The sequence below is a fragment of the Pan troglodytes genome, chromosome 3 (genome assembly GCF_028858775.2).
Source record: "Pan troglodytes isolate AG18354 chromosome 3, NHGRI_mPanTro3-v2.0_pri, whole genome shotgun sequence".
Taxonomy (NCBI): domain Eukaryota; kingdom Metazoa; phylum Chordata; class Mammalia; order Primates; family Hominidae; genus Pan; species Pan troglodytes.
Window position 1 is genome coordinate 100288789 of NC_072401.2, and position 144179 is coordinate 100432967.

At 40.4% G+C, this 144179-nt stretch overlaps 2 protein-coding genes, 1 long non-coding RNA gene and 1 other non-coding gene across 16 annotated transcripts in view; 2 read left to right on the plus strand and 2 right to left on the minus strand.

The window, feature by feature from the left end:
- Nucleotides 1-21775: 21775 nt before the first annotated feature.
- Nucleotides 21776-75260, minus strand: EIF4E (eukaryotic translation initiation factor 4E). 9 transcript variants are annotated; one of them, XM_054682648.2, is made up of 8 exons: nt 74307-74580; nt 44325-44431; nt 33727-33822; nt 30379-30442; nt 29571-29684; nt 28959-29042; nt 27430-27569; nt 21776-23640 (listed from the first exon to the last, which is right to left on the minus strand). In XM_054682648.2, the coding sequence occupies exons 1-8, from the start codon at nt 74322-74324 to the stop codon at nt 23526-23528; spliced, it is 738 nt and encodes a 245-aa protein (XP_054538623.1). In that variant the 5' UTR covers nt 74325-74580; the 3' UTR covers nt 21776-23525.
- On the plus strand, nt 74592-115270 carry LOC104006140 (uncharacterized). Of its 2 annotated transcripts, XR_010156647.1 has the most exons (8): nt 74592-74672; nt 87027-87201; nt 87426-87510; nt 88293-88372; nt 100498-100547; nt 105953-106095; nt 109036-109369; nt 112458-115203. It is a non-coding gene; the product is annotated as an uncharacterized LOC104006140 (long non-coding RNA). The 2 variants fall into 2 exon arrangements; XR_008547570.2 differs by lacking the exon at nt 88293-88372 and having other exon boundaries at nt 105790-106095; nt 112458-115270.
- LOC112209092 (U7 small nuclear RNA) lies at nt 112238-112298 on the minus strand. The gene has a single exon (XR_002943762.1). It is a non-coding gene; the product is annotated as a U7 small nuclear RNA (small nuclear RNA).
- Nucleotides 115271-140993: 25723 nt separating the features above from the next.
- METAP1 (methionyl aminopeptidase 1) overlaps nt 140994-144179 on the plus strand; it is a 67211-nt gene continuing 64025 nt past the window's right edge. For 2 of the 4 annotated variants that reach the window (XM_016951908.4, XM_016951909.4), the window contains exon 1: nt 141024-141283. In XM_016951908.4, coding sequence (XP_016807397.1) covers nt 141170-141283 — 114 coding nt within the window. In that variant the 5' untranslated portion in view covers nt 141024-141169. Of the gene's footprint in view, nt 141284-144179 lie in introns of all 4 variants that reach the window. The other 2 variants (XM_517355.7, XM_063809700.1) reach the window with 2 other exon arrangements.

A 144179-nucleotide genomic window follows, 5' to 3' on the forward strand; every position in this document is an offset into this window, starting at 1 on the left:
GCAGGAAGACTGCTTGAGACCAGGAATTAGAGGCTGTAGTCAGCTGTGATTGCACCACTGCACTCCAGCCTGGTCACAGAGCAAGACCCTGTCTCTAAAAATACACACACACACACACACACACACACACACACACACACACACACAGAGAGAATTAAATTAATGATTTTGCTAGGATGAAAGCAAGACAAAACTGAGAACGTTTCTTGGAATGAAGATTTGAAAAGACAAGAAGAGATGGCTGGGCATGGTGGCTCACGCCTGTAATCCCAGCACTTTGGGAGGCTGAGGCGGGCGGATCACCTGAGGTTGGCAGTTCGAGACCAGCCTGACCAACATGGAGAAACCCCGTGTCTACCAAAAATACAAAATTAGCCGGGTGTGGTGGTGCATGCCTGTAATCCCAGCTACTCAGGACGCTGAGGCAGGAGAACTGCTTGAACCCGGGAGGCGGAGGTTGCAGTGAGCAGAGATCGCATCATTGCACTCCAGCCTGGGCAACAAGAGCGAAACTCCATCTCAAAAATAAAAGAAAAGACAAGAGATAAAAACAATGGAAGAATAGCCAAATATATAGATAACAGAATCAAAATAAGCAGAGTTCCTGAAAAAGATATCTGAACAAAATGAATATTAACCAAAGATACGTTTTCATCACTCACTCAAACATTGCTGCTAAACACCTGAATTAGTGCAATAATTGTCACCTTTGATATTTTGTACTGTGTCATATACAAACCACAATGTTACATATCTTTCTTAATATCATTATAATGAAAAGTTATTTGCCGAGGTAAGAAGATGGAATATATTTGAAGTTTGCTAGCTTGATTCAAATATTATATTTTATTTTTTATTTTCTCTTTGTTTTTCTTTGAGACAGTGTCTCACTCAGTCACCCAGGCTGGAGTGCAGTGGCACAATCACATCTCACTGCAGCCTCAACCTACCAGGGCTCATGTGATCCTCCCACGTCAGCCTCCTTTGCAGCTGGGACTAGAGGACTGTGCCACCACACCCGACTGATTTTTTTGTAAAGACAGGGCCTCACTTTGTTGCCCAAGCTGGTCTCAAACTCCTGGGCTCAAGTGATCCTCCCGCCTCAGCCTCCTAAAGTGCTAGGATTATAGGTATGAGCCACTGTGCTCAGCCAATTCAAGTATTTTAAATAGTTAGACATATTATATGTGGATCTCCATTTGAACTCTTGCCTTGGGCCCTACAGCTACAAACATTAGGGGGTGGGCCTGAATGCTTTTTAAATGCCAAGAGTAATTAAGCAATATCTATAAAGTTTTCAAAGAAAAACATTGCAACCAAAGGATTTTAAATTATTTATACCTATTCAAGTTTCCTTTAACATGTAAGAGAAATGAAAGAATATTTCAGATATTCAAAGGCTGAAAAATATACCATCTATGAATCCTTCTTGGAAAAATTATATAAAGACCAAACATCCCAAAATACAGAGCTCAAGATTAGGAGATTTCAGAGAAGATGGCCATATGAATGTGTTCCTGCCATTCGACACTCTTTACTCCAGCCCAGCAACAACTGCTTCCCCAAGTAGGTAGGTATGGACTATGTGAGCTAACCCTCAGGTCTGCTTAGATCATTTCAGATAGAGTGAACTTAGGACTTTCCCTTCCAGGCCAGATGAAGTCATGGGGACCTGTAAAAAGAATAAGAGCCTTAGGATGAGAATTGAAAAGTCACCCATATATGCTTGGCCGGCTCACGCCTGCAATCCCACTACATTGGGAGACTGAGGAGGGCAGATCACCTGAGGTCAGGAGTTCAAGACGAGCCTGGCCAACATAGTGAAACCCCTGTCTCTACCAAAAATACAAAAATGAGCCAGGCGTGGTGGTGGGCGCCTGTAATCCCAGCTACTCAGGCTGTTCAGGCATGAGAATCACTTGAACCTGGGAGGCAGAGGTTGCAGTGAGTTAAGATTGCACCACTGCACTCCTGCCTGGGCAACAGAGGGAGACTCCATCTCAAAAAAAAAAAGAAAAAGAAAAAGAAAAAAAAAATGTCACTGATGTAAGATCATACCAGATCTCACGAACATTTCTTTTTGAATCTCTGGCCCTTGGGGACCTGTGGAAAACTGACAGGTAGATTGGATCCCTGCTGCCCAGAATCTGAGAAGTCAAGGGGATAGAGCATTGTCAGCAGTGAATAAACACCTTCTGGCTTAGGTGCCAGTGGGCTGCAAGATAGAAAATGACAGTGCCTCTCAGAACTAGTGGAGTTGCACTAGAGGGACACCAGCATCAGGACTTTAGCTCTGAGCAAGGGTGTAGCCATGAAGAGTAAAAGGAAAATAACAAGACCCCTAACCTAGCAGCCAGAGTGAGGAGGCGAGCAGAACCGCTATTACCTCCCAAAACAGAATTACTGGAGGACAAAGAAGCCATCTTGAACAAACCAAAAAAAGTGCTTAAGAAAACCTGATTACAAATCACAAACCATGGGTTTTAAACTTAGAAAATAAGTAGATGAATTGAAGCAGAGAAAGGTCACTATTTAGATTTCAAATGGTGAAATGTAAAGGTCAGGTTGAAGGCCTAGCTCAAAGCATTCAGCAAACATGCAAAAAATTGGGACTCATGAGAGAAAAAATAAAGACTACCAGGACAGATCCAGAGCATCTCTCATAAAAAATGACAGGAGTGCCAAGAGAAGTTAAAGAAGTATAGATGAAGGAAAGGCAATAATTAAACAAATTAATAAAAGAAAACTGAAGTCTGCAAATTAAAGGGGTCCACTAAGTCCCAGTTAGGATTGTCAGAAAAAACATACACACCTACACATGGCTTCATAAAACTCTGTACTCCAAGGATAAAATCATACAAGCTTCCAAATTGAAAGAAAAAGAGAGCATAAGAGAGAGAAAAAGAGTCATCTTCTTACCCCTCCAAAAAAAGATTTCTTTCTTAATCAAGTTTGAGTCCTTTCTTGAACATTTGGCTAAAATGGTGTAGGTGGTTTGTATGGTCTCTGAATATTTACATATCTGGAAATTATTTTTCATTCAGCAAGTAAAGGATATCTTAGCTGTGTAACAGACATTTATATAATACTTACAATGTGCCAGGCCCTCTTCTCAGCACTTTAGAAATATTAACCCTCCTAATTCTCATAACAATCCCATGAGATTGTTATAATCCCCATTTTAACAGACTGGAAGTACAGAGGTTAAGAAACTGACCCAAGGTCACAAGCTAGTAAGTGGCAAAACCTTTTCTCTTTGTTACTGTCAGTCCATGTGCATCTAATATTAAAAGCCATACACTGAATAAAGAGAGGCATCATATAAAGTAGCAATTCATGTGGATATAATGGTCATTAACTTGTATGAACTAACATACATACATAGATTTGTATCACAGTTTTTGGATGAGAAAAAGTACCATAACTAAAGTCAATAAACAATATGCTTGCAAAAGTATTTATAATGCAAAACAAATAGTTAAATAGCTCTTAGAAAACAGTAGTAAAAAAGCAACTTGACAGAAAAATGTCCTAAGAAAGTAAATATGCAGAAAAGTAAATACAAACACATACATGAAAAGATATTCAAAATACCACTATGCAGAGAAATATAAAGTAACAATGACAAATTACTTTACATCCATTAGATTATCAAGAAGGAAGAGCTTTAGTTAACATGTTACCAAAGTTGTTACTGTAGCTTATAGAGCCTAATGTAATCCAAACCCAGACCATTTCTTCTGACCTCATTTCTTTCTACTTCTCCCTTATCACTCCACCCCAGCCACACTATCCAGCTAGTGACCTTCACACAAAGCACGGCTCCCTTTTCCTGAAACACTCATTCCTTAGATACAACTCTGGCTTGCTCCTTAATTCAGGTCTTTGGCCAAAAGTCAACTGCTCAGAAATTTGCCCTGATCACTCAACAATCTTATATATAATGCTCCTTCCATACTGCTCCATGTGCTGACCCTACATTATTTGCCTCACAACACTTATCAGTTACCTACCATATCTGACTTGCTTATTGCATTTGTATAATACTTATTTTATTGTATTCATTTGTTTATTGCCTGTCTCCCTTAGTAGGAGACAGGAACTTTTTCACTCTAGCACCTAGAACAGTGCCAGGAACATGGCAGACACTCAGTAGACACTGACAGAATGAACAAACATGCAATGAACAAACACTGACCACTAGAACAGATGCTAATAAAATGGAACTCTTCTATACTCATGGAGAATATGCGGATTTATAACAGCATTTCTGAGTTTCTGTAAAATGATGCATATGTATGATAATATTCCCCTTAACTGAGCAGTAGGTCACCATCTGCATAATCTAAATAAACTTCCAAATATAAGGACAAATGTAAAAGAAGAATATCTATAACAACACTACTTATAGTGGAAAAAACTAGAAACAAGAGTGAATCCTCAGCAATAAGGATATAATTAAGTAGAATGTGTTACATACACAGCGTAGTTTATGCAGGCTTTAAAAGAACTGAAATTAGATCTATGCCTGTTTTCTTAGAAGGATCTGTACTACATATTAAGCAAGAAAAGCAAGATTCAGGTGTTTATACTGTGAACCCATTTTATGAAACAATGACTAAACCTCCACTCTATACATATACATACATTAGCCTAGTGAAAGGGAGGTACCAGTGTTGATAATGGTCATGTGGAGCTTGGGCAAGGTAAGGAAAAACATAATGCTCTTTTGAAAAATGTCCACACCAAAATCAACACAAATGATACAGTCCCCATTATGTACAATTATACATGTGTGGCAGATACCATAGGTTGTCTGTCCAACAGCCACTCCTGATCATTCTTCCTTGCTATCAAAGCTTACCTCTCAATATAGTAGCAGAAAATGCCAGAAACACTTGTTCCCGTTCTCCCTTGTAGTTGAAGGATGACCATGTAACCTGACCAATGGGAACTAAAAATCTGCTAGAGTCTCCTAGGAAGCATATTGTTTCCCCTTGAAAAGAGAGACGTGAAGAGAAGCAGCTCATTTCCTTGCTTCAAGCTTTTGAACATAGTTATCTGAGGAAGTTATGACTGAAGCTGGTAGAGCCATCCTGTGACTATGCCAGGAAGGCAAGATCAAGAGAAGTCAATCCAAAGCCCTGACTCTGCTAAACTGCTATCAATCCTAGAACTGTCATCTCCAGCCTTCTTATTACATGTTATATATTTAATGAATAAATTTCTATTGTTGACGTTACTTTCAGTCAAGTATTTGGGTCAACTGCAGCCCAACATCTTAACTAACCCTGTATCTATGTGAATTTTATGAATCCATAAAAATTTGACCACGAGACCAGGCGCAGTGGTTCATGCCTATAATCCCAGTACTTTGGAAGGCCAAGACCAGTGGATAACTTGAGCCTATGAGTTCAAGACCAGCCTGGGCAACATGGTAAAACCCTACCTGTAGAAAAATATATATACATACAAAAATTACCTGGGACTGGTGATGCAGGCCTGTAGCCCCAGCTACCTGGGAGGCTGAGGTGGGAGGATCACTTGAGCCCTGGAGGTTGAGGCTGCAGTGAGCCAAGATTGCACCACTGCACTCCAGCCCGGGTGACTGACAGAGCAAGATCCTTTCTCAATAAAAACGTTAAAAAAAAAATTACCACCAAAATATTAACAGTACTTATCTTGGATCAGGGAGATGGAAGGAAATTGCAGGTAAGTTTCATTTAATCCTATACTTTTATAAATTGTTTGGATCTTTAGTGAGCAAATATCCTTTATAGAGTCAGCCCAAAACAATAATTTTATTTTATTATTACACATAGTTTCGTTATTTTAAAATAATGAAATCAAAATAATACAGCTGATTTCATTATTTTAAAAAATGACATTAGAGTCAGGCAATAAATAAGATAAATTAGAGATAAACTTAAATGTTGTAACCGTGATTATAAAACATGGTACAAGGCCGGGTGTGGTGGCTCATGCCTGTAATCCCAGCACTTTGGGAGGCGAAGGTGAGTAGATCACCCGAGGTCAGGAGTTCGAGACCAGCCTGACCAACATGGAGAAACCCCGTCTCCACTAAAAAATATATAAAAGTTAGCCAGGCGTGGTGGCACATGCCAGTAATCCCAGCTACTTGGGAGGCTGAGGCAGGAGAATTGCTTGAACCCAGGAGGTGGAGGTTGCAGTGAGCCAAAATTGCACCATTGCACTCCAGACTGGGCAACAAGAGTGAAACCTTGCCTCAAACATTTAAAAAAAAAATAAAAAAAAAACCCATGGTACAAATTGTCGAAAGTTCCTATTCAGTGAGAAAAGAGATGATGTTTTTAAAAGTATTTAAAATAATTGGGCATTTAAAAAAGACTGAGAAGTATAAAAGTTGAATTTTTTAAATAAGAGGAGCTAAATAAAAATACTACATGTCATGTCACGGTTGACACTGGCAATTAAAGAACACAGATTAAAGAATGATTTTGGAGACTTAAAACATCCACTATACAAGTCAAATACAAAATTTGCATATTTTAGAAATACAAAAGCAAAGAAAGTAGTTTAAAGCAAAACACTGAAAAAGAAGTAGCAATCAAGCATTTAAAAGACTAAAAATGCAGGATGGGGTTGCTCATACCTGTAATCCCATCACTTTGGGAGGCTGAGGCGAGAGGATCACTTGAGGTCAAGACCAGCCCTGGGCAACATAACAAAACTGTCTCTATTTTATTTAAAAAAAAAATTAAAAGTGAAAAAATTAATAAATAAAAATTAAAAACTAAAAAGATGACTATAATCAAAGATATATAACAATAAAGATAAATTAATCTTGTACAGTAAATAAGGATGATCTGAAAAGTTAAAAATGACCAAACTCTGGCCTCCAATTGAAAATAATAGACAGAGGATAAATTTGTCTCCCTTCCTTCCCAAAATCATAAGGAAGTAACAGTGAAGAGGAATAAGGACTTCCGATGTGAAATAGCTGTGCAAATCAGCATCTTTTACTTTCTCCTTTTAGAACTGTTAGATATAAGTTCTAAATATCTTTTCAAAGAATCAATGTCAGTATGTTCAATTCTTTACCTTCTACTTTTAAACTTAACTTCCTCCTAAAGCAACGTTTTTCCATTACCTGCTCCGCCCTGACTCATTCCGATTACCTACTCCACCCTGACTCATTCCAATAACCTGCTCTGTCATAACCTTTTTTCCCGCCAACCACTCACCCCCTCACTCTCTTTAAATTAGCTAATCGGAATTAGTTTATCCTGTGCGGTCTAACCCTAGCCAATAGGGGAAAGACACAGCAGAAGGCGCCACGTGTGTCAGGGATAAGCACCCCTTCTCCTCCCTTGTGCAAATGTGCACTCACCATTGCTCCATCTGTAAGGGCTCACCCTTCTATAGAAGTGCCTTGCCTTGCTAAGAATTAAAAAGAAAATTTTATATTTGAGTGCTATTTATTTTGCGGCACCGAAACTTTACATATAACAGCACCTGGACGAAAACAACAAGAATATCTGGTAGGGGAGACCCTATGACCTTTCTCAATGAAACACAGAAAAAGTATAATATGGACGCCAAAACATAGGTAAGTAGTGCGAAAGCACCTGACATTGTACAGACAGAATAGAGACAGCCCACTGGTGGCAAATCTCAGAGAGCACCAGCAAAATACACATGCACCCTAAAATGTATATCCTTCTTTGCTATAAGCAGTGCAAAAATGGAAGTGAGCAGGACTGATACAGGCAGTGGGGCATACAAAACTTAGATGGTACCAAGGAGGCCTGGCAACCAAAAATGTGAGAAATACCAGAAAAGTACACTCAAACTGCAATTCACTAATTTTTTTTTTTTTTTTTTTTGAGACAGAGTTTCACTCTTGTTCCCCACGCTGGAGTGCAATGGCTCACCGCAACCTCCACCTCCCAGGTTCAAGTGATTCTCCTGCCTCAGCCTCCCAAGTAGCTGGGATTACAGGTATGTGCCACCACGCCTGGCTAATTTTGTATTTTTAGTAGAGACAGGGTTTCTCCGTGTTGGTCAGCCTGGTCTTGAACTCCCGACCTCAGGTGATTTGCCCCCTTCAGCCACCCAAAGTGCTGGGATTACAGGCATGAGCCACCACTTCCGGCCTCACTAAATACCTTTTTTAAAATGGCACATCAAAGATAATATCAGAAATAAAATAAGCCACGCACAGTGGCTCACACTTGTAATCCCAGCGCTTCAGGAGGCTGAGGCAGAAAGGTCACTTGAGTCCAAGAGTTCAAGACCAGCTTGGGCAACATAGACCCTGTCTCTGTGAAAAATAATAATAGAAATAAAACGAAAAAGCAGCAAAACTGACCAGCAGATAGAAAATACTCCCCCAGAAAATATGAAAAATTTATAGTTAAAAAGAATAAAATGGTTATTTTCATCAGGCTATGCAACTGAAATCCAACTGACAAGCGAAAAACAAAACAAAACAAGAAAGAGTAGGAGGTGTATTGGACAGATGGTAAAATCTGAATAAGGCCTATAAAATGCTTGAGTGTATTAATGCTAATTTCCTGATTTTGATCATTATACTATGGTTATGCAAAAAAAAAAACGTTCTTGAAAGCTGGGCGCGGTGGCTCACGCCTGTAATCCCAGGACTTTGGGAGGACGAGGGGGGTGGATCACGAGGTCAGGTGATCAAGACCATCCTGGCCAACATGGTGAAACCCCGTCTCGACTAAAAATACAAAAATTAGCTGGGTGTGATGGCACACGCCTGTAGTCCCAGCTTCTCAGGAGGCCAAGGCAGGAGAATCGCTTGAACCCGAGAGGCAGAGATTGCAGTGAACCGAGATCGTGCCACTGCACTCCAGCCTGGCGACAGAGAGAGACTCGGTCTTAAGATTAAAAAATAAAAAATGTTCTTGGTTTTAGGAAACAAAGATTTTAGGAAATACACACTGAAATATTTGCGGCTAAAGGAGTATCATATCAGCTTATTCTCAAATGGTTCGGAAAAAAATTTAGGTAGGAAGAATAGGCTGAATGTCGTGGCTTATGCCTGTAATCTCAGCACGTTGGGAGACCAAGGTTGGTGTCGCTTGAGGACAGAAGTTTGAGAACAGCCTGAGCAACATAATGAGATCCCATCTCTATAAAAAGTTTTAAAAAAGAATAAAGTAAAAGTAGTAAAATGCTAACATTTAATGAATCTGGGTGAAGGATAGTCTTGGAAATAATGGTATTCTTGCCAGGCACAGTGGCTCACACCTGTAATCCCAGCACTTCGGGAGGCTGAGGCAGGTGGATCACCTGAGGTCAGGAGTTCAAGACCAGCCTGACCAACATGGAGAAACCCCATCATTACTATAAATACAAAAATTAGCCAGGCGTGGTGGTGGGTGCCTGTAATTCCAGCTACTCGAGAGGCTGAGGCAGGAGAATCACTTGAACCCAGGAGGTGGAGGTTGCAGTGAGCCAAGATGGCGCCATTGCACTCTAGCCTGGGTGACGAGAGCGAAATTCCGTCTCAAAAAAAAATGTATTCTTGTATTATTGTTATAATTTTTATGTAACTTTGAAATTATGTCAAGACGTAAAGTTAAAAAAAAAATATTTACCTGGAATTGGCCGGGCGCGGTGGCTCATGCCTGTAATTCCAGCACTTTGGGAGGCCGAGGCGGGCGGATCATGAGGTCAGGAGATTGAGACTATCTTGGGTAACAAGGTGAAACCCCGTCTCTACTAAAAATACAAAATTAGCCGGGCATGGTGGTGGGCGCCTGTAGTCCAGCTACTCAGGAGGCTGAGGCAGCAGAATGGCATGAACCCGGGAGGCCGAGCTTGCAGTAAGCCGAGATCGCGCCACTGCACTCCAGGCTGGGCGACAGAGCGAGACTCTGTCTCAAAAAAAAAAAAAAAAAAAAAAAAACATAATAATAATAATAACCTGGAATTTACACATAGATAATTCTAATGATTGGTCTAAAGTGAAACCTATCCATTTACAATTCTAACCTACACTAAAGGTTAGACTTCAGGGGTTAGAGAGAAGCAATAGTTCCTAGAGGAGAGGAGTTCAGACAGATAATACCAGGGATATATATTGCATTGGAGAGATATTAGACATTTCTCTGTGTAATAAAGCCTACAGTTAGCAATGAAAATTGCCATCTTTTAGCATCAAATAACTTTACATGAATTGTATAAGGCAAAAACTCTTAGAAATACAAGGGGGAAATGAGCATATCTACAAATCCATTAGGACAAAAGCTTTAAATCAGGCATGGTGGCTCATGCTTGTATTCCTAGCTACTTGGGAGGCTGAGGCAGGAGGATCACTGGAGCCCAGGAGTCCGAGACCTGACTGGGCAACACAGTGAGACCCCATTTCTACAAACAAATTTAAAAATTAGCTGGGTGTGATGTTGCATGTCTGTATTCCCAGCTACTTGGGAGGCTGAGGCAGAAGGACCACTGAGCCAGTCTGGGCAACATAGAAAGATTGCATTTTTTAAAAAAACAAGCAAACCAAAAAACCCTCCAAAAAACAAAAGCTTCATCTGGGGAGATGTTTTTGTCCTGATCTTTTACTAGTGTAAACCAGCACTTAAGAGGTACCTGGCATATAATAATCACTTAACAAAATGTAGTAGAGATTTGGACACATTTCATAGATTTACAGATAATCATCATGAGGGTGAAACCATGTCCTATTGTTCTCCACTGTCTATTCAACACATAATAGATGCTCAATAAATATTTGTTGATTGGCTGAGTCTGCTTTTTGATACTTGTGGGAGATTGAGTAATAAAAACATCTTTTAATGAGTCAGAATTCTAGTGGTATAAAAAAGGAATGTGCATATTCCCTCCACCTTCTTTTTAATTTGTAACAACGTGACACCACATTTGGATAAGGTGAATATAGGCTCTTCCGCTATACACAACAAAGAGAAGTATTCATGTTATTGCAGATGATGACATAGGCTTACGGTCATGAATTGTGAGGCTTTAAATAGGCAACCAGTCTAATGTAATTAAATGTTCCATCGTTGACCCCCCTACCCCCTGCAAAACATATTCTACGGAGGACCTATCTAAAACCAGCATTACACTTTTGACAGATTATTTAGCTGATTAATAGTTAACAGTGCCATGTAGCAAAATGATTCATTCAGTTATTTAGGGATATATTTTGTATTTATGTTAAGTGTATAACTTGAAGTTAAATTAACCAATTGTAAACAAACAATGAAGGCTTCAGAGAGAATTTTTTATGACCAAGGTGGCCAACTGTTATAAATTGCTTTGTAATTTTCATAGGCCCACATTACCACAGATACTTTTTGTGGCACTTTTTCAAACTACAGATTGTGACTGACTAGATAAAGAGGATTGAGACTAGCATTAAAAAAAGAAGAAGAAGAAGAAGAAGAAGAAGAAGAAGAAGAAGTTGGATGGTGCACACCTATAATCCTAGCTACTAGAGAGGCTGAGGTGGGAAGATGGCTTGAGCCCAGAATTTGAGGCTGTAGTGCACCATGATGGCACCTGTGAATAGTCACTGCACTCCAGCCTAGGAAACACAGTGAGATTCTGTCTCTTAAATTTTTTAAAATTTTTAAATGAAATAGACTAGCATAGAAAATCTCAAAACGCATTCCATATGGTAACACTGAGAACCACCTAATGAAACTTTTGTTTTGGTGTATACATATATCTACATAAACTGAGCCACAATATAGAATGCATTTCTTACTGTAGGATACAGTAAGGAACTTTTTTGAAAAACACTTTATGCTTTAGAACTCTTTGCAGCAGAACTTCGACTCACTGCTAGGATGATTTGGTGGCATTCCAATCAGGTACATTTCATTATCAGACTCAACAAAAAGAATGACAATCTTATTTAAGCTTAGCTCTCAAAGCATATGATTGCTCTTCAGATACTTGTCCAAAAGTAAAATGCACTGCCATTTGAAACATTAAAAGCTCACCTGAGAAAAAAATGCATACAGCACAGCTGTCCAATAGAACTTTTGGAGCTAGAAATACCTGCACTGTCCAACATAATAACCACTAGCCACATGTATTGAGTACCTGAAATGTAGCTAGTATGAGGAGCTGGTGAATTTTATTTAATTAACATTAAGTAGCCATATGTGGATAGTGGCTACTGTTTTGGATAGCACAGATACAGGGCATTATGCCTTAATACTTTCAAAATGTAGGTACACGAACAAAGAAATAAATGCTACATGTTTGAGATGATGAATATCCTAAATACCCTGATTTGATCATTACACATTGTATGCATGTATCAAAATATCACACATACCCCATAAATATGTACAATTATCAACAAAAATAGATTTTTAAAATGTGGTACCTGGACTATAAGGATCATCTGAATCACTTGGGAGCTTCTTAGAAATGCTGAATCACAGACCTGACTGCAAGCATGATTAGAGTGACCAGCTGGTTCATGAGCACAATGAATTTGAAAAGCACTGATCTATAGGACTGGTTTTCAATGGGCACGGAACCAGTGAGCACTGCTGTACCAGTGAAAATTAATGGGACACTTTGGTTGGAACAATTACTGATGAAGTGCTTCTGGCACTACTACACATCTAAGAGCTGGCATCTCAAATGACATTCAAATATCTTGCCAGATATTTATGTAATTTTAAAATAATCTAATCATAATAGTGAACATTTGAATTGAACTCAATTTTCTAACATTATCTAGCACCAAGTATTTTTTGTGCAACTTTAATGTATTCTGAATTTTCCAGGAATACCATATGTAAATTGAGGAAAAGATATATTTTTGTCCAGAACTTTTACTAAGCGTTGTGCCCCATTTCAGAAAAGCTTATTTAATAGCCTGAATTTAAAAGTTATCATGTGCACATCTAGGTGGAGGTTCAGTTATCAGACTACTTCATTATGTAGTTATGTTGGAACTAAAACAAATATTTTATTTAAAACGACTTCCCTCTTATTTCACCTATTATATTATCTCTATTATTCTCCAGTTAAGACTTTTTTTCTTTAAAAAAAAGTAGGTAAGCAAGTTATATACACATGAATTTCACTTCAGGATAATAGTGTGCACTGATTTTACATATGAGGTGCTGGGTCTAACAGACTTAACCACTGATTTAAAGATTTATGCACCTATTATCATCCCTCTAGATCAGGGGGCCTTAATCTGGGAATACTGTACAAGGATCTTCAGCCAAGAATTCTATTGAGTGCAGCTTCAGGAGATCTATAAAGTCCTCGGTAGCACACAATTTGATGTATAGGTATTAAATGATAATCAATCATCAAGGTGTTGCCACCATGGGGTGAAGAACACATAACTTTATCAGGAAGTACTAAATTAAGAAACATACGTTACACCCTGAGACTGTATAAATTAGGCTGGACTATAAACTTGGGCCTCAAAATGTGGATCACCACCCAGTTACATTTACAGAATTGCAATTTTTATCATTTCATCAACCTACATTGATGAACTCTACAAAAAGAAAAAAAACATAAAAGAGTTACAGAGTCACTGCATTACTCACACTATAGGTGTTCCTTCACTGAGACATAGGGAAGGCTAACATCCATTAAACATTTGCTACACACCAAGCCATACGTTACATTCTGTACACCCAGGAATTCATTCATAAAGTCTCACAACCACCCTCTGATACAGGTATTACTCCTTGTTTCACAAATGAGGAAACTAGCTTAGAAAGCTCAATTAACTTTGACTAAGTTCATACAGCTAATAGCAGAACTAGAATGTGAACTCAGGTTGTCTGCCTCCCAAACATGCATGCACTTTTCTGGAGAGAGTGGCTACTTTTTCTTTAATGTTATCATAAAGTATACATCTATTGGATCTTGTCTTCCATTGGCATAGCCTGCTAAATTTCTTAGGGCAAAAATTGTATCCCACAAATGAAAGTTGCCCAAGCATGACATCAGCATCTTTGAGTAAATTGCTTCACTTAGAGTGGTCACTTAGAATGGGCTTTATGGAATGCATTTGGCATGCTAACCTTACCTTTGGTTTAATATTTTTTCACATTCTCCCTTTTCTTCATTTTTAAATTTACTTCCTGCAATAAGGCAATGAACAAATAAATCCACACTACATGCTGCTTTAGGTAATGCATGAAATACTAAGACAGTCCTACAGAGTGAATACAGCTTTATTGGATGATTCAGAAACCACCTGGAATCATTCTTATAATTCAAAACACCAACTATCATTATGATAACAGTACATAAGTTCCAGTATTTTCCACTTTGAGAGAACCCTGGTTTCCTTGGCTGCTTTCTAAAGAGTAGAAAAATAACACCTAACAGGGAGATAGATCAACAATGAGCACATTTGAGGGCATAGGCAAAAAGTAGGGAGATCAGTTGTTATGTTATTTAGGTAAGAACTGATACAGTAACAGTCAGGAGACAAACAGAAACTGCAGTGGACTTGGAGACACTGCCTAAGTGGAAGGTGAAAGGAAGTAGAGCCATGCAAACCAAGCTTAGTTGACCATATTGATGACAAAGTCGTAAATGGTGTTAGGAGTTTGTAGGAAGTAAAAGGGAAATTTAAAGAGAGTAAGCTATTTGGTTTTTTGCCAACACTACCATCACTGCAAAACGTTTAGAGTAGGTGGTCAGCAAACTTTTTACATAAAGAACCAGTTAGTATATATCTCAGGCTTTGCAGCCAGATAGTCTCTGTCTACTTTAAGACAACTCTGACATTGTGGCACAAAAACAGCCATGAATATATGTAAACAAATGGGTAAGGCCATGTTTCAATAAAACTTTATTTACAAAATAGATGTGAGCAGTCAGAATGGTTATTACTAAAAAGTCAAAAAATAATAGATGCTGACAAGGTTGTGGAGAAAAGTGAACACCTATTCGCCGTTGGTGGGAGTGTAAATTAGTTCAACCATTGTGGAAGACAGTATGGCAATTCATCAAAGACCTAAAGGCAGAAATAGCATTCAACTCAGCAATCCCATTACTGGATATATACACAACAGAATATAAATCATTCTATTATAAAAAGACATGCACATGTATGTTCATTGCAGCACTATTCACAATAGCAAAAACATGGAATCAACCTAAATGCCTAATGATAGACTGGATAAAGAAAATGTGGTACATATACACCACAGAATACTATGCAGCCATAAAAAAGTACAAGATCATGTCCTTTACAGGGACTTGGATGGAGCTCGAGGCCATTATCCTTAGCAAACTAATGCAGGAACAGAAAACCAAACACCACATTCTCACTTGTAAGTGGGAGCTAAATGATGAGAACACATGAACACACAGAGGGGAACAACACACACTGGGGCCTATCAGAGGGTGGAGGGTGGGAGCAGGGAGAGGATCAGGAAAAACTAGTGCATACTAGGCTTAACACCTGCGTGATGAAATAATCTGTACAACAACCCCATGACACAAGTTTACCTATGTAACAAATCTACACTTTCATCCCTGAACTTAAAAGTTAAAAAAAAAAGTGATTGGCACAAAATGACAGGATGGATAACCCAAGGACAGTAGAAATGGAAGATGCGAACATTTGAAGACAACCTTCATAAAAGTACTACTTACAAAACAGCATGTAGAAAAGGAAAATAGTGGTTTCCTGAAAGGAGAAAAAATGTGCTTACTAATCACTTATCATTCTGACTCAGTTACAAAACCCGTGTGTGGAGACATGCAGGACATTGCAATATTTAACCATGGTTATTATCTAAAAGGCAGAGCTAGAACACAGAGCCCCAACAGTATATCTAATACACTCAACACCTTGACATAAACAATACAAAACAAGGTCAAGTTGGGACACATCTTGTCTCACATGTCCTATGGCATATACTACACATCAAAACACGATGTCAGGCACCATGCACAAACCATTCACCCAAAATTGTGTCAAATGTTGAAGTCACAAAATAAAGCAGAAAAATAATGCTCTTAAAAACAAATCAGGCCAGATGCTGTGGCTCACGCCTGTAATCCCAACACTTTGGGAGGCCACGGCGGGCGGATCACCTGAGGTTGGAAGTTTGAGACCAGCCTGACCAACACGGAGAAACCCCGTCTCTAAAAATACAAATTAGTCGGGCGTGGTGGTGCATGCCTGTAATCCCAGCTATTTGGAGGCTAAGGCAGGAGAATCGCTTGAACCCGGGAGGCAGAGGTTGCAGTGACCCGAGATCACGCCATTGCACTCTAGCCTGGGCAACAAGAGCGAAACTCCTTCTCAAAAAGATAAATAAATAAAAATAAAAATAAATCAAATGCCAAGGGAAACTGGTTATGACCATAAAGATGTCTTTGGGAAATGCTCTCATTTAGAAAACTGTGAAGTTAAATTCATTATAAGGCATAACAATAAAACTAGGTCCGATATCACTGCATTTGATTCAGTTTTTTCAATGTTTACAGGTAAATAGGTAAAATGAAAGTAGATGCTAGTTCATAGCCCATATTTGGGAAAGAGTACAATCTAGCAAATAAACAAATTACATGTATAACAATGTTGGCTCGTTAGAACAAAATACATTAAAAACCAATCAGAAAAATATCATGAGGACCAAAACTGCATAACTCGCAAAGCTGCATTATAGGACACAATAACAAAACAGATGATGGTCTGTATACATGGATTAGAATGGTTTGGGTGTTAAAGGGGTGGATGGTAAGTGCCACTTGATACTGCTGAAGAAAATCAATCCGTCTTTTTTTTTTTTTTTTTGAAATGGAGTCTTCCTCTGTCGCGCAGGCTGGAATGCAATGGTGCAATATGCTCACTGCAACCTCCACCTCCTGGGTTCAAGTGATTCTCCTGCCTCAGCCTCCCAAGTAGCTGGGGCTACAGCTGCGCACCACCACGCCTGGCTAATTTTTTTTTCATATTTTTAGAGACGGGGTTTCAGTATGTTGGCCAGGCTGGTCTCGAACTCCTGACCTCGTGATCCGCCCACCTCAGCCTCCCGAAGTGCTGGGATTACAGGCGTGAGCCACCATACCCGACCCCAATCCGTCTTCTTTATGCTTAGTGTAAAAAGATATGAATACAACTTGAGGGTCTGTGAAGGCAAAAATTCAACCAACAAGAGAGACATCTGTATAATGGAACACCAGACACTAAAAATAATGTGTTCGACATACATCATGACAAGTAAAAATGAGAAAACAAAGCTAATGGAATTTTTGTGTCCAAAGAAAAAAGTTACATATATTGTACATCTTTTTTTTTTTTTTTTTTTTTTTTTTTGGAGATGGAGTCTGGCTCAGCTGCGCAGGCTGGAATGCAGTGGCGTGATCTTAGCTCACTGCAGCCTCTGCCACCCGAGTTCAAGTGATTCTCGTGCCTCAGCCTCCCGAGTAGCTGGGATTACAGGCGCGCACCACCATGCCTGGCTAATTTTTTCTAATTTTAGTAAAGACGGGGTTTCATCATGTTGGCCAGGCTGGTCTCAAACTCCTGACCTCAGGTGATCCACCCACCTCAGCTTCACAAAGTGCTGGGATTACAGGCATGAGCCACCATGCCCAGCCACAGTGTACTTCTATTGTATGCACAAGTTTCTAGACACGTACAAGAAATTTGAGTGGCACCTTGAAAAACAACAGTAGGAGACAGAATTCTCATCTTCTACCTTTCTGTAGGGATGAAAAATAAAATAAGCATGTATTATGTTTGGCCAAACATTAAAGAAAAAAATCACAGATCAGTATTTTGGGAAGGTGGCTGGAGAAGCCTCTAAAGCCACACCAATGCAAACACAATTGCATTAAAAATACTACAGTATGCTAAAAAATGTTAAATGAATGGTGAAAAAATTTTAAAGTACAATCAATCAAAGAGACACAAAACTTTACTTGGACCATCATATAGAGTTCAGTAATATAAAAGTAGAAACGGTCTTGCAAAAGCTATAATTTGCATATGCTGGTTTGCTAGAGTCCTCCTGGAATGTGATCTGTTTAGAATCAATGTTTTAGAGCTGGAAGAGTATTTAGAACCAGGGCCGGGTGCAGTGGCTCACGCCTGTAATCCCAGCACCTTGGGAGGCTGAGGTGGGCGGATCACGAGGTCAAAAGATCGAGACCATCCTGGCCATCATGGTGAAATCCCATCTCTACTAAAAATACAAAAATCAGCTGGGTGTGGTGGCACGCGCCTGTAGTCCCAGCTACTCGAGAGGCTGAGGCAAGAGAATCGTTTGAACCCGGGAGGCGGAGCTAAGAGCGCGCCACTGCACTCCAGCCTGGCAAACAAGACTCTGTCTCAAATTAAAAAAAGAAGAAACAACCTCATTTTATATTTACCTCGACTGCATAATCCCCAGTAATAAAACCCTAGTCCTATTTTCTGTAACAACAGCTATTTGTAGAACCTTATGAACAGACACGTTTTTTTTTTTTTTTTTTTTTTGAGATGGAGTCTTGCTCTGTCACCCAGGCTGGAGTGCAGTGGCGCAATCTCAGCTCACTGCAACCTCCACTTCCTGGGCTCAAGTGATTCTCCTGTCTCAGTCTCCAAAGTAGCTGGAATTACAGGCGCATGCCACCATGCCAGGCTAATTTTTGTATTTTTAGTAGAGACGGGGTTTCACCATGTTGGCCAGGCTGGTCTCAACTCCTGACCTCAGGTGATTCACCCGCTTCAGCCTCCCAAAGTGCTGGGGTTGCAGGCATGAGCCACTGCTCCTGGCCAGACTCACGCATTTTTAATATATGTTTGCTTTTAAATCTTCTTTAGAGCAGGGCCCCAGACCATTCTGTTCTTGCTATATGCCCAGCACGTGGAACACAGTAAATAGAGGTGTTCAATACATATGTATGTGTGTATACATACTTTTTTTCAGAAAAGGTAGGGAAGTGAGTTCTGTGCAAAACTAAGAGAAATCACAATGCATGAAGTAAACAAAAAGCTGCAAGATTAAAATATGAAAATTACTTCCCCTGTATTGGAAAAGACAGCACCATAGGCGCATGTGATCACATGCCTACAAGTTCATTTTTTGCTTCTACCAGTAGAATGGTCATAAGAATATTGAACTCTAAACTATGGTAGTAGGAAGGCTACCTAATGCCTACTTTGGAATTCATAGTAAAGCAGGACACAAGAGTTTATTTTAAGATGGTAGAGAACAGGACCAAAGTTTTTGACACCAAATCCATAACTGCATGAAGATGAAAACTGTAGACGTAACAGACCCGGTTGTTCTAGGAAATGATGGGCAAATGAGTTGCCCTGGGCTAATGGGGAAAGCAACCTGTGAACAGTGTTTCCCACACCATATGTGAGGGACCAGTCTTAACCCCTAAATTGTACTCTGCCAGACATACTATATATACACATACATATGTGTTTTGTTATATATTATATATATTACACACATACATAAATATTTTTTAATTTGTTTGTAGCGATGGGGTCTCACTTTATTGCCCAGACTGGTGTTGAACTCCTGGACTCATGCAATCCTGCCACCTTGGCCTCCCAAAGTGCTGGGATTACAGGCATAAAGCACTATGCCTGGCCTGTAAGATATATTTTTTTAAAACATTACTAGAAAAGTGATCACATACTAATGTCACAGTAATATAAAATTACTATAGAAGTTTCCAGACACACAATTTCTACACTGACCTTGAGTGATATGCTGAAGTTTTATCAATGTCAATCTTGAATTTATATAAAGGATCTGACATTTATTGTTTTATTACTCAATAATAAAAACATTCTGTAAGAAACAATTAGAGATAAAAGGTGCATAGCCTTGTCATTAACTTTAAAATATAACACTGCTTTGTCACAACGCCTAAAATTCTCCTTTTGAATGCAACTTTAGCATTTAAGAATCTCAATGCCTATCAGTTTGAATATTTTGCCATTTATATTAGATTAGAATACAGAAGCTTAAAATGTATATGAAAACATGACCATGCATTGATTAATGATGGGAATATGTTTTGAGAAATGGGCCATTAGATGATTTCGTTGTGTACTTACACAAACCTGAATGGTATAAACCTACCACAAATATAGGCTTCAGGGAACAGTCTATTACTGCTCCTAGGCTACAAACCTGTATGGCATGTTACCATACTGAATACTCCATAATGTTATTTGTGTATCTAAACATAACAAAACATGGAAAAGATACAGTAAAAATACAGTGTTACAATGTTACTGGCCCACCATCCTATATATGGTCTGCTGCTGACCAAAACTTCCTTATATAACATGTGATTATATTTATGTACACTACTTCCCCATAAACTCCTGTATCTTTGCCTCCAAACTTCCCCAACTGACTAACACAGTGAATCTAGGGAAAATTTCCATCTATTACTAGATTCATTACCAAAGGGAGTAAAATGGAGAAATGTTTGCATGCCCAACCTATAACAAGCTGAGGTGATTTACTATAGCCTATCAGACAGGCTGTACCCTATGGAGAAAGTGTTATGTAATTATTGTCTCTGGAACCAAATTTCCAGAATTCAAATCCACCCTTTGCAATTTACAAGCAAAAGTTAAATTCTCAGTAACAGCACCTACATCTCAAAAGATTATTCTGCAGGTTAATAAGCATGTAAAGTGACTAAACTACTGCCTGGCACATAAATTATTACTATGTAGTGTTATAATTATTTAATTGCATAGTATGCATTAAATCCTTCTGTAGAATTGGGATAATAAACTTTAAATTCATTAAATGAAATGTCACATGGCTACAATGAACTGCTATGCACCCATTAAAGCCTATTTCAATTCTCTATTATGAAAATACATCTATTTAGGCTGGGTGCGGTGGCTCACGCCTGTAATCCCAGCACTTTGGGAGGCAGAAGCAGGCAGATCACAAAGTCAGGAGATTGAGACCATCTTGGCTAACACAGTGAAACCCCGTCTCTACTAAAAATACAAAAAAAAATTAGCCGGGCATGGTGGCAGGTGCTTGTAGTCCCAGCTACTGGGAGATCACGCCACTGCACTCCAGCCTGGGAGACAAAGCGAGACTCCGTCTCAAAAAAAAAAAAAAAAAGAAAATATATCTATTTAATCTATTTATAATATCCTGCTAAACAGAGAGAAAACAGTAAGTTGGAAAATAACATATAGCCTAATTTTGTATTTAGAGAAGATGCTGATAAAGTTATAAAAGTTGCAAGTCACTGTACTATTTAAGTGGCAACTGCCAAAAGTGATTCAGAGTAATTTATTATCCTTTCTTGTCCCCAGGAAAAAGGTTTAAAATAACATCATGATTCTAAAATGGTAATACCAATAATCAAATGCTACACATCAGTTATTTCAAAAATTTAGAACTGTATACATTTAATGTGTTAATTCCTCCTTTGCACCTAAAAGCTGATGCTTAAAATTGGACTTCATCTTAGAATTAAGAAAATAGATCAATTTATAATAGATATACTACTTCAGTCCCACCCACTGCCAACATACCACTAACATCATCACTTTTAAGGAAACTCTTGAAGTACTCAAAACTATACATATTGACATAGACAGTAAGTCACCTTAACCAATTACTCAAGTTTAACTAGCAGATATTATGTACAGTATGCTGAGATTATAATAAACACAGAATTCTGATTCAGTATTTCTAGAATACTGAACAAGAGGTGTTTGTGGCATTGAGAGTACTGTGATAACCTGTGGTACCCTTTAAACTGCTTTAAAATTTTACAATGAAATCAGTGCTATTAATTTCATGTTTATTTCATACAGGGTTTTTGTCAAGTTTATCAGTTTTAAAATGATTAAGTCATAATCACCATTCAAAGACAAATTTTCCTCTCAAAATAATAATTTCCATTCTGCTACCTACAGTTTGGCTTATCCTTTGGTCTGATAGCCATACTTCATCTCACAGGACTATACAAGTGTGTACTATGTACAAAACATTTTCAAGTTTGCTTTCAAATGATACCTACAAAGAGTAGATCAAGTTTTCAAGTTTACAGAATACCATACTACAACAATTTACCACTATAAATATGTCTTAACACCTGTTTATTCCATTCTATTTAGATTGCAACACTAACAAAATTCTTAATGCATATGTCCCCACCACCTGTACTTTCCCTACACTATCATTTTGACACTTACATAGAAACAACTCAATTCAGCAACCAAGTTTTACAACCACTGTTGCTACCAATCAAATGGTGATGCATCAGATCCCAATTCTCATGAGTATTAACATATTAAGAGAGTACATTATTTACCTAAGACTGAAGGACTGTGCCTTACTTTATAAAAAAACAAAGATAGCCACATCAATTTAATTCCATATATATGATACTACCTATTCAATTTATTAAAAATTGTAATAAACATAATAATCAAACTAGTGCTCCAAACTTATGCTGTTCACATGGAAGACACCACAAAAGAAGACATAATATAGAGACTGCCTTGCAATAAGAAGTACAAATTCCTTCTATAAAGATGGAGAAATAAAAGGACAAATCTAGTTGTCTAAAAGACAATTCACTGTACACATTTTATTTACAGTTTTGTACACTGTCTTAATATGAATGGGACTGCTTTTCTACTTGAGCCATTTTTAACCAAAGCAAAATAACCTAAGTAATATAAAGTGTTAAAATACAGCATAAAGATACAAAAACAGACATACTAATTCTAGTTAGGAATGTAATTATGATGTTACATTTTTTATAATCCACAATTATGTTTAGGAAATCACACAAACATAGATCACTGATTTGAATGAAATGCATAAATTTGTAGCAAAGCTTTGTAGTTACAAAAAACAAAAAAAATTACCAAAGAATGCACAAAATTAATGTTTATTCCACCTTTGTGTCATATTCCTGGATCCTTCACCAATGTTACATGAGGAAAAAAACAAAAGCAAAACAAATGAAAAACTGAAATCAGAATCACTAATATTATCAAGTAGGGAAACAAATAAATTAAAATCTAGCAGCCATCAGCAAGAGTACAGCAAAGACAATGCTGTAAAAAGAAACAAAGAAAATTGCTAGAAAACTGTATGCATCATAATCTTTCAAACCAGCAAAATATGCTTCTGCATAAAATGGAACAACAGAATTTTTTTTCCTGTAAAGTATAGAAATGCCAAGTTGTTTTCTGACTATTGTGGATAGGTAAAATCTGTATGTAATTAATGGTAATTCTACTGAACTATTACAGAGTGGGCCAGGAACACATTTATGGATTCTGGGGATGTGTACTGTAATTCTTTGATTGGGATAGTGGAAACTCTAGCCAAAAAAAAAAAAAAAATGAACACAGAAGTACAAGACAAAGGCGAATGAGACTTCTCTTATATCTGAGTAACATTAAGATGGAAATCAAATTTAAATGCAGTCCACTCTGCTTTTTGAAGAGGCTTTGGTTCAGCTCCCAAATCTCGATTGCTTGACGCAGTCTCCTATGAGAATACTCAGAAGGTGTCTTCTTAAACAACAAACCTATTTTTAGTGGTGGAGCCGCTCTTAGTAGCTGTGTCTGCGTGGGACTGATAACCAATCACTATCTTTGGAGGAAGTCCTAACCTTTCCTTGTATACCCTCCTAGAAGAAAAAAAAAAAGAAGAAGAAAAAAGTAGTCATTAACTTTTACTCACAAGAAATACATTTAAAAATTTAGGGTTATTAGTCTTTATATTAAAAAATATAGACTTGAGAGTAAAATAGGAAATTAATTATACACCCTTTTCCTTTCAGCACAATTTACTCTTCATTTTTGCAATATTCTTGGTTAATTACTTTTAAAATATTTGAGAGCGAGTCAGGTATGTTATTACTAAATTACAGGAGCATTACTATATTATTATATTGTTATTTATTATGATACTATAATTATTACTAAATCAACAGTGAACAAAGTAAGGACAGTCCCTGAGCTGACTGCATTTATAGTCTAGTAGAGAAAACATAATCAAATAATCACAAATACATGACAGACCTGTATCACATGCATACTTAAAAACAGAAATCTGTAAAACAAACATGTTTATTTTCATTCTTTGATCTAAAATGTTACATTTCACGTCTGAACCCTAGCAAATATTGTATATTACTACACAAATTATATTAACCATACCTGTTATAAGACTGCACAAACAAAAACTAAACACTTTGAGGGAGATTAAACACTTCGAGGGAGTGAATGAAACACTTCGAGGGAGAATGTAATTTCTGCTTTACATACTAACTTTACAACCTAATTTTCAAGACAGACATGACTCTATTGCAAGAATAAAATGGCACTTGTCATGAGTGCCAAAGAGTAAATATAAGGGCTGTGATACTGTATAACAAGGAGATTCTAATCTCATCTACAACATTAGAGAAGTCTTCCCCTTTAAATATCACGAGGTCAAAAGCATAATGTTAAGAGAATGAGCACATGTGAAAGCTGAGAAATAAAAATTAGGCTGTGTGGCTATGGCTCGTAAGTAAAGTGAACATGAGATAAAGCTGACAAGGTTTCAGAGGAAGATCACAGAGAGCTTCACAGGTCATCTTAAAAATTTGAATCTTTGGCTGGGCGCGGTGGCTCACGCCTGTAATCCCAGCACTTTGGGAGGCCGAGGCGGGCGGATCATGAGGTCAGGAGATCGAGACCATCCTGGCTAACATGGTGAAACCCCGCCTCTACTAAAAATACAAAAAATTAGCCGGGTGTGGTGGCGGGTGCCTGTAGTCCCAGCAACTCGGGAGGCTGAGGCAGGAGAATGGCGTGAACCTGGGAGGCAGAGCTTGCAGTGAGCTTGAGTGAGACTGTGCCACTGCACTCCAGCCCGGGTGACAGGGCAAGACTCCGTCTCAAAAAAAAAAAAAAAAAAGAAAGAAAGAAAAAAGAATCTTTAGGAAAAAAATAGTAAAAATTCAAAAATGAGCAAAAATCAAATAAAAATAAAGGAATAAAGATATTAATGGAGTTAAATCCTCCAACATGATACTAGGATAGGTTTTCTTTATACCTTCCAGAAGATTTACTACCTTCCCCCTAAAATAAGGTATTAAAAAGTAATTTTATGGTAACTAAAGTGTTAATTATCAAATTTGCATTATAATGCAATGCATTCCTTTCAATTATACTTAATTATTAAAAATGCCAAAAAGCAAGACCATTGAGTCATGCAAATTGGAAGGGTTAAAAAAGAAAATCTTCGTTTGAAAATCTGAAGTCTTAATATACACTCAAAAACATTTAATATTGACAAAAATACAAAACTTCCGTAGGAAAAAAATTCATTAATTTAACTCTTGTTTAAAAAAAAAAAAGTAAATCCTCCAAAATTAGGTTTTGATGCTGGAAGAAACATTAAAATATGATGACAAATCAACTCTTTTCTCTTATGGAACCCCATATAGCATGAAATGTAGAAAATCCCTATACCTTTTGATCCAGAAATAAATTATGTTCACATAAAAATTTACATGGCTGAGAGCAATGGATCACGCCTGAAATCCCAGCACTTTGGGAGGCTGAGGCAGGTGGATGACTTGAGGCTAGGAGTTTGACACCAGCCTGGCCAACATGGCGAAACCCTGTCTCTACAAAAAATACTGCAGTGGCTCAGGCCTGTGGTCCCAGCTATTCAGGAGGCTGAGGCAAGAGAATCACTTGAACCCAAGAGGTGGAGGTTGCAGTGAGCCGAGATCGCGCTACTGCACCCCAGCCTGGGCAACAGAGTGTGACTCTGTCTCAAAAAATTAATTAATTTTAAAAAGAAAAATTAATAATATTTGAAAAATCACAAAGGGGCAAACCAAACATTTTGACCACTGACTGACCAGCATTTAATTTTAACATAAAATTGTAAGTCAAAATTTTTTTTTTTTTTGGTGAGACAGTCTCGCTCTGTCTCCCAGGCTGGAGCGCAGTGGCCCAATCTTGGCTCACTGCAAGCTCCGCCTCCCGGGTTCATGCCATTCTCCTGCCTCAGTCTCCCAAGTAGCTGGAACTACAGGCGCCCGCCACCACGCCCAGCTAATTTTTTTTTTTGTATTTTTAGTAGAGACGGGGTTTCACCGTGTTGGCCAGGATGGTCTCGATCTCCTGACCTTGTGATCCACCTGCCTCAGCCTCCCAAAGTGCTGGGATTACAGGTGTGAGCCACTGCACCTGGTGTCAAATATGACTAATATAATTGAGGTAAAAAGAAATCTTAGTTAGAAAAAAAATGTCAGCTGGTTTAGCATGGTGGCTCACGCCTGTAATCTCAGCACTTTGAAAGGCTGAGGTGGCTTGATCAAGTCCAGGAGTTCATGACCAGTCTGGGCAACATGGCAAAACCTCTTCTCTACAAAAAATATAAGAAAATAGCCAGGTGTGGTCATACACACCTGTAGTTGCAGCTAATTGGGTGGCTGAGGTAGGAGGATCACCTGAGCCCAGGAGGTTGAGGCTGAAGTGAGCCATGACTGCACCATTGCACTCTTGCCTGAATAACACAGTGAGACCCTGTCTCAAAAAAAAAAAAAAAAAAAGCCACTTTTGCAAAGAATAAAATTTACAAAAAAAGGTTTAATAAAACCCTACATATGTGGGTTTTAAACATGGAACAAAAACCAAGATATGTTATATAAATTTTAATGAAAATTATACGTAGTAAACACACATGCTTTAAATGCACATATACTATTTGCCAATAATCACTGAATTATTATTATGAGCATACATTAGCTCTTTTCAAAGTAGTACTTTTTTCCAAACAGCACTTTCAAAGAGGAAATAATACATTCTCATTTGTGAATGAATAAAAAATGCTACATGCCAAAGGAGAGTGCTCTAGTGGTTATATACTTCACTGCTAAGAAAAAGCAATTTTACAGAAATAAAAAACATATGAACAAGGCCAGGCGCAGTGGCTCATGCCTGTAATGATAGCACTTTGGGAGGCTGAGGTGGACGGATCACTTGAGACCAAAAGTTAAAAGACCAGCCTGGCCAACGTGGCAAAACCTGGCCTCTACTAAAAATATAAAAATTACCCAAGCATGGTGGCATGCGCCTGTATTCCCAGCTACTCGGGAGGCTGAGACATAACAATCTCCTGAACCCGGGAGGCGGAGGTTGCAGTGAGCCTAGATCATGCCGCTGTACTATATAGCCTGGAGAACAGAGTGAGACTCTATCTCTAAATAAATAAATAAATAGCTGTGAAAAAACCCAAAAAAACAAGACGTTGCGCACCAATTGAGCCGTTCAAAATTATAAAAGTGTTCACGAAAACAATACAAGGAAAACAGCATCTACAAACTGAAGTATTTCTAAAGCTACAAATAAAATAACTTCTGGTTTTACTCATCTTAATACTGTAAAATAAGTAGGCAAAGAGCAAAACTTACCCTATATGTGTAACAGCTTCTCTGTTTTCACATTCAGTAGTCCATATTGCTATCTTATCACCTTTAGCTCTAACATTAACAACAGCGCCACATACATCATCACTGTAGTCATCAAAAGATTCTCCAATAAGGCACAGAAGCTTAAAAAAAAAATCCCAAATTACATTTAATAGATTATAAACAAGCTCATTACACTGCAAATGTCTCTTCTGTATTTGCATAGAAATTAAAGACAGTTTTTAAATCAAGAGTTAATTTTTTAAATGTGTAAATTTTATTTGCATATATAGATCTGTCCTGACTTTTAAATACTCATTCATTTACTATCAAATCAGCCTTTTTCAGCAAATTTGGCAGTTAATGTCATGGCAGACATAAAAGCTGATTTTATTAATATTCATTTGCTCTGCTGCTGCTTATATTTACGAGCAAACAAATATTAATAGAATAATAAAAATAGCTATTCATGGTTAATCTCCTCTTGTTCTTATTTTTTATGAATATTTGTTAATGGTCTGGTTTTTTGTTGTTGTTGTTGTTTGAGACAGGGTCTTGCTCTGTCACCCTGGCTGGAGTGCAGTGGGATCATCACAGCTCACTGCAGCCTCAACCTCCTGGGCTCAAATGATCCTTCCACCTCAGCCTCCTGAGTAGGTGGGCATACATACAGGGACATGTCACCATACCCAGTTAATTTTTGCATTTTTTGTAGAGACAGGGTTTTGCCATGTTGCCCAAACTGGTCTTGAACTCCTGAGTTTAAGTGAAATGCCTGCCTCGGCCTCCTGAAGTGTTGAGATCACAGGTGTGAGCCCAGCCCTAACAGCTTTCTTAATTGTGGTAAAATACAAATAACATAAAATTTACCATTTTAACCACCTTTAAGTGTACAGTTCAGTGGTGTTAAGTACATTCAACATTGTTGTACAACCATCCCTACTACCATCCATCTCCAGAAGATTTTTTTTAACTGCAAAATGGAAATGTCCTGACTTTTTAATGTGGAATTCAAAAATGGTATTTGCTCATGATCTTCCCCCTCAAAAACAGATTTTTCTTCTTAAAAAGTCATTCATTCATTAGCTGGCTGTGCTGGCATGCACCTGTAGTCCCAGCTACTTGAGAGGCTAAGGCAGGATGATTGCTTGAACCCAGGAGGCTACAGTGAGCTATGATGGCCCCACTGCACTCTAGCCTGGGCGACAGAACAAGACCCTGTCTCTAAAAAAAAGCAAAATAGTCACTTATTCAAACATTTAAAGTGATTAACTTAACAAGTGCTAACTATAAACCAGGCACGGTTTCAAGTGCTAGGGATACAAAAGAGACTACAAACCCCGCTCCTATAAGCTTGGGGTTTGGAACCTCTGTCTACAGAAAATGCTTATTATCTCATATTTAATTTGTCTTGTAAAGCCAGAAGTTCCAGTTAATATCACAACATGTAGGTCAAATGGTAGTACACAACAATTTTATTATTTGCTTCACTGATCTAAAAAGTTTAGTGGGACAGGCACTGTGACTCACACCTGTAATTCCAGCACTTTGGGAGGCTGAAGTGGGAGGATCACTTGAGGCCAGAAGTTTGAGACCAACATAGCAAGATCCCATCTCTAGGAAAAAAATTAGAAAATTAGCTGGGCATGGTGGCATGCACCTGTAGTCCCAGCTACTTAAGAGGCTGAAGTGGGAGGATCACTTGAACCCAGAGGGTGAGGCTGAAATGAGCCATATAAATAAATATCCGCACTCCAGCCTGGGCAACAGAGCAAGACCCTCGCTCTAAAAATATAAATATTTAAAAGTTTAGTATACATATAGCAATGCTGTAAGAGGGTTGCAAAAACTTCAATCATACAAAATGTAAGGTTCTATAATTTTGAGGTTAATGAAATGACCACAGTGAGCTTATTGTGGTGAGAGTCAACTGCCAATCACTTAAAATATCTGACTTAAAATGTGGTAGGATGTTTCACTGTACTATAAACAGGAGTCATATGACAGAACAAAAATAATTACTGACCCTGATTTTCTAGTGTTGGGCATCCTTCTCTTAAGTAACTAATGTAAAACATAACATATCTTAAGTATCAGTATTCCAAAACTACCTCTAAAACTGCTTTATACTTTTAAAACCTTACTGTCTCTAGCCAAAAGCGATCGAGGTCACTTCGTCTCTGCTGTTTGTTCAATGTAATTAGCCATCGTCCTCCCCGTTTGTTTTTCTCATCTTCCCACATAGGCTCAATACCATCCTACAGGGTTAGAAGACAACAGTATTACACAACATTGTTACCTTGACTTTGAGAGATAATCATTAGAAACAGTTAAGCAACAACACTGTCAACTTCTTATTTTATTGCCCATAAAACTGCCATTGATGTAGTTTTTAAACAGCACATAAGACTTAAAGCCAGAGGCATGACATTGCAGAATTAGAGTCCTGGCTTTGTCACTTATTAGCTATCAAATCTTGGGTTTCACTTAATTTGAAGGTTCTTAAACTTTCTGAGAAGCAAACATATTTTAGAAGCTCTGTACATTTCTACAGCTAGAAAATACATGCAAAAACTATGCAATTTCAGTTAATGAATGTCCCGTCCCCCTACCACCTGACAAAGCCCAATAGTAAGTATTCCAAGGACCCATGCTCCTAAGGTTAAGAATGCTTGATAAACTCAGTCTGCTCAAATATATAAAGGAAGGAGTAGACTGGATAATCAAAGCTCTCATCAAAATCAATCTCAGTATGTGCCCACAGAGTAACTCTCTCAATTTTTATAAACAAATAGAGTAAGATACATTGATACTAAAGCATACTACAGCCAATTAAATTATCAGCCTATTCATCACACTATCAAATATTCCTAAGTTTATGGTAAGATTTCTTAATGAATACCAAATGGCCCAGTCCTATAATAAATATATAAAATCACCAATTAAGCATACCTTAAAAAGTGAGTAGTCACAGCCAGGCATTAAATTACTAGACAACTGGATATGGTTGTACAGACTAGGTAAAAGAAAATAACAATTAAAAACACAGAATATGTAATATAGAGTTTAGGTGCTTACATATATATACATTTAGAACATACGATGAAAATAAACAGATAAAAGTTCATGTTTACTTGTTTCTAAGGAGTCAATTTCTAAAATGGACAAAACAGATCTTAAAAGCAGTTAAATAATCAACTTCAGATGACAGGTATAATTTTCAAAAAAACTTCTAGTGACTGCTCTGACAAAAATATATTTTATGTTAGTTAACTCACTGCATACATATGTATATATATAAGAAACTGAGAAGAGAGGTATAAGGTGGCTTTAAGTAGATGAAATAATTTCTGAAGTTAATACACAGTTTTTTTCACAAACATAAAAAAAAAAACAAAAAAAAAAACCAGAAACGATGAACTTCCTGACCATCAGGATTGCATGACTGAAACAGTCATTATCCTTGAGGGTATCCAAGAGTAGAATAGATCAATGGTTCCCAAACACCACGAACTGTCACTGGTTAGTCAACATAATAATCATTTTAAAACTGATTTTAGAAAAATAAATAAATAAATATAGTTACAAGCCCTACATCTTGGGATTATAATCACCTAAATATAAGATGGAACCCTGCAGTCTGTATTTCTAAACTATTTCCCAAGTATCAAAATAACAGAATAACATTTGCGATGACTTAGTTGCTTGCCTGAAGGTAGGAGGCTTAGATCATTTGATCTCCTGTAGTCTTTTACAGCAAAATTGATTTAAAAATTGGCAACTCTTAAGAATCTTTTGCTTGTCTCCAATATTAGATGGCAGAAATAATGATCTTAGCTGTGTCTACAGACCATGGATGATTCTACTATCCTTAGTCTGGTTCTCCTGGTGCTATGTTAACCCCATCTAGGAATATTTCAGGTAAAGATTTAAGGGCCGGGTGCAGTGGCTCACGCCTGTAATCCCAGCACTTTGGGAGGCTGAGGCAGGTGGATCACGAGGTCAGGAGTTCGAGACCAGCCTGACCAACATGATGAAACCCCGTCTCTACGAAAAATACAAAAATTAGCCGGGTGTGGTGGCATGCGCCTGTAATCCCAGCTACTAGGGAGGCTGAGGCAGGAAAATCGCTTGAACCCAGGAGGCGGAGGTTGCAGTGAGCCGAGATCACCCCATTGCACTTCAGCCTGGTGACAGAGCTAGACTCCATCTCAAAAAAAAAAAAAAGATTTAAGAAAGAAGTTGGCATCTTTAAATCAAATTCCATAGTATAACACACAAATATAGTTTAGGTGAGACAACCTAAGACCACATAAGGTTTGCTGAGTCACTACCTAATGGTAACTCCCAACTACATCATCAATGACAGCCTCCACTAGGCAACAAAAAAAGCCTGGACACTAAGTGACTATAAAATTAGCGCTACTAATGTCATAAAATGAAGGGATATTGTGGGAATGACCTTCAATAAAATACTTTTTCCCTTTTGCTGCCTCCTTTCTCTTCTGTGGTGCTCAAAAGTCTCTCAAGTAAGTCCATCATGAGAATTTATAATGGCACATCTAAACAGAATCCTAAGACTATGCAGTCTGGATAAATACAAAAGGACTCAATGGTTATCTGCAATAAATTTGCTAGAAAAAAACAGAAATTAGGAAGTGGCCCACACATTTATAGAAAACTGAAAAATCCTTCATATCTCTAAGTTATGGTATAAAAACCTACTATGTAATGACACTGACTACATGTAACTGAAGCGTGGAGAACTGTTCTAATTAGAAGGTAGAATTATGTAAACTGGTAAAAGCCAAACAAACTAGATAAATGCAAATCTGATTGGGGAAGGTGGCTCAAGGCTTCCTTTTTCTCTGTAGGAGAATGAAAAGCTTTTTTTTGGGGGGTGCAGAAGACTGGAGTTATTTAAGAGTCCTGAATAAACAAAACTAGAGAAGAAAAACTACTTGATGTTTTGATGATGGGCAAAGAAGAATAATCCTAGTTTAACTAGAAAACTAGACCTATAAATTATTAGGCCTTAAATGTAGTTATTATTAAGTGTCAATGCTTTTAATAAAAAATAAATACTCTCAAAGTTTACTCTCAAATGAATGTTCTCAAATACTCTCAAAGTTTATGGTTTTAATCGTATGCTTTGCTTTTTTCAGCAACACAAATGAATACAAAATATCTATTAGAAGCCAAGCACTGGAAATATACAGAAAAATATTGTTTCTGCTGTTGAAGATGTACATACATATGTATAAATTTTATACCACAATCTATTTCTTTGTATGAGCAGAATATCTTGAGGGGGTTACATTAAAACATAAGAGTAGCATCACTAATTCAGCATGTATATGATCCTAAAAAAAGATGTACAAGTTAGAATATTTAGATAACTGCTAGGTAATTTAAAGTGCTTATTAAAGAGTTTTGCCTTTCATGGTCTCAAATAGTACCTCCCTAGTCATTCTCCAAGTAAATTAGACACACTGGATTAACTTTGTTTTTAAGAGAATCAATTATCAAAACTTCTTGAAATAGACTTTATAATTTTTAATTTTATTTATTTTATAGAGAAACAGGGACTCATGTTGACCAGGTTGGTCTTGAACTCCTGGCTGCAACTGATCTTCCTGCCTCAGCATCCCAAAGTATTAGTATTACAGGCATGAGTCACTGAGCCCAGCCTTAAATTTTGTTTTAAGGTCATGCAAAAGTTGATGATCCCAATTGTTAACTTTCTGCTATACAGAAACAAAATTTCAAAAATATTTCAACTATTCTTCTTGAGGTTGATCAAAGTATAATGAAATGAATAAAGTATCATGATAGATACTGGCATTCCCTTGACAAACCGTGAATTCTGAACACTTCAGCCTTTGATATCTTAAAATCTCTGGTACAGGAAATTCCAGATATTGCACTGAAAACAGTTTGCAGAAATGAGGACCCAACAACGCACTGCAATACCCAGTTATGAGGCAAATGTATCTTGGCAACCAGGAGTGGAACAAGTTCCAACTAGCTGTCAAAAGTTCTAAGGGCAATAATGGATTCCTGAGCTAAGGATATCTCAGGACAAGAAACAGAATAATTGGGGCTGGGGGATGACAAGATTGAAGCTCTGTAAAACTAAGAAAGCATAATCACCAATTCAAACTTTTGTGAGGAGATAAAAAAATAGATGAACATTCATTAACTGTTTAACTCACACTTCATTTTGTGAATTCGACTTAAAAATAAAAAAACTACACAACGAATAAAACAACAAACATACTAAAACAAATGGTTACTTACGCCCAAAAGTCTTCAACAGTATCAAACTTGGAGATCAGCCGCAGGTTTGCTTGCCAAGTTTTGCTTTTATCATTTTTAAAAAACCAGAGTGCCCATCTAAAAATAAAAAATCAGTGTCAGAAAATGGTAGCTGCATACCCATGTTAAAAGCAACATTATTCACAAAAGTCAAAAGGTAGAAGCAACCCACCTGTCCATCAACAGATGAATGAAAAATGTATATATACACACAATGGAATACTAAAAAGCCCTGATGAAGGAAATTCTAACACTTGATAAAACATGAGGGGAAGCTAAGGACATTAAGTGAATAAGCCAGCCCCCCTCCAAAAAGGACAAATACTGTATGATTCCACTTATATGAGGTATAAGAAGTCAAATTCATAGAAACAAAAAGAATGGTGATTGCCACTAGCCAAAGAGAAGGGAGTTTAGGGTTATAGAGTTTACAGAGTTTTGGAAGATGAACAAGAGTTCTGGAGATTAGTTGCACAATAATTGGTTGCAGAAAGTACTTAACATTAACTCAACTGTACACTTAAAAATAGTTAATACTGTAAATGTTTATGTTTACCACAAAAATTTAGGGAAAAAAGCAAAATGCTAGTTGTTATTACAGTGGCAAATAATGAGAGTTCTCCATTTCTTTCATTTAAAAAATATGTATGTTATGTCTACTACATAACAGATTCCCTGCTATACCTAGAGACCCAAGACACACTGAAACTCATCACTCAACGGAATTCACAGAAATGACGCAGAGAGACAACTACAGTGTGCTAAGTGCTCTGACAGAGATAAGCAAGCACAGTTATTTAAGAAAAACACCGCTGGGCGCAGTAGTTCACGCCTGTAATCCCAGCACTCTGGGAGGCTGAGGTGGGCGGATCACCTGAGGTTGGGAGTTCGAGACCAGCCTTGTCAACATGGAGAAACTCCGTCTCTATGAAAAATACAAAACTAGCCAGGCATGGTGGTGCATGCCTGTATTCCCAGCTACTTGGGAGGCTGAAGCAGGAGGCTACGGTGAGCTGAGATCACGCCACTGCACTCCAGCCTGGGCAACAAGAGCGAAATTCCATCTCAAAAAAAAAAAACCAAAAAAAAAACAAAAACAAAAACAAACAAAAAAAAAACACAGCAGACACTTAAACTATAAAAGAAGACAAGGGGCCAGGCGCGGTGGCTCAAGCCTGTAATCTCAACACTTTGGGAGGCTGAGGTGGGCGGATCACGTGAGGTCAGGAGTTTGAGACCAGCCTGGCCAACATGGTGAAACCTGGTTTCTACTAAAAATACAAAAAAATTTAGCCAGGCCTGGTGGTATGTGCCTGTAATTACAGCTACTCGGGAAGCTTTAGCACGAGAATCACTTGAATCCAAGTGGTGGAGGTTGCTGTGAGCCGAGATTGTGCCACAGCACTCCAGCCAGGGCAACAGAGGGAAACTCTGTCTCAAAAAAAAAAAAAAAGAAGGCGAGAAACAGGTTGGCTGATATTTCTCAGAGGAACAAATTAGCCAAGAAGAAATGAAAGTGCCAGGAGTGGGGAACCTATTAAATGTGATTCTATATTTAATCAAATACCTAACTGGGAAAATAATAAAGATTGAGTAATGCTGCATAGATATGTTCTGAAATAATGTATACCAGTTGTAATATATCTGTATATACTTCTCTTAAAATAGTTTTATTCCTACATAATACATAATAGCTTATATATACCTAACATATTATATATAGAGGCATACCTTGGATATATTGTGAGTTCAGTTCCAGATCATCATAATAAAGTGAGTATCACAATAAAGGAACTATCTTTAAGGAGAGTCACACAAATTTTTTGGTTTCCCGGTGCATGTAAAAGTTATGTTTACACTATACTGTAGTCTACATTATGTCTGAAATAGCATTACATCTAAAAAAAAATGTACATACCTTAATTAAAAATTCTATTGCTAAAAATGCTAACGATCATCTGAGTCTACAAAGAGTGGTAATCTTGCTGATGGAGGGTCTTCCCTTGTTTGCTGCTGACTGATCAGAGTAGTGGTTGCTGAAGATTGGGGTGGCTGTGGCAATTTCTTAAGACAACAACCAAGTCTGTCACACTGATTGACTCTTCATTTCACAAAAGATTTCTCTGTAGCGTGCAATGCTGTTTGTAAGCATTTTACATAGTAGAATTTCTTTCAAAATTGGAGTCAATCCTCCCAAACCCTGCAGTTGCTTTATCAATTTGGTTTATGTAATATTCAAATCCTTTGTTGTCACTTCAACAATGTTCACAGCATCTTCACCAGGAATAGATTCCATCTCAAGAAACCTTTTTTTCTGCTCACCCATAGAAGCAACACCTTATCCATTCAAGTTTTCTCATGAGACTGCAACAATTCAGTAACATCTTCAGGCTCCATTTCTTACTGTTGGTCTCTTGCTCTCTGCACATCTGCAGTTACTTCTTCCACTAAAGTCTTGAACGCTTCAAAGTCATCAATACGGGTTGGAATCAAATTCTTCCTAACTCTTGTTCATGTTGATATTCCGACCTCCCATGAATCATGAATGTTCTTAATGACATCCAGAATGCTCAATCCTTTCGGAAGGTTTTCAATTTACTTTGTCCAGATCTATCAAAGGAATCACTATCTACAGCATTTAGCCTCATGAAATATAGTTCTTATTAATAAATAATAAGGCTTGAAAGTCAAAATTCCTCTTTGCTGCTCCATACGCTGCAGAAAGTACACTGTGTTAAGAGGCATGAAAACAATTCATCTCTCTCAGAGCTCTTGGGCGACTAGGCGCATCATCAAGGAGCAGTGATATTTTGAAAGGAAACTTTTTTTCTGGGCAGTAGGTTTCAACAGTAGGCTTAAAGTATTCAGTAAACCATGCTATAAATCGATGCACTGTCATCCAGGCTTTGTTGCTCCATTTCTAGAGCATGGGCAGAGTGGATTTAGCATCATTCTTCAGGATTCTTAAGATTTTGGGAATGGCAAATGAGCACTGGCTTCAACTTAAAGTCATCGGCTGCAAGATCCCCTAACAAGAGTCAGCCTGTCCTTTGTAGCTTTGAAGCTAGGCAATGACTTCTCTCTAACTAGCAAAGTCCTAGAAGATGGCATCTTCTTCCAGTAGAAGGCTGTTTCGTTTACACTGAAAATCTGTTTTTAGTGTAAACTTCCTTCATCAATTACCTTAGCTAGATCTGGAGATTTTGCTGCAATTTCTATATCAGCCCTTGCTGCTTCACCTTGTACTTTTATGGGGGTGACTTTCCTTATACCTTATAACTGACCTCTGCCAGCTTTCAACTTTTATTCTGCAGCATCCCCACCTCTCTCAGCCTTCATAACACTGAACAGAGTTAGGGCCTTGCTATGGATTAGGCTTTGTCATAAGGGAATGTTGTAGCTGGTTTTATTTACTACCCAGACCACTTGAACTTACTCTATATCAGCAATAAGGCTGTTTTGTTTTCTTATCATTCATGTGTTTGCTGGAGGAGGACTTTCGATCTCCTTCAAGAATTTTTCCTTTGCTTTCACAACCTGGCTAACTTATTTGGTACAACAGACCTAGCTTTTGGCCTGTGTTGGCTTTTGACATGTCTTCCTCGTAAGCGTAATCATTTCAAGCTTTTGATTTAAAGTGAGAGACATGCAACTCTTCCTTTCACTATAACATGTAGAGGCCACTGTAGGGCTATTAACTGGCTTAATTTCAACATTGTTGTGTCTCAGGGAATAGGCAGGCCCAAGGACAAGAAGATGGGAATGGCCAGTCAGTGGAGCAGTCAGAACACATACAACATTTATCAATTAAGTTTGCCATCTTATATGGCCAATGTTCATGGCACCCCAAAACAATTATAATAGCAACATCAAAGATCACTGATCACAGATTATAACAGATACAATAAAAGTTTGAAATATCGTGAGAATTACCGAAATGTGACACAGAGACACCAAGTGAGCACATGCCATTGGAAACATGGCATCAACAGAACTGCTTGACACAGGATTTCCACAAACCTTCAATTTATAGAAAAGGCATGATTTGTGAAGCACAGTAAAATGAGGTACGCCTGTATAATATTTTCTCTAATGCCTTGAAGATAAACTCGTGGAACATTAAAGTTACACTTAAATGTTATTATCCCAAGATGATTCTCCTTTAGAAGAATTAAACTGAATATTCTCTGAATTACAATACCAAAGGGAAGTCAAAGGGAAATTTCATTTTCTCATCAACACGAATGTTGTCTGAAGAGCCTTCCAAATTGAATATATATTTCATAATCCTATAATTAATGCTTGGTAACTTCACCTAGACAGAAAAATGAGATGCATTTCAACATGTACTTGATAATTTGTCAGCAAATGCCACCCCATTATCAGTAAAAAAGAAAAAGAAAAGGCAAGAAAACCACCAACGAGGTCAAGTATATATGCTGGATTTTTAAAAATAATTCAATCTTTTTTCAAAACAAAAACCTCTGCACCCAGCCATTTAAACACATAAAGATCTATGGGACCAGGAAAGGTGGATCATACCAGTAATAACAGCACTTTAGGAGGCTGAGGCAGGAGGATCACTTGAGCCCAGGAGCTCAAGACTAGCCTGGACAAAGTGAGACCTCATCTCTACTAGACATTTAAAAAATTAGCCAGGCATGGGCTGGGCGTGGTGGCTCACGCCCGTAATCCCAGCACTTTGGGAGGCCAAGGTGGGTGGATCATGAGGTCAAGAGATCGAGACCATCCTGGCCAACACGGTGAAACCCCGTCTCTACTAAAAATACAAAAATTGGCTGGGCGTGGTGGCACGCGCCTGTAGTCCCAGCTACTCAGGAGGCTGAGGCAGGAGAATCGCTTGAACCTGGGAGGCGGAGGTTGCAGTGAGTCGAGATCGCACCACTGCACTCCAGCCTGGTGACAGAGCGAGGCTCCATCTCCAAAAAAATAAAAAATAAAATAAAATAAAATAAAATAAAATAAAACTAGCTAGGCATGATGGCATGTGTCTATAGTCCCTGCCACTCTGGAGGCCAAGGCAGGAGGATTGCTTGAGCCAAAGAGTTCGAGGTTGCAGTGAGCTATGATCATGCCACTGCACGCCAACGTGAGTGATAGAGCAAGACCCTGTCAAGGAACGGGACAGGGAATGGAAGGGGAAGGGGAAAGGACTGCTTGAGGTCAGGAGTTTGAGAACAGCCTGAGCAACATAGCAAGACCCCGCATCTCTCAAAAAAAAAAAAACAAAAAACCTTAGCTAGGCATGGTGGTGCACACCTATGGACCTAGCTACTTAGAAAGCTGATGTGGGAAGGTCATTTGAGCCCAGAAATTTGAGGCTGCAGTGAGCTATTATCATGCCACTGCTCCCCAGTCTGGGCGACAGAATGGGACTATGTCTCTTCAAAAAAAAAGCCAGGCATGTTGGTTCATGCCTGTAATCCCAGTATTTTGCGAGGCCGAGGTGGATGAATTGCTTGAGTCTACGAGTTCAAGGCCAGCCTGGGAAATAGCAAAACTCCAACTCTACAAAAAATACTAAAATGGTGGTGGTGCATGCCTGTGGGGCCCCAGCTGGGGTGGAAAGATGGCTTGGGTACGGAAGGTGAAGGCTGCAGTGAGCCGAGATTACACGCCACCCCAGCCTGGGTGACAGAGTGAGACCCTGTCTTCAAAAACAAACAAATGACGTTTTGGAAAATTTGAAAACATCCTAAGCGCTTATCAACAAGGAATTATTTAAATCAGCAGTTCTCAAAATGTGGTCTGCAGACAGGCAGGAGGCCCTAAGATCCATTTTCATAATAATGCTAAGAAGTCACTTTGCTTTTCAGTATTCACATTTGCACTAACGGTGCAAAAGCAACAGTAGTTAAATCTGCTGGTGCCTTAGCAAGAACCAAGACAGTGACACAAAACTATACGAGTAGTCACTGTACATTTATTACTACCAGCTCTCACAGTACTAATAATGTGAGTTTCATATAAGAATGCCTTTGGGCCAGGCACGGTGGCTCACATCTGTAATCCTAGCACTTTGGGAGGCTGAGGTGGGTGGATCACCTGAGGTCAGGAGTTCAAGACCAGCTTGGCCATCATGGTGAAACCCTGTCTCTACTAAAAATACAAAAATTAGATGGGCATAGTGGCAGGTGCCTGCAATCCCAGCTACTTGGGAGGCAGACGCATGAGAATGAACCCAGGAGGCGGAGGTTGCAGTGAGCCAAGATCGCACCATTGCACTCCAGCCTAGGCAACAAAGTGAAACTCCGTCTTGAGAACAAAAAAAAAGGAATGACTTTGATGAGGCAATAAACATTACCAGTTTCATTAAATTTCATTCTATTTCCATATTTTTCATAATCTGCACAAAAACCACTTCCACTACTGTACAACAAAATACAATATTTAGGCAATTGTCTGAACTTAAGATTGTTGCTTAAAATTTAAGCTTTCAGTAGAAAAATCAGAATTTTAGAAAGATTTCATCTGCCACTGTAAGCCTGACAACTTCCTAAAAATCAAAGACGCTTAATGAGTTTAGAGGTAATATTAATGAATTATTATTGTTTGATACAATATAAGAAAATGTGTCAACATTGGAAGATCTGCATAACTCACTGAACCATTATTTTCCAAATAAGCAGTGTATGATGTTAAAAATCTTACACAGGTAAGAGATCCATTCCAGATGCAAGACACTGACAGACCAATGGATTTTAATGTAACAAAGTAGAAAAAAATTCTTGGATATGGTTTCAGATTCCACATTGCAACTAGCCTCTAAGAAACCTAGTATCTCTTTGAGCACGTGTCCTACGAAAAACGGGGGAAAAAAAAGAAACCTAGTAGTGTATCAAAGGAGCATATCAACAATTATTTTTAAAGGCTTTTAAAAACTATTATCCCTTTTCCAACCAAATACCTGTGTGAGGCTGTATTGTCTTCTTATACTTCCAATGAAACATCTTAACTCCACAGACTGAAGGCAGAAACAGCTATGAAAATCCAGTTGACTTCTAAGACGGCAAAAATGCGGCCAGGCGCGGTGGCTCATGCCTGTAATCCCAGCACTTTGCGAGGCCGAGGTGGGTGGATCATGAGGTCAGGAGTTCAAGATCAGCCTGGCCAACATGGTGAAACCCCGTCTCTATCAGAAACTACAAAAATTAGCCGGGCATGGTGGCACACACCTGTGGTTCCGGCTACTAGGGAGGCTGAGGCAGAAGAATCGCTTGAACCCGGGAGGTGGAGGTCCAGCCTGGGCGACAGGGCGAGACTCCGAAAAAAAAAAAAAACAGATGGCAAAAATGCTGTTCTTCCCATTATATATTTTTTATTTCAAATACTTATTTTCATTACAAAATGTCACTTATGTTAACATGTGATAGATTTTCTAAACGAATAATTTTACATTTCTCAAGTTTTTCAGGTGAAATTATACATTTTTAAATGTGAAAAATAAAATAACATCTTAGCATTATTTACTGTAAAAATATAGTAAATAACAATAGATAAAAATCCACATAAAGCTCTGTAAAGTCACCAATAATTTTTAAGAGTGTAAAGGAATTATGAGACCAAATACTTGAGTACTGCAGATTTAAATAAAATATCATACATCCACGCAAGTGACTACTATGCAACTATTAAAAAGTTAAAAAAAAAAAAAGCTTAACTGTGTGGTAAAGTTTTCCTAAAATTGATATGAAACCCAGAAACCACTGAGGAAAAGCAGTATTTGCCTACATGAAAATTAAAGACCTCTAAAAAAAAAAAACCATACAATTCCACAGACAATGTTAGAAGACAAATGATATGGATAACCTGTTTCTGACTTAATACTCCTCCAACTTCCCTGCCTTGGGTGAGTTAGCACTCTAATATAAAATGCTTGGAAATAAACTTGAAAAGATATTCCATAACTTGTTAGCTTGAAAGTAGGGGGAAAAAAAGATAATCCAAAAGAAAAAAATAGAAGAACTGAATAATCTGTCCTCAGATAAAAACCACAAATCATCAATATGAAAATATTTTGAAACTTCAATTTTAAAATGCAAATTGAAAATACTGAAATTGTTTTCCCAAATCAGACTGGGACCAATCTGATTGGCAACAACTTAAAAGACTAATCACATGAGTTAGCAAGGATATAGAAACCAGGAACTCTCAAACTATTAAGTCTAAGCCAATAAAACAGAATAATGTGGCAGTATCTGCGCAAAGGTTGTTAAAGGGTAATCTTTGTTCTAGGAGATCTGAAATTTTACCCTATAAATATATTCACACAAGTGCACAAGTATGTAAGGATGTAAATTACAGCACTGTGTGTAAAAAGAAAAATCTATACAGCCATTAATGTAAACCTAATAAAATATATGGTGGTATATTAATATAATGCAAGACGGTGGTTTAAAACAATGAGGTAAAATCTGCACATACAAACAGAAAAGTCAACTGTATAGACGTATGTATTAAAAAGTATACATATGTGCATTTAATACTTCTGGAATACAAACCAAATTTAACATTGACTACTCTGGGGAGTGAAGAAAGTAAAATGCAAGAAGTAAATAATGAGAAAACTGCCAAAATTGGAGCCATAAAACATAGTATTTTTCCAAATGATACTTGCTATTTTACACAAAAAGTAGAATTTATAGAGAAACTGAAGTCCCCAGAGACTTCATTTTAAGATTTAAACTTTTTTTTTTTTTTTTTAAACTGATGAGGACACTTAAGAATCCCTTCTTAGACTCCATTCAAGCTGTGAGGGATATATGCCTTGTTTACTTCTCCCCACAATAAAAGCGACACCAAGAACTGGGTTCACAGACAGCTAGAAGATATACAGAGTTTGTTTCATATCACTGAAAAAAATGAAAGAAAAAATGTGGGTTTTGGTGCTACTATTAGGTTAAACTATATAAAACTGCCTCTAACGAATTGTTCAACCTAATACATGTGGTACATTGCTTCCCTGAGGAAGGATTTTATCCTTTATAGACTGTTTGACCTCTGATGTCCCACTAGCTGAGAATCTCCATTGTCTAAAAAACTGATTTGTTCCTCACTGGAGGATATACTGAACCAAAGGGTCTCCTATGAGAAAACTGCATACAGCATATTTGAACTATTTATTTCAGTAGGTCTTCCATGATGAATAAAGGAAACATTTAAAAAAATTAAGATCATAAAAAAATTTTAATAAATGAAACTAAATTATAAATAGACTTGTGGACTCAAGTAGAGAGTGAATGGTCTGCCCTAAAAAAAGTAAATAAAAACAAAAAAAGACAAGAAATGAACTGAAATACTTCAAGAACCTCAGAAGTTAATTCCAATTTACTTTCCTCTAGACTGTTACAATGTTTCTGAACTGCCATTTTCTTCCCACCATCAGCATTCAGTGAACTCAAGTTAATTCTCATATACCCCAGAAAATAAATAAAAACAAACCTACTGGAAAGGAGTGGGAAGAGTTGGGAAAAGCCATATAATGAACTAATACTCAATTTCCTGTTACACTGTTAACTATGAAAACTTAACTAATTTTAATCTGTCCCCTTTTCTAGTCTCTCACTTACAAACCAACAACCTTCAAACTCCACATTCCCTGGCTCTCATTTCTCATTCTCAGTCCAACTTCAAGTCACCTGTTCTTACTCTATACATCTGTATATCTCCTATTCACTCTTCAAACTGCCCTAATCTCTTTTTCCATGTTTTATGGAACTACTCTATGGAACCTTACTAAAAAACTTTTTCCCAAGTCAGCACGGACTTTTTTAAAAGTGTTCAATCCAATGTATATTTTGACATCTTGCTTCATTTGACCTTTTTAGCACATGTGCTGTAAACCACCCTATCTTAGAATAAACCACCTTCTTGGTTTCCATGACCACCACTGTCTCTCTTTTTTTTTTTTGAGATGGAGTTTCGCTCTTGTTGCCCAGGCTGGCAGGCAATGGCGCGATCTCAGTTCACTGCAACCTGCACCTCCTGGGTTCAAGCAATTATCTCACCTCAGCCTCCCGAGCAGCTGGGATTACAGGCGTCTGCCACCATACCCAGCTAATTTTTGTATTTTTTAGTAGAGACGGGGTTTCACCATGTTGGCCAGGTTGGTCTCAAACTCCTGACCTCAGGTGATCCACCCGCCTCCGCCTCCTGAAGTGCTGGGTTTACAGGCGTGAGCCACCGCGTTGGGCGACCACCACTGTCTTTGTATGTCCATCCTTCATAGGCATTCTTCTTCAACAAAAGCCTCCTATATGATGCTAGTATCCCCGGTCTTTGTCCTGAGTCAAGTTCACTTCTCCTTAAGGGAACTTATTTACTAATGTGGCTTCCATTATGACCAATACTTTTCAAACTAATCTCTCACATAGCTCCTTTTGAACTCAAGACTCACACATAAAACTGTCTGCTGGTCATGGGTCATCCAAGTGAAAATGGAACCCTCAACCTTAGCATATCTAAAACTAGTCTCATAATCTAACTTTCCCTTCAAACTTGCCCCATTCACCATTTACCTTGTGGCCTAACTCAGAAAACCTAGGTGTTAGAAAGCTTACCTGTTCTGTAGGGGATGTTTAATATAGTGTTCTGGGTTAGCAACCTCCTGATTAGATTCCGTTTTCTCCTCCTCTGTAGTCGGGGGATTAGGAGTAGGGGTGGTTTCCTAGTGGAAAATAATATAAAACATTATTTTAAATGTCTTAACACATCTATGACAGCAATCTTCTAACTAAACCTGAACTGATATGCTGATAATTTTTTTTTTTTTTTGAGACTGAGTCTCTCTCTGTTGCCCAGGCTGGAGTGCAGTCGTGCGATCTTGGCTCACTGCAACCTCCTCCTCCTCCCAGGTTCAAGCAGTTCTCCTGCCTCAGCCTCCTGAGTAGCTGGGATTACAGATGTGTGCCACCAAGCCTGGCTAATTTTTGTATTTTTAGTAGAGACGGGGTTTCACCCCGTTGGTCAGGCTGGTCTTGAACTCCTGACCTTGTGATTCACCTGCCTTGGCCTCCCAAAGTGCTGGGATTACAGGCGTGAGCCACCACACCCGGCACTGGTAATATTTTTTAAGAAGAAGGAATTAAAGCAGATTGCTTCATAAAACAGACCACAGACCAACCTCTAAAGAATGATTCTCTATTCTCATATCTCTTCATTAAGAGCAAAGAGCAAACGGTTTCTCAAATTTGAAAATATAACAGTATTTATAGTTATCCTTCCACTTGCACTTTTTTTTTTAAATAGCAGGAAGACTGTCACAGATTATGCAACAAAGTTGGGAAAATCTTCTATCTTTCTTAACATACCATCATATTAAGATACTGCATATGGTACTGAAGGGGGTATCAGGAAGGATACAGGATGGAAACTAAAGTTTCAAGAGTATAACAACTGTGTCACTGGGCACTGTGGTGCGTCTCTACAATCCCAGCTACTCGGGAGATTAATAGGAGGATTAATAGGAGGATTGCTTGAGCCCAGGAGTTTGAGACCAGCCTGGGCAACACGGCAAGACCCTGTCTCAAAAACAAACAAAACAAAACAAAACAACATTATGATGACAAAAAAGCTTTGTAAAGTGATCAAGCCAATGATACGCAGGTCTTACCTTCATGGCATACTGTTTACCCTATCGTAACCTAAAAGTTCGGCAACTTAATATTTTCAATGGAACCTAACAAGATGGACATTGGCTTGAACTTAAATCTTCTTTTAGGCTAGACAAAATTAACACTGTCATCTAAAAATATCAGAAAGAAAAGTAGTCTGGGGACAGTAATTTAAAATAGGTGTTCACCACATTCTTCCATGTAGCTCTTCATACTATCATAAATTGTTGTCAACAAAAGAAGAGAGCCAAAGAAAGGCACTAGGACAAAGACTGATACCAAAAAAAGGGCAATGCAACAAGTGTTTGGATATCAGACTGAAGCAGCAAACAACAGAGATCTATGTTAACATAACAAGATATGTAAGTCAAATATTTATTATCTAAAAGAACTCAGAGCAGAAAGGTGGTAAATATTTATTTGAAAGAATATGGGGTGTTTTTTTTTTGTATTTTATTTTTCTTAGAGATGGGGTCTCACTCATAGCTCACTGCAGCCTCAATCTCCCTGGCTCAAGCAATCTTCTTGCCTCAGCTTCCACGGTAACTGGGACTACAGATAGGCACCATGATACCTGGCTAATTCTTTTTTATTTTTAGTAGAGACAAGGTCTCACCATGTTGGCCAGGCTGGTCTCAAACTCCTGAGCTCAAGCAATCCTCCCACCTTGGCCTCCCAAGGGATGTGTTTTTTCTTATCAACATATGACATGTACAAGAATTTCTATTAGCCTATAAAGTCACCCAGAACGGAGACCATGTCTTGATTTTACTCAATAATCACAGTACTTAACCCAACAGGAACTTATTAACTTGATTACTTAACTGAATAAATTTAAATGTTTACACAGAATGATTAAGGCCTGAAAATTGACATACAGTAAGTAATGCCTTAAAACCAAACATTTTTATCAACATTTACTTACCAGTAAATTTAAGTGTTCAAATAGATAATTACTGAATGACATTTCCTATCCCACTAGCTTAAAATTAATGATGGGTTTCCAGGCAGACAGTGGGAGTCTCGATGAAAACAATGAGAGACTGGCAGGCAGGTAGGCTTTGGGGGACAGGGTACCAGAGAAAAACTGCTGTAGATGAGAAGTGGGCTCCTCAATATATGTAAAAATCCCTCACAGGTTTTTGGCTAACTCCTAAACTGGCACTTTCAGAGCGTAACTCTGGTTGGCCTAACAGAGAAGAACAGCTAAGCCAAAACTTGCAACTGCCCAGTATTTGTGAAACGTAAGCAGAACGGGTGCAGGGACTTATGTCTGTAATTGCAGCACTTTGAGAGGCCAAGGCGAGAGGACTGCTTGAGTCCAGGAGTTCGAAAACAGCCTCAGCAAGTGAGACCCAGTGAAGAAAGGGGAAGAAAGAAAAAGAAACAATCCTCTTTCTCTCTCTCTCTCAAGTCTTTGGACATACAGGAATTAAAAGCAAGTTATCACTCAGGAAAAACATATTCAGTTCCTAGAATTTTAAAGTGTTATTTTGAATTAAAATAAAAGTCCCACTGTAAGTAACTGATACTACAGTCTTCATATCAAGAACACATAATTGGCCGGGCATGGTGGCTCACGCCTGTAATCCCAGCACTTTGGGAGGTCAAGGCAAGTGCACCACCTGAGCTCAGGAGTTCAAGACCAGCCTGGCCGACATGGTGAAACCCCATCTCTACTAAAAATGCAAAAATTAGCTGGGCGTGGTAGCGCACGCCTGTAATCCCAGCTACTGGGGAGGCTAAGGCAAGAGAATTGCTTGAACCCAGGAGGCAGAGATTGCAGTGAGCACAGATCGTGCCACTGTACTCCAGCCTGGGCGAAAAGAGCAAAACTCAGTCTCAAAACAAAACAAAAAAGGACACATGATTTTGTACTTTTCCAACAACTTAAAAAAGGAGCTACACATTTTTAAATATGTGTGTATGTATGAATCAGTAAGTATACTAATTTAAAATCTTTAGTCTTCACTTTTAAACATACTAGATTTTAAAACGAATGATGTGAAATACCATAAAAATTTTTATTGGGCATAGACAGTCATCTTTTCGTATGATCTATATGGGAACTAAAAAATATTTCAAGAAACAAGTTCTATTTTAAGGTATCTAACCTTATTTTTAAGATTGCTTCCTATAGACACTAAATAGTTTTAAGTTTACATTCAGTTTAAAAACAAAACTCTACTGCAAAATCCTACCATATTCCTCTCTCTACTCTCTTAGGCTGTTGTTCTCTCAATGAGCAAATTTCACTGGAAATTACATCCTAAATGACCGATCTCAGGTTCTATCAGGGAATTTAAAAAAAAAAAAAGGAAAAAAAAAATTAAATGACCAGTGTTTCTAGGTTTATAAACTACTTGGACAAAAAAGTAAAGGCTAATTTAGCAGATTATGGCTAATCTCAAAGTAGTCAAACACATTTTTACCCTAAAATAGGCAATCTTCCCTTGAAAAAGCATCATGTAACGAATTTTAGGTGGGTAGAATAGGGAGTAAGAGCGAGGCCATGGGATGGTGCTGTGTTCATCCAGGTAGTGACCAATGTGGCTGAAAGAGAGGGTTCATGAAACCAAAGAGCTAGAATGGTAGGTTGGAGTGAGACTGTTAAAGGCCTCAAAGGTCAGGCTAAAAGTGTACCTTTCATCTTGGGGGCAATGAAAGCCATTAACTAGAAGGTCAAAGAGATTAAATACAAACGGCAAGTGAGGGAACAGAAAAAGATAACCAATTTGAGAGCAAAGTATTAAACCTGGTTTAAGATTTGCTGAGTTTATCAGCTTCAAATAAAAATGTTCAGTATTGTAATTTAGCAAACCCAGGGCTGAATAAACTGTCATAGCAACAAGAGAAAGTTGAAAGCGAAGAAAAAAAGCAAGCAAGGGCGAGAAAAGTCTAACAACTGGCTGCAAAGAATGTCAGGTAGCTTTTTACTACATTCTGCAAAAATTAGCACAGGTATAATATTAATCTTACAGGACAATCCTAATATTATAGAGGTAAATATTTCCCAGATCTAGCATCATTCTGTGGTGTTTTCAATAAATCTGACTAAACTTTAGGTTCTCATCATGTTCAAGTCTACATTGCTTAAATTCCAAAACCATGATGTGCTTTTCCATAGTTTTGAACATTCAAGATTTCTCAGCAACTCTCAACCTAAATATACATATAAACCACTTCTACAAATAATGATGAGCCTTCCCCCTCAGAATACCCCATTTGTGTCCTCCATTACCTTCATTCAACAAATATCTACTTACTCACAGAAACTTCCAAAAAATTTTTTTCCAGGTTAAGACAAATCACCCAACACCTTATTTGAAGTATGGAATAATCAGTAGTCCCTCTTGGCACTAATAATGGTTTGAACCAGTAACTCAAAGTATAGTCCACAGACTACTACTGCTGGTCCACAAACTGGTTATGGTTGACAGTTAGGTTAAGTATAGAAATGCAAAGTAAACACTTTGAAAATCTGTAGCAATTTGACAATTTTGTATCTGCTGAAACTAATCAAATTCAGGCTTACATATTGTATGCATGTCTTCATCTTTATCATTTTACAAAAGTATTATATTAGAAATTTTTTTAAAAAGGCCAGGCGTGGTGGCTCATCCCTGTAATCCCAACACCTTGGGAGGCCAAAGCAGGAGAATCTCTTGAGCCCAGGAGGCCAAAATAGGAGCATCACTTGAGTCCAGGAGTTCTAAGGCTGCGGTGAGCTATGATAGCACCACTGCATTCCAGCCTGGGTGACAGAGTAAGACTCTGTCTCTAAAAAATTAAATGAAATGAAACTTTAAAAACAAACACAAACCAGATTGTCATCAGAATATGAGATACACTGCTTCTGATCACACCCTCTAGAGCCATGTTCCCCATGTTGGAATCCCAGCTCTGCCATTCACAGCTGTAAAATTCAGAGCCAAGTAACTTCCGTGGCCTCAGTTTCCTCATCTTAAAATGGGCATTGTGACATTTATCTCCTAGGATCACAATGGGGATTAAATGAATTAAAAAATAAAAGCATTTAAACTGTCTGATACATGGGAAATGCAAAATAAGGGTTGCTTTTTATAAAGTAGCTAAAAATTTTAAGTGAATGGTTACCTGGCTTGCCATTCTCCAAGTATTTATTCAGAGCAAACTATATGACCAGCCACTATGCTGAGTTGTTTCATATGATTTGTTTTAGAAAGAAAAAAATGTTTAAAATTATATTTATCACTTTCCTCCTTCCTAAATTCCTTCTGATATATGTAGATATAGGTATTCCTCCCAGAACAATAATGATTAATGCAATATAAAGTCATTTTAAAGTAAATTGAAGTAAGGAAACCTACTTTTCCTACTTTTAAAGGTACTCCCAGATACCCTATTTCCCCTTTTCTGTACTGAAGGCATCGTATCTTTGGCCTCATGAATGGCTAAAATATAGCATTGAGCTGCAACTATCTATTACCAAGGAACAGCATAAAGGACATTGAAATCAAGCATCAAAAAAGGCACAAAAAAGGGGGCTAGAGGGAGAAAGACATTCTATATCAGGCACATTTATTCACATACCATCTTCTGTGCTTCCAAATAATGCTGCAACTGACAGTCTGTATATATCAGGCTCTGACTTCACTACTACAGTTTTCGTCTCATAACAGAAAAAGCAATCCCAGGTTTATCAGTCCCTGATGCACTAGGAGCCATACTGCAAAATGGGTAGCTCAACAAGACAGCCTGGATCCACCTCTAACCCCAACTTGATGAGTCCTTTAAGTCTTAAGATGAGTATGATAGGAGAAAACTTTCAGAGTACCATAGGGATTTAAGTGATCTAGGGTAAGTCCTTAAAATCCCTGTAAGGATCAGTTTCTTCCCTTGTAAAAAGTGCCATGTGGGTTTTCATCAACAATCCAAGAGTTTGGCACTGAAGTGATCCATAACTGTCAGCTACCATGAGCAATCAGTACTTGAGATGACATTAATGTAAGAGTTTAGAAAGGTAAGAGCTGAGTAAATGCGGCATACTGAACTAGACTTCAAACTCTGAAGAAGTTCCAGTCCTTTAAATTTTAAGATGAGGAAAAAATTTTAAGAACAATAGAAGATAAATCACTAACATTCATATCCCAGTAATATCTGAACAAGGAGTGGTAACCTAAACTACCTAGGGTATGCTCTCTAAATTATTGTCCTGGCTCAATAATTTCTATCTATCCTCAGATCCTTACACCAGACCTTCCCCACCTTCACCCCACCCCCAATCATACACACAGTAAGTAGGGATATGAAAAGAGAAAGAACTCGTTATTAAGTTAGAAATAATTACCCAGATTACTGTTACCACACCTAAATAATTCTGATACCAACACTCTCCCCCTTCCTGATGACACAAAAATATAAACGTGTTTGGTCAATGCTACAGCACCAAATAATGGATAACAACATGATTGGTGACCCATATCCAGTAGCACTTCCTTATATTACCCCTTCCTTCACTTTCTGTAGCTGAACTGGAAAACCAGCTGTGTCCATATTAGAAATGTAAATGCTACATATGGCAAAGACAGCTGCAATTATTTCTACAAGGTACTAATACAACATTCTAGTAAATTGAAGTCACTATATTAAATAAAGGCATGAAATAATGAGCAGAAGGACAGACACAGTAAGAACAGAAAAGGGTGGTGCTTTATGATTTTGAAAAGCTCACACCTCATCCAAACTATGAGTTTTTACTTGATAGGGAACATTTACTAAGCAGTAACTACCAGGCCATGTGCTACATTATTTTCATACATATTATCTCAACATACTATAAATCATCTCAATATAGTCAATCTTCATAATCCCGTGAAACAACCATTATTCTCTCCACTCTTCAGACAAATCTGAAGTCCTGGAAAAGTAAACATGTCATTTAAATCCAGGACTACCAGGGTTTACGGCTAAGAACACCATATGTCCTAGTTCTACCTGTTTGTTGTTTCAGTATAATTGTTAACAGAACTCTCACTCCCAAAGGTGGCCAGGACTGAATAATAAATTATATGGTTACAAAGATTCTCTTTCTAGGCAACGTAAATCTATAATATATACTGTGCTCTGCTCTACAGCCTCAGGCTCAACACCTTTGCTCATCTTGCCAATGCATGTGACTGCCAATAAACTAGTAAAAAAGGCATGAATGGTACACCTCACCCTTCCTCCCAGACACACAAAAAAACCCACTATCAGGAAAAAAAGCAACTATATAGTGAGTTTGTATTATTATGCACAGCAGGACACTAAATACCCATTGGTCAAATATCTCACATATACAGGTAAGTGTAAGTAAAAACCTCTTTTATGTGTACAAATAACTTTAATGAGAACATTATTTAATACAAATATGTAAACAGACTTCATACGTTTCTGTTCCTTGTAGTATCTACTGTTAGTTCTCAGTTTTGTCATTCATTTGACAAATTAAATCAGGCAAAGAAATGTACACAATCACATAAAAAGAATCACGTTCTCACACTTGAACACACAGCAGTGGTCAAAAATAATGAAATGTAAACTGGACCCCATGATTTAATGCAAAAAACACCCTGTACATAAAAGTTTCAGGCTTCTAACTCCACTGAATCCAGTACTAAATGTTCTTTATATTCCTCAGCTTCTTCCAAGTCTTTTTCACTTTCTAAAATCTGCCAAAGAACAGTATATGCAGCTTCCAACCTGTGCTGGCAAACAAGGCTTATCACCTGGGATTCTCGCAGACTTTCTGCCTGCTTATTAATGGCATCATTTTCACCATCTTCAGCTCTCATTTTTTTCTTTCCTTCTTGTTGTTTTGTTTCTTTTTCATGCATCACTTTTTCTCGACCAACTGCTTCACCACAGGAGTCTTAATTTGTCTCAGGACAGGTTCAGCCATGGTCCCCCAAGCGCCATGAGAAGGGTGGGACAGAGCCAGGGTAATCATGGAGGAGGCGGCTGTCAGTCCTCAGTTCTTTTCAACAAACCATGCATTTCCTCACAGCACCCTCAAATATGTAAATTAGTATAATTAATTAACTAGTACACAAGAACAAATATAGTCTTACCACCTGTCTTGTAAGAAATAAAAAATTTGGTGAAAACACTGAAAAACTGCCTCAGGCTATTAAACTGTTTTGGTTTTTAGCTTTCAAACATCTATTTACAGTAAAGGAATACCAGCTAATCTGGCATCACTCATGAAAGTGTGGCTGTGGATTCTGCAGTCTTCCTTACTGTAATAAAGGATCAAAACTATGACTTTTATACTCCTCCCTTAACCGAGAAAGTTGAAATAAAAAATACATGGAGATTTAGCAAAATACAAATCTTTCAACATTAAAACACTGCTCACATGGAAAAAATTTTTTCATGTAAAAGACCCTGAGACATCATATATCAATCATGATTCAAAAGACAGTACTTCTTTTTTTTTTTTTTTTTTTTTTTTTTTTGAGACGGAGTCTCGCTCTGTCGCCCAGGCTGGAGTGCAGTGGCGCGATCTCGGCTCACTGCAAGCTCCGCCTCCCGGGTTCAAGCCATTCTCCTGCCTCAGCCTCCCGAGTAGCTGGGACTACAGGCGCCCGCTACCACGCCCGGCTAATTTTTTGTATTTTTAGTAGAGACGGGGTTTCACCGTGTTAGCCAGGATGGTCTCGATCTCCTGACCTCGTGATCCGCCCGCCTCGGCCTCCCAAAGTGCTGGGATTACAGGCGTGAGCCACCGCGCCCGGCCAAGACAGTACTTCTTAAAGTGCTTTTCAATTAATATAAAATGGCAACTAAACAATAACAAAAAATCACTAGTAACTGGATTACTAAAGAGTTGTGATGATGTGTACAAATTGTGCAGTGTCCAAAAATACTACACAAATTCAATAGCTGTTTATTTAAATAATAACCTAATTACTTGATCAAAATAAGTAGCACTAACTCATGAGTGAATAGAGCTGATTAAGTTTGTTGGGCTATAGCTAAATATTTATATTTCTGGATACTCAGCAAGCTATACTTGAACACATTTTATTAATTAAAAAAAATCCCAACAGTCTACACTTGCATTTCTGATCTTCAAATAAACAGTTTTAAAACTTGGATGGATTCTTTTTTTTTTTTTTTGAGACAGATTCTCACTCTGCCACACAGGCTGGAGTGCAGTGGCATGATCTCAGCTCACTGCAACCTCCACCTCCTGGGTTCAAGCAGTTCTCTTGCCTCAGCTTCACGAGTAGCTGGGACTACAGGCATGCACCACCACACCTGGCTAATTATTTGTATTTTAAGTAGAGACAAGGTTTCACCACTTTGGCCCAGCTGGTCTTGAACTCCTCCTGACCTCAAGTGATCCGCCCACCTCGGCCTCCTAAAGTGCTGGAATTACAGGCATGAGCCACCGCACCAGGCCTAAAACTTGGATGAATCCTTTTTTTTTTTCCCTTTGAGACAGAGTCTTGCCCTGTTGCCCAGGCTGGACTGCAGTGGCGTGATCTCGGCTCACTGCAACTTCCATCTCCTAGGTTCAAGCAGTTCTCTACCTCAGCCTCCCAAGTAGCTGGGATTACAGGCGCCTGCCACCACGCCCGGCTAATTTTTGTATTTTTAGTACAGACAGGGGTTTCACCATCTTGGCCAGACTGGTCTTGAACTCCTGACCTCGTGATCCACCCGCCTCGGCCTCCCAAAGTGCTGGGATTACAGGTGTGAGCCACTGCGCCCAGCACATTCTTAACTACTAGAAAGAGTTGTAGGAGGCTGGGCACACTGGCTCACACCTGTAATCCCAGCACTTTGGGAGGCCGAGGCGGGTGGAGCATCTGAGGTTGGGAGTTTGAGACCAGCCTGACCAACATGGAGAAATCCCGTCTCTACTAAAAATACAAAATTAGCAGGGCGTGGTGGCACATACGCCTGTAATCCCAGCTACTCGGGAAGCTGAGGCAGGAAAATCACTTGAACCCGGGAGGCAGAGGTTGCAGTGAGCTGAGATCAAGCCACTGCACTCCAGCCTGGGCAACAAGAGCGAAACTCTGTCTCAAAAAAAAAAAAAAAAAAAAGACGACTTGTGGTCACCTTTTAACATTTTAAAATAAATTTTTTTAAAGAACATTCTTAAGGGAGCACTAACATGTACCTACTGATCAAATTACTTTGCACATATTATATAGCTTAAGCCAACATCACAAATTCAGTCTGGGTTTGGGGAGGTGATAACACAGACACAAGAAATAACAGATGTGTGATCTAGGATGACAAGGCTAATGATAAAATTTAAATGTCACTACTATTTAAACCAAAGGCTACCAGAAGATTCATAATTTAAAATAACTAGAAAAATTTACAGGCTGGGCACAGTGGCTCACGCATATAATCCCAGCACTTCGGGAGGCCGAGGCGGGCGGATCACGAGGTCAGGAGTTCAAGACCCACCTGACTAACATGGTGAAACCCCATCTCTACCAAAAACACAAAATTAGCTGGGCATGGTGGCGCATGCCTGTAATCCCAGTTACTTGGGAGGCTGAAGCAGGAGAATCACTTGAACCCGGGAGAGGGAAATTGCAGTGAGCCAAGATCGTGCCACTGCACTCCAGCCTAGACAACAAGAGCAAAACTCCGTCTCGAAAAAAAAAAAGAAGAAAAAGAAAAAGAAAAATTTACGTACGGCCAGGCACGGTGGCTCACGCCTGTAATCCCAACACTTTGGGAGGCCAACACGGGTGGATCATGAGGTCAGGAAATTGAGACCATCCTGGTCAACATAGTGAAACCCAGCCGCTACTAAAAAATACAAAAATTAGCTGGGCGTGGTGGTGCATGCCTGTAATCCCAGCTACGAAGGAGGCTGAGGCAGGAGAATCGCTTGAACCAGGGAATCAGAGATTGCAGTGAGCCGAGATCGCACCACTGCACTCCAGCATAGCGTAGCGAAAGCAAGACTCCATCTCAAAAAAAAAACCACAAAGAAAAGAAAAATTTACATACGTTGAACATTATGCAAAAGTAAAAAAATGATTCGAAATATATCAACACTAAAATGGCATTACAACCAGTGCACAAAACTGTTGACTGCAGTAACATGATAATTTCCATTTCAATTATTCCTTAAAGCTTTATAACAAGTATTTGAAAGGCAAATCTTTTAAAGAATTTAACTGCTATTTAAACGTTTATACATTTTAAAACTTAGAAAACATAACTAAAATTTCATGATACTAATTAAATTCTAGTTTTTAAAAAAAATCAATCTTTACATGTCACAGTTCAAACAAATGAGCAGTTACTGTTAAAATTCTATGTGTTTTGCTGGGTGTGGTGGCTCACGCCTGTAATCCCAGCATTTTGGGAGGCCGAGGCAGGCGGATCACCTGAGGTCAGGTGTTCGAGACCAGCCTGGTCCAACATGGTGAAACTGCGTCTCTACTAAAAATACAAAAATTAGCCAGGTGTAGTGGCACGCGCCTGTAATCCCAGCTACGTGGGAGGCTGAGGCAGGAGAATTGCTTGAACCTGGGAGGCAGAGGTTGCAGTGAGCCAAGGTAGTGTCACTGCATTCCAGCCTGGGCAACAGAGCAAGACTCCATCTCAAAAAAAAAAAAAAAAATCTATGTGTTCATTTTCAAAAGTTAAAGGTTATAATTTCAATGTAAACTGTAGCTTTAATAAGGTCATTTTGTTTTCTGTAACAACTTCTTATCCAACAGATTTTTTTTTCTTTTCTTTTTTTGCCTTCAGAGGAGGGTATCACTATTACTTAGGCTGGAGTGCAGCGGTGCAATCACAGCTCACTGCAGCCTCAAACTCCTAGGCTCAAGAGACGATACTGAATAGCTGGGACTACAGGCATGAGCCACCATGCCCAGCTAATTTTTAGAGACAGGTCTCACTATATTGCTCAGCCTGGTCTCAAACTCTTGGCCTCAAGTGATCCTCCTGCCTCAGCCTTCGAAGTTGCTAGGATTACAGGCGTGAGCCACCACACCTGCCTTTTTATGTACCAAGGTTTTAAAATCACCTTTCAAAAGAAAGTATTTTGAAGAAATACATACCTTAAAAAAATTTACAAAACCAGATATAGTCATCAGTTTCATATGTTCCCAGGATCACAGAGTGGAATACAACCTTCTATTTACTTAGTTTAAGTTTTACTTAATTTAAGTTAAACTATCAAGCTTCCAAACGTAAAAGGATCTACTGAGTTCCAAGCCAAAACTAAATGGGAAAATAGAAAAATAATACAATTAAAATAAAAAGATCTACATTCTTTAACCTAGTAATTAGACTTCTAAGAGAAAACACATCTATCAACAGATATAACCAAAAGGTAACAGATAAACAAACCATGGCGTTTATGATGTAAGCACTAAACATGTTTGTAAAAATTACTTTAAAACTAACACAAATGTGGAGAAAAGCAGATTACAGAACCATATAAAAATGAGCACTTAAAAAAAAAAAAAAGGCCAGGCACGGTGGCTCACACCTGTAATTCCAGCACTTTGAGGCCGAGGTGGGCGGATCACGAGGTCAGGAGTTTAAGACCAGCCTGGCCAACATGGTGAAACCTGGTCTCTACTAAAAATACAAAAATTAGCCAGGCGTGGTGGCGCATGCCTGTAATCCCAGCTACTTGGGAGGCTGAGGCAGGAGAATCACTTGAACCCAGGAGGAGGAGGTTGCAGTGAGCTGAGACCGTGCCACTGCACTCCAGCCTGGCAACAGAGCCAGACTCCGTCTCAAAAAAAAAAAAAGCACTTTTTTTTTTGCTTTTGACCTATTTTAAGAAGTCCTAAATAAACTGTAGTGCATCCAGAAAATGAAACATTACTGAATGCTAAAATAAAATGAGTTATCAAGCCATAAAAAGACGTAGAAGGAACTTAAATGTATATTACTAAGTGAAAGAAGCTAAGCTGAAAAGGCTACATACTGTATGATTCTAACTCTGTGACACTCTGGAAAAGACAAAAAGATCAGTGGTTGGTGGGGAGGGTATAAACAAGCAGAACAGAGAGGATTTTTAGGGCAGTAAAATTATTCTGCACGATATTATAACCGCAGATACATGCCATTTTACATTTGACAAAACCCACAGACTGTACAACATCAGGAGTGAACCCTAATGTAAAGTATGAACTTTGGGTGACAATAATGTCAATTTAGGTTCATCAATTCTAACAAATGTGCCATTCTGTTGTAGGATGTTGACACTGGGAAAGCTGTACCTGCACCGGGGCAAGGAGTAAGTTACGGGAACTGTCTTTTCTGCTCAGTTTTGCTCCGAACCTAAAACTGCTCTAAGAAAATTAAGTAGTTAGTTTTTGAGACAGGGTCCCGCTCTGATGCCCAGGCTGGAGTACAGTGGCACAATCACAGCTCACTGAAGTCTCGACCTCCAGGGCTCAATCAATCCTCCCGCCTCAGCCTTCTGAGTAGCTGGGACTACAGGCACATGCCACCACACCCAGCTAGTTATTTGCATTAATATTTTTAGTAGAGACAGGGTTTCATCATGTTGCCTAGGCTGGTCTTGAACTCCTGGGCTTAAGCAATTCACCTGCCTCAGCCTCCCAAAGTGCTTCAGGTTTCAGGCATGAGCTACGCACACACACCCGGCCGAAAATTAAGTATTTAAAAGGGGAAAAGAAAAGGTACGAAGAAGGATATGGTTAAAAAAAAAAAGAGAAGTTCACAAACAAGTGAACCAAAATATTACCAGAGAACACCTAGTTGTTGAGATTACAGATTATTTTTTCACAATGATCTAAATGTTCAAAATGTATTATAACAAAGTTATATTAAAGCCCAAATAAACATCTGAAACTACTCCTGGACTGTTCAGTGTATTCCAATAATCTGCCCATCCCCTCATGAGCCAACAGCCAATATCATATTTTTGTAAATTACTTTTTTTTTTTTTTTTTTTGAGACAAGAGTCTTGCTCTGTCACCCAGGCTGAAGTGCAATGGCGTGATCTTGGCTCACTGCAACCTCCACTTCCCAGGTTCAAGCAATTCTCCTGCCTCAGCCTCCCAAGTAGCTGGGATTACAGGTACCCGCCACCATGCCCAGCTAATTTTTTGTATTTTTAGTACAGATGGGGTTTCGCCATGTTGGCCAGGCTGATCTCGAACTCCTGAACTCAGGTGATCCACCTGCCTCAGCCTCCCAAAGTGCTAGGATTACAGACGTGAGCCACTGCGCCTGGCCGTTATCTTTAATAATATTTTTCTTCATGGTACAGTAAGTTCCCCAGTCACCTTTGCTCTTCCTTCTTAAAACTTTGCTTCTGCTCATGCCTGTAATCCCAGCACTTTGGGAGGCCGAGGCGGGCGGATCACTTGAGGTCAGGAGTTCGAGACCAGCCTGGCCAACATGGTGAAAACTCATCTCTACTAAAAATATAAAAATTAGCTGGGCATGGTGGTGGGCACCTGTAATCCCAGCTACTCGAGAGGCTGAGGTGGGATAATCACTTGAACCTAAGAGACAGAGGTTGCAGTGAGCCAAGATGGTGCCACTGCACTCCAGCCTGGGCAACAGAGTGAGGCTCTGTCTCAAAAAAACAAGTCTACGTACTTCCTCAAAGGAATAAGTTAAGATTTTGCATGTATATAACAATTACAGGGAGCTATAAAAATGAACATTCAGAGGACAAAAAAAAAAAAAGGAAAAGGAGGAGGACGGGAGGGAGAAAATAAATACCTGGAAATTCAAAATGAATGGAAACTTAAAATGAAGGTTGAAAAATAAATGAGGACTTTGCACCCAAGACTGCGTGGTAGATAGAGCTCCCTCTCCCCTCTCCCCTCTCCCCTCTCCCCTCCCCCCTCTCCCCTCCCCCCTCCCCCCTCTCCCCTCTCCCCTCCCCTCTTTCCACGGTCTCCCTCTGATGCCGAGCCGAAGCTGGACGGTACTGCTGCCATCTCAGCTCACTGCAACCTCCCTGCCCGATTCTCCTGCCTCAGCCTGCCGAGTGCCTGCGATTGCAGGCACGCGCCGCCACGCCTGACTGGTTTTCGTATTTTTTTGGTGGAGACGGGGTTTCGATGTGTCAGCTGGGCTGGTCTCCAGCTCCTAACCGCGAGTGATCCGCCAGCCTCGGCCTCCAGAGGTGACGGGATTGCAGACGGAGTCTCGTTAACTCAGTGCTCAATGGCGCCCAGGCTGGAGTGCAGTGGCGTGATCTCGGCTCGCTACAGCCACCTCCCAGCCGCCTGCCTTGGCCTCCCTAAGTGCCGAGATTGCAGGCTCTGCCTGGCAGCCACCCCGTCTGGGAAGTGAGGAGCGTCTCCGCCTGACCGCCCATCGTCTGGGATGTGAGGAGCCCCTCTGCCTGGCTGCCCAGTCTGGAAAGTGAGGAGCGTCTCTGCCCGGCCGCCATCCCATCTAGGAAGTGAGGAGCGCCTCTTCCCGGCCGCCATCACATCTGGGAAGTGAGGAGCGTCTCTGCCCGGCCGCCCATCATCTGAGATGTGGGGAGCACCTCTGCCCTGCCGCCCCGTCCGGGATGTGAGGAGCGTCTCTGCCCGGCCGCCATGTCTGAGAAGTGAGGAGACCCTCTGCCTGGCAACCGCCCCGTCTGAGAAGTGAGGAGCCCCTCCGCCCAGCAGCCACCCCGTCTGAGAAGTGAGGAGCGTCCTCCCTCCTCGTCCGGGAGGGAGGTGGGGGGGTCAGCCCCCCACCCGGCCAGCCGCCCCGTCCGGGAGGTGAGGGGCGCCTCTGCCTGGCCGCCCCTACCGGGAAGTGAGGAGCCCCTCTGCCCAGCCAGCCGCCTCGTCCGGGAGGGAGGTGGGGGGGTCAGCCCCCCGCCTGGCCAGCCGCCCCGTCCGGGAGGCGAGGGGTGCCTCTGCCCGGCCGCCCCTACTGGGAAGTGAGGAGCTCCTCTGCCCGGCCAGCCGCCCCGTCCGGGAGGGAGGTGGGGGGGGTCAGCCCCCCGCCCGGCCAGCCGCCCCATCCGGGAGGGAGGTGGGGGGGGTCAGCCCCCCGCCCGGCCAGCCGCCCCATCCGGGAGGGAGGTGGGGGGATCAGCCCCCCGCCTGGCCAGCCGCCCCATCCGGGAGGGAGGTGGGGGGACCAGCCCCCCGCCCGGCCAGCCGCCCTGTCCAGGAGGTGGGGGGCGCCTCTGCCCGGCCGCCCCTACTGGGAAGTGAGGAGCCCCTCTGCCCGGCCAGCCGCTCTGTCTGGGAGGGAGGTGGGGGGGTCAGCCCCCCACCCGGCCAGCCGCCCCGTCCGGGAGGGAGGTGGGGGGGGGTTAGCCCCCCGCCTGGCCAGCCGCCCTGTCTGGGAGGTGAGGGGCACCTCTGCCCGGCCGCCCCTACTGGGAAGTGAGGAGCCCCTCTGCCCGGCCAGCCGCTCTGTCTGGGAGGGAGGTGGGGGGGTCAGCCCCCCGCCCGGCCAGCCGCCCCGTCCGGGAGGGAGGTGGGGGGATCAGCCCCCCGCCCGGCCAGCCGCCCTGTCCGGGAGGTGAGGGGTGCCTCTGCCCGGCCGCCCCTACTGGGAAGTGAGGAGCCCCTCTGCCCGGCCAGCCGCCCCGTCCGGGAGGGAGGTGGGGGGTCAGCCCCCTGCCCGGCCAGCCGCCCCGTCCGGGAGGGAGGTGGGGGGGGTCAGCCCCCCGCCCGGCCAGCCGCCCCGTCCGGGAGGTGAGGGGCACTTCTGCCCGGCCGCCCCTACTGGGAAGTGAGGAGCTCCTCTGCCCGGCCACCACCCCATCTGGGAGGTGTACTCAACAGCTCATTGAGAACGGGCCATGAAGACAATGGCGGTTTTGTGGAATAGAAAGGGGGGAAAGGTGGGGAAAAGATTGAGAAATCGGATGGCTGCCGTGTCTGTGTAGAAAGAGGTACACATGGGAGACTTTTCATTTTGTTCTGTACTAAGAAAAATTCTTCTGCCTTGGGATCCTGTTGATCTGTGACCTTACCCCCAACCCTGTGCTCTCTGAAACATGTGCTGTATCCACTCAGGGTTGAATGGATTAAGGGTGGTGCAAGATGTGCTTTGTTAAACAGATGCTTGAAGGCAGCATGTTCGTTAAGAGTCATCACCACTCCCTAATCTCAAGTACCCAGGGACACAAACACTGCGGAAGGCCGCAGGGTCCTTTGCCTAGGAAAACCAGAGAACTTTGTTCACTTGTTTATCTGCTGACCTTCCCTCCACTATTGTCCTGTGACCCTGCCAAATCCCCCTCTGCGAGAAACACCCAAGAATGATCAATAAAAAAGAAAATAAATAAAAAATAAAAAATAAATGAAATTTCCCAGAGAACTAGTCCAAGAGATCTAATATCTGAGTAACTGTTTCAAAGAGAAAAAAGAGGAGAATTACCAATAAACCTATGAGAAGTGATGGACATGAGTGGCCATATTAAAAATGCCCAATGAGTACACAGTACAATGGATGAAAACAGACTTATACTAAGGTATATTATTGTGAAATAAGGACAAGAAAAAGAATCTACAAATTATAGGGAGTGAGGGTGAGAGAGCAACAGGTCACACTAAAAAATAATTTTTAGCTACCAGAATAATTTCAGACTCATCAGCAGCTACAACAGAAGTCCACCATGAAACTTGACTTCAGAATCCTGAAGAATTCTATGTCCAGCCAAACTACAGGTATGACACTTAATATTCAAGGCCTCAAAAATTTTTTTACTATGTACTTTTTCTCAAAAAACTGCTGGAGATCTGGCCCACCAACGTGAGATAAGAAACCAAATAACAGGAAGATAAAGGGCACAGCAAATGGAAGGGTGGAACACAAAAGTCAAATGAAAGAATCAGGAACATGGTAAAAGGAGATCCAGGGAAGACAAATGTTTACCATATATAAAGGGCAGCAGTCCAGATTGGAGCAATGTGATTCAGGTGAATGTGACTGGAGCAATGTGATTTAATGGCTGCTATGATTAAAATGCCTATTATTCTACCTTTTCTAAACACACATACACACAAAAAAAACCCAAATGCTCAAGTGTCCAGCCCAGACTTTTATCTCTACTTAACTCTGCTTGACCATGTGTTCATGAAGTTCCTCTTCTCTCCTTTATGCCCTGCTAACTGTATTAGGTAACTTTACACCAGAAGAGTTCAGCTTTAATCCAATCTTAAAACAAGATACAGAGCAGCATATTCCCAAAGACCACTCTCTTACTGAAGATTCTTTGCCTGGCCCACAAAACAGCCTCACCAGATAACAACTATAAATCCTATGTTTCCCAGGACATGTCCATGATCATGCCCACTGGTTTCCCGAAAAAGGGCTCTAGTAGAAATTCTAGGAAGCTGAAGCCGAACTATAAACCAAAAACTGTGTTCAGATTATCATTTTTATGAGCCTTCATCCAATAGTGGCAATACCATCTTTCCCTTAAACATCTAGCTTTTTAGTTTTTTCAAAACTAAACAACACACAGCTGAAAGATACATACATGGGAAGTTAATGTAGAAAAAACAAAAAGCAAGGGAATGCTTGACTCAAAAGTCAGAAAAGAAGATGGAGGAGGGGCCAAAGATACAAGAATGTGATCACGGAGTATTAAAAAAGCTGAAATGCTGCTGTGGTGTCCTAGGTCATGGTACATCGGTCTTCAGTTTACTACTCTAAAACCTGGCCAGGCGTGATGGCTCACACCTGTAATCACAGCACTTTGGGAGGCCAAGGCAGTAGGACTGCTTGAGCCCAGGAGTTTGAGACCAGCCTGGCCAACATAATGAAACTCTGTTTTTACTAAAAATACAAAAATTAGCCGGGTGTGGTGGCGCACACCTGTATTCCTAGCTACTCGGGAGGTTGAGGCAGGATGATCGCTTGAACGTGGGAGGCAGAGGTTGCAGTGAGCAGAGAACACGCCACTGCACTCCAGTCTGGGTAACAGTGAGACCCTGTCTCAAAAAAATTTTTTTTTGCCAGGTGTGGTGGCTCACGCCTGTAATCCCAGCACTTTGGGAGGCCAAAGTGGGTGGATTACCTGAGATCAGGAGTTTGAGACCAGCCTGGCCAACATGATAAAACCCTGTCTCTACTAAAAACACAAACAATTAGCTGGATGTGGTGTTGGACACCTGTAATCCAGCTGGTCGGGAGGCTGAGGCAGAAGAATTGCTTGAACCCAAGAGGCAGAGGTTGCAGTGAGCCGAGATTGTCACTGCACTCCAGCCTAGGCAAGAGCAAAGCTCCGTCTTGGGGAAAAAAAAAAAAAGAAAGAAAAAAAAATTAAAGATAAAAGAAAACGTACATACCTATTTTATACTTTGTTTTTACATATAAACATTTCATTATTTTGAAAAAGGGAGGAGCACTAAAAAAAAATTGCAGCCTGAAAACCAACTATATTTGAAAAAGTGTTTTATCTGACCAACAGGGTTTAAAATTTTTCAATCCGTTGTCAAAACATCTACTTTATAGATATATTATCTCGTGTATGGAATGATACAGGGAAAAGTTTATTTATCCCAGTAATGTTTGAAATAGCAAATGGTTGGAAATGACCTAAATATTAATATAGAAATAATTATGTTAAAACCATATAGTGTAACATATACCATCAGAAAAAAGAAGTGAAAACTTTATGTGTTGATATGTAATGCTCTACAAGACATATTAAGTGAAAAAACACAATGTGCCAGAAAAGTGCACATAGCTGGCTACTATTTACTTTTTATAAATATACATATTTGCTGTATATGCACAAATCTCTATTAAAAGTTAAACAACTGACAATGCTGGTTGCCTCTAGGTCATCTGCCTGGATAGGGATCAGCTTCAGGAGACTGTGTACTTTTGCATAAAACTTGAGTTTTGAACACTGTAAAGTACTGTCTATTTACACACACATTTAAAAAACTAGTAAAAAGGCTGGGTGTGGTGGCTCATGCCTGTAATCCCAGCACTTTGGGAGGCTGAGGCAGGCAGATCATGAGGTCAAGAGATCAAGACCATCCTAGCCAACATGGTGAAATGCTGTCTCTACTAAAAACACAAAAATTAGTTGGCAGTGGTGGCGCACACCTGTAGTCCCAGCTACTCAGGAGGCTGAGGCAGGAGTCACCTGAACCCGGGAGGTGGATGTTGCAGTGACCCGAGATCATGCCACTGCACTCCAGCCTGACAACAGAGTGAGACACCATCTCAAAACAAAAACAGAAACAAAAAAAGACTAGCAAAAAAAAAAAAAAAACATTAACCCACAGAAAAATTCTAATTCTATACAAGAGTAAATAACTATTTCAAAGTTTAAAATACAGAGCGACAAGCTTTTCTAGGATAGAATCATGTATCTAACCAAACTGGACATATCCAGTTATACCTTATAAAGTTGAACTAAATACAATATATATACATACATTTGCACACACCAGAATTTCTAGATTCTTTTTCTTTTTTGTTTTTGAGATGGAGTCTTGCTCTATCACCCAGGCTGGCGTGCAGTGGTGCAATCTTGGCTCACTGCAACCTCCGCCTCCCAGGTTCAAGTGATTCTCCTGTCTCAGCCTCCTGAGTAGCTGGGACTACAGGCACGTGCCACCACACCCAGCTAATTTTTGTATTTTTAGTAGAGATGGGGTTTCACCATGTTGGCCAGGCTGGTCTCCAACTCCTGACCTCAAGTGCTCCACCTGCCACAGCCTCCCCAAGTGCTGGGATTACAGGCGTGAGCCACCATGCCCGGCCAGAATTTCTAGCTTCTGAGGCCATACTGCACAATTAGGTAGCCATTACCTACATGTGGTTAATTATTAATATTAAATAAAGTTTAAAATTTATTTCCTTGGTTGCACAAGCCACAATATCCAAATGCTCAATTACCATGTACAGCCAGTGGCTACTGTATTGGACAGTAAAAAAATACCCTTTCCATTATCTCAGAAAGTTCTCCTGGACAGCCTTTTTCTAGTAGAATCCTCAAAAAATTGTAATTGGGCAATTTGGAAAGGGGAATGAGGTGGTTGGGGAAGATAGGCAGGAGATAGGTTTTCCACATTAGACAGAACTTAGCCTGTGCCAGATAATGTCCTTAATATGACTCATGCTAATTCAATCCTTGTTGTACTTCAGTATAAATTGGTTTCCTTTGTAAACCTATGCATTTTATGTAATACATGTTAAAACATTCTTTTTTCTTTTTTTTTTTTGAGACGGAGTTTCACTCTTGTTGCCCAGGCTGGATGCAATGGCACCATCTCGGCTCACTGCAACCTCCACCTCCCAGGTTCAAGCAATTCTCTTGCCGCAGCCTTAGCTGGGACTACAGGCAACCATGAACACGCTCGGCTAATTTTTGTATTTTTAGTAAAGATGAGGTTTCACCATTTTGGCCAGGCTGGTTTCGAACTCCTGATCTCAGGTGATTCGCCCGTCTCATCCTCCCAAAGTGCTGGGATTACAAGCATGAACCACTGTGCCTGGCCTGCATTTTAAAACACTCTAAGATAGGGGCTATAGGCTTTACCAAATTGCTATTTTGGACCATGAGTATGTAACTACGTCAAAGAAAAAAAAACAAAAAATAAAGAAAAGCTAAATACCATGATGTATAAACCAACATCCAAAAGAGATTTTACAATCCACAACATGGTAACAAAGTGTACAAGTTCAAATGAAAAAAATTTAACCCTCCTAATCCCACCATCCATAAACCATCTGGCATATTCTTTCAGTTAGAATTTTACACTTATTTGTGTACCTACGCATCAGTATCAACCCTAACATACAAGTTTTACTGAAGGATGGACTTTAGTTTTGGTTGAATTTGTTCCTCTTTTTACACAAGATAGTAATAAAGCTTGACACTCAGGTTTGAGTTCTCTCTCACTTATGTTAATTATGAGTTCTATAAAAATAACTTGCCTTGCTAAAAATTAAAAAAAAAATTTATATTCAAGTGCTATTCCTTTTGCGGCACCAAAACTTTGTATGTAACACTTAAGGAACTATGTGACCGTGGTAGAAAGTTAAAAATCACTTGAAATATGAATTCCTCACCTATAAAGTATTCATTTATTCATCAGAAAAAGAACTGTAAGAAAAAATATACATTTCACATATCAATTAAAATATCAAACTTTCTTGCCTTAGTTAATACTTCTGACCAGATTTTGTGCCAACATAGGCTACTGCCCCATAAGAAGTTTCACGGCAATACTAATATGTTGACATATATATGTAGACATATATATCAAAATTAGTTACAGTATTTTTTTCTGTGCTCTGCTCATTACAATGACAGTAATGGAGTGCAATGTCATCATCTCGGCTCACTGCAACCTCCACCTCCCAGGTTGAAGCAATTCTCTTGCTTCAGTCTCCCAACTAGCTGGGACTACAGGTACCCGCGACCACGCTTGGCTAATTTTTGTATTTTTAGTAGAGATTACAATGACAGTAATGAGCAGAGCACAGAAAAAAATATTACAACTAATTTCTGTATAGCATTTTGTAGTAACAAGCTTAAAATACACCAAGAAACATGTGTACATTTTAGCTTAAACTTTTCCAAAACAACTGTTTTACCCTTTGCCAGACCTATCACCAAAATTACTAAAAGTACTAAGGTAGTTAAGTCTAGAATAAATCCAAAATTCACAAACTTTTAAAAATGTACTAAAACTTTTTTCACTAGCAAAATATTTTAACTGGGAAATCATACGAACTAGCAAATGCCAGAAATCAAATTAGAAAGGGGGAGAAGGTTAAGTGTCCATCCACTTTCTTTAGAAATCCACAAAGTTCTCAATTAGTTACTAAAACACGATTGGTGTAATTGCTTGGTTTAGTCCTCAAGATTATATATTTTTGTTATCTAACATTGTAATATAACAGGGCCTAAAAATAAATGCCCACACATTTTATTTTATAGCTGTAGCAAAACACATAGTAAGCTTATCAAAACACATCTCCCCTTCTGAAGTCACCCAAGCAAAGCACATTACATGCCTACTTGAAAGAGTGCAATGGTTAAGAATATACACTCTGCACTTTGGCTGCTTTAATTTAAACTCCACCCCACCACTTAATAGCTGTGTGATTTTGGAGCAAGTTAGTCACACAATGTTACTTCATCTGTACTGTTAAGAATTAAATGAGTTAGCCTGGCGCGGTGGCTCACGCCTGTAATCCCAGCACTTTGGGAGGCTGAGGTGGGCGGATCACGAGGTCAGGAGTTCAAGACCAGCCTGGCCAATATGGTGAAACCCCATCTCTACTATAAATACAAAAATTAGCCGGGCGTGGTGGCACGTGCCTGTAGTCCCAGCTACTCAGGAGGCTGAAGCAGGAGAATCACTTGAACCCAGGAGGCGGAGGTTGCAGTGAGCCGAGATCGCGCCACTGTACTCTAGCTGGGACAACAGTGAGACGCTATCTCAAAAAAAAAAAAAAAAAAAAGAATTAAATGAGTTAATATATGTAAAGCATTCAGTGTGGTACTTAACATAGAATAAGTGCTATGTGTAACAATTACAAATAACGATCTTTCTACATTAAAAATAGCTGTTACAAACAAGGTATGTTTATAAGGTTTTTTTTTTTTAGTTAGTTGCTTACAACTATAAATCCATATCCTTCATTCCATATCCCTATAAATCCAATGCTGGTTAGATTTGTAATGATTCCACAAAAATTTACTGAATATAGTGTGACTAAACTTCATTTTCCTGTTTTTTCTTTTCTTTTTTTTTTTTTTTTTTGAGAAGGAGTTTGAGTCTTGTTGCCCAGGCTGGAGTGCAATGGCAGATCTAGGCTCACCGCAACCTCCACCTCCCAGGTTCAAACGATTCTTCTGCCTCAGCCTCCCAAGAAGCTGGGATTACAGGCATGTGCCACCATACCCAGCTAATTTTGTAATTTTGTTAAGTAGAGACAGGGTTTCTCCATGCTGGTCAGGCTGGTCTCGAACTCCCGACCTCAGGTGATCCACCCACCTCAGCCTCCCAAAGTGTCGGGATTACAGGCGTGAGCCACCACGCCCGGCCCATTTTCCTACTGTTTCTATGGAATAATGTATCAAAAATTCCAACTGGGGAAACAAACAAAAAAAAAACCCCTTATATTTCTGACCACATTCTCAGGTTCCAGAAGTGCCCAGAAATTACTATTAGTATTTTAGACACACACACACACACGCAAAATCATTTTCTTTTTCTTTTTTTTTTAGTGAGATAGGGTCTCTTTCTGTCACCCAGGCTGGAATGCAGTGGTGTGATCACAGCTCACTGCAGCTCTGACCTCCCAGGCTCAGGGGATCCTCCCATTTCAGCCTCCTGAGGCTAGGACACAGGTGTGCACCACCATATTCAGCTAATTTTTTAATTTTTTGGAGAGACAGGGTCTCGCCATGTTGGCCAGGCTGGTCTCAAACTCCGGGCTCAAGTGATCCTCCTGCCTTTGTCTCCCAAAGCCTCGGATTACATGTGTGGGCCACCAAGCCCAGCCCCTTTCTTTTTCTGGAGACATGATTAGGGACTTTTGAAGGAACACTAGTGATTTTTATGGTAGGGATAGGAGTGGGAAGAACATCTTAGGATTGTGAATCACAGGCTTTGCATTTCTTGCTAATGGGTAAGGATTGATAATTAAAAAGCAGCAATGTGAATTTCCTAGAAAAGAGGGAAAATAGTATGTAAATGCATGGATATACATGAGTATAAAACATTCATGGAATGTCAACTTTAGTCCCTTACAGTTGACAAACTGTCACCTTTGAATACTGCATTTAAAAATTGAAATCACCGTAAGATATCTTATTCCGACTTTCAGCTGACTTAGAAATTTCAGTCTTCAAGATCATTCAGATATTAAGATGAGACTATAACCCATGCTCATTTCCACTTCTCAAAAAAGTCTCTATGACTAAGATGGTGCAACTCACCGGTACTAATAGATTAAGGAAACTTCTTTTGTTTATTTTATTTTTTTTTGAGACGGAGTCTCGCTCTGTCACCCAGGTTGGAGTGCAGTGGCACAATCTCAGCTCACTACAACCTCCGCCTCCCAGGTTCAAGAGCTTCTCCTGCCTCAGCCTCCTGAGTACCTTGGGATTACAAGCACGCATCACAACGCCCAGCTAAGTTTTGTATTTTTAGTAGAGATGGGGTTTCACCATGTTGATCAGGCTGGTCTCAAACTACTGACCTGGTGATCTACCCGCCTCGGCCTCCCAAAGTGCTGGGATTACAGGCATGAGCCACCACACCCGGCCCATATTCTTAACTTTATGTAAATTAAACAATATTTTACTTAAATGTTTTTTGCCTACAGTTTTCTGTCCAAACTAGAGTAAGCTTACATAATTCATTTTGCATATTATCCCTTCTGCAACTTCTGTGTATAAACTGTGTGTCTACATTGAATTTCTCTAAGTCTAATAATCATGCTCATTAACTCAGATTATAAAATGAAGTGTGAAATTTGTTTCTGTTTTTTTTTTTTATTCTTTTTGATGGAGTCTTGCTCTGTCGCCCAGGCTGAAGTACAGTGGTACCATCTCGGTTCACTGCAACCTCCACCTCCAGGTTCAAGCGATTCTCCTGCCTTGGCCTCCCCAGTAGCTAGGATTACAGGCGCCTGCCACCAGGCCTGGCTAATTTTTGTATTTTTAGTAGAGACAGGGTTTCACCATTTTGGCCAGGCTGGTCTCGAACACCTGACCTCAAGTGATCCCCACCCGCCTCGGCCTCCCAAAGTGCTGAGATTACAGGCGTGAGCCACCGCACTCAGCAAGTATATTTTTTTCTTTTAATTGAAGAAATCTGGAATATGAACCCCAGAGCCAAATTTACGTGGATTATCGAGGAACTCTGATATAGTGGGTTCTTTCATTAAGCAAAAAGCCCACTAATTTGCATAGTCTGGTTGGCATTCAATTGTTCATTAATATGAATTATATAGTACAACAAATATTTGTCAATATGTATATAAACCTTATTTACTCTAATTAATAAGCTGTGTAGTACAGAGCATGTTTCCAAAGTATAAAATAGGAAGCATTAAATCAGCTGATTGTCCAAGTTGATTCACTTATGAAATCAGTGTGGTTTCAAAAAATTCAAGAGCTACAATGTAAAAACAAGTAAAATTATATACTTTCAGTTAAGCTAAAGAAACCAAAATTAATCTCTTACCTCAAAAGGAACTACAAGTCAAAAAAATTTTTTTTTAATTCTAATAATGAAGGATGTAGAATGAAGATAAAGCTACAAAGAAACACGACCTACTGGAGGTAAGATGGCCTTGCCATTTTCACAGACTAATATTAAACCTAATTTTGACCCAGCCACAATTCAAATGCCGATAGAATAACATCAGAGTACCGTTTGCCCTAACGTTCAAATTTTTGCCAAATTATCCGTTAAGAGGTAAAATGTTTCCCTTAATTTTCCCTTTCAAGCTTCTCAACAAATTTAATATTTGTGGGCCACATCTTCATGTAACTCAACTCATACAAAGAGAAAACCACACAATAATATCAAACTGAAAATGATATTTTATGTAATGTCCACAGACAAAAATCATCCAGATACCTATGCATGATGGGATAAGCAGGAAAAGCCCATGGCTCTTTTTAAGTGTTTATGATTATGCACAGCAGAAAACCATTATGGAAGCTCACAAACTAGCTGAAGTAAGAAAAAACATGATTTTTGCAGCCTTCAGCAGGGGTATCTCAAGTACAATCCAATTCTAATCAGTTGCTTCAAAAAAAAAATCCAGGCGAGGCTCGGTGGCTCACGCCTGTAACCCAACATATTGAGAGGCCAAGGTGGGAGGACCACTTGAGTCCAGGAGTTTGAGACCAGCCTGGGTAACCATCGCGAGATTCCATCTCTACAAAAAGTTTAAAAATTATCCGGGCGTGGTGGCCTGCGCCTGTAGTGCTTGCTACACCAGAGGCTGAGATGGAAGCATCTCTTGAGCCCAGGAGTTTGAGGCTGCAGTGAGCTATGATCGCGCCACTGCACTCCAGCCCCAGCAACAGAGCAAGATCCTGCACCCCTACACACAAAATCCAACTATTTAAAACTGTCAAAAATAATTCCACATAACTAGCCTGTGCACAAGGGTATATTAAAAGTACTAAAAATTTTCAGGCCAGGCGCGGTGGCTCATGCCTGTAATCCCACCACTTTGGGAGGCCAAGACGGGCGGATCACCTGAGGTCGGGAGTTGAAGACCAGCCTGACCAACATGGAGAAACCCCATCTCTACTAAAAGTACAAAATTAGCCGGGCGTGGTGGCACATGCCTGTAATCCCAGCTACTCGGAAGGCTGAGGCAGGAGAATCGCTTGAACCCAGGAGGCGGAGGTTGCGGTGAGCCAAGATCGCGCCATTGCACTCCAGCCTGGGCAACAAGAGTGAAAGTCAGTATCGAAAAAAAAAAAAAAAAATTCATTTCTCACTAAAACTAAACACTTCGATACTATTTTACATATATTCTCAAAATACTTTAGTTTCCAGCTTCACACACTTTGTTTTTAGGTTCCCCTACTCCCCAAATTTAAACATAACATCCAAATCTCCCAAAGTCTGTACCAGAACAAATACTGTATCACTAACCACATCCCTAGGAATTAAGTTCCTTAAGGGTTTACATTCAACAAGACTCACATCTTGTATAACTTTGTATCCTAAAGAACACTTGGTACAACACCCTGGATATATCAGGAGCTATTAATATTTACTAACTCAAAATATAGTCCTTCATCACTTTGCAGTTCTGCTCTGTGCTGCTGAAACAAAACTGCATAAACTCTGCAAAACTCAAGGGACCTAAATGTGACAGAAACCTCACAGAACTCCTTATTGTTTTATAGTTTACAGTCTCGTAGCCTTGCCCCTATTACCAGATGTAATGCTTTTTACTGACACTAGTGTAGTGGAGTAGGAACAGATCTAGACAAAAGTGGACATCAGAACCTGTCAAGGGGTTTAAAATGTATATTTTACACACTTATCCTTCATTAGTGTTATATAACATTAATGTCCTAAAGTCAGTTAACTGTAGCAACAACTTATGAGTTTTTCAGTCAATTTAATTCCCAGGAACATAAATGAAAACTGGTGCCAATAAAAAAACAAGTAAGCAAGCAGAGAAGCTGCCTTGAATTTTGACAAGGTAAGGATAGTTTACACCAACGCAATGAAAAATAAGCCTTTGTGTAGTCTATAAGAGTTTTTGAAATAGTTTTATAAAAGTCTTTAAAAGTGCCGGGTGAGGTGGCTCACGCCTGTAATCCCAGCACTTTGGGAGGCTGAGGCGGGAGGATCACTTGAGGTCAGGAGTTTCAGACCAGCCTGGCCAACATGGTGGAACCCCGTCTCTACTAAAAATACAAAAATTAGCCAGGCACGGTTGTGCGCACCTGTAATCCCAGCTACTCAGGAGGCTGAAGCAGGAGAATCGCTTGAACCCGGAGGCGGAGGTTGCAGTGAGCCGAGATCACACCACTGCACTCCAGCCTGGGCGACAAAGCAAGACTCCATCTCAAAAAAAAAAAAGTCTTTAAAAGTCAAAGCAAACTGGTAAACCATTAGCAAAACCACAAGCTACCATGAAAAGATACACAAAAGTATCTGGCAACCAAGGTCTAGAGCTGGTTCCAGAGTGTGAAAGGTTTTCTGATTGCTAATAAACCCCATTATGCACACAAGATATCTTCACTTAGCTGTGTCGTTTCTAAAAAGGCAACAGGGCCCAGAAGTTTCAGTGAGCCAGTCCTGGCAAACCCAAATTATGAAAAATATACCCTCTGCTTAAAGATTAACTACAAACCTACCCTGGGACCAGCTTGCTTCAGTTAAGTTTAAAATGGTGCCTAAATTGAAATGAAAGTCTGTAGCATAGATAAAGAGAAAAAAAAAGTCAAATGGAAAAGTAAATTTAAAAGTTTCTATTTCCAATAAACTGCGTCTCAGAAATCTTCCAGGAGATAAAGACTCGGAAGAACAGAGGGATTGAGACCCATTCGCATTCTCTGAGGCGTGCGCACTGCGCGGAAAGGATGAATGAATGGAAGACGAGCGCGTGTGAAATGCAGCAGGTCCGGCCGGCAAGCCGACCGGCTACAGCGATCTGTAGGCCTCGCTCCTCCCCCTTCCCTCCTCCATGACAGCCCAGTCCCAAGCATGGAGGGGCGAGGACAATGTGATACCCCTTCTCACCACCACCATCCCTCATTCTACTTGGAGAGCTTCACCGTGACACACGAGTGTTCCTTCCCACCCCAAACCTTTCTCGCTTCCCCTGGCGCAAACACCGGCAACTCTCCGGCGCGCTGGATTAACAGGCGCTCGCCCCTCTCAACTCCCCTAAGCGAGGTCGAAGCTCCTCCGCGCGTGCCGCGGCACCACTCCCGCCTAACCCACCCTCCGGCAACACTCGCCCACCAGCTCCCCAGTCCACCGGTCTAAGGAAGACGTGCGCGCGCTCCGCACCCGAGCCCCGGAGCTGGGGTTCTGCAGGGAGGGAAAGGCTGCTCCAGGGCTCCCTCCTCCATCTCACTCCAGGCCGGCTCGCCGCCCACCCTGCCTGCGGATCCCAGTACTCGCTGGGAGCCGGCCCCGCGCCTTCCTATCATGAAGACACCATCCCCGCATACCCAGCCCAGAACCCCAGCTACCCTCCACCCTGTAGACACCTCGCGGTTCCGCAGGAGGCGCCACGCCGCCCCTCCCCCACACCGCTCCCCCAGTTCTCGGGCCCCCACCAGAAAGTGTGCGCTACACGCCGCCTCGGCCAGCCTCCGGGACGTCCCCACTTGTCCGCGGGAGGTCAGGTCCAACATGAGGGGGAGGGGGCGGCAAGGGGTACAGTGCGCGCCGGGAACGCCGTCCCGCGGAGTCCCCCAGTCAGAAGGAAGACAGAGCGCGGGGACCCGTGGGGGTGGGGGCCAAAGGCAATACTCACCGGTTCGACAGTCGCCATCTTAGATCGATCTGATCGCACAACCGCTCCAGAAGGGGGGGTAAGAGGAAAAAAATGAGATTCAAACCGGATTGGCCAGCTTCTGGCCACGTGACGGATATGTCCGTTTGGCCCTGGCGGCGCCTGCGCAAGACTGCGGCTGCGTGAGTAACGAGAGGCTTCTGGGAAGTGGAGTCTCTCCCCCACCTTTTTTTTTTTTAAGGTAAAGAAATTTTTTTTAAAAAGGACTGGTCACGTGGCCGATGGGTAGGGTGCGCGGTTCTCAACGCGGCGGACACTCGCTTGCTGGAGGGTGGTTTCAGTCCTCTGCTCTTCCGCCTGGATAGCTGCGGTCACACTTACTGCCAGGCAAGCCTACTCTGCCCTTTGTCGCCCTGTCCTCCCATCTTCCCCGGAAGGTTGGGAACTGCAGGCTCAGCACACACAATAAGGCTTCATTTGCTTAGTTGAGGTCCCAGGACAAGTTGCCTGTGTGTTTATTTAGTTTTCTTTTGATCTCCCACCATTTTCTCTTAGTTTCAAAAAGAGGCGGCGATGCAGAGTCGTTTAGGCAATCAGCCCTCCCACGTCCCCTGGCTCAGCTAATGCTGGTGGTCATTCGTTGCCATTTCTGCGAAAGGGGACGGACGGAACCGCCCGCAGTACTCGCTTGCCACCGGCTGGACGAGGGGGAGGGACGACAGCTTTTACTGTCCCAAATCCTGAGATTAAGACCTCAGGGCTAAATCTTGCGTGGCGGTAAAAATTATTTGGAAGTTCTGTGCAACCGTTCCAATATTCCGCTTTTACGTGCACGGAAATAGCCTAAGTCCAGATGCCAGCCAGGGAAGCCACTCCGGGCCCCGCTGACTAAGCCCTGGACTGATGGTCTGGAGTCTTTAGGCCGGGTCAACTATGACTCTTGACGTTGACTCATTCTCCTTAGGCGAGTGACTTAATCGCTCGGCGTCTCAGCTTTTTTATTTATGAACCAAAGGTGATGATACACTTACCTCACAAGGGTGTGCTTTGTAATGACTGTAACCGGCTTTGAAAATGCATCGGACTCTAGAAATGATTCATAATAAGCAGCTGCGTGCCTTCCTAAAGATCAAGTGCTTCTGCTTTTTTTTTTTTTAGCAAAGTTTAAATTTTTTTCTGTTTACTTTGTTTGATTATGATGTACACCAGTGTAGTTTTAAATGTTCAAGACCTTTTTTTTTCCTTTACAACTGCAGCTGCCCTCAATAGAGGCTTTAACGTTCATGAAATTATTGTTATGCTCACAACAATCACTGGCAATCAGAAATTTGTCCCCACACTGGCATCCTACATTTCCTTTCCCTCTAAGATACTGTGCTATCATTTCTCAAGACCATGTTTTTTGCACAGTTTGGCTACTAATAACAACAAATAGAGATGAAGAAATCTAGTAGACTCCTAAGGTTCTAATGAAGAAGACACTGTCTCATTACTATTTCCCATGCTTTTAAATAATGTTGACACCAGGAAAAGGAGTGTATGCAGGCTGCCTGTGCCTGTCTGCTTATAGTGTTAATGAGGTCCAGAGCTGTGTCATACCTATTATTGAGTACATAATGGATGCTTGAGTTGACTAACACATAATTGAGGCTGTATGAGAACTCAAAGCCATTGCCTGTTCATATGTTTTGGTTTACCTGAATATCAGAAGTGATTAATGAAAGCTTTTGTCTAGTGGGCTTAGCTCTACTAGGTTTTAAAGTAGATAGAATTAACAAGCCAGGCGCAGTGGCCCACGCCTGTAATCCCAGCCCTTTGGGAGGCCAAGGTGGGCGGATCACCTGAGGTCAGGAGTTCGAGACCAGCCTGACCAACATGGTGAAACCCTGTCTCTACTAAAAATACAAAAATTAGCCAGGCATAGTGGCACCTGCCTGTAGTCTCAGCTACTCAGGAGGCTGAGGCAGGAGAATCACTTGAACCTGGGAGGTGGAGGTTGCAGTGAGCCAAGATCCCGCCACTGCACTCCAGTCTGGGCGACACAGCGAGACTCCATTTCCAAAAAAAAAACATAATGATAATAAACGGATAAGTGGATTTCTACTTACAGAGACTATCTACTGTTACTTAGACTATCCAAAATAATTCTGTTGACCGCGTTGTTATTTTCTGCTGGTTAGAAGTGGTGTCAGGTTACCTTCTTTGAAGAGAAAAAGACAGCATAGATGTCCTATTTTCCCCTTCCCCACCCTTCCCCACCCTTCCTCTCCCTTCCCCACCCTTCCCCTCCCTTCCCTTCCCTTCTCTTCCCCTCTCTTCCCCTCCTCTCCCCTGTCCTCCCCTCCCCTCCCTCCCCTCCCCTCCCCTTCTCTCTCTCTCTCTCTTCCTTCCTTCCTTCCTTCCTTTCTTTTTGTCTTTTCAGGGTGTTGCTCTGTTACCCAGGCTGGAGTGCAGTGGCATGATTATGGCTCACTGCAGCCTTGACCTTCTGGGTTCAAGGGATCCTCCCACCTTAGCTTCCCAAGTAGCTAGGACTACAGGCATGGGCCACCATGCCTAGCTAATTTTTTTATATTTTGCAGAGACAGGAGCGTCTAGCTATGTTCCCCAGGCTGGTCTCGAACTCCTGGGCTCAAGCGGTCCCCCTACCTGGGCCTCCCAAAGTGCTGAGATTGCAGGCATGAGCCACCATTCCTGGCCAGATGTCCTATTTTCATGAAGCTGTTATATAACAGCAAAAAATCAATGAGATTGGCAAGAAAATACCTATAGGACTGAAAGCCAGTGAGGTTCTTAAAACTTTTTTTAAACAACAGTTTCCATTTTTATTAAATTTTCTGTTAATCAAAAAACTCGGGCCGGGCGCGGTGGCTCATGCCTGTAATCCCAGCACTTTGGGAAGCCAAGATGGGCGGATCACGAGGTCAGCAGATCGAGACCATCCTGGCTAACACGGTGAAACCCCGTCTCTACTAAAAATACAAAAATTAGCTGGGCGTGGTGGCAGGCGCCTGTAGTCCCAGCTACGCGGCAGGCTGAGGCAGGAGAAAGGAGTGAACCCAGGAGGTGGAGCTTGCAGTGAGCGGACATCGCGCCACTGCACTCCCTCAGTCTCAAAAAAAAAAAAAAAAAAACTCCCTCTTGTCAACCAAGACTCATACTTTTACAATACTTATGGATGCTCTATTCTTTATGGTTTAGTTTCTTTCCATTTTTTACATAGTTTTCAACAATTTTTCTTCATAATTTTCAAGCACAGAGTTTCAGGAAAATCTCCATTTTTGTATATACTTTGTTGCATGTGTTTTATGACCATTAATGTGTCTTTGCCTATTTGAGATTCTACCATTTCAAAGATTTAACGATTAGATTTTTATGTATGTGTGTATGTGGTTGTTTTGTTTTGTTTTTGCCAATCCTAAATATATAGAGCTGAAATTTTATGTTTTATTTCTCTATTTAGTCTCTATTATTCTTTATTGCTCTTCAAAGGACTTGTAATTCCAAGTTCATTTACAGAACTGACCAGAAACCATCCAACAAGTACTAAGTTAGTAATGGGAACTATGTAACCAGTGGAGGATATTTAAAGGACACGGGAAGTACAGGCACTTCCTTCCCCGACTGTAAAATCTGGTTGGCGTACTAAGTCATAGAAATATAAATAGTTCAGTACCCATATAAAGAGGTGTGACTAAGAACCAAAAGGATGCAGTTAACAAGCACCATAACCAGCACACATTCACATAATGAATGAGAGAATCATATACTTCCTTCCCTCATTTCATCCAGGCCTCTGTTCCAATGTGATCTCCTGAAGGAGGGCTTCCTTGACCACCCTATCTAAATTACTGTTTCCATTACTTTTTATCCCCTCACTCTGCTTTGGTTTTCTTTAGGCCACTTCATAACCCTAACTCTAAACTTGATGTTAAACATTATTTAATTAGTTGTTGATTGACTCTACTACTAAAATATTAGCTCATTGATGATTTGTAGATAGATTGCTATCAAATATTTGGGGAAAACTCAAATGTAATTTTTTTTTTCCCCTGAGATGCAGTCTCACTCTGTTGCCCAGATCTTGGCTCACTGCAACCTCTGCCTCCTGGGTTCAAGCGATCCTCCTGCCTCAGCCTCCCAAATAGCTGGGACTACAGGTGTGTGCCACCACACCTGGCTAACTTTTGTATTTTTAGTAGAGATGGCCAACCTGGTCTCGAACTCCTGACTTCGTGATCTGCCCACCTTGGCCTGCCAAAGTGCTGGGATTACAGGCCTGAGCCACTGTGAACCCTTATTTTAATTTTACAGTTTGAGAGACACCAATTCCCATTACCTACTCAGGACATTGCTTAAAAACATGGGATGTATGCAAACATGACCAAGGAATTTTGAATATTAAAAGATTGGAGCAGAATTGGAATTTAAAAAATTATTTTATTATTCTAGTTAGTTTTTTGTTTACTCTCTCCTTGGTGATTTTTATGAGACTGAGGCACTACCTACTGGCTAAAAAGGCACCTTGATTTTTAAAAGAAAATCAAGAAAAAGAAAAAGTAAAGAAAAAAATTTTTAAGGGAAACCTCTTCTGCTATTCTAATATATCCGTGTGCCAACATTTTATGCTTTTACAATTATAGGGTGCAAAGAGTTTTTGTTTGTTTGTTTAGAGACAGGGTATTCCTGTACTACTAGGCTGGAGTGCAGTGGCACAATCCTGGCTTACTGCAGCCTCTAACTCTGGGGCTCAAGCGATCCTCCCACCTCAGCCTCCTGAATGATGGCTAAGACTACAAACATGTGCCACCATGCCCAGCTCATTTTTTTATTTTTTGTAGAGAAAAGATCTTGTTATGTTGCCCAGGCTAGTCTCGAACTCCTGGGCTCAAGTGATCCTCTGGCTTTGGCCTCCTAAAACTCTGAGATTATATGTATGAGTCACCCCTAGCCTGCACAAACAATTTTGAATTCTACATTTTTTTCCACATGACATCGTATTGCAAACATTTTGGACATTGCCTATAGATGGGATAACAGTTTTTAAATTTTTTTTTTTTGGAAAAATTTTAAACTTACAGAATACTTGTAATAGTAACTCTTCTTCTAAGCCCTTCTAAATTCACCAATTATTAATTTGTTGCATTGCCTCTCTTAATCTCATTACTTCTGAACCATTTGAGAGGAAGTTGCAGGCATGATGATCCTTTACCTCTAAATACTTCAGCATGTTCCTCCTATGAATAAAGACGTTTTCTTACAGCACCGTAATACAAATAATGAAATCATGAAATGTAATAGTAGTTTTATCTAAAATAAAAACCATAAAATCAATATTCGTATTTTGCCAGTTTCTTCACTCATTTTGACAGAAATACTACAAAAATAATATTGTATTCTTCCTGGTGCATCACATCATCGGTAACATTAGTGGCTTCAGAATGTTCTGCTGAGTGGATATATCACAGTTCCCTTAATCAGTTCCAAATGGTTACATATTCAGGTAATTTCCAGTCTTATATTATTATAATGTTCTAATGCATACATTTATGAGAAATGTGTTTTCCTATTTAGATGATTTCCTCAGGATAATTTTTCATCAATAGAATTAGTTTATAGGATACATAGTTTTGACTGTTTATACATAATGGAATTCATGTTGCTCTCCAAAAGTGTGGTATCGGCATGAGATGTCACAGCCAACTTATCAGTGTTGGGTGTTAAAGGAATTAAAAGAATGTATCGTTAATGATTCTTGTTGCTAGTTTCAATATTTACTTATTCACAGCCTTTACCTTTGTTCCATTACCTGTTATTTTGGAAATGTTGAAATCTACAACAAATTTGAAACAATACAACAAACACTTATAAACCCTTCACCTAGATTCTCTAGTTGTTAATCTTTGAATCAATAAGGATTGATAAGGGCTGGGCGTGGTGGCTCACACCTGTAATCCCAACACTTTGCGAGGCCGAGGAGGGTGTATCACTTGAGCTCAGGAGTTTTGAGACTAGCCGGCCAACATGGAGAAACCTCATCTCTACTAAAAATGCAAAAATTCGCCAAGCATGGTGGCGTGCACCTGTAGTCCCAGCTATTCAGGAGACTGAGGCAGGAGAATCACTTAAACCCAGGAGGCGGAGCTTGCAGTGAGCCGAGATCGTGCCACTGCACTCCAGCCTGGGCGACAGAGTGAGACTGTCTCAAAACAAACAAACAAATAAGGACTGATAAGAATACTGATGTAATTTTGAAAAGTATGTAGTAGCCAAGGGGCCTGTCACATATGGAAGAGTTATGGAAATGGTTAATGGAACATGGAGTCTCTAGGTGCAATATAGATGGGCAGCCAAGAAGGGTACTATTCAATTTACACTACGAAAAAAAAATAAATAAGTAAAAATTAGGGCCAGGTGAAGTGACTCATGCCTATAATCCCAGCACTTGTGGGAGGCCAAGGCAGGAGGATTGCCTGAGCCCACCAACCTGGGCAACACCGTAAGCCCCAGCCTCTAAAAAAAATAAAAATAAAAATAAAAATAAATGATGGATGATAAGGAGGCCATAGGCAGTTGTACCAATAAAACATCAAAATCTCCTGCCAAGTTCCTGGACCTGAGCCAATTTTTAGACCCAAAATCCATTGACTGAAGAAGTTAGGTGCGAGGGAGAAAGGAACCGTGGCAAGCAATGGGGTTAATGATTCCCCAGTTCTTCCCCCAAAATGATCTATGGCTGTTTACTTGTGCAACTGTATGCTTTGTAAAGGGGAACACCCAAGCAGTTCTAATACTGCCGGACTCAGGTTTGACTTGACATTGATACCCAGAGCCTGAAGTACTATCATAGCCTTCCTGTTTAAGTGAGGATATATGGGGTTCAGGTAATACATGAAAAGCAAATAAAAATGGAAGATCCAAAATTCCTTAAATGTCTTTTAAGCAACATTAATAGGAGACTATTATATACAGTTGACCCTTGAACAACACGTGTTTGAACTTTGTGGGTACATTTACACATGGACTTTTTAAATATAAATATACTGCAAATTTTTTTGGAGATTTAGGACAATTTGAAAAATCTCACAAACTGCATAGCCTAGAAATATTGAAAAAATTAAGAAAAAGGTATGTCATGAATGCATAAAATATGTGTTAATAGATAGAGTATGTTATTGGTAAGGCTTCTGGTCAACAGTAGGTTATGAATAGTTAAGTTTTGGGGAAGTCAAAAGTTATATGTGAATTTTCAGCTGGGCATCTCATACCTATAATCCCAGCACTGTGGGAGACCAAGGCGGGTGGATCACTTGAGGCCAGGAGTTCAAGACCAGCCTGGCCAGCATGGCGAAACCCTGTCTTTACTAAAAATACAAAAATTAGCTGGGCATGGTGTCGTGGACCCGTATTCCCAGCTACTTGGGAGCCTGAGGCACGAGAATCGCTTGAACCCGGGAGGCGGAGGTTGCAGTGAGCTGAGATCATGCCAGTGCACTCCAGCCTGAGCAACAGAGCAAGACACTGTCTCAAAAAAAAGTGTTTTAACATTTAAAAAAATTAAATAAAAAAGTTATATGTGAATTTTCAACTGCGGGGGGAGCTGAACACCCCTAATTCACACATTGTTTAAGGGTCAACTACTGGGAAACCAACAGATGTGTCTTCTGTAATGAAAACCACACAGAATCTGTAGAATGTAGTGGTCAACGATTTTGTAGATTTGAAATGAAGAGGGAATAGCTGTTTTACTCTCTGGGAGAAGACTATCTGTAAGAGAAATAACATCCAGGCTAATGAAATTGGTAAGGTACTGGCCAGGCATGGTGGCTCACGCCTGTAATCCCAACACTTTGGGAGGCCGAGGTGGGCGGATCACGAAGTCAAGAGATCGAGACTGTAAGATACAATGAATTTCTTTGAACTTCTCTTCAAAGGTTTAGCCTGCTAACTTCCTTGTCCTTTGTTCTCAAACTCAGTTTTCCTGTTCCTCCTTGCCCCTAGTTACTGTAAAACAGCCTACCCCCTTCCTGTCAGCTCTAATCAATAACTCACATCTTTTCCCTTGGTTACCTGCAGCCATTGTTCCCCCGAAACTGCACGTCTCAAACAGTCTCACATGCTTTACCACTGTACCTCACGTCCCCCTGCCCTTCCATATTTAGAAAAATATTTGCAAGTAGCCAATCGGGTCAGCTCAGATTGTGCGGTCCGACCCCAGCCCATCGGGGAGGGACAAAGAGGTAGGGATTGCATTAAGGATATAAAAAACCCCTGATGTCCTTTATTCTCTGTGCTCTTGCGATCTCGATTGACACAAGTGGCACCCTTCTTCCGAAGTAAATTGCCCTGCTGAGACAACTTTTGCCTGAGTGCTGGTTTCACTTTGTGGCACCAAGCATTTATTTCCAGAACATTTTTATATCCAACAAGACCATTCTGGCCAACATGGTGAAACCCTGTTTCTACTAAAAATACAAAAATTAGCTGGGCTTGGTGGCGTGCACCTATAGTCCGAGCTACTTGGGAGGCTGAGGCAGGAGAATCGCTTGAACCCAGGAGGCGGAGGTTGCAGTGGGCTGAGATAGCGTCACTGCACTCCAGCCTGGCAACAGAGCAAGACTCGCCTCAAAAAAAAGAAAAGGAAGGAAGGAAGGAAGGAAGGAAGGAAGGAAGGAAGGAAGGAAGGAAGGAAGGAAGGAAAAGAAATTGGTGAAATTGGTACTGACATGAAATTACAAAGTGCATTTTAGTCTAAATAAATAAGAAAGAAAAATAAGGTATCAGAGGAATCTGAGGCAAGAGAAAGTTGGCTGGAGATAGTTAAAATATTTCTAAGGCCCAGTCTCTTGAGATAGACCTGTAGCCAATAATTTACATAATAATAACAAAAATGGCAAGGGAGTGAGTAAACAAGTAGTTCACAGAGCTAAAAGCAAGGCATGATGCAAGGTGTGAATGGAATTAGTAAGTAAAATGTGTTGCCTGGGTATGTAGAATTTGATATTTGTTTTAACAAATTTAAAAACTGTCAGCTGCTACTTTAAGTGGAGACAGAATTTCCCTTTAGCACATTTTTATTCTGAGAAGAATCACAGTAGTGGCTGCTTTTAGTTATGTAAATGTATGGGCAAAAGCATAATTGCAAACTAGGGCTGCTGGTAGACTGCTCCACTTCTCTAATTCTCTCTTCAGCAGCTAAGTAGCTTGGTATTAGGATAGTCCTCTTGGACTAGTAAGTTTCTAGGCTTTTTAATTAATTCAGAGGGAAATACGACAACAGAAACTACTTCCCCAATAATGAGTGGAAAGTACCAAAATTAAATAAATATAACTGAGGTGTAATTTTAGGGAAGAACAATTGGATTGTGATTTTAACCAAGGAATGTAAAACCATGTGGTTGCAATATATTCTGCCTGAACTAAAAAAGTGCTTTAGCAGAGGAAAGGAAATTGGTAATAGTCTCCCTGTCACGTTGAAAAGGAAAGTCCAGAAAGATTTGGCTGTGTGTTGCCTGCACTACTCGGGGCCCTAGAATACAAATATGGTAGCCGACTCATGGGGTAAGTATCTCCCTATGTCAGACTAGGAAAGTTAGTGACACTTATCATTATTGAATAGGTTATAAAACTCAAGAACAGGACAGGTGTGGTGGTTCATGCCTGTAATCTCAGCACTCTGGCAGGCCAAGGGAGGAAGATGACTTGAGCCCAGGGGTTTGATACTAGCCTGGGCAACATAATTTTTAAAAATAAATTAATTTTTAAAAATAAAATAAGTAAATAAATACATAACCTCAAGGACAACCTTATAAAATTAATCCTGATAATTGCTCCTAGATGAATGCTGATGAAGGTAAGTGAATTCTAAAAACAGTACTAATCTCCCTTCTACCTCATCAAATTTGTTTCTTTTCCTGAATTCTTTATCCTGGTTAATTATAAAATCATCTTCCAGTCACTCCTTTCCTAAAATCTTGTCATCATCTCTCCAATGATGGTCACTCTTTCATCCTCCACATCCAGTAAATCAGCAAGGTTTAGCAATTATTATTATTATTATTTTTCAAGACAGAGTCTCCCTCTGTTGCCCAGGCTGGAGTGCAGTGGCTCAATCTTGGCTCACTGCAACCTCCACCTCTTGGGTTAAAGTGGTTATTGTGCCTCAGCCTCCCTAATAGCTAGGACTACAGGCGCGCCCCACCATGCCATCTAATTTTTGTATTTTTATTAGAGACAGGGTTTCACCATGTTGCCCAGGATGGTCTTGAACTCCTGACCTCAAATGATCCACCTGCTTCAGCCTCCCAAAGTGCTGGGATTACAGATGTGAGCCACCATGCCTGGCCATATTTTTATGTTCTCAAGTATTCCCTCTCCTCTTCATTCTCACTGTCTTAGTGTAGTGGACATCTATATATCTATAGTTCAGCTTTCTTTTTGTAATACTTGCAATTCTGATCTTTTGGGGACCTATTCCTTCTCACTCTAACCATGTGGTTCTACTGGGACTTGCCTCATGGTTCCCCATACACCATTATTGGAGGCGCATGACCTGGGTGGAAAATTAGAAGGAGTCATAACTGAAAGGGTGAATGCAGACACTTGACTTTATACAAGTCAAGGTTATCGTAGTGGTCATGGTGGATGACTTCTCAACAAGAGTCTCTCACAATGATTAGTCTAAGTCAGAAGTCACCATACTGTGGACATTTAGGGTCAGATAATTCTTAGTTGTGGAAGTTGTTTTATGTATTGTGAGATGTTTAGCAGTATCCCTGGCTTCTATCCTTTAGATGCCAGTGCACCCTTTCTCTAAGGTGTGACAACTAAAAATATCTCCAGATATTGCCAAGTGACTCCTAGACAGTGAAATCATCTCAGGTTGAGAACTACTGGCCTAAACTATTTGTGGCAATCCTATTGCTTATTTCATTGGTCTCCAAAAACAGGCCAATGTAAGGTGTAAAAGTTTTGTCCACTAGAGGGCTTCTGGGAAGGTTTCCACAATCCTGAGAAAGTCGACTGGAAGTAAGAGCATTTTCTTGAGAGAAGTTGTTTTTATGTGAATACTTAAACTGGCTGCAGTCAACATGGAGGGGGAAATGGAGAAATAAGGAATGTAAAGTAGGAGATAGAATAAATTTTACTCCTTAACTGTTGAGCCGATGACTTCTCTGCGTGAGCCTAAAACAATCTTATCTCTGTACTACCACTTATTTTTGAGTATATATGTATGTACTAAAAAAAAAAAAACGCTCAAATGGGAGTGTACTGTACATGCTTTGTGTTACTTCTTTTTACATATTTGTAGGTGATGCTTTCATATAAGTATATAGAAAGCTGCCTAATTCTTTTCATTGACTGCAAATTATTTCATTTCATAGATAAGGAATAATTCATCTAACCAGTATCTTGGAGTCTTTTATGTGTTTTTTTTTTTAAAAAAAAAACAAAAACAAAAACATTTTTTCTAATGCAAAGAATGGTTCCATAACTTTCCATTATACACAAGTCATTGGAATAGACTTGAGAAGAGGAATTATTAAGACGGGCGCCATGGCTCATGCCTGTAATCCTGACACTTCAGGAGCCCGAGGAAGTGGATCACTTGAGCTCAGGAGTTTGAGACCAGCCTGGCCTACATGGTGAAACCCCGTCTCTACTAAAAACACAAGAAAATTAGCTGGGCGTGATGGCACACACCTGTAATCCCAGCTACTCAGGAGGCTGAGGCAGGAGAATCACTTGAACCCAGGAGGAGGAGATTGCAGTGAGCTGAGATCATGCCACTGCACTCCAGCCTGGGTGACAGAGTGAGACTCTGTCTCAAAAAAAAAAAAAAAAAAAAGACAAATTATTAGGTGTGCATGTGTGATTTTCATAGATATTATAAAATATCCTGGGAAGAGATTGAATTAACATTCTCATTATCAACATATGGTAGCCTCATACTCTGATTAATAAATTATCAAACTTTGAGACGTAGTCTCGCTCTGCCACCCAGGCTGGAGTGCAGTGGCGCGATTTCGGCTCACTGCAACCTTTACCTCCTGGGTTCAAGCGATTCTCCTGTCTCAGCCTCCCAAGTAGCTGGGATTATAGGCATGGGCCGCCATGCCCGGCTAATTTTTGTATTTTTAGTAGAGATGGGGTTTCACTATGTTGGCCAGGCTGGTTTCGAACTGACCTCAGGCGATCTGCCTGCCTCGGCCTCCCAAAGTGCTGAGATTACAGGCTTGAGCCGCTGCACCCAGCCAGTTATCAAACTTTTTATGCTTTGGTAATTTCATGAAATATTATATGCAATGTAATTTCAGTTTATATAATAAAACTTGTCAGAATGAAAATGGAATCATTTGTGTAAAACCCTGGCAGGCCTTGAAAGGAGGGTTGTCACGCATGTATGCCTAATAACAAGAGCTATCACAAAAGATAGCAAAAAACATGACCTTACACAGAGGCTACTTCAACCTCATACAAAAAATACTTCTGTGAAAAATAAAAATACTTCTGTGAGCACATGTGCTGAGCAACTGCCTGTCCAACCTTGGACTGACACCATCCTTGTTATTGGTCTCTGTAGTCAAAGATAATTGTTTCAAAATAGTTATATAATCCCCCTCATTTTTCATTGAAAAACCCTTTTACCTCCCAGAACATGCTCCCTGTATTCCCATTGCAAGGCTCAATCCCCAAAACTATCATTTTCTTTTATAGAGTCTCTCTCTGCCTGTTATTTAGGTTGACATAATCTGGTGTCAAGAAGTGGGACCAAAGTGAGCTCACCTTGATGGATCGGTGACCCCTGGAATCACATGAAGTTCCCACATTGAGCCCCTTTGAGCTCTCCAGTCCTACAGCTCACCTTTTCTGTCATGGTGAATCTCCTCTCAGGTTCTTGAACTCCCTCATTTTGGTAAGTTCTTTTGACTTTCTTTGGGATTTGTTTTGGATAATGGCTGCCTTAATAAAGGACCTTGTAACCCTCTTGAGACTAGAAAATACATTTTTTCTGACAAATCCTTTCTGGTACAAAGATATTTTATCTTTCTGGAGAGTATACTCTTCTGATTTCTATAAAATTTACCTCATGTATTTTCTGGTGAGTTCTTTTTTTTTTGTTTTTGCATGCCTTCGCAGCCATTATACAATTCAGTGAGTCCTAGCTGAAATGTAAAAACACCTGAGAAACTAACCACTAAATTTGAGGCTTTAAAAAAAAAAGGTAAGAGAGTTTTTTTCTTTTTACCAACTGCTATAGGGATGTAACTCAGATCCAACCAGTGAATTTATGTTACTATATTTTACAGTTTCATGAATACATATAAAAGTGAAAGCTATAAGATCTTTGTTAACATATGTGTTTATGCATGTTATATGTTGTGTATACATGGTAAAATCTGGCATAATTGACCAGAGATCCCTTAAGGAAGCCTATTTAGATTGGCTTAGAGATAAATGGGTACTCATGTAAAATTATATCTAAAACTGTTGAAATATATAGTAATTAACCCAAATGCCTTTTCGTTTATGTGACTTAAGTGAATCTTTGATAAATAAGCTGGTTTTAAATTTATCAGTAAAATAGAAATGTTTTTAGAATTGTCAGCGTACATTTTTGCCTGCGCTTATTGTTCAGACAATTTTTATATTTGTTCTAGCTGTTTTAAAGTGTCAGGATTCGACACACAGGTCATAAAACTATAATTCCAGCCTTAAAAGCAAAATGATCTTTGATGGTTAATACTGAGTGTCAATTTGATTGGATTGAAGGATACAAAGTATTGATCCTGGGTGTGTCTGTGAGGGTGTTGCCAAAAGAGGTTAACATTTGAGTCAGTGGGCTAGGGAAGGCAGATGCACCCTTAATCTGCTGGGCACCATCTAATCAGCTGCAGCTAATATAAAGCAGGCAGAAAAACACGAAAAGGAGAGACTGGCTTAGCTTCCCAGCCTATGTCTTTCTCCCATGCTGGATGCTTCTTGTCCTTGAACATTGGACTCCAGGTTCTTCAGTTTTGAGATCTGGACTGGGTTTCCTTGCTCCTCAAGTTTGCAGACAGCCTATTGTTGGACCTTGTGATCATGTAAGTTAATACTTAATAAACTCCCCTATATATCTATAAACATATATATATATATGTATGTATGTTACGTATGTATGTATGTATGTATGTATCCTATTACTCTTTCCCTCTAGGGAACCCTGACTGATACAGTTTATGTCACTTTTTTTTTTTTTTTGAGACGGAGTTTTGCTCTTGTCCAGGCTGGAGGGCAATGGCACGATCTCTGCTCACTGCAACCTTTGTCTCCCAGGTTCAAGTGATTCTCCTGCCTCAGCTTCCTGAGTAACTGGGATTACAGGCAAGCGCCACCATGCCTGGCTAATTTTGTATTTTTAGTAGAGACAGGGTTTCACCATGTTGGTCGGACTGGTCTCGAACTCCCAACCTCAGGTAATCCTCCCACCTCAGCCTCCCAAAGTGCTGGGATTACAGGCATGAGCCACCACACCCGGCCTACTTTTTTTTTTTTTAAGACAGGATCTTGCTCTGTTTCCCAGTCTGGAGTGCAGTGACACGATCATGACTCACTGCAGCCTCAACCTCTCAGACTCAAGCAATCCTCTCACCTCAGCCTCCCAAATAGGTGGGACTTTTTTTTTCTTTTTAATTTTTTTATAGAGATAGGGTTTCACTATGTTGCCCAGGCTACCCTCAACCTCCTGGGCTCAAGTGATCCTCCCACCTTAGCCTCCCAAAGTGTCAGGATTACAGGCATGAACCATCCTGCCCAGCCTATTTTTGTGCAACTTTTTGATGAATAAGACTAGTTTAATATTGTTACTTTAGTGAAAACAGCTGTATCTTCTAAGTAATCAATAAAATATCCATGTACTTTAAGGTTCTTAAGGTGAACATCTAACATTCACATGCTGTAAAAATGGCTAACAGAAAGGTAACTTGAAATAATGATTAGCTCTGTGTAATATCTGTTTTCATAAGTAATCTAGGTATAATGGTTAAAAAATAAATTAGGTAAATGTAAAGGGAATAAGTATTTATAAATGAACTTTTCATATGATTTGAGATCTTAAAGTTATGTTAAATAAGTAATAGTTATTCATTAAATGTCTGGGTGATAGCCAAATAAGATAAAATATGAGAACATTAATTACTGAACATAGATTCAAATTAATTTACTTTTGGCTTTTTTTTTTCTTTTTTGAGACAAAGTTTCACTCTTGTCCCCCAGGCTGGAGTGCAATGGCACAATCTTGGCTCACTGCAACCTCCCCCTTACAGGTTCAAGCAATTCTGCCTCAGCCTCCCAAGAAGCTGGGATTACAGGCGCCTGCCACCACACCCAGCTAATTTTTGTATTTTTAGTAGACAGGGTTTCACCATGTTGGCCAGGCTGGTCTTGAACTCCTGACCTCAGGTGATCTGCCCGCCTTGGCCTCCCAAAGTGCTGAGATTACAGGCATGAGCACCATGCCTGGCCTTCTTTTTTTTTTTTTTTTAGACAGGGTCTCACTCTCACCCAGGCTGGAATGCATGATCACAGCTCACTGCAACCTCTACCTCCCAGGCTTGAGCAGATCCTCCCAGCTTAGCCTCCCCAGTAGCTAGGTCTACAGGTGTGAACCACCATGCCCAGCTAATTTTTTGATTTTTTTTTTTTTTTTTTTTTTTTGAGCCAGAGTTGCGCTCTTATTACCTGGACTGGAGTGTAATGGCGCAATCTCAGCTAACTGCATTCTTCGCCTCCCAGGTTCAAGTGATTCTCCTGCCTCAGCCTCCCGAGATTCTCCTGCCTCAGCCTCCCGAGTAGCTGGAATTACAGGCATGCGCCACCATGCCCAGCCTTTGATTTTTTTTTTTTAAGAGATGGGGTCTCTGTATGTTGCCCAGGCTTGTCTTGAACTCCTGGGCTCAAGCGGTCCTCTCACCTCAGCCTCCCCAAGTGCTAGGATTACAGGCAGGAGACACCACACCTGGCCTACTTTTGGCTTCTTAAGTTTTAAAGAAAGAGAAAAGATATTTGGGCTTATTAATAAATACGTTCTGTTTCACATTGGAAAATTGTTCTATGAGAAAGCACATGTTTCTAGAGATTATGAAGTACATATTCATAGGAGGTTGATGTATGTCAGATAGTTCAGAGTTTGCTTGCTTCCTGGGCTTTCACTAGAAATTAGGGTTACTGAGAGTTAAAAATTCTAATTAATGTATGTGATTCTGCATGCAAGATATATAAGAAATTGTGTTTTTGATGAGAAAAACTTTGAAGATGAGAATTTTTTTAAAGAAAAGAATAGTTTTGTCTAAATTCAGAGGTTATTTAAGGTTATTTTAAAAGTAAATTTAGAAAGAAGATAGCAGCAAGACAGAAAGGAACCAGTAGGAAGAAGAGAGGCTTGCATAGAAAGTTATAGGTATGAAGATGTATTTTTGGAAAGGGAGGTTAAAAAGAGAAGAGGGTTTTTTTTTTGGTATGAGAGAGAATCTCAAGTGGTCAAAATCAAAAGAAAAAAAGTAAATTTTGTCCTAAAGTAAAATGACTGGTTGTTAAAGAAAGAGCAACTATAAATAGGACAAAACCAAAAGTCTGGGCAGGTCACAGACGGTCTGAGCTAGTTGTAAAAGGTTTGTGAAAGATGACTCTTACGAAAGAAATTTTGTGTGTGATCAAGTTGGCTAAAATTACACTTGGTTTTAGCCAAAAGGCTGAGAAGCGATGAAGTTGGCTAAAATTAGAAGAGAATTATTTATAAATATTTCTAAAGATTTAGATTTAATTATATGTATAATTAAATAAAAATAGCTACATATGTATACATATATATAAATATGTTATGGATACAAAACTAAAATTTTAGTTCCCTATGTTAGAAGCACTTTTTTTGGAGTGTTGATCTGCTCTTCATAAAATTTGTAAGAGGTTTTGATTTCTAAAATCGATTCTGAAATCTGTTTAAGTTTTTAACCATCTTCTGAACTAAGCTTTTTTCTGTTTTATAGTCTCCATTTAATTTCCATAATTCCAGGTTAAAAATGCTATCTTCTTCATTGCGAATAGTAATTTATTTTCTCAAAATAGAGTTTTCCTTTGGAAGCTTTTCGGATTCATATCTCAGAAGTTCAAATTTTGCTGCATCTCACTGCATGTGATTTGCAGGTCAGGCATGATTACCTTCTGCTTCTCCTCTTTTTCTCCTTGAGAAGGTACTCTTTTTGTTTGGCTGGGGTGATGACTCTTGCCTTCAGCTTTTTTGTCAGCTCTTGTTACTTTTTTCTCCCGTCCTAACTCTGCTGTTGTGACCTGACACCGAATATCTTTGTCTTGAAGGCCTAGGAGAGCAATGCTTTCCTCCAATATAACTAGATTCTGTACTCTTGGCTTTTCTTGATGTGTCTGGATTGTTCCACGTAACCAGGCAATTTCACATGCTTCTGCTTTTTCTAAGAGCCATATATTCTCCCTGCTCAAGGGACTGGTTTTCTTGTTTACTTCTATGACACAGTGTACACTCATAACCTTGGACATACACTCTTCCAGTGTCTGATTGAATTCAAGTACCTTTATATCAAATCTGACTTCCAGGTTATCTGAATGTGCTTCCCATAAAGAAAAGCAATCACAATGCAGGAGGTTTTTCTTTTCACTTTGGTAATTGGCCTAGGAAACAAAGATTTGGTGTTTTATCAAGATAATTCCTGCGTATCATATTGTTTTTATTAGGTTTTTTATTATGTAGGAAAACTGAGCTTTAAAAGAGTTAAAGCTTCTTTATTTGTTTTGTTTTCTTTTGTTTTTGTTTCTATTTTGCATCTATATAATATTCTGTATTTGCTTTTGAAATATTTTAATTACCATTCTGGTTAAGTGAATGACTATTATTTCACAATGACATGTGATCCCATTTTGATCAGTTGTTTTAAACCTTTTGACATCTTTGGCAGGCTTCCTCGTATCAAAGCTCTAAATTAAGTTTTCTTGACCTACAATTAACTTTGAGATTTTCCACTTGGACCTCTGGAGAGCCTCCAATAATGTACTTCTCATCTGGTAGAAATGTTAATAATTAGGCTTATTAGATGAATTAAATTGTTTGGGAAGCATTGTCAAATAAATGATGTTAAATCTTTGTTAAAGTTATATTTATATGAATATAATATTGATATTCTATATATTAACACTGTGACTGTTCTGAAGATTATGTAAAATTTCTGAAAGTCTGATGATCCTGATGTGTTGCTGTCAGTCATGATTCTGGTTGTTATATTAAAATGATATATGATATTTTCATATCTGAATATAACTGAATTTCCTTGTCAATTGCTAAACTTTCATCAGATTTCTCCCCATGGTTATTCAAAGTCTCTGTCATCCACAATTTTGATTTTTCACTAAAAGCATCTGCATTCAGCTTGGGTATGGTGGCTCATGCCTGTAATGCCAGCACTTTGGGAGGCTGAGACAGGAGGATCACTTGCAACTATAGGTTCAAGATCAGCCTGAGCAACACGGCAAGACCCTGTCTCTATTTAAAATAAAATAAAATAAATAAAAAATAAGAGCATCTGCAATCAGATTCGTGGAAAGACTCTAGCAAATGCTCTTGAATACAGGTTTCTGATAACTTTAAAATCAATGGCTCTAGTAAAAATTTACAGAATTCTAATGAAGAAACTGATGAGTTCATGAAACTGTTAATCAAGACCAAGTAAAACAAAAATTAATTACATGAGATTGTATAACTGAAAAGGATAATGTTTTTATAACTTTTATTTGAAACATTGTTGGCTCTTTACTTAAATGTTTTGTTTTCCAGATTTAAGGAAACTTTTTCTCATAACTAGCTATAGTTTATGGAAATTTGATAATGCATACTTTTGTAATAAAATTGGAAGAATCTACTTTTTCTTCCTACTTGATTCCACCAAAATTCCGAAACTATTTGTATTTTAGTTTAAATTTTTTTAAATCAATAGTTTTGGCCAGGCGTGGTGGCTCACTCCTATAATCCCAGCACTTTGGGAGGCCAAGGCGAGTGCATCACCTGAGGTCAGGAGTTCCAGACCAGCCTGGCCAACATGGTGAAACCCCATCTCTACTAAAAAAAAATACAAAAATTAGCTAGGCGTGGTGGTGGGCCTCTGTAATCCCAGCTACTCGGGAGGCTGAGGCAGGAGAATCGCCTGAACCGGGAGGCAGAGGTTGCAGTGAGCTGAGATCGCGCCATTGCACTCCAGCCTGGGCGACAAGAGTGAAACTCTGTCTCAAAAAATAAATAAATAAACAAATAAATGATAGATAAATTAAATAAAATAGTTTCCATAAGTTCAATAAGATCTGCTCTCTTTATAACAGGATACAATTGAAATTGTTGGCTTTACTAGCAAGATTTTGACTGGGATGTTATATTTAAATAATTTAGGCCAGGCACGGTGGCTCATGCTTGTAATCCCAGCACTTTGAGAAGCCAAAGCAGGTGGATCACGAGGTCAGGAGTTTGAAACCAGCCTCGCCAACATGGTGAAACCCCATCTCTACTAAAAATACAAAAATTATCCGGGTGTGGTGGCCCACGCCTGTAATCCCAGCTACTTGGGAGGCTGAGGCAGGAGAATTGCTTGAACCCAGGAGGCAGAGGTTGTAGTGAGCCAAGATGGCACCACTGCACTCCAGCCTGGGTGACAGAGTGAGACTGCGTCTCAAAAAAAAAAAAAAAATCATTTATAGGTACTGCAGGCAAAATCTGAAGTCTCTTTTGGTTTGGCTTCCCAGCCTCAAGTGGTTTTTAAATATGAGATTTCCACCAGGTGCAGTGGCTCGTGCCTATAATCCTAGCACTTTGGGAGGCTGAGGTGGGCGGATCACTGGAGACCAGGAGTCTGGGGCCAGCCTGGACGACATGGTGAAACCTATCTCTACAAAAATGCAAAAATTAGCCGGGCGTGGTGGCACATGCCTGTAGGTCCAGCTACTTGAGACACTGAGCTGGTAGGATTGCTTAAGCCTGGGAGGTCGAGGCTGCAGTGAGCTGAGATCATGCCACTGCACTCCAGCCTGGGTAATAGAGCAAGACCTTGACTCAAAACAAACAAACAAACAAAAAGGAAAAAGAAAAAAGATGAAATTTCTATGTGAAAAATAACTATTCTTGCTGCACTTCTGTAAATGATCATACCAACACTGATGACACTAAATTATTTTACAAATAATTTTGTCTTTTTCTGATTGTTTTTAGTAGAAATTGGGATGACTGGAAAGAAAGTTATGTGTTTTTGTTGTTGTTGTTTTTTGTTGTTTTTAAAAAAAGCTATAATACACCTGTGACTAGATTGTAGCCCTGTATCATGGCTGACCTCTGCTTAATTTGAAAAACAAAACTGTAGCCCTGTGCAGTGTTTTGGGTTTTCGATATCTGCTTATAGACTAGATTAGATCCTGAATTCACCTCATTCCTACCAATATCTGGCTACAACTATTCAACTAAGTATAAGAATGCTCTGTTTTAGCCGGGTGCAGTGACTCCCAGCACTTTGGGAGGCCGAGGCGGGCAGATCACGAGGTCAAGAGATTGAGACCTTCCTGGCCAACATGGTGAAACCCTGTCTCTACTAAAAATACAAAAATTAGCTGGGCATGGTGGCATGTGCCTGTAGTCCTAGCTACTTGGGAGGCTGAGGCAGGAGAATTGTTTGAACCCAGGAGGCGGAGATTGTAGTGAGCCGAGGTCGAGCCACTGCACTCCAGCCTGGTGACAGAGTAAGACTCCATCTCAAAAAAAAAAAAAAAAAAAAAAAGGAACTGCTCTGTTTTTCAGGCCTTATAAGATGAAACTGAATAACTTTTAAGGGACAAATCTCATGCCTAATGTAAGGGCTTCCCCAAAAGTTCACTGGACCACCCAGTGCCAGGACCAGAAACATTCACACCAAAACCAGGATGTGAATTTGACAGTTTCATACTGTAGATGGGTTTTCCCAAGACAATGGAATAAGATTCTCCATCATAATGAGACTCTTATTCCTATTTTTTCTTTGCTTATGCCTACCTTTTGTCTTTGACAGGTGTAGTGGAAATTTCACAATTAGTAGCTATTGCATGTAACTTGACAGAACCTGATCTAAGAAATCCTTTAGTTAATGGGTAACTTTGGCAACATCCCTAATACAACTTTTTGTTCATAGTATACTAAGGGTCCTTTTTTCTTTTCTTTTCTTTTCTTTTTTTTTTTTTTTTTGAGCTAGCTCTCTCTGCTTTAATTCAACCAAGTCATGGAATGCTAAATAACAGGATTGCTACCTACTAGCTAAACAGAGATATCTGTATCAACACAAACACTACATGCTGTACCAGGATAAATTCTTCTGGGGAAGTTGAGACCCAAATACACAAGAAAAGAAGCCATGGTCACAGCAGGTCTCATATGGCCGGGTGCGGTGGCTCACGCCTGTAATCTCAGCACTTAGGGAGGCCGAGGCGGGCAGATCACTTGAGCTCAGGAGTTCGAGACCAGCCTAGCCAACATGGTGAAACGCCATGTCTACTAAAAATATAAAAATTACCCGGGCGTGGTGGCATGCACCTGTAATCCCAGCTACTCAGGAGGCTGAGTCAGGAAAGTCACTTGATCCCAGGAGGCGGAGGTTGCAGTGAGCCGAGATCGTGCCACAGCACTCCAGCCTGGGCAACAGAATGAGACTCCATCTCAAAAAACAAACAACAACAAAAAAACACCAGGTCTCATCCAATTTCTCATGGCCATTTGATTTATTCAACTGGTTGCCTTTAAGCATAGGCTCATGGCTTAAAACCATTATGCAAACTGGGATTATCATATTACTATTAATTATACTTACTGTTTTCCTTTTTAAACTTTGTACCTGTTGCCTGTCACATTTCTGCAGATATACAACTCTTTGTAGAATAATGCCGGTCCAGCACTTTGAGATGATAGACAACACCTGTGGAACACACAAAAACTTACCAATGGACTCCTGGCAGATTTAGCCTGAGAGTCACTTCCTCCAAACCTCCCTTGCTAAAAAGGTTTTGCCACTGAATCTTAGTCATGAGTCACTCCCTCCAATGTAGGACTAGACAACAACCTGGGACACATAAGTCTTGGCATTGAGGGACAATCAAAACCTAACTCCATAGCTGGGTGTGATGGCATTTGCCTCCAGACCCAGTTACTCAGGAGGCTGAAGCAAGAGGGTCACTTCAGCCCAGGAGTTCAGTGCTATAGTGCACAGTGACTGAGCCTATGAACAGACTCTGCACTCCAGCCTGGGCAACATATCAAGACACTGTTTAGACTTTTTTTTTTTTTTTTTAAGACAGAGTCTCACTCTCTGTTGCTCAGGCCGGAGTGCAATGGTGCAATCTTGGCTCACAGCAACCTCTGCCTCCCGGGTTCAAGTGATTCTTTTGCCTCAGCCTCCCGAGTAGCTGGGACTACAGGCATGCACCACCATGCCTGGCTAATTTTTGTATTTTTAGTAGAGACAGGATTTCACCATGTTGGCCAGGCTAGTCTTGAACTCCTGAGCTCAAGTGATCTGCCCGCCTTGGCCTTTCAAAGTGCTGGGATTACAGGGGTGAGCCACCACGCCTGGCCTACTTTTTTTAAAAGTAGGAAAAAAAAAATCCAAAAAAAACCCAAGCCCTAACTATGGGATAACTGATCAGCAATGCTTGCAGAAAAATCTTTTGATCAAAAGGGGGACGTATGAAAGTTGTCAGGATCAAAAAGGAGTCACTTGTGTCAAACCCTGAAATATGGAGCCAGAGAAGGCCACAAAGGGAGGGTTGTCATGCTTGTATACCTGGTAAGAACTATCACAAAAGACTGACTGCGAAAAACCACAACCTTGCACAAAGGCCATCACAACCGTACACAAAAAATATTTCTGTGAGTACATCTGCCTAGCAACTGCCTGTCCAGCCTTGCACTGATGCTACCCTTGTTATTGATTCTTGTAATGAAGAATAATTGTTTACAGACACTTATGTAATATTTTCATTTTTTCTTTAACAACTCTTGTCTTTCATTACCTCCCTGAATATGCTCACCATGTTCCCATTGCTATGCTCAATGCCAAATAAATATTATCAATCCTGAATAATTATCAATAAATATTTAAAAAATATTTTATATGTAATATAGGTATATAAGAATATATATTTATAGTATATATAAATATGTATAATATAAAAGCATTCATGTTTTACTTTTTTTGGAGACAAAGTCTCATTCTGTCACCCATGCTGGAGTGCAGTGGCATGAACATGGCTCACTGCAGTCTTGGCCTCCTGGGCTCAAGTGATCCATCCACCTCACCCCTCTGGGTTGCTAGGACTACAGATATGCACCACTATGCTTGGTTAATTTTTAAAAATTTTTTGTAGAGACAGAGTCTCCTTGTCTTGCCCAGGCTGGTCTGGAACTCCTGGCTCAAGTGATCCTCCTGCCTTGTGAACCTCCCAAAGTTCTAGGATTACAGGCACTTACACGTGAGCTACTGCACCTGGCCCTATTTATATATATATTTTTAATCCACCCATCTGCACACTGAGAGTGTGTGTGTGTATTTAATTATTTTTTATGCAGTTTCATGTTTTTAGATCTTAAGTTTAAATCTTTGGATTATTTAGCAATTTTTTTGATTTAATGTGTTATATAAAAACCCTTATATAATGTGTTATATAAAAACTTTTATGTAAAAACCTGTATTTTTTCTGAACTATTATCCAATAGTACCATGATGTTTTCTTTCTTTTAGTTTGTGTACTTGTTTATTATAGTAGACTTTTTCCATGGTTCATTTATGAGCAGTTCTGTCCAAATCTGCTTTTCACCCAAAAAGTGTTGGTGAATTCTGCTTGACTGTCCACTCTCTTTTTACCTGGGAACTGTAAACTGTACCATAATATTAGAAATGGGTATATTCTCTTTGTAATAACATCTACACTATACTCTGTGATATGTAGTATGTACAAACTCACCTTCTGGAACCAGAATGTCTGATTGTGTCTGTTGCTTACCATCTGTGTGCCCTTGGACTTCTTTTTTCTCTCTCTCTCTTTCTTTTCTTTTTTTTTTTTTTTTTTTTTTTTTTGAGACAGAGTCTTGCTCTGTCGCCAGGCTGGAGTGCAGTGGCGTGATCTCAGCTCACTGCAACCTCAACATCCGCCTTTTGGGTTCAAGTGATTCATATGCCTCAGCTTTCCAAGTAGCTGGGATTACAGGCATGCACCACCACACCCAGCTAATTTTTGTATTTTTAGTAGAGATGGGGTTTCATCATGTTGGCCAGGATGGTCTCGATCTCCTGACCTCATGATCCACTTGCCTCAGCCTCCCAAAGTGCTGGGATTACAGGTGTGAGCCACTGCGCCCAGCTGCCCTTGGACTTCTGAACTTTTCTGTGGCTCAGTTTCCTTATCTGTAACAGGAGACTAGTTAGGATTGAATGAGTTAATGCTTATAAGATGTATGAAATGGTTCCTGGTACATAGTCAAGGCTTTGTAAGTTTTAGAATTAGGATTATCCCCTTCTATGACTTAAGAGAGAGAGGAAGAGGGCTGAAGCTATGGGAAGCTTGAGTATTTTGTGGGTCTTGGTTTCTGATTTAGAAATGAACTCAGTCTTGCTCAGAGACTGTGTTCCTAACCTCTAATGTTTTTGTCTCTCTATTTTTTCTTCAATTTAGTCCAAATTCTTCTGTATTTGAGAGATGTTTCTCAAAGTTAAAAAAATTTTTTTAAATTTTTTAATATAAAAAACTCCAAACATTAAACAAAAGCTGGAGGAATAACAATAAATCTCATTTACCCATCATCTAGTTTCATTTTTTTATGTTATTTTTATTCCATTTTTTTAGAATAGAGACGGAGTCTCACTGTGTTGCCCAAGCTGGTCTTGAACTTCTGGGCTCAAGTGATCCTTCTGCTTCAGCCTCCCAAAGTGCTGGGTTTTGAAGGCATGAGTCACCATGCCCGGTCTATCATCCAGTTTTAATTGTTATTGTCTTATGGCCTTCATAGTTCTTGGTATGTTGGAAGGATTACTTGAGCCCAGCGGTTTCAGACCAGCCTGGATGATATAGAGAGAGCCTATCTCAAAAAAAAAAGTTATTAGTATAAGGTTGAGAACTCTTCCCTAGTTTCCACGTAGATGGTGCTATTGTTCCTAGCACCTAGGAGAAGGAAGCTTTGTGGGTCTGTACCTATCCTTTCAGATTTGCTGTAGGTCATAAACCCAATACTTGAGCTATCATGATTTAACCACTTTTTCTTGCAACTGTAGCAGCTCATCAGGCTGTTATATCTATCTCATCCTCTTTATTTCTACTCTAATTGCCCTACTTGGACCTTCACTGCTTTTCATCTGAATTATTGCAATAGCAGCCTAATTGGCCTTCCTGTATTCAGACCTCTATATTCAGTCCACCCTTCGTACTGTCGAAAGTTTATTTTTTTTTAATATCACAAGCCTAATTATGGCACTCTGTTCTAGAAGCCAAGCAATTGCTCTCGGTTGCCTATGGAGTAAAATTCAAGTGGTCTTTTTTCCACAAGAACATGAGATGGGCCTTTTCAGCCCTTCACTAGAGTATCTTTCACTATATACCATAGTTCCTCAATTCTAACATGCCATTGATTATATGACTATATATTATGATTATATGTCATTGATTTAGCAAAAGCTTTTGGGTCAGGGACCAAGAGGCACAATGGAACCTACGCATCAGTGATAAGATACATTGTGATTTCACAATTATGAAAATGTAGAGGCATATTAAATTATTCCTGTAATCATAGCAACAGTATTAAGGTAACAGCAAGAAATGGATGGCATATTAACCTGCGTAATTATAGGAGATTTTTAGTAAGGTAATTATTTGCAGACATGGGCAAAGTTTAGGGAGCCAATAGGACATGGTATAGTATTCCCAGGCTGGCTTTAGGGTGGGTGGGGGACTGTTGCAGCTGAATATCTAGGTATGAAGGCTGAGGGGAAGGAACTCTGCCAGAACCCAGAGAGAGAAGTGTACAGAGCAGGACTCTAGATAAAAGTTGCGGACTTCAGTAGAGAGAGTGAGTGAGCCATGGAAACATGGTAGGGAAGGGGCCAAAGGAATAAAGATCTCGAATACTTCACTCTCTCCCCACCCTCTTATCTCCAAGCTAGCTAAAGCCATCTCGAATCCAGAGGATAAACAAGTCCACCAATGCAGGTAAGTTTCCCAGGGCACAAAGCATTATGGAGAAGAATGGAGCACAGTGGGGAGGGAAGCCAAAGGCTAAATGGACAGTGTCAGGCACATCCTCCATTCGATTTACTCTCCATCTTATTTTATTTATTTATTTATTTATTTATTTATTTATTTATTTATTTATTTATTTGAGACAGAGTCTCACTCTGTCTCCCAGGCTGGAGTACAGTGGCAAAATCTCAGCTCACTGCAATGTCTGCCTCCTGGATTCAAGGGATTCTCCTCTCTCAGCCTCCTGAGCACCTGGGACTACAGGCGCGTGCCACCACACCCAGCTAATTTTTTTTTCTTTTTTTTTTTTAGTGGAGATGGGGTTTCACTGTGTTACCCAGGATGGTCTCGATCTCCTGACCTTGTGATCCGCCCGCCTCGGCCTCCCAAAATGCTGGGATTACAGGCGTGAGCCACCACACTCAGCCTACTCTTCATCTCAAATCACAGATTAAATCTCTACATACCTGAATATTTGCCCGCTTGCTGTTTATTTGGCCTTTGAGCTCAGCTTAATTTTCACGTTCTCCATGAAGCCATCTCTGACTTGTTTAGTCAATTTGTCCTCTGATGTGTTCCCATAAAACGCCACTTAAAAGATTTAAACTTTAGATGGTCCAAAAGGAACCGTTGATGTCAGGACAACCATAAACCAAATTTTATCTCATGGGGAAATACGAGATTGGATGAGTGACAAAAGAGGCTTTGAAAATGTAGAACTGGGAGTGATACAAGGAAAGAAGAAAGTCCCAAGGAGAGCCATCCTCTTTGTTAGTGATGACACAATGAAGGAATACAGCACAGATGAAGATGAAGTTGATGGCCTAGAGAGGAAAGATGTTTTGCCTGCTCTTGACCCAGAAGAAGAAGGAGGTGGAGGAGGTGGAGTGAAGGAAGAGGAGGAGAAAAATAGGATGTCTACAGAAGCAGAAAGACAGTACCAACAGAGGAGGAGGAGGAAGAGGAGGAGAATGTCTGTAGGAGCAGAAAGACAATATCAACAGAATAAGGCCAGGCGTGGTGGCTCACGCCTGTAATCCCAGCACTTTGGGAGGCTGAGGCTGGCGGATCACGAGGTCAAGAGATCGAGACCATCCTGGTCAACGTGGTGAAACCCCATCTCTACTAAAAATACAAAAATTGGCTGGGTGTGGTGGTGCGCCCCTGTAGTCCCAGCTACTTGGGAGGCTGACGCAGAAGAATCGCTTGAACCCTGGAGGCAGAGGTTGCAGTGAGCTGAGATTGTGCCACTGCACTCCAGCCTGATGACAGAGTGAGACTCTGTCTCAAAAAAAAAAAAAAAAAAAAACCCAACAGAATAAATTGCAGACTGATTCCGTTGTTCAGACAGATCAACCAGGGACAGTGGTATTCAGTTCATTTGGGAATCTCAATTTTGAAATGGAGGGAGACAGTGAAGTAATTATGGAAAGCAAACAAAATCTCGTCTCTTTTCTACTACAAAATGAAATGACTATCAAACTTCAAACCCTAAGGGTTTTAATTTTTTATACCAGGAACTTTCACATTCTCTGCTCAGTGAGACTTAATGCAATTATTTATATTTTAAATTACTTAAGTAATCTGGAAAAGAGAAATGTTTCTTCATTCTTAGGCTCTATTCAGCAAAAGCCAAATCTGAAATTTGTACCATTTCTGCTGTGTGTTGAATTAGTGCTTTGGTTTAAAATGATCTTTTAAAAAAGTTAAGGATACCCTAGAGCTTCAATTGCCAATTTAAAAGTTAAATTATCAAGGTTGTCTTATTTGTGCATTTAAAAAAAAAAATAGAGGCCGAGCGCAGTGGCTCATGTCTGTAATCCCAGCACTTTGGGATGCCGAGGCAGGTGGATCACCTGAGGTCGCGAGTTCGAGACCAGGAGTTCGAGCCTGGCCAATGTAGCGAAACCCTGTCTCTACTAAAAATACAAACATTAGCCAGGCATGGTAGCAGGTGCCTGTAATCCTAGCTATTGGGGAGTCTGAGGCAGGAGAATAGCCTGAACCTGGGAGGCGGAGGTTGTAGTGAGCTGAGATCATGCCTCTGCACTATAGCCTGGGTGACAGAGTGAAACTCTGTCACAAAAAATAAATAAATAAAAATAGGTAAGTTGCTGATTAAGGCTAATTGGAGCTGATAATCCCACAATCTCAGATTTAAATGAGGATTTTTTTTCTCCTAGATTTTCTCATGTTATCCCTCACATTTATATATCTAACCATTAATTTCACACTAAGGATGTTTTGCTGTATAATAAAAGGAGTAAGATGGGAAAAAAAAGATTTAAGCTTTACACTTTCTAATGAGTTGTCTATATACTTGTCTATGCTGATATATCATAAACTCTTTAATAGTAAGGGACATTTTACAATCATTGTGTCTTTCCCCTTTCCCTGAAAACACACAAACCCACCTGCCACAATATCTTCTACTTAGAATCAAACACTTCAGAGCTGGAGAAAGTCCTAGAAACATCTAATCCAATAATCTTATTTTATAGGTGAAGAAACTGGGCTCAAATCAGTGTTGGTAATGGGCTCAATAAATGCTAATTGAAGTGAAAGTGAAAATTCAGCCCCAGAGGGTCAACAAGTAGCTTCAAGAGGGCTTTGAAAACAAGTAGAGAAAAAAATCACTCTCATGTGGTAAACTTATGGTGCCCAGTCACCTGGAATATGGTCTGTGATTTCACTTTTCACTGAGGTTTTGCTTTTATTTTGTAAGAAGAATGAAATAAGCTAATGCATGTGAAGTATCTTAGCCAAGGGCCTGGGACATGATAAACTTGGAAATTGGGGCCAGGCGTGGTGGCTCACGCCTGTAATCCCAGCACTTTGGGAGGCTGAGGTGGGCAGATCATGAAGTCAGGAGTTCGAGACCAGCCTGACCAACGTTGTAAAACCCCATCTCTACTAAAAATACAAAAATTAGCCGGGGGCCTGGTGGTGCACGCCTGTAATCCCAGCTACTCAGGAGGCTGAGGCAATAGAAGTGCTTGAACCCGGGAGGCAGAGGTTACAGTGAGCCCAGTGGGCGATGGAGCGAGACTTCGTCTCAAAAAACAAAAAAAAGAAAAGAAAGAAATTGGTTAGTTCTAGAAAGATTACGGTGAGATAACTTTCAAGAATTTAGAAATAATAAAAGAAATAAGGCTTTCCTCTGATACTTGAAACTTGAGCACAAATAAATTATGAAACATTTATACAATCTAGTAATATGTACTTGTTAAAATGATAACATACATTTGCAGTTATTGACATGGGCAAATGTCTGTGATATATTTTTGAGTACATAAAGTAAGTAACAAAAAGGCATATACTTACAGTATTTTTTTTTTTTTTTTTTTTGAGGGGGAGTTTTGCTCTTGTTGCCCAGGCTGGAATGCAATGACGCAATCTCGGTTCACTGCAACCTCTGCCTCCCGAGTTCTCCTTCCTCAGCCCGAGTAGGTGGGACTACAGGCATGTGCCACCACGCCCAGCTAATTTTGTATTTTTAGTAGAGACAGGGTTTCTCTATGTTGGTCAGGCTGGTCTCAAATTCTCGACCTCAGGTGATCCGCTTGCCTCGGCCTCCCAAAGTGCTGGGATTACAGGCGTGAGCCACCGCACCTGGCCATTTTTTTTTTAATTAAGGGAGATCTAAAAGGATGTTTTCCAAAACATTAACAGTGACTTTAACTGTGTAGTATATCTCTGGTAAATTTTACATTCTTTATGCTGTAGTGTAATATTTAAATGTTTTACTACCAGTTTGTGTTGTTTTTAAAATCAGAAAATTAATGTTGTTTTCATGTCAAAAGCAAAAACCAGTAATGGGTGAAGTCACCTCAAATAGCAAGACTCTAAACCAATTTGATTGGACTGTAAAAGATGGATTAGACTGTAACAGCATTAACATATACAAAGTATGAATGTGTTGGTGAGTAGGGGACGTGTCAGCTATTGAAGCACTGAATGCAAAGAATCAGAGAAACAAACTTAGGCAGTGATGATCCATGCACTGTGAAAGAAAGGGAGAATCATAGCCAATGGGGAGGCCTTATTGACAAGCGGTATGTATCTCAGGCACTCCCAGCCAAATGGCATTGAATTATAACAAAAGAGAGAGAGTGAGAGGAGAAAAAAATACAGCAAATATACCAGGTTACAAATGAGAAAAGAGATGCACTCAAAAATCCGAAAAAAAAATTATATTACATGAACATGTAATATGCAACTTTATGGCAAAATTTTGAACAAATTAGCCAAGAAGAGTCATGACCAAATAGACTAGTAACAACAGAAGTTGTTGAGAAGATGGTCAAATAATTAACTCTCCCCAAAACAAACTACACAAATGGTTTAACTGATAAACTATTTTACATCATATTTCAGGGAACAGATACCATATATTCTATTTAGATATTTTGGAGCAAATAGAAACAGTGGAAAACTTCTCAATTTAGGAGGCTAAGATGACTCTGTCATCAAAACTGATTAAGAACAGAAATTAAAATGGAAAATAATTCCAAATAAAATATTAGAAAAATATACCAGTCATGTCTCAAAGTGAGATTTATTTCAATAATAAAAAATAATCTGGCCGGGTGCGGTGGTTCATGCCTGTAATCCCAGCACTTTGGGAGGCCGAGGTGGGCGTATTGCCTGAGGTCAGGAGTTTGAGACCAGTCTGGCCAACATGGTGAAACCTCGTCTCTACTAAAAATACAAAAAAATTAGCTAGGCATGGTGGCGTGCACCTGTAATCCCAGCTACCCAGGAGGCTGAGGCAGGGGAATTGCTTGAACCAGGGAGGTAGAATTTGTAGAGAGCCGAGATCTCACCACTGCACTCCAGCCTGCGTGACAGAGCAAGACTCTGTCTCAAAAAAAAAAAAGAAAAAAAGAAAAATAATCCACTCTTTGAAAGCCTGTCATATGTATGTATATGTTATGTACAAAGTCAATCACATTAAACAGTTAAAGGAAACAGTTCATGAATGCATCTAGATAAATGCTGAAAATATATTTAATACAAATTAAGTGCCAACCTCAGATTCAAACTAGAATTGCAGGCAGCTCCCTTACCATAATAATAATTACTTATATGAAACCAATAGCCAATGTCATACTTAACAATGAAATACTACAGGCATTCATCTGAAGCCAGCCCTGACATTTCCATTCTTTTCTTTTCTTTTTCTTTTTTTTCTTTTTTTTTTTTTTTTGAGACATCATCCCGCTCTGTCGCCCAGGCTGGAGTGCAGTGGCGCGATCTCGGCTTACCGCAAGTTCCACCTCCCGGGTTCACACCATTCTCCTGCCTCAGCCTTCTGAGAAGCTGGGACTACAGGCGCCCGCCATCATGTCCGGCTAATTTTTTTGTATTTTTAGTAGAGACGGAGTTTCACAGTGTTAGCCAGGATAGCCTTGATTTCCTGACCTTGTGATTCGCCCGCCTCGGCCTCCCAAAGTGCTGGGATTACAAGCGTGAGCCACTGCGTCTGGCTTCCACTCTTTTGAAAATCTTTACCAAGGTAATATTTGTATAATTTACTATGTGGTGTAACTTAAGTTTCTGAAGATGGCCCAGAAACTTAAATACCTACAGGGAAAGGCAGGGTGCATAAATGGATGAAGTAGCCAGGATATTATAAAATGTTCTTTGCCAGTGCTGTGGTTTGAATGTGTCCCCTCCAAAATCCGTGTTGAAACCTAATCCACACTGTGGTGGTATTAAGAGGAGGGGTCTTTAGGGAAGTGATTAAGTCGTAAGGGCTGTCCCCTCATGAATGGATCAGTGCCTTATAAAAAGGCTGGAGGGAAACAGCCTGGGTCCTTTTGCTCTTCCCTCCCTTCCTCCATGTGAAGCCACAGTGATCAAGGCACCATATTGGAAGCAGAGACGAGGGCCCTCACCAAACACTGAACCTACTGGCACCTTGGTCTTGGACTTTTCAGCCTCCAGAACTGTACGAAATACATTTCTATTATTTGTAAATTACACAGTCTCAGGTATTTTGTTAACAGCAGCACAAATGGACTAAGCCACAAAAAAAGAAAAAAATACAATCTTCTATTTCTAAGAAACATATAACATGTTTGTATAAGACCTTATTTTCCTCTGAACTTTACCACAATAAATACAGCAACATAACTGTAGTAATAAGTAGCAATGACAACAGCACGAATGTGGGAAGCTCTACAGGCTGATAGCCACTCTGTGCTTGCTGCCAGAGTGAGCGCTTGCATCTACAGGTAGGATGCTGAGGCAGAAGCAGAAACATACACACAAGGTGAGCTGGAGGTGGACTCTATGAGTTCGAGTCTTAACTTGCTGGTATCTGTGTACCATATCTGTTGTAGAAATAAGGGGTGGGCCCCAGGGATGTGATATGAGGCATCATAAGTGTCTGTTTACACTGTCCATTTATGAAATGGAATAAATCATTCCAAAAAAAAAAAAAAAAGTCCTGGCTCACACCTGTAATCCCAGCACTTTAGGAGCCTGAGGTGGGCAGATCACATGGTCAGGAGCTCAAGACCAGCCTGGCCAATATGGTGAAACCCCATCTCTACTAAAAATACAAACATTTGCTGGGTGTGGTGGTGGGCACCTGTAATTCCAGCTACTCGGGAGGCTGAGGTGGGAGAATCACTTGAACCCGGGAGGCAAACGTTGCAGTGAGCTGACATGGTGCCACTGCACTCCAGCCTGGGTGACAAGAGTGAAACTCCATGTCAAAAAAAAAAAAATACAAAATACAAAAATTAGCTGGGCGTGGTGGTGTCCACCTGTAATTCCAGCTGCTCAGGAAGCAGGAGAATCACTTGAACCCGGGTGGCGGAGGTTGCAGTGAGCCGACATGGTGCCACTGTACTCCAGCCTGGATGGCTGAGGGAGACTCTGTCTCGAAAAAAAGAAAAGTTTAGTTTTTAGCTTATTAAAACATATTAGTTCAAAATCTTTTAAGGTTTTTTTTTAACTTAAAATGAAAAGTACTCATACATAAATTAAAGGTGTAATAATAATGATCACATATACTTTGCTATGTGTCAGCTGGTTAGTTGTTCCAGAAAGCTAAAAAGTTTAGTTTTTAGCTTATTAAAACATATTAGTTCAAAATCTTTTAAGGTTTTTTTTTAACTTAAAATGAAAAGTACTCATACATAAATTAAAGGTGTAATAATAATGATCACATATACTTTGCTATGTGTCAGCTGGTTAGTTGTTCCAGAAAGATTATGGTGAGATAACTTTCAAGAATTTAGAAATAATAAAAGAAATAAGATTTTCCTCTGATACTTGAAACTTAAACACAAATAAATTATGAAACATTTATACAATGTAATAATATATACTTGTTAAAATGATAACATGCATTTTTAGATATATGTAGGCAACATTTTTAGGATATATGTGTGAAATCTCACCCAATCCTCACCACAATCCTGCGAGACAGGCACTATTATTATTATTATTATTATTTTTTTTGTGAGACATACTCTCGCTCAGCCCCCTAGGCTGGAGTGCAGTGATGCAATCTTGGCTCACTGTAACCACCATCTCCTGGGTTCAAGAGATTCTCCCGTGTCAGCCTCCCGAGTAGCTGGGATTACAGGCACATGCCATCATGCATGGCTAATTTTTGTATTTTTGTAGAGATGGGGTTTCACCATGTTGGCCAGGCTGGTCTTGAACTCCTGAACTCAGGTGAGTCTGCCTGCCTCGGCCTCCCAAAGTGTTGGGATTACAGGCGTGAGCCATCATGCCCAGCCTTTTGTTATTGAGTTCTATGAGCTACTGACAGCTTTCTAAATTATTCTAAGATTCTGGATTTCAATGATTTATTATTTTTGAAAAAATTTCTGTAAAGTTGCTGAAAACTGCAAGTCTATAATTATACATATTAGACTAAGCAGTTGGCTCTCACACGAATGAAGTGGATTTTGTTTTTCTCATCTCAACAGTATTTTTAATCATTATGTTGTCACTTGATAATGTCTATAGGGATGTCTTGGTTCTCTTTCAATGGCGGAGACAGCATATGTGTTTGTGCATTACTTGAAGATCTTCCACTCTACCAGATGAAACTGGGAAAGGACAATGTACCAAATAGTATCCAAGCACAGAAGGGAATCTCAGTTTGAAGTTAGGTGAATTCCCGACATGAACAGGCATGTCTGGCCCAACAGGAACCACTTTTATAAGGAAAAATTTCCCTCTTGGGAGAAATCACGATGAAGAAAAGCTGAGTCAGAAACAATAAACTTGAGTTTGTAAGAGAGCCTTCGTAAGAGGATAATAGTGCTCTGTAGGCAGGCTGGTGGCTATCATTCAGTTTCTTATCATATACAAGTCCCCTGAGTGGGTGTCTGGGACCTAGAGAAAGAGTGGTCTGTAAGTAAAAATTGAAAGTACTGTTTCACTGAAAGTTGTAAAACACTGATGCTACTGATTTGAATTCCTCCTGCAGAATTGAATCCAAGAGGAAGAGAAGCATCCTTCCTTCAGTGCCTTTGTGGTGGTGCTTGGTGAGAGATAGTGGTGAAGGCATTGCCTAAAGAGAGAGGCACTAACAGGCAGAGGAGTGGTTGAGACCAGTAAGAACTGCCCTGCCTGGTGGAGCAGAGGCAGAAGCTGATGCCCAGGCTCTGCAGCATCTATAGGGAACTTGGTGCCTGCAGTGCTCATCAAATGATCCAGAGGCCTCCTTGAACACTGCAAAACCCAGAAGAAATTACCATGCCAACGGAGCAGAACCAGATCCTTTGGGGAAACACAGCGCTGGTGGAAGAACTATAGCTCCAGTAAGCAAATGTGGTGCCTGGTGGGTGGTTGCTGAATCAGTGTGTGTTTGTGAGCATATGTGAGACACCCACTGAAGATGCCTAAAAACACCTCTAGAAACTGGCATTTTAAAAGGAGACTGAGGGCCGGGCGCGGTGGCTCACGCCTGTAATCCCAGCACTTTAGGAGGCCGAGGCGGGTGGATCACGAGGTCAGGAGATCAAGACCATCCTGGCTAACACGGTGAAACCCCGTCTCTACTAAAAATACAAAAAATTAGCCGGGCGTGGTGGCGGGCGCCTGTAGTCCCAGCTACTGGGGAGGCTGAGGCAGGAGAATGGCGTGAACCTGGGAGGCGGAGCTTGCAGTGAGCAGAGATCGCACCACTGCACTCCAGCCTGGGTGACAGAGCGAGACTCCGTCTCAAAAAAAAATAAAAAATAAAAAAAAAATAAATAAATAAAAGGAGACTGAAGTCCTGCATTATGCAGGTGCTGTGAGCCTGTGACTATTGGGTTATTCCACTTAATGTGACTTACTTGTATCTACAAGCTAGTGGAAGCTGGGTGCCATAGTTCAGATATTTTTCCCCCAAAACCTCATGTTGAAATTTGATCCCCAGTGTTGGAGATGGGGCCTAATGGAAAATATCTGAGTCATGGAGGTGGATGCTTTATGAATGGATTAACCTCCTCACTGTGGGGGTGGTGAGTTCTTACTCTCTTAGTTCCCATGAAAGCTGGTTGTTAAAAAGAGCCTTGCAGGGCGCGGTGGCTCATGCCTGTAATCCCAGCACTTTGGGAGGCTGAGGTGGGCGGATCACCTGAGGTCAAGAGTTCAAGACCAGCCTGGCCAATGTGGTGAAACCCCGTCTCTACTAAAAATACAAAAATTAGCCAGGTGTGGTGGTACATGCCTGTAATCCCAGCTACTTGGGAGGCTGAGGCAGGAGAATCACTTGAACCTGGGAGGCGGAGGTTGCAGTGAGCTGAGATTGCGCCACTGCACTCCAGCCTGGGTGACAGAGAGAGATTCCATCTCAAAAAAAAAAAAAGCCTGGCACTTCCTCTCTCTGTCTCTTTCATTCCTCTCTTACTGTGTCTCTGCACATACCAGCTTCCCTTTGCCTTCTGCCATGAGTGAAAGCAGCCTGAGGCCCTCACCAGATGCCCAATTTTGAACATTCCAGCCAGCAAAGCTGTGTGCTAAATAAACCTCTTTTCTTTATAAAATACTCAGCCTCAAGTATTCCTTTATAGCAACACTAAACAGGCCAGGTGCAGTGGCTCATGCCTGTAATCCCAGCACTTTGGGAGGCAGGGGTGAGCCCATGTGTTCAAGACCAGTCTGGACAACATAGTGAGACCCTGTCTCTACAAAAACAATTTAAAAATTAGCTGGGTATGGTGATGTGTGCCTGTAGTCCTACCTACTCAGAAGGCTGAGGCCAGAGGATCCCTTGAGCCCAGGAATTCAAGGTTGCAGTGAGCTATGATCATACCACTGCACTCCAGCCTGGGCAACAGAGTGAGATCCTATCTCAAAAAAAGATAAAATAAAATAAAATATAACAACACTAAACAGACTAAGGCACTGAGCAAATGGATCTACAAAATAATCTAGAGATTAGAAGTTGTCATCAGAGATGATGGGAATATTTAGGGGGCCACTGGGCAACTTATGTTATAATAACTTAGGTACAAATAGAAAGTGTAATTTCATTTTATAGTCACAGGTTACAATGTTGTATAAGTTCTTATGTAAGACTAAATAACCTAGACTGTGAGAATGTACCAATTTACACTGTGGTCATTATCTCATAGAAGTCATAGGACCAAACAATGTCTTCATGAGTTGGGGTGGGATTTTATTCCCAAAGAGAAAGGATATATTTATACTATCTTGAGAGTAATATTTGCCTTATATATCTTACTTTTAACAGCAATACTGAACAAGCTAAGCCTTAAGATAGCTGTCTGCTTACAGTCCCTTAGAAAGGATTTTCCCTATAGTCTTCTTCTAGAATATTACTTCTGTGTGTAGTTTTTTTCTTGTGTAAGACGACCCTGTCACCTTAACCACAATTGATATGAATGAGAGCAGTTATCTAATTCAAGGAAAAGCAACCCATCATTCAGTCAAAAACCTGTGATTTGTCCGATCATGAAGACTGTTCAATGGAGATAATTGTAGCTAACTGGACTGAAGAATATCACCTTTCTTTGAAAGGAGTTCAACTGTTAGCAAAGGCAAAAACTGAAAGAAAAAGAGAAATGTAACTAGTAGAAGCCTACAAGCAGGAGAAGCCAAAAAGAAGGAAAAGCTAATACAACAGATGCTATTATGTTGAGCAAAAGAAGAGAGTACACATATTGGTGACTTATTGGAAGGACAATCAGACTCAGAATAATTGTCTCCATTATAGTGGAGCACAAAATGGAGCCATTAGAAGCTACCCAGTTAACCAGAACAACTGGACATCAAGAAGGAATTTTCAGTTCTCAAATCATGTTCTGTCTCCTTGAGTCCTGCAGGATAGCTTCAGCATGTCTTTATTCCTGTAACCTACTAAACTCTAGCTACTCCCACATGGCTGCAATGAATTTTACCAGTTTTTAAAAAATCAATACTGATTTAAATAAGTAGGAAAACGTATTAGTAGGCATTAGTAACAAAGTGAAACAAGACTGACAGAAATCAAAATTTAAGAAAAACTAATAAATATTATTTTTTCCTTTTCTTTCTTTATTCATTGTAAAGATGAGGTTTTGCTTTATTGCCCAGACTGATCTCAAACTCCTGGGCTCAAGCTATCCTTCTGCCTTGGCCTCCCGAAGTGCTGGGATTACGGGTGTGAGCCACCATGCTCAGCCTTCTTTTTTTACTTCTTTTTACCTCAGTGAAAACTGGAAAAGCTGCTAGACAAATTCTAAAAGAGATATAACACTGGAAAATATTCTTACTCTGTGGGTACTGAGCATGAAATTCGAATCTTGGCTTCCAAGTATTTAAGGCAAAAAGAAAAAAAAAATGAGAACAAAAATATTTTAAAATATTTAACTTTTATCTTCATTTATTTTTCCCTTTCCCTCCTCTCATATTACCCAGGTCTGTACTTTCCTCTTCAAGGTGAAGTCTGTTGTAAGGATGGACATTGAACTTGCCTAGAAAACTGTCTGGTTTTATTTCAAAACGCTAAGCCTCAGTAAAGGAGAGAAATAGCAGGTAAAGATAAAATGACTTGCAGAAAGCTGAAGTAAAAGAACTTTGCTCAGTTGATAAAACAATATCCCACATGCTCGATAATACCAGAGGAACTTGCGTTTTGGACATGAGGACCCTGATCCAGATTTGTGATAGTATTGCTAGGGAGAGAGCAAGAGACCCCAAAGTATGAAATTCTCAGCCTTGGCAAAAAATACCCATGCTGCAAACCTGGTGTGGAAGCAGCTAAGCGCTACTGGATGTGAAGGGATGATGCAGAAAGAGCATGGACAGGTCTATGAAGAGATGACCAATGACTAGTGGGCCTTTCTGTTACCTCCTTGATGCCCTGGCACTGCATAAGATTCCAGAACCACGAACAGCCCTGGGGAGATTGGCATCAAGCTTAAAGAATGAACAAAGTTAAATTTCTATATGCTGGGTAGAATCTGGGTGGGGAGTGTTGCTCAAAATCAGAAAGTATCTTGATGTACAAAATTTTTTGCACATCTGTAGAGAACTGATATTCCCACCCACTATACCTGAGTTATCAGAAAAGACAAGAATCAAGCTCACTTCTGAGTTTCAGTGGATCACAGTGGCTGCAAGGACAGTTAGGCTCTTTCTAATCACAAGCCAAAATGACATGTTAGGGAATCTTAGGGGTGTTAAAGTAAAGAAGACAAATTTCTGTCTTACAGCCAGTCCTCCCACCCGCGTTGGAATGAATCTGGAAAATCATTTGGGATATTACCAGTTCTTGCCATTGTGTTCTCATGCTGCTGTAGATTCCTATTGCCGTCCTATACCATTCTGGTGATTCAGCTACTCTCTGTAGCTGCTATTCCTGCTACTGAGCAATGAACTGACTTCTCTCCATTGTCTTTCTCAGCTTTTGCCATTCATGGTTTCTGACTACTCTTGGCTTTTATTGTCTCATGGCTTCTGATCATTGCCTTTTCTCTGGGTGAGAAAAGGTTGGCTTTGTTCTTTTCTTTTTTTGAATTCTACCCCCATTATAAAGTGCTGACTTACTCTGTGTGTTGTGCACTCAGCTTTGTAAGAGAGAATACTGATCCATTCATTCAATCATGGCCACCTCTGTTGGGCAAGGCTATCATTCCTGAATCATTTGCTTATCCCTGGTCCAAGCTGCAGCCAGGGATAGGAGTTCTCAAGCTTTTTTTTTCTGAGCTGGCTTGCTCTGCTGCCCAGGCTAGAGTGCAGTGGTGCGATCTCAGCTCTCTGCAACCTCTGCCTCCTGGGTTCAAGTGATTCTCCTGCCTCAGCCTCCCAAGTAGATGGGATTATGGGCTTGTGCCACCAAGCCTGGCTAATTTTTATATTTTTAGTAGAGATGGGGTTTCATCCTGTTTGCCAGGCTGGTCTTGAACTTCTGACCTCAAGTGATCCACCTGCCTCTGCCTCCCAAAGTGCTGGGATTGCAGGTGTGAGCCATCACGCCCAGCCGGTTCTCAAGCTTTTCTGAGCTTACCTCACAAGGAGTTGTAATTGTGGCAGACCCTGTGAGATGAAGAATAAAAGCGAACACTTATGGAGTGCTAACCGTGGGCCAGACATTGTTCTAAGTGCTGTATAGTCTGTTCAACCTTCCAAATAATATACCCATTTTACAGATAAGGAAGCTAAGGTGGTTAAAGTTGACAATATTTCCAGGATCACATAGCCAGTAAGCAGCAGAGCTAGGATTCTAGCCAGGCAGTCTAGCTTTTTTATAAGCAGTGCTCTCTGCTTGTATTCTGTGAAATCTCTTTATATTAGGATCTGTTCCTTTATTTTCTGAATTGAGACTGATAATTAAGCCAAGAATATTCTTACTAAACTGTTGATTGCGGATCAACCTTTGAGTATCACTAACAGTAAGGAAGATTCTTTCAACAATCCCAGAAATTCATCAAATGCTTTCTTCCTAAGTGAAAAAGAAAAAAGAGATGTTATTAGGGTAGATATTTTCTTTCAATGTTATTCAGCATTCCAGACCATCAGGAGCATAACATAATTCTGTTCAGGGACCTGTACTGTTGTTTATATTCAAAGAGGATAGAAGCCTTAAAAGAGCAGCTTCATTAATATCAGATTTTTCAGAGTCCTCCAAAAATGTTTTATGGCATGTCCTATTCAGTTTTTCTAAATTATAGACTCAAGTATTTATAGACAACAATAGCATTGCTTTAAGTAAGATGAAATGATGTTAGGAATTGAAAGCCTATCCTGATCATCTTTGTAAAAAATATCAGAATAGTGGGAGCTTAAAAAATTAAGACAATTGAACTCATGGAGATAGACAGTAGAATGATGGCTACCAGAGGCTGGGAAAGATAGTTGAAGAGTGAGTGGTTAATGGGAACAAAAATGTAGTTAGAATGAATTAGCACAACAGGATGACTACAGTACAACAATAATCGCACATTTTAACATAACTAAAATAATATAATTGGATTGTTTGTAGCACAAAGAAAGGATAAATTCTTGATGTGGTGGATACTCCATTTACCCTGATGTGATTATTATGCAATATGTGTCTGTAGCAAAATATCTCATGTGCCCCATAAATATATACACCTAGTATGTACCCACACATTTTTAAAAAAAATTTTAAATATCAGAATACATGTAATAAACAGTAATGAAGATAAAATTACTTGAGAATCCCTAAAGACACGTTACTTGTATTCTTGTAGTAAAGACTATTATTGGAAAAAAAATTTGCCTAAATGCAGCAAGTGTTTTGAGAAGAAATATGATTTAACTGTAAGATATGGAAGGAGACTGAAATGCATTATTCAATTGCATTATTCATTTTGATGCTGATAAGACTGAGATAAAGCAAAGTGGATGGCTTATGCAATCCCAGTTGCATATTGCCACTTTTTGAATTACCAAGAGACATTTGATTAAATAGCATCACACAGTCACGGTGGTCATTCTCACAACAGCAGCTGTACTCACATCTGGGTGTAGTGGCATTCTCAAAAGGCATTCTGATCTTGGTATCATGTCTGACCTCTCCTTTGAGACTTCTCTGCTAGCCCCTGTGGATCTCCCCTCTTGTGCTGCTTTCAGGCATGCCCAGAATAGAGCTGAAATGGAGTCCTGCCATAAATCAAAATCTGTGAATGGATACTATAAAATTCCTAATTTATATGCTATGTGGTGTGTGTTCCTTTGAGATACTTAAAGATATGCAAATAGAGTAACCAGAAAGGACTGATGTAAAAGTACTATTTTGCTAAGAAAAGAAGCAACAGAAATAAGTAAACTCACTTCATATGAGTGTACCACTAAGCAGTGTGGAATGGCAGCTGGAGAGGGGCTTGTAAGAAGCTGATAAATGTATATCAAACAGAGGCGTTTCTTTCATTTCCAAACTGGTTTGGTGTGATGTAGTTGTCTTTCCTGCTCCTACTTGGAAGACATGACAAAGTATTCTGTGTAATTTGAGCCCAAACTGGAAGGTATGAAAGAATTGTACTTCCCCTTCCTTTTTTCCTCTTTCTGGTCCTCTTTCTGCTAAAAGGGTTGTTCTGAACTCAAGCAGAATATAAAAGGTTATTTCCTAACATAAAAATGTCATGTTCCTGGATAATCAAGTCTTTAGATCCTACTAGCCTGTATGATGTATTACTTTCACCGTTCAAATGAGAAATAAAGTTTTGCAATGAGGCTTTGGTATTGATGTACATATCCAATATTCCACAATTCATGGATATTTGTCTTTACTCAAAGTTTCCACTTATTTTAAATTTATCACAAGCACTCAAGACAGAAATCAGAATGGTGCTTATTTTATACCATATCTCCAGACCCACTTTGTAAAAAATTACTTTTAGTTCATCTTGCCTCTATAATCAATCTTAGAACAGTTTTGTAATACATTGTATAATACGTCAGCAGAAATCAATTCAAGCAACCCTTCAGCAGCTCATACTAACCTCAAAGGAATAGCAGATGACACCACTTGCCATTTTAATTTGTTAAATGGTATGGAGGGAAACCAGATATGGAACACATATTTCCAATTAAACTTTGTAATGCTTGGTTGATATTTATCTGAGGCATTGCATTTTAGATGGTAGAATTGTAGTAGCACAAAATTTTAGTCAACTAATTTTGAGGCTGAATTGTAGAATGAAACATGTTTTTTTAATATGAAAAGTAGAAAGGATAGTACCTGAAGTGTGTTAGGCTTGTGAGTCCAGAACTCTTTCTCATGCTACTTTTTAGAAATGCTGATGTAGAATTCTCCATTGTTATATCTGAACTGAAATCTAGACCTTGTAATAAATTAAAAAGAAATAGAAAATTTTGGACAAATAATGTGGGCATTACATTATTGTAAATAACATATTATGTAAGTTTAAAAATAATGTTCCTTCTTTTAAAAATAGCTTTTCCCCTTTTAAAATTATTTTTAATTAACACATAATAATTATATGTACTTATGATGTTCAGTGTGATATTTCAATTCATGTATACAATGTGTAATGATCAAATCAACCCCTTAATTTATAAAAAAATTTTTTTTGAGAAAGGGTCACACTGACACCCAGGATGGAGTGCAGGAGTGTGATCACGGCTCACTGTAGCCTCAACCTCCTAGGCTCAACCAATCCTCCTGACTCAGCCTCATGTAGCTGGGACCACAGGTGTGTGCCACCACACCCAGCTAATTTTTGTATTTTTTGTAGAGATGTGAGTCTCCCCATGTTGCCTAGGCTGGTCACGACTCCTAGCCTCAAGCGACCCTCCCACCAAGGCCTCCCAAAGTGCTAAGATTACAGATGTGAGCCACTGCACCTGGCTTCAACCCCTTAATTTTAAGAAATCACATATTCATTAATTGATACTAGAAAATATGGAAAAGTATAAAGAAAAAAACTGTCGTTGTCCACTAAAGATAGGTATTAGCTATATTTAGGTATGTTTCCTCTATACCTTTTTTTTTTTTTTTTTTTGAGATGGAGTCTTGCTCTATTGCCCAGGTGGGAGTGCAGTGGCACAATCTTGGCTCAGTGCAACCTCCACCTCCCGGGTTCAAGCGATTCTCCTGTCTCAGCCTCCCGAGTAACTGGGATTGTAGGCGTGGGCCACCATGCCTGGCTAATTTTGTATTTTTGTAGAGATGGGGTTTTGCCATGTTGGCCAGGCTGGTCTCAAACTCCTGACCTCAACTGATGCCCCTGCCTCAGCCTCCCAAAGTGCTGGGATTACAGGAGTGAGCCACCGCACCTGGCTGTTTCCTCTATACTTATTCTTTTGTTTTGGGTTGTGTGTTTCATTTATTTTATTATATTATTATTATTGTTTTAGAACTGGGATTTCACTGTGTTGCCCAGGCTGCACTCCAGCTCCTGAGATCAAGTGATATTCCCGCTTCAGCTTCCCGAGTACCTGGAATTACATGTGCATGTTCCACTGTGCCTGGCTCTGGTGTGTTTATTTCTAGAAAATTTTTTAATTCTTGCATTTTCAGTTAACAATATATAATAGCATTTCTCTATGAATGCTAATACATACCTTTACAAAGAAATTTAGAGTATAGTACAATTTTCCATTACATGCAGTTTCCATAATTTATTTATTTAGTCTCAGATCTTTTTAGGTTGACCTAAGTTTTCCCTTTCATAAAGTATGCTATTATATCTTTATGTATGGAAAATACTCTTAATTTTGAATTTTAGATTTTATGTTTAGGCTTTTTTCTCAGAAAGGGAATAAAATTTAAAGACTCATTCAAAAAATGTATTATCATCAGAAATCTGTGACAATGCTTTGCTTGGTGGCAGTCTTGCCAGCATTGAATAGCATCATGTATGTATATATATATATATATATATATATATATATATATATATATATATATGACTTCCTATTAAACATGGTAGAATGACCATATACATTTATTTTCTCCTCTACTCAAAATTTTATTAAAGAGGGAGCAAAAGAGTAAAATATATGTACAGACCCATAAGATCAAAGAAAATGAGAGTGAAAACAGGAGATTTGGAGCACAGAAAGCTGTGACTTCAGGAGCTGACTAGGAGAATAAAATGAAAATAAATAAACTCTTCTGAGTTTCCTAGCCTCAAACACAGACAGTCAGATGTATGACTTTTTGGCATGAAATAGGAGAGGTTTTTTTTTTCGTTTTTGAATTACAAGATTAGGAGAAAGGACAACAAAATAACAATATTCTGGGCTCCCAGTACAATTTCCAGCTTGTTGTCCAAAATATTCAAACAAAAACTAAGAGAAAACAAAGGATAGAAATAGAAAAGAGCTTAGAAACCATATGGAACATGAAGAGGTAATAGAATATATGTGTAATTGAAATTTATTTTTAAAATTTCAGTATAAATTGATAATTGATAATTGTATATATTTGTGGGGTACAAAATGATGTTATGATTTATGAATATGATGTGGAAAAATTAAATCAAGTTAATATAGTTATCACTTCAAAAACTTACTATTTTTTGTGGTGAGAACATTTGAAATTTGCTCTCTTAGCAATTTTGAAATGTACAATACACTGTTACTAACTATGCTCACCACACTGTGCAATAGATTATTTTTAAAACCACCTTATTCCCCTTGTCCAACTGAGATTTGTAGCCCTTTGACCGTCATCTACCCATGTCCCCCACCCTCCAGCCTCTCACTACCATTCTACTCTCTACTTCTATGAGTTTGATTGTTTTAGATTTCACATCTAAGTGGGAACATAGAGTATTTGTCTTTCTGTGCCAGACTTATTTCACTTAGCATAATGCTCTCTAATTCCATCTAAGTTGTTGAAAATAACTGAAAGCTGAATGGTATTCCACTGTGTGTATGTGCCACATTTTCTTCATTCATTCATTTGTTGTTGGACACTTAGGTTGATTCCATAATATTGCTGCTGTGAATAACACTGCAGTGGCCATGGGAGTACAGATATTTTTTTGACACATTGATTTCAAAATTTTTGAGTAAACACTCAGAAGTAGGTTTACTGGATCATATGGAATTCTATTTTTAATTTTTGAGAAACCTCTATACAGTTTTCCATAATGGCTGCATTAATTTACACTCCCAACAACAGTTGTACAGGGTTGCCTTTTTTCCACATCCTTGCCAAGATTTATCTTTTGTCTTTTTGAGAATAGCCATTCTGACCGATGTGAGGTGATTTGTAGTTTTAATGTGCATTTCTCTAATGATTAGTGAAGTAGAACATTTTTTCACATATCTACTGGCCATTTGTATATCTTCTTTTTTTGAGAAATATCTATTCAAGGTCCTTGTCCCCACCAACTTTTTTTTGAGACAGGATCTTGCTTCTAGGCTGGAGTGCAGTGGCACCATCATAGTTCACTGTAGCATCAAACTCCTGGATTGAAGCAATTCTCCCTCATCCTCCAGAGTAGCTAGGACTACAGATATGAACCACTGTGCCTGACCTTTTTGCGTTTTTTTTTTTTTATTTGAGATGGAGTCTCGCTCTGTTGCCCAGGCTGGAGTGCAGTGGCGAGATCTAGGCTCACTGCAAGCTCCACCTCCCGGGTTCATGCCATTCTCCTGCCTCAGCTTCCCGAGTAGCTGGGACTACAGGTGCCCGCCACCATGCCCAGCTAATTTTTTGTATTTTTAGTAGAGACAGGGTTTCACCGTGTTAGCCAGGATGGTCTCGATCTCCTGACCTCGTGATCCACCCGCCTTGGCCTCCCAAAGTGCTGGGATTACAGGTGTGAGCCGCCGCGCCCAGCCCTTTTTGTCTATTTTTAAATTGAATTTTTTTTGTTTTCTTGCTATTGAGTGGTTTGAGTTCCTTATATATTTTGAATATTAACTCCTTTGGGATGTAGTGCTTTGGCGTACAAATGTTTTCTCCCAATCTGTAGGTTGAGTCTTCACACTGTTAATTGTTTCTTTTGCTGTGCAGAAGCTTTTTAGTTTGATGACATCACATGTGTCTACTTATGTTTTTGCTTCATGTGCTTTGGGGACCAAGTAAAAAAAAAAAAAAATCATGGCCAGAAAAATGTTATACAGTTTCTCTTCTATGTTTTCTTTCAGTAGTTTTACAGTTTCTGGCCTTTAACCCATTTGGGTTGATTTTGTATACACTGTGAGATAAGGGTCCATTTTCATTCTTCTGCATGTAGATATCCAGTTTTCTCAGCACAATTTCTTGAAGAGACTTATCATTTTCCCATTGTGCATTTTTGGCAGTTTTGTTGAAAATCAATTGACTGTACATGTATGAGTTCATTTCTGGGATCTGTGTTCTGGTCCATTGATGAATGTATCTATTTTTTTTTATTCCCAGTACTATAGTGTTTGGGTTACAATTGCTATATAGTATATTTTGAAGTCAGATTACTGTGGTGCCTCCAGCTTTGTTCTTTTTACTCATCATTGGTTTGGCTATTTTTTTGTTTTTTTTTTTTTTAATAGTTTCATATGAATTTTAGGATTATATTTTCTAAAATGACATTGGAATTTTGATAAAGATTGCATTAAATCTGTAGATTGATTTGAGTAATATGGACATTTTAACAATATTAATTCTTCTAATCCATGAACATAGAGTATTTTTCTATTTATTTGTGCCTTCTTAAATTTCTTTCCTCAACTGTTTTTTTTTTTCATGAAAATCAAACTATCTTGTGCACCCAAAGACATTATCAAGAAAGTAAAAGGCAACTCACAGTATGGGAGAAAATATTTACAAATCATATAGCTGATAAGAGATTAATATCCAGAAAATACAGTAAATTCCTAAAACTCAACGCTAACAACAACAACAAAAACAACATATTTAATACCACTTAACTATTTAAAAATGGTTGAAGTAGTGAATTTTATAATTTTACCATGATAAAAAAATTTGGAAAAAAATTTATAGGCTATCCAAGGTTTCAACTACATTCTCAACACTTATACCACTGTATCCACTGTATCCCTTTCCCAGCCAAAGCGTGTGTTTAAAAAAAAAAAAAAAGAAAGAAAACCCAGGATGAAAACACTAAAGAATACTACAACTTCTTTAATGAGTTAACATATTTAAAGTCTCTCATACATAGTAAGCATTCATAAAATGTTAGTTATTATTCTATAGATGCTAATTTTTTAGGAACAGGTAGAGGCATTTTTTCAAATGATTTTATTTATTTTATTTATTTTTTTGAGATGGAGTCTCGCTTTATCACCCAGGCTGGAGTGCAGTGATGTCATCCTGGCTCAGTACAACCTCCGCCTCCTGGGTTCATGCAATTCTTCTGCCTCAGCCTCCCAAGTAGCTGGGATTACAGGCATGAGCCACCACGCTCTGCTAATTGTTGTATTTTTAGTAGAGACAGGGTTTCGCCATGTTGCCCAGGCAGGTCTCTAACTCCTGACCTCAAGTGATCCACCCTCCTTGGCCTCCCCAAGTGCTGGGATTACAGGTGTGAGCCACCGCACCCGGCCATTTTTTCAAATTTAAAAATAAGTTGCAATCTCATTATAGAAAAGTATATTATAATCCAAGAGAAAATATAACAAATAGGATGGAGCAATCCTTTATTTTTTAGGTTTTCAGTAAACAATGTTTCCTGTGGAGAACAGAGAACATGAAAATCAGCCTCCAGCCATCAGCAGCTGCTCTGCTCAGGGCCTAGTATCCCCTTGCCGAATTGGTGAGGTGGAGAGGTATATTACCCTTCCTTTACTAGCTTGTTCTGCTGCTTCTGGATGGTACTCACACGTCTGATTTTTTCCTGCCAAAACAAACACTATGAAATCATCAAATTTTATCTTGCACTCTTTCTCTGCCTGGATACTATGGATTCCTTATGTACATTCTTTCCATTCTTTTTCAAACCCATGGCATTGAGCAGGAATCTTGTAGGGCTGTTCAGCACTTTGGATTGTCATCCATCAATCTATGTTAAAGCCAGACCTTTTTTGCACATCCAAGAAAGGCATGGGCTGGGCGTGGTGGCTCATACCTGTAATCCCAGCACTTTGGGAGGTGGAGAAAGGAGGATCACTTGAGTCCAGGAGTTCAAGAACAGCCTGGGCAACATAGTGAGTCCTTGTCTCTTTGAAAAATAAACAAAATTGGCCAGGTGTGGTGACATGCACCTGCTGTCCCAGTTACTTGGGAGGCTGAGATGGGAGGATGGCTTGAGCACAGGAGATTGAGGCTGCAGTGAACTGGGATTGTAGCACTGCCCTCCAGCCTGGGTGATAGGGTGAGACCCTGTTGGAGGAGGAGGAGGAGAAGGAGAAAGTTTGTGGAATTTAGAGGAATTTATTTTTATTTATTTATATTATTATTATTTTTTGAGACAGAGTCTCACTCCGTCACCCAGGCTGGAGTGCAATGGCATGATCTTGGCTCACTGCAACCTCCACCTCCCGGGTTCAAGCAATTCTCCTGCCTCAACCTCCCAAGTAGCTAGGATTACAGGCACCCGCAAACATGCCCAGCTACTTTTTTTTGTATTTTTAGTAGAGTTGGGGTTTCGCCATGTTTGCCAGGCTTGTCTCAAACTCTTGACCTCAGGTGATCCACCCACTTTGGCCTTCCAAACTACTGGGATTACAGGCGTGAGCCACCACGCCTGGCCAGGAAGTTATTTTTAATATGTGTTGTAATGAGAAATATTGGCTAAGAATTTTCAAAATCTGGCAAGAGACATTCATCCAAAGCATTCATAAGCTCTAGACTCCAAGCAGGATAAATACAAAGAAAATGAGATCTATGTACAAATATAGCAAAACTACCGAAAGCTAAAAACAAAGAGAGAAATCTTAAAACCATTTGGAAGGAAAAAAAATTACTTTTGAATAGGCAATAAGACTAACATCCAGCTTTTAAACAAAAGTATGAAAAAAAAAAAAGAAAGAGTATGAAAACCAGGAGACATTGGAACAATAATGTTAAAGTCCTTTTCAGGAGCACTTCCAGGAGTCAGCCTTTATATCTTTATTTTTCTTTTCACTTTGCTTCAAAGTTATTTTTAAAATCATGAAACCACAGGACACAGAGCAAAGTAAATTTTTTAAATTGAAATGTAATTAATCTACCATAAAATACAGCATTTTGCAGTGTACAATTCAATGACTTTTAGCATATTTACAAAGCTGTATAACTATCATCACTATCTAACTCTAGAACATTTTTATCACTCAAAAAGAAACCCTCAGTCACTCCCCATTTTCTCCTCCCCTCAACACCTAGAAATCACTGATTTACTTTTTATGGATTTGCCTATTCTGGATATTTCATAGAAATGGAATCATAAAGTATGTAGTTTTTTATGTTTGGCTTCTTTCACTTATTATAATGTTTTTCAGATTTATCTGAGTTATAGCATGTATTCATTTCTTTATACGGCTGAATGATATAAATTATAGGGATATAGCACTTTTTTTAAAAAAAGTCCACTCATGGGCGGGAGGAGGGTGAGGATTGAAAAACTACTTATCAGGTAGTATGCTGATTACCTGGGTGACAAAATTAACTCTACACCAAACCCCCATGACACACAATTTACCCATGTAACAAACCTGCACATGCACCCCCTGAAAGTTGGAAAGGCAAATAAAATAAAATGTTTTTCATCTCTAGGAAAAAGCAAAGTCCATTCATCAGTGGATGGATATTGGTTTGTGTCTTAGTCTTTTTAGGCTGCTATAACAAAAGACTTTAAACTAGATAATTTATAAACAACAGAAGTTTACTGCTCACAGTTCTGGAAGTGAGAAAGCCCAAGATCAAGGTGCCAACAGATTCAGTGTCTGGTAAGGGCCTGCTAGTCATTGATGGTGCTTTCTATGTATCCTCACGTGGTGGAAGGGGTAAATGAGCTCCTTTGGGTCTCATTTTTTTTTTTTTTTTTGAGACAGAGTCTCACTCTGTCACCCAGGCTGGAGTTCAGTGGTGAGATCTTGGCTCACTGCAACCTCCGCCTCTTGGTTCAAGCAGTTCTCCCGCCTCAGCCTCCCAAGTAGCTGGGATTACAGGTGTGGACCACCACATCTGGCTAATTTTTGTATCTTTAGTAGAAACAGGGTTTCACCATGTTGGCCAGGCTGGTCTCAAGCTCCCGGCTTTGGGCCTCTTTTGTAAGAGTACTAGTTCTTTTTATGTGGGTGAAGCCCTCATGACCTAATCACCTCCCAAAGGCGCCTCTTCTTAATACCATCACATTGGGGATTAAGTTTCAACAGATGAATTTTGTGGAGACACAAACATTTAGACCATAGCAGATTATTTTCATGTTTTGAAAAATAAATGTATGAGTTTATTTCTGAACTCTCAATTATATCCCACTGATTTATGTCTATTTATAAGCCTGTATGTTCTTCTTCTTGATAGTAGTTATCTACTCCTGATATTTATTTGATTATTGTCTGAACCTTCAAAAACATAAATTCTATGTTGTCTACTGCTTACTGATGTATCTCGAGAACCTAGAACAGTGTGCTTGGAATGTTGTAGGTGCTCACTAAATACATGATAAAGTTGAATTTTGGACATATTCTTCCATTTTTAATAATTTTTAAATAGAATTTTAGAAAATGCCGATTTTATTTATTTTAGTTATTCTTTGGCCAATCTGGTTATCTTTAATTTTTTTACTTTTGCTCTTTCATCAAGATTTTTTCCAAATTGTTAACCAATTTTTCTAAAATTATTTGATCATTCTTCCCTTTCACATGAATTTGTAGTATTTTCATTAGACATCACATATGAAGAAATTGTCGTATATTGGAGAAGATAGGGAGAAACTAACTGCAAAGCAGAAGAATTAGAACTTGAACTCTGGCCAAGCATGGTGGCTCACACCTGTAATCTTAGCACTTTGGGAGACTGAGACGAGAAGATAGCTTGAGCCCAGGAGTTTGAGACCAGCTTGGGCAACAAAGCAGGATCTCCTCTCTACCAAAAAAAAAAAAAAAGAAAGAAAAAGAAAAAGAAAAAGGAGAGAGAGAAGAACTTGAACTCAGATATTCTTATTTTTCCCACTCTGCTTTCTAGACTGTTTTGTCCCTTGGGACTATATTATTATTATGGTAGCATCTCTATATGGTAGAATTAGGCTTTTCATTTAATTTATGTCTCTTCCATAATTTTGTGGCTATCCTTGCCTTATTCAAAAAATTATTTTAATTATTTCAATACAATTAACAAAATAATATCTCTCACTGGTTTTGTAGTTGTAACTAACCTATATATTAACTTGGGACAAACCGACAATATTTTTTTCTTTTCTTTTCTTTTCTTTTGAGGCAGAGTCTCGCTCTGTCACCCAGGCTGGAGTGCAGTGGCATGAGCTCGGCTCACTGCAACCTCCGCCTCCTGGGTTCAAGTGATTCTCCTGCCTCAGCCTCCAGAGTAGCTGGGACTACAGGCCCATGCCACCACACCTGGCCAATTTTTGTATTTTTAGTAGAGATGGGGTTTCGCCTTGTTGGCCAGGTTGGTCTCGAACTCCTGACCTCAGGTGATCCACCTGCCTCAGTGTCCCAAAGTGCTGGGATTACAGGCATTAGCCACTGTGCCCAGCCTCAAACCGACATTTTTTGAAAAATTTGTCTTCCTGTATATAAATATGTGTCTTTCCATTTATTTAAGTCTCTCAATAAAGTTTTCTAAATGTTTTCATCTTGATATTAACCCATTTCTCAACAAGCTACTCGTTGGTATTTTAAAAATTGCTATTATAAAAGACATATTGGCTGGGTGTGGTGGCTCACGCTTGTAATCCTAGTACTTTGGGAGGCTGAGTAGGGTGAATTGTTTGAGCTTGGGAGTCTAAGACCAGCCTGGGCAACATGGTGAAACCCCCATCTCTACAAAAAATTCAAAAAATTAGCTGGGTGTGAGGATGTGTGGCTGTAGTCCCAGCTACTTGAGAGGCTTAGATGAGAGGATCACCTGAGCCTGGGGAGGTCGAGGCCTCAGTGAGCCATGATTGTGCTACTGTGTTCCAGCCTGGGCACAACAGAGTGAGACCCCATCTCAAAAGAAAAAAAAAAAAAGACAAGAAAAGAAATATTCTTTGTTATTTTTCTTAGTTTGCTGTATCTACTAGATGTTCTTTACAAAGTGAGAAAATCAGCCTCTTAAAAGCACTAATAAGGCAGGGGGTGGTGGCTCACACCTGTCTGACCTCAGGAGCTCAAGACAACCCTGAGCAACATGGTGAAATCTCATCTCCATTAAAATACAAAAAAATTAGCTGGGGTGGTGGGTGCTCCTGTCCAGCTATGCAGGACAGGAGGCTGAGTCATGAGAATTGCTAGAAACCAGGCGGCAGAGGTTGCAGTGAGCTGAGATCATGCCATTGCACTCCAGCCTGGGCAACAGAGAAAGACTCTGTCTCCAAAAAAAAAAACAACAACAACAAAAAAGCACTAACAGATGTTTATCAGCTAATATTTATTGAAAATCCATTTTTGATATGGTTTTAAATGCAAATTTCATATTTTAAATATTTTAAGAATCATGTATTTATGTGTAAGACAGGTATGGGAGTTTCTTTTCCCCGATGATGATTCCACATACACATTGGTAATTTAAGACTAATAGAAATTTTGTTATTCATATAATTTAATCAAAACAACTATTAAAATGCATTTAGTTCTTTATAATTTAATAAGAACAAGATGCCTTTGTTCAGAATTATAAACAGCCTGTCATAATCTGTTTTTTAAAGAAAATTTAAAAAGCATATTCTGGAAAGGCACTCAATGGCAATACAGTAAAGGAAATACTGACTTTTAGAGAGTCTGCAGCAAAGCGTGCTAATTCTATTGCAATTCCTTGGTAAGAACCATTATTGGAGATGCAATTTACCATATCTACTGTTCAATGACCCCATGAATATTGAGTATAGGCACACAGAGATATGTTTTATGTAGCTCACAGCTGAAATGTGCATTTGTGCAACCCTGTTCTTCTGTTATTTTGTTACTCTGTGCACATAGACATCCAAAAATGAATGTACAAATATATAACATTTGTTTCTTAATTGTAAAAACTATTTTTTAGTAGAATTAAAATATGCATGTGCTAAAATTGAAACATTTCAATCAAGGTCAAACTATCTCCTCAGAATAGGTCAGACAATTTTTGCAACATCTGTGGGTCAGGCACTGGCTCTGCCCATCATTAAAAAAATAGTTTATTGTACTATACATTAGAAAAATGCATTAAGTTAGCATACATAAGGCATTATTTTATAAATATCTTGCATTGGGTAGGCAACATTTCTTGAAACAATCTGAAACTTACAGAAAAGTTGTAAATATAGTACAAAAATTACTTTTTCTTAAACGGTTTGAGAGTAAATTGCCAGCCTGATGCCCCATCAGTTCCTCATACTTCAGAGTATATTTTCTACAACTGGGACATTCTCCTACATAGCTAAACACCACTAAAAAAATCAGGAAAAACACTACGAAAAAAATCAATTACCATTGGTACATTACTACCATCTAATCCTCAGACCTCGTTCAAGTTTCACCAAATGTTGGAATAATGTCCTTTAGAGCAAAAGGATCAATTTCAGAACCGTGTCTTAATTTTAATCATCACGTCTCATTAGTGTCCTTCAGCCCTGTCTTAGTTCAGATGGAATGGCTTAAACAATCAACATTTATTTCTCACAATTCAGGAGGCTGAGAAATCCAAAATCAAGGCACCCGCAGATCGATGATGTCTGATGAGGACATCCTTCCTGGTTTACTGGCTGCTTTCTTGCTGTATCTTCATATGGGGTGGCGGAGGGAGAGAGACAGAGAGAGGAAGCAAGCCTTCCTGTCTCTTTTTTATGAAGGCACGAATCTCATTCATTCAGGAGTTCACCTTCATGACTTAATTACCTCCCAAAGGTCTCACCTCCTAATAGCATCTCATTGGGAGTTAGAATTTCAACATATGAATTTGGGGAGGGCGACACAAAACATTCAGTCCATAACAAATCCAAAAACATTTCCTTAATCTTTCCATTATTTTCATGACCTTAACTCTTGAAAATTATAAGGCATGTTTGTATAATGTTCCTCAATTTTAGTTTGTCTGATGTTTCCTCATAATTAGATTCAGGTTATGCATTTTTGGGAGGGGCATCACAGAAGTCATGCTACATTCATTTTATTGCAGCCTATCATGTGGAGAGCACAATTTCAATTTGTCCCATTGCTGATATTGTTTACTTTGATTACTTGATTAAGGTGGTGTCTGCCTGGCTTATCAACTCAGATTACTTTTCCCATTATAATTAATAAGGATTTTGTGGGGAAGTACTTTGGGATTATGTAAATATTCTGTTTCTCATTAAACCGTCAGTTTATTCATTTATCATTTTATATCAGTATGATTCATCATTTACTATTAGTATGAAATCACAGCCTATTTCAACAGGCCGTAATCTATTGCTATCATTATTTATTTTGGAGCTAATATTCTCTGTGATTTTGACTGTGGGAACTTCATCAAGCATACTTTTCTGGTTCTTTTGTATACTTGTTTGTTTTACGTGTCCCCACAATTCTTTGATTATTGGGAAAATTCACTCCCCATATTTCACGTAGGTTCTTTTCTATTTTCCCTAAGTGTCGGCCGGTCTGAGAAATAAAGGGACAGAGTACAAAAGAGAGAAATTTTAAAGCTGGGTGTCTGGGGGAACATCACATGTTGGCAGGTTCCGTGTTGCCCCCCCAAGTCGCAAAACCAGCAAGTTTTTATTAGCGATTTTCAAAAGGGGAGGGAGTGTATGAATAGCGTGTGGGTCACAGAGATCACATGCTTCACAAAGTAATATAATATCACAAGGCAAATGGAGGCAGGGCGAGATCACAGAACCACAGGACCGGGGCAAAATTAAAATTGCTAATGAAGTTTCGGGCACACATTGTCATTGATAACATCTTATCCGGAGACAGGGTTTGAGAGCAGACAACCAGTCTGACCAAAATTTATTAGGCGGGAATTTCCTTGTCCTAATAAGCCTGGGAGCGCTACGACAGACCGGGGCTTATTTCATCCCACATTAGTCTTCCCTTTCCTTTCTTTTCTCTTTTTTTTTTTTTGAGACTGGGTCTCACTTTGTTACTCAGGCTGGAGTGCAGTGGTGTGATCTTGGCTCACTGTAACCTACACCTCCCAGGCTCAAGCAATCCTCCCGCTCCAGCCTCCAAAGTAGCTGGGACCAATTCACCTACCTCGGCCTCACAAAATGCTGGGATTACAGGTGTAAGCCACCATGCCTGGTCTATGGTCTCTCCTTTCTAAGTGATGACTTCCTCATATGGCTTTGGCTCTGACACCCTATGCCTGCCCCTTTCCCAATGGACTCCTCCTTACTGCACTAGGGTTCTGACTCCCATGCTGGTTCACCCCTGGAGGACACCCTCCTGACCCCACCAGGCACTGTCTTTTCATCCTGAGCCTCCTCCTTTGTGGGCACCCTTCTCATCACACTTGGCGGATGACTCCCCTTGCCAGGCTGTCCCTCAGTGGTAATGCTCTTCTCACCATACCCAGGTTATAACATCCCAGCCTGGACCCTTACACTGCAGAGACATCTGCACATCATTGTTCTGAGGCTCTGACATCCTACTCCAGGCCATCCCCTTCAGGGAGACACCCTCTTGATACTGAGTATTACAGCCTGACCAAGATGAAAAGGGAATTCCCAAAGAGAGGCAGTCTAGGGTGGGAGTTGGAACCTGAGCAAGGTGAGGTGTGTGTTAGGCTCTGGCAGTCAGCCTCAGTGCTGAGCTATTTCCTTGCATGGACCCCCTCCACATCTTGTATAGGTTCTGACAGTCTATTCTGAGCTGCATGGATCCCACCCCTGTACGGACTCTTTCCTTTTGAGCTCTTACACTCTCAGCCTCCCTTGGTGTTAAGGACTGCAACTATCTTGGAAAAAGAACTAAATGTGAGGGTTTGCTCTTTCAGATAGCAAAACTTATTATAAAGCTACAGTAAATAAGGCTGTATTGTATAGAGGCAAGGGATAGCCAAATAGAATAATATAGAATGTTAAGACATGACTCCGCTCACATATGGTTACTTGATATAAGACAAAGATGGTCTGCAGAGCAGGGGGGAAAGGGTGGGCTTCAATAAATGAAGTTTTCCTGTCCTCTTTAAGGAATCATTACCTTCCATAAGGTTGTGAGGATACTGTCCAGTGTTATCATCTAGAAGCTATATTGTTTACTTTTCTTATTTATGTCTCTAATTCCCCCAAAATCAAATTTTTAGGCAGCTATCCATACAAGACAAAGAAAAGAAATGTGACCTCTATGCAAAAGTCTTATATGGTTGTTGGGTACCTACTGAGAAAGAGTGTTCTAAGAGGGGTTAAGGTTGAAGCTCCGGATCTCTGAAGGCCTGACTTCAGAAGTTTTAACATTCACTTGATCCAGGGCTGCCCACCTGTGAAGAAGATTGAGGTGGAATAAGAGCAAAACCTCAAGTGGGGCCATTTTTGCTTCAGAATGAAATAGAAAAAGTTAGTTTCTTGGCCAACAGAAACATATTATGAACAATCCAAGTGAGATTTTGGAAGCAAAATTTCAAGAAAAAGAACTTTTGGCTCTGCCTCTTAAGGAAGGTAGATGCTGTCACAACATTATCACAGAATGGGTCTAGTCCGTGAGGCCCATACTAGAGAATGGGCCTAGTAGTGGGGAAACAGCAGCATTTGGTTACAAATTTCTCCAAATCCATCCTGGGAAATGGAACTTTTTTTTTTTTTTTTTTTTTTTTTTGAGCTGGGGGTCTCACTCTGTCAGCCAGGCTGGAGTGCAATGGCCCGATCATAGTTCACTGCAGCCTCAACCTCCAGGGTTCAAGTAATCCTCCTGATTCAGCCTCCCCTGTATCTGGGACTACAGGCATATGCCACTATGCCTGGCTAATTTTTAAATTTATTTGTAAAAATGGGGGTCTCCCTATGTTGACTGGGCTGGTCTTGAACTCTTGGACTTAAGCCATTTTCCTGCCTTGGCCTCCCAAAGTGCTGGGATTACAGGGATGAGCCACCATGCCCAGCCGGAAATGGGACTTTTGGGAAACTACTGTTCTCTCAGTGGGGCCTTAACAGCAAATAGTGAAAATGCTTTAGGCATTTTAGCTGATGCAAATTCAAGTTTAAGGCATTATTGAGAAGCTAAAAAACCAAACCAAAAGGAATATAGGCTACATTTGGATATGTATATTTTATTCATTTATTGATGTATTTATTCTATAAATATTTATCAATTGTTGTAGCAAAGACTGGCTAGATGTTGATCAAACCAATTTTGTTTTATTCCTAAGGCCACAGCTGAACTACATTTTCTAGCAATCCTCAGAATAAGATGTGGTCATTGACTGAATTCTGGACAATGGAATGGAGTAGAGTGAAATACATTACTCCTAGGTTTGGCCTGTCAAATCTCATGCACAATTCTGTACATTCATGTGCCAGCCTCTCCTCGGGTGGGGACTCCAAGCACTTTGGAGTTGGTGGAGCCACAAGATGGGTCTGAGATCTTTGCTAAGGTAGGGTTTCCCTGGCTGGCCTATAGCTGACTATGACATAAGAGAGAAATAAATTTTGATTTTCTTAAGCTCCCAAAAGTTTTGAGATTGTTTGTTACAGCCATTAGTCTTCCCTGATTAATACAAATGCAATGTCTATTCTGTGCCAGCCTTATTCTGGGTACTAGGGATGCAACAGGAAACATATAAGAGACATGATTCCTCCTCTCACAGGAGATACCTTATAAAAGGGGTGGCACACAATAAACGGTGACAACTTACATTTGCATGGTGCTTCACTGTTTACACAGTGCTTTCATGGGCACCAACTCATTTAATTTTTTTTTTTTTTTTGAGTTGGAGACTTGCTCTGCTGCCCAGGCTGGAGTGCAGTGGTGCAATCTCGGCTTATTGCAACCTCTGCCTTCCAGGTTGAAGCGATTCTCCTGCCTCAGCCTCCCGAGTAGCTGGGATTACAGGTGCATGCCACCACACCTGGCCATTTTTTTTTTTTATTTTCGGTAGAGACGGGGGTTTCTCCATGTTGCCAAGGGTGGTCTCGAACTCTTGACCTCAGGTGATCCACCTGCCTTGGCCTCCCAAAGTGCTGGGATTACAGGCATGAGCCACCATGCCTGGCCCAATTTTTATAACAATATTTTACAGATAAGGAAACAAAAGCTCAAAGATTTTAAGTGTCTTGTATGAGACAAGGAATTACGAACTAGACAAATGAATCAGTTTTCTGGCTCCCAACCCATTACTCACAATGATTCTCAAGTATGAGGATATGACAGAGCAAGGAAAGTGCTAATCCTTGTTAGAAAATTCCATTATTCAATTTTATGTCTTAAAATAATGTATTCCACACAAGTGTAAGTCTATTCATGGAAGCATTGATTGTAAGGGCAAAATACGGAAAACAAAGATTTAAATATCCATTCGCAAGAGAATGCACATATTGTGATATATTCAGAGAACAGAAAATTATATGGTAGGGAAAATAAAGAAATTAGGGATTCAAGTATCCCTAATTTCAAGGATGAATCTCACAATCATGATGAAGAATAATGAAGGCAAGAATGAAGAGTACAGAGCATAATGCCATTACAAAGGTTTAAGGTCTTCATGGGAATGATAAACACCAAATTTAGGATAGTGACTCTGCAGAAGAGAAGAAGGCCGATGCAATCAGAGAGAGTTACGCTGAGGAGATCAACTGTATTGGCCATATTTCATTCTTAAGCTGGGTGGTGAATATAACATTATTCTGGATTATCTTCCTTTTGTCCGTCTGAATCTGTTTTCTACCTTCTCATTTCTGCCCTCTGTCCTGAGAGGCTGACTTGTGTGGTCTTCTGTAGGATCAATGGGCTCCTTGTCCCAGCTTTCAGAAGATCATAAGGTGGAAGAGAATGAAGTCTCAGCTTCCTGACTTTTTAGGATGACTTTGGGCTGGCCAGGTCTCTTAAGCAGAGGTCACATCTCCTGTTTGGAGGCCCTCTCTACCCAGCCCACTGTGAGTTTTGGTAATTGCCCAGTCCCCTTGTGCCTGCAGGGCCAGAAATGGAAATGTCCTATTGTTAACACTCAGTTACTACAGCATTCCTTACAGTTTTCCGAAACCCTGCCACCCAAGCTGGAGTGCAGTGGCTGGATCATAGCTCACTGCAGCCTTGAACTCCTGGGCTCAAGCAATCCCAGGGAGCTGAAGCTAAAGGCATATGCTACCACCTGTGGCTAATTTTAACTATTTGTTTTTAATTTCTTTTAATTTTAATTTTTATTATTATTATTTTTAGATGGAGTCTCGCTCTGTCGCCCAGGCTGGAGTGCAATGGCGCGATCTTGGCTCACTGCAACCTCCGCCTCCAGGGTTCAAACGATTCTCCCACCTCAGCCTCCCCAGTAGCTGGGATTACAGGCACCCACCATCATGCCTGGATAATTTTTGTATTTTTGTAGAGATGGGGTTTCACCATGTTGTCTGGGCTGCTCTCGAACATCCGCCCACCTCAGCCTCCCAAAGTGCTGGGATTACAGGCGTGAGCCACTGCACCCGGCCTTTTATTTTTTAAAGAGATGAGGGTCTTGCTATATTGCCCAGACTGGTCTGGAACTCCTGGCCTCAAGCTGTCTTCCTGCCTCAGCCTCCCAAAGTGCTGGGATTACAGGTAATTTGAAAAGAATGAAGAGTTTAATCGAGACTATAGCCATCCTGAATTAAGGACCAGAGAAGGGGACAAAGAAAAAAGAAGAGACTGTAGTTGGACATGGTGGCTTGCACCTGTAATCCCATCACTTTGGGAGGCTGAGATGGGACGATGGCTTGAGGCCAGGAACTGGAGACCAGTCTGGGCAACATTTCAAGACCCCATCTCTATAAAAAATAAAAACAAAATAGTTGGGAGTGGTGGTAAGTACTTGTAGTGTGAGACAATCTTATTTGAGCCCAGAAGCTCAAGGTTACTGTGAGCCATGACTGAGCCACAGCACTCCAGCCTAGGGGACAGAATGAGACCCTGACTCTAAAATAAATACACAAAAATACCATTTTATTTATTTGGTGTTACCCAGCTTGAGAGTGCCATCTGTTTTTTTGCTGGGTTGCTGAGTTCTGACTGATAGAATAGATATTCTCTCTCTTTTTCTCTCTCCAGACACAGGAATCTTTTTTTTGCATATTTGACATAATGTGCTAACAAGTTGAGAAGAAAAAACTTTTATTTTTAATTTTTGATACAGGGACTTGTTCTGTCGCCCAGGCTGCAGTGCAGTGGTATGAGCATAGCTCACCGCAACCTCAATTTCCCAGACTCAGGCGATCCTTCTGCCTCAGCCTCCTAAGTAGCTGGGATGACAGGTGTCCACTACGAGGTCCAGCTAATTTTTAAAATTTTACTTTTAGGCTGGGCACGGTGGCTCACGCCTGTAATCCCAGCACTTTGGGAGGCCAAGGTGGGTGGATCACTTGAGGTCAGGAGTTTGAGGCCAGCCTGACCAGCACGGAGAAACCCCGTCTCTACTAAAAATACAAAATTAGCAGGGCGTTGTGGCACATGCCTGTAATCCCAGCTACTCGGGAGGCTGAGGCAGGAGAATCGCTTGAACCCAGGAGGCGGAGGTTACGGTGAGCCAAGATTGCGCCATTGCACTCCAGCCTGGGCAACAAGAGCGAAACTGTCTCAAAAAAAAAAAAATTACTTTTGGCAGAGATGAGATCTCGCTATGTTGCCCAGGCTGGTCCCAAATACCTGAGCTCAAGTGATCCTCCTGCCTTGGCCTCCCAAAGTGCTGAGACTGTAGGTGAGAGCCACCATGCCCAGCCAAACATTTATTGAGCACCTATTATATATCAAGCATTGTGCTAGGGTTAAGGTTTGGAGATAGAGAGAAAAATAAATTAAATCTGTTGTTACAAGGAAGTCACAGTCTAGTAGGAGACACAGGTGAAAAACTGGCAATGAAGTATAGTGGCTAAAAACATGGGATTTGCAGTCTGAGAAACCTGAGCTCAATTCTAGGTTCTGTTACCTACTGGCTATGTGACCTTGGGCTACAGAAATAAAAATGGGATTACTACTGGTACCTTCCTTATAGGGTAGTTGTGAGGATTAAAAGTAAAAGCACTAGTATCTATACTTTTACATCTCACTAGTTATGTGTTGCTTAACCATGGGGATATGCTCTGAGAAACGCATTGTCAGGTGATTTTGTGGTTGTGTGAGTATCATAAAGTGTCCTTACACAAACCTAGGTGGTATAGCCTACTACACGCCTGGCTGTGTGGTGCACAGGCAGTCTACTGCTTTGAGGTTACAAACCTGTACAGCATGTTACTGCACTGAACACTGTAGGCAATTGTAACACAGTGGTATGTGTGTATCCAAATGTATCTCAACATACAAAGTTCCAGTAAAAATATGGTATAATAAATCTTATGAGACCACTGTTGTATATGTGCTCTGTCATTGACCCAAGTGTTGGAATGTCATACACATGACTATATGCCTAGGATATATTAAGTCCTTAACAAATGTTACCTAAAATTATTGTCAATTGTAACAATAGCACTTTGTACTTGGTTTAGAGGTAGCACAGAGGAGGCACTGATTAAGTAGAGCTAAGGAGGTCAGCAGAAGTTTAATGGGTGAAGCGATGTCAGAGCCGGATCTTAAGGAAATGGTACTTTCACCAAGAGATCAAGTGGGGAAAGGCAATCCAGACAGAGGAAACAACATGTATAAGAACATGGAAGAATGAAATAGCACTATGTGTTCAGGAAAACATGAGCATCTTGCTATTGCTAAATGGTCAAGGCCTAGGCATGAAAAATAATGAGACGAGGCTGAGTTACATGGAGGTATACACAAAAAGCCTGGATTGGACTTGATCCTGCAGTTGAGCATCTAGGAAGAATTTTTAATTCTAATTTTTAATTTTTAGCACCATTTACTTGCTTTTGAGAGGAAGAATTTCTAAAACTTTTAAAATAATTTCAAAGCTGTAGAAAAGTAGCAAATTGAAAAAATAAAAAACTCTAGTATACCCAGGTTCTCCAATTTTTAACGTTCTCTCACATTTGTCTTATCATTCATTTCTCTTTCTGACTTCCACTATGTGTAATTGTCAAAATCAGGGAATTCATAAGGATACAATGCAACCTAATTTCCTTTATAGCAAAAACCTTTCTTTCTTTTGATCCAAAAATCCAACCCATGATCATGTGTTGCATTTAGCTGTCAGGTCTCTTCAGTCTCCTTGAATCTGGAAGAGTTCTTCAAATCTGTCTTTTGGGACATTGGCATTTTGAAGAGCATAGGTCAATTATATTGTAGAATGTCTTCAGCTTGTGTTTGTCTGATATTTCCTCATGATTAGAGTCATTTATGCATTTTTTTTCAGGAACACTAGAAAAGATAATACTGTATTCTCCTCAATGGTTCATATAGAGAGGTGTACAATGTCTATTTGTCACATTATTGGTGATTTTCACTTTGATCACAATAAAGAGTATCTCCCAGGTCTCTCCACTTTAAAGTTACTATTTTTCCTTTTTAAATGATAAACGTTTTGTAGGGAGTTACACTGAGATATGTAAAAATATGGCAAACTATATAAAGAACAAAAGACAGTGAAAACTCTTAACGCAGCAATTCCACTTTTAAGACTGTATCTGAAGACCTCCTCGCCTCATGCCTGCATGCAGGCTGCATGCCTGCTTATCCCAGTACTTTGGGAGGCCAAGGTGGGAGGATGGCTTGAGATCAGGAGTTCGAGACCAGCCTGGGCAACATAGGGAGACCCTGTTGCTATTAAAAAAAAAAAAAATATATATATATATATATATATATATATATATATCTCCTAAGTAAATAAGGATGTATGTAAAGTTTTAGCTAAACGGATATTCACTGAAACCTTGTTTATAATAGATAACAATTTAAAATAACCTAAATGTCCATTATTAGTGGATTTGGTTCAGTAAATTACCCATACAATAGAATATTATGCAGACATTAAAATTATGTGGTAAAAGTATAATTGATGACAATAAAGAATGTTGTGTGCAGTGGCTTGTGCCAGTAATCCCAGCACTTTGGGAGGCGGGGGTGACAGGATCACTTCAGCCCAGAAGTTCAAGACCAGCCTGGACAACATAGTGAGACCCCTGTCTCCACAAAAAAGCTAACAAATTAGCTGGGCAAGGTGGCGTGTACCTGTAGTCCTAACTAGTCCAGAGGCTGAGGCAGGAACATCACTTGAGCTCAGGATGTTGAGGCTGCAGTGAGCTGTTGTGTCCGGAATTGGTGGGCTCTTGGTCTCACTGACTTCAAGAATGAAGCCATGGACCCTCACGGTGAGTGTTACAGTTCTTAAAGGCATCGTGCCTGGAGTTTGTTCCTTCTGATGTTCAGACGTGTTCAGAGTTTCTTCCTTCTGGTGGGTTCCTGGTCTCGCTGGCTCAGGAGTGAAGCTGCAGACCTTCACGGTGAATGTTACAGCTCTTAAGGCGGCACTTCTGGAGTTGCTTGTTCCCCCGGGTGGGTTGGTGGTCTCGATGGCTTCAGGAATGAAGCTGCAGACCTTCATGGTGAGTCTTACACCTCATAAATGCAGTGTGGACCCAAAGAGTGAGCAGTAGCAAGACTTATAGCAAAGAGTGAAAGAACAAAGCTTCCACGGTGCAGAAAGTAACCCCCGTGGGTTCCCACTGCTACCTTGGGCAGCCTGCTTTTATTCCCTTAACTGGCCCCACCCACATCCTGCTGATTGGTCCATTTTACAGAGAGCTGATTGGTCTGTTTTACAGAGAGCTGATTGGTCCATTTTGACAGGTTGCTGATTGGTGCGTGTACAAACCTTGAGCTAGACACAAAAGTTCTCCAAGTTCCCACTAGATTAGCTAGACACAGAGCACTGATTGGTGCATTTACAAACCTTGAGCTAGACACAGGATGCTGATTGGTGCATTTACAAACCTTGCACTAGATACAGAGTGCTGATTGGTGTATTCACAATCCCTTAGCTAGACATAAAGATTCTCCAAGTCCCCACCAGATTAGCTAGATACAGAGTGCGGATTGGTGCATCCACAAACCCTGAGCTAGACACAGGGTGCTGATTGGTGTGTTTACAAACCTTGAGCTAGATACGAGTGCTGATTGGTGTATTTACAATCCCTTAGCTAGACATAAAGGTTCTCCAAGTCCCCACTAGACTCAGGAGCCCAGCTGGCTACACCCAGTGGTTCCCGCACTGGGGCCGCAGGTGGAGCTGTCTGCCAGTCCGGAGCTGTGAGCCCGCACTCCTCAGCCCTTGGGTGGTCCATGGGACCGGGTGCCCTGGAGCAGGGGGTGGCCCTCGTGGGGAGGCTTGGGCCACGTGGGCAGGAGCCCACGGTGGGGCCGGGGGAGGCTCAGGCATGGCGGGCTGCAGGTCCTGAGCCCTGCCCCGCGGGGAGGCAGGTAAGCCCCAGCGAGAAATCCAGCACAGCACTGGTGGGCTGGCACTGCTGGGGGACCCGGCGCACCCTCCGCAGCTGCTGGCCCAGGTGCTAAGCCCCTCACTGCCCGAGGCCGGCGGGGCCGGCCGGCCGCTCTGAGTGCGGGCCGCCAAGCCCACGCCCACCTGGAACTCTAGCTGGCCCGCAAGCGACGCGCGCAGCCGCGGTTCCCGCCCGTGCCTCTGCCTCCACACCTACCACAAGCTGAGGGAACCGTCTCTGGCCTCGGCCAGCCCAGAGAAGGGCTCCCACGGTGCAGCGGCGGGCTGAAGGGCTCCTCAAGCACGGCCAGAATGGGAGCTGAGGCCAGGAGGCACCGAGAGCAAGCGAGGGCTGCGAGGGCTGCCAGCATGCTGTCACCTCGCTGTCACCTCTCACTGTGAGCACCACTGCACTCCAGCCTGGTTGACAGGATGAGATGCTGTCTCAAAGAAAAACCAAATGACAAACAAAAAGTTTACATCATAGTAACTGAAGAAATCAGGTAAGTAAATTACTTTATATGGTATGGTGCAGTTTTTATTTAAAAAATATTTTATACATATATACATACTTATTGATTTTTTTCTTGTATACAAAAGTATATGTATGTAATGCATGTAAACATTTCTATTACTTGATTTTATTACATCATTTTTACTGCTTATATTGCAAAACTAAGTGTTTTTTTTTGAGACATGGTCTTGCTCTGTCGTCTGGGCTGGAGTGCAGTGGCAGGATCATAGCTCACCATATCCTTGACTTCTCAGGTTCAACAGATCCTCCCAGCTCAGCCTCCCCAGTAGCTGGGACTACAGGCGCCTGCCACCATGCCCGGCTAATTTTTTAGTTTTTAGTTTTAGTTTTTGTAGAGACGGGGTTTTGCCATATTTCCACCCTAGTCTCGAACTCCTGGCCTCAAAGAATCCGCTGGCCTTGGTGCCCTGGATGCCCTGGCCTTTCAAAGTGCTGGGATTGATTACAGGCATCAGCCACCGCTCCTAGCCAAAACAAAGTTCTTAAAAATAAAAGTAATATGAGCTTTTCTGGTGTATTAAGTACGGAGAAGTTAAAAAAATACAATAACAAAGTTCACAGCCTTTTGTGATCAGTAAATGTTAGTTTTTCGCTCTTCCCTAGTGACAAGGAGGCACTCAAGCATGAGTTACAACACAGCCGACCTGGAATACAGCTGAAAAGATTGAAGCAACAGGTTCGCAGCGAAAGGCCTTTACAGCTTCTTTCGACTCTGACATTTCAGGATCAGCACAATTCTCCTCTATTTACTGCTGAAGCAATCAACTGGGATTATACAAAAAAATTATTTGTATTGAATACCTGATAGTTGTGTTACTATTACTAGCACTATCGGTTTTGAAGGGGAGGTGGTGGTGTGTGGAAAAATAAAGTCTGGCAGGAGGGAGGGCAGATGTGAATCCCAGCCCACCGTCCCGTTGACAGCTCTATGGCTCTCCTTTCTGTGAATGAGCGGTGGTCCTTAGGCCTCAGACCCGACAATGTCAGTGAGAAACAGAACTTAACCCAGGGGACTGTTCTCCAAGGAGCGGCGGGGGAAACCAACGCAGAGGAGCGCAGCCGCTGCGTCCTCTCTAGCCGCCTGCGGGTGTCGGGGATGATCAGGGCTCCTGGGTGTTCGTCAGTGAGGACGACTGTCTTATCTGACTGTAGGCACAGAGAGTGCGCCGCGAGAGGGCGGCTCCTCACCGTCAGGCGCCGGCAGGTCGCGTTCTCTGCTGGCCGACGCCCGAAGGCGCCGAATGGGGGGGGCCTTGCCGAGCTCCCTTACAGCCCCAATGTGCGCGCCGCCGGGAGGCTTGGGCACGCAGGCACCGCCGGCGGGGGGCGGGGCGAAGGCGGCGGGGCGGGGCACCAGCTGCGCGCGCGGGGCGGGGGCGGGGCGCGCTGCGTGGTCCCGGCCGGCCCTGGGCTCCTCCCCCTCCCGCGCCCAGGCCAGCGGCGGGCCGAGCTCCTCCCCCGCCTGGATCTCTCTCCCCTCCCCTCCGCTCGGCAGTTCCTCCCTCCCGCCGCCGCCTCTTCCTCGGTGAGGCGCTCTTCCAGCGGGCAGGCAGCATGGCGGCCGTGGAGACGCGGGTGTGCGAGACAGACGGCTGCAGCAGTGAGGCCAAGCTCCAGTGTCCCACTTGCATCAAGCTGGGCATCCAGGGCTCGTACTTCTGCTCGCAGGTAGACGCCCGCTGCCCCGCGGATATGCCGCCGCTGCGGGACCCCTCCTCGCTTCTCCCCTGCTGGCTCCTCCCGCCCTTGCGGCGAGTCGGGACGCGCTCCTCCTCTTCCCCCCGGCCGCGTTTCCTCCTCCCCCCACCCGCGTCGCCACCGCCCCCTCCTGTCTCCTGGGGTCCCCGGGTCCTCGGGAACCGCGCTGGGCTCACGCGGGGGCGGGGGCGCCACCCGCCGCGGCCATGTGGGCTGGGGCGGAAGCGGGCTGTGCGGGGTCGCGTGGCCGCGCTAGACCTCCGCGTTCTGGGGCCGGTTCCCCGCGCTGGGGCGGGGGCCGCCAGGTGTGCGGGCTGCCGGAGGCAGGTAGCGGCGCCGGGAAGGAGGGCAGCCCGAGCGTCGCGAGCCTCCACATCCGCAACACCGGCGGGGCTCGGGTCTGGGTGCTGGAGGCTGCCGGGCCGTCCGTCGGGTCCCTGCGGGGTGGGGGGCTGAAGGTACCTGCCGGGCTCTGAGAGATGGGTGGCCCGAGGACCGTCGGAGTCGCAGAGAGGAGGAACGCTAGCTAGCTCCAGCCCCACTTCTTTGTGCTTTACTACCGTGCTTTGACACTTAAGCAACTTTGGGGGTGGGGAAGGGAGAGGTCTGTGTAATTCATTCTTTTCTTTCGGTATATAAAATTATTAATCTACAAAACTGTAAGCTAACGGGATGAGTCACCTGTGACTGAATTTCCCAGAGTGAAAAGGACAGTTCCATTGAGGGTTAGGCGTGAATGCTGTAGTGTATTTTAAGTTTTGTGCAGTAGAGCAAACCCAGCGTTGAATGGGGTCCAGAATGAAGCGTGTGCTCGTGTTTCTGTTTACTGAAGAGTACTAGTGTTGCTGCTGCATTTCGAGACCCAGGATGAGGGCTGGGCGGCAATAGTATGGCTCTTAGTTACAGTCCAGGTTTAGTGAAGAGAGGCACATGAATATTCAAATATTAAATTGGTAGCGTCCTGTGGGGAGGAGAGCAGGAATAAAGAGAAGGCCTGATTGGGGCCCTGCCCTTGCCAGTTACTGTGCGATCTTGAATTAGTAAAGTTACTTAATCTTTCTGAGTTCCAGTGTTACACTGTACAGAGGGGATGATTATAGCTTTCTTTGTAAGTTTCACAAGCTTCTTCTGAGACCCAGATTATCCAAGGAACGTGAAATGCTGTTATAATGTAAAGTCCTTTATTTTTTAAAGGATTCTAGTACGATTTAACCCTGCCATAAATAAAAATATGAATAAGAATGAAGGCAGATATATAAACACAATACAAATAATAAAAGTGTTTTCCAACATAAAACATAAAAACGTAAAGATATAAATAAATACAATCTTTACGTCACAATATTTGTAGATAAGCGATTGCAAAAGGTCTTAGCTGTGTTATACAGTCTTGTTTTTAGATAGGATATGATCCTTGACCTTGTTAGTATAATTTGGAAAAACTTGCACATGGAGGAGTGTTGCTTGATCTAAAAATAGCATTACTGAACAATCTAAAGGACCTGTACTAGGTTTAACATGTTGAGCATTACTCATGTTAAACCTAGTACACGTCCTTTAGATTCTTTAAAATTTCCAAATTTTATCTTGTTGTGGCCTGTGTGGGACCTGAACTTAAGAAACAGTGTTTGCTTTTGACAGTTGTACCATCTGAGTAGAATAACTTTAAAAGTAGGTGGCATTTTGAATTAATATGTATGACAATCTTCTGTTAAGATTTTAAAAAGGTAGTGTGAAACCACATTCATGAAACAGGTAGAAAGAAGTGAATCACTGGGGTTTGTGGAAAAATGCTAGACACATTTGTGAAAACAAAACATCTAGGGTTTATTCCGTGTGTTAGGATTGGAGGTATTTACATGTTGGATTCTGCAGGTATATTTCTGGTATCACTGTTAGACATGCACTCAAATATTCCCAGAGTGGCTGTCCCAACTGTCTCTTTTTCTTCATTTCTGTTACCACCTCCTATGGTCAGCTTTTAAAATTTCCCACCAAATCAGTTGTCATACTCTCTGATTTCTCTACTGTAATTCCTCCCCTTGCAAACAAACGCCCACAAAAAACCCTATCAAACAAAACCTTTTGTACAGAAGTTATTTTTCCCGCAGTCTGATTATGCGTATCCCTCATTGCTTTCAGAATTCCAGCCCCACATTCAGGACCCCTCTTCTGAGCCTCTTGCTCTAGCCAAAGGCTATGTTTACATTCTTTCCTTTCCGAAGTGTCACCTGTCTTCTGAAATCACAGCTGTTCCCCCAATCCCAGCTTGAGACCTTGATCAAGTCACTGTAACTTATTCTAAGCGCTTTATACATCTGTGATGAAATATGGGCTTGGCTGGGCATGGTGGCTCACGCCTGTAATCTCAGCACTTCGGGAGGCCTAGGCGGGCGGATCACCTGAGGTCAGGAGTTTGAGACCAGACTGGGCAACATGTCAAAACCCTGTCTCTACTAAAAATACAAAAATTAGCTGGGCGTGGTGGCACACGCCTGTAGTCCCAGCTACTCAGGAGGCTGAGACACAAGAATCACTTGAACCTGGGTGGTGGAGGTTGCAGTGAGCCGAGATTGCACCACTGCACTCTATCCTGGGCAACAGAGCAAGACTCTGTCTCAAGAAAAAAACAAAAACAAAACAAAACGAAAAACCAAAAAGAAGAAATTAGGGATTTTCCTTAACCCTTCTCTGATCACTAGGAGGTCTTTCTTTCTACTGCTCTGGTCCCTGGCCTGGCTGTCTGGCCAGCTTGTCTTTGGGAACAAACAGAACAAAACTGCAAGAGGCCTTTCTATCACACCATTAACAGAAGTAAGGCATTCCCAGTTACTCTGTCACACCACCTTGTTTATTCCTTTATGAC

Excerpts from the sequence above, each read along its gene's own strand:
- EIF4E (XM_054682646.2), bottom strand. The coding sequence starts at position 52,234 with ATGCATGAAAAAGAAACAAAACAACAAGAAGGAAAGAAAAAAATGAGA. Across the intron at positions 33,823-44,324 it reads AAACATCCCCTACAGAACAG|ATGGGCACTCTGGTTTTTTA; the intron begins GTAAGCTTTCTA and ends TTTTATTTTTAG. Across the intron at positions 29,043-29,570 it reads ATCGCTTTTGGCTAGAGACA|AGATGGGATCTTGCTATGTT; the intron begins GTAAGGTTTTAA and ends TTTTTTTCCTAG.